This window comes from Columba livia, chromosome 14 (assembly GCF_036013475.1).
Source record: "Columba livia isolate bColLiv1 breed racing homer chromosome 14, bColLiv1.pat.W.v2, whole genome shotgun sequence".
NCBI classification, from domain to species: domain Eukaryota; kingdom Metazoa; phylum Chordata; class Aves; order Columbiformes; family Columbidae; genus Columba; species Columba livia.
In genome coordinates this window covers 5,809,065-5,942,681 of record NC_088615.1, presented here as the reverse complement: position 1 = coordinate 5,942,681, position 133,617 = coordinate 5,809,065, and the positions used below count along the sequence as shown (strand labels likewise).

The window sequence follows — 133,617 nt, the reverse complement described above, 5'->3', positions numbered from 1 at the left end:
ACCGAAGACATTTCTGCTCTTGGCTCTTTGTTTCCCGAGAAAGGCAGTGAACATGAAGGAAAAACAAGCCTTCCCCATTAAAACACACTTAAGCGAAACTCCTGTTTTCTCTTAAACTTTGCTTGGAAGCATTTGCAGCAGCTTCATGCAAACCAGTTCTGCCCTTTTAGAAGCCACTAAAATTAAAAACAAAACAAAACAATGCAAATCAGCCATTTCTGCAGGAAGCATCTTGTTTGGACTGAAGGAAGAAGTTTATTTTATAACGTAAATCCAAAAGCTTACAGGGAATCACAGAGAAACCCACTCACCAATGCTGGTGACAGAGCAGCTCTGGGGACGTTTTACAGGACACAGCCAAAGCTGGTGACACTGACGAGGTGAGGGTCACCTACAGCGTTTCACCACTGGTTGTCCCAGCCAGTGGAGTATTTCCAGCTTCAGCACGGTGTATTTTCCATCAGGATGAGGGTGCACAGGTGGTGAGTTTTGGCAGGGAAAGGTTTTGGACCAGTGTTTGGCCCTACTTCAAACTTGCCCCAGGGCACCCGTGGCCTCTCCAAAGGGCTCATCCCACACAGGAGCCACGGAGACTCACCCCAGGACGAACCAAAACCCTTTCAATGAGGCATCAAGGCCCCTCATAAAGTCCTTTTATTTCACCAGTTCCATGTTACATCTAAAGCACAGGAAAAAATCCCAGTAATTCTTAAGCCAGCAATATACATACCAGCAATCCTAATATATTTGTTTATATGTGTGTGTGTGTGTGTGTGTGTGTGTATATATAAATATATAAATATATATGTATTGTGTGTGTATTTACATATGGTGCTGCTTTTTCTGCTAGTGACATCAGACTGCAACTTTGGCATAAATATTTCTATCCCAGGGTCTTTGGCAATGAATTCATGACACGCGGCTGTCCCCCTTATGCAGAAAGTCCAGCCCAGTGACACCCTGCGGGGGCACTCAGCCCCACATCTGTGCAATTGGACAAAAATTATTACTCGTGGAAATGTGCGAACCTGCCAGTTTATAAGGGGATATGGGATCCTTCTGGACAGGCTGCGGCTCTGCAGGAGGAAGCCATCTCAGCCCCATTCTCTCTGTGTGATGCAGCAATCCCAGGGCAACGGGTCCCCACAGCCCGGTGGCCCCCAGCACCCCATGCTGCCCCCTCACCACCCCAAGGGCTGCTGCACCCCACTTTCTTTGGGAGGGGGTGGAGGGAGAAGAGGGCACACCACTGTGAAACCGCAGCTTTAGAGAGGGCTTGTTGTTTACTTGAGCTGGAACAGCAAGAAACATCATATCTAAAGATGACAGGCTTAATTTGTGGTGTCATTAAGCAGAGCCGAAACCCAAGCTGGGCTGGGTCTCCTGTGTGCAGCGTGCTTGCTGCCCGCGCTGCAGCTGATCTTTCTCTGATCCTGCCAGATAAGGGTCTTTGCTGGTGCATTTCCCTTGCTCAGACTTTGTTTTTCTTCACATGGATGTTATCATTTAGCATACTGGATGAGAAAGCAGTTTCTCCTCCTCTCTCACATCCATAGTGGGTGAAGGTACCCCCTGTACCACACCGGCTCCACATGTGTTTGCAGGGGTTGCAAACAAGCACAAAGCGTGATCCTCAAGAAACAGCCCTTCTTGCCAGGAGAAAAGCTCTGATTTCCAAGCTGGTTGCAGCTTTGAGATCTCATGGAAATAAGCCCCGGGATTTGCCCCATGGGTAGTGTGGTGAGGATGCTGAGAGCTGCAGGTGTGCGTTGAGTCTGAGAAGACTCACAAAAGCCCCATAATGACCCATCTCTTGGTCCCAGCAGCAGTTACAAACCACATTTACAGTGAAAAGCAGCTGCTGAGACCCAATTGCTTTGGATGTGGAGAGCAGCCTTCAGCCAGGCAAGATGGGCTGCAGCGTTTGGCTGCTGGCTCTGCTGGGTTTACAGACACCAGCACTTAAACACAGACAAATTTTTTTAACAAACACAGTGCTCTGGACTCTGAGCCTTGGTGACTGGATTGCTGGAGGCGAAGAAGCTCACATGCAGCTCACTGGGAAGCGAGCAGCAGAGCTGACCGTGCCACCTGCCTGTGCCTGCGAGCCGACGCGGTCAGAGCACGGTAGGGAAAAATACTGCAATAAGCAAAGCATCTCCCGTTTGCCCCTAAGCTCCGGCTCTTCCTGTGCTGATAACGAGTCTAGTAAATCTCCTTACAAGAGTGAGACATTTTTTTCCCCCCTTTCCTGCCCTCACAGTGGTGCCTTGTCAGACAGGGCTGGCTGCTGGGCTGCCCTCCTCACCCCTCTGCGGGGTAATGCCCCGAAGTACTGCAGCCCCCTGAGCATCCCAGCAGTCTCCAGAGGCCGCCCAGCCCTGCCCTGCAGTGCAAGAAAGCAGCTGGGTGCAGGCAGAGCTGTCTCCTCTCTAATTGTCCCCCCAGAGCCATGTGGCCGAGTCACTCACTGATATCTCGAGCCATCGCGGCTGGTGCTGGGCTGACTCAGGTGAGATGCAGACTGATACCCTGCACAGACGGGGATGAAGGGCAGGAGTGGGGGAGGAAAATTTGGAGTATACATGTCCAAAGCCTCCCTCCCCTCAGTGCTTCAGCTGAACTGGGGAGCTTGGGTGGTGAGCAGGCTCCCATCCATAGGTTGATGCTCAGCCCAGGGCTGTAGGAACCCAGGTCAGCTGTGAGATGTGGCTCTTGGCTTCAGGCTGGATGCACGGCACTGAACTGGGAGGGCTTGAGCCTGCTCAGACCCAGGGGGGATGCAACATTGCTGCTCTGGAAAAACAGCTCTGCATGTGCTCAGCAGCAGGATGGGGTTTTCTTGATTCCAGGAGTGGTGGCGGGACCATAGGGCTCATCATTTCCCATGCAGGAGACTCCCACAATGCCACCTCTCTATTGCTCTCTCATGGGTGACAAAGAGCCAGGACCCCATTTTTGTCCCACCACACTGCTGTCCCCTCCCTGCAGACAGTCCCTGACACTGAGTCACCCACAATAAACCCCACAGTGCCATGGCAGGGCTGCTACCCCATCCGGATCTTCCTCCCGCACCAGCAAACGTTTTGGGTTTTCCTCTTCCTCTCCTGAATCTCTCACAAATCTCCTGTTGCCGGCTCCACCAGCGCCATGTTCCCATTGAACCCTGCATCTGTCAGTGTCACTGTCTGGGGCTGGAATGTGTCACCCTGCTCCAGAGGAGTCATTTATTTAGCTGTAGCAGAACATTTCAGGACAAAGTGCTGGGTTAGATCACAGTGGGACAGTTTTCCTGTGGTGGCAAGCACCGATTCATCTCGTGCAGACAGAGGAAAGCACCACTGCTGGATTCTTTCCTATTTATTTTTCCTAAACAGAGGGCTGAGGAGTGCAAGAGTCGTCTACCAGAAGGATCTTGCACTTTGCTAGAGCATCCTAAGGAAGTTCCCTTTAAAAGGTTTTCAAAACCTGAGTCTGGAGCAAACATTTTTTTACCACCCTCGCTGTCCTATATCCCTGTTTCTGTAAGGACTTTCAGGATGCTGGACCAGTGGCAGGGGTGCCCCACAGCTGGGTGTGCTTCAGGGACCCTGCTGTGTGGTGACAAGGGCTGGAACTTGTAGGGTCAGGGATGTTCCTGGTGGTGGAGGAAGCACATACAACCATGTCCCAGCACGGCCCCATGTTCCTGCAGGCAGCACAGGCAGTGAAGTGACAGTGTGGTGACGATGGGGAGCAGCCAGCTGTGACATGCCCATGCCCACAGCATGCACAGCAGGTCCCTAATGCTGAAGAGGGGGCTGTCTTGTAGGGATTAGATGCGATAAACAGGCATTCAGGGTTGAAACATAAAATCAAATTAGGCACTTGCTCTTGTTACCAATTAACTGTGCAGCTGCATGCAGGAACCCTGGGTACTGGGAAATACTCTGGTTTGACCACAGCATCCTCCATCCCTGCCTGGCAGGACATCATCCCTGTAACGTCAGGGATGTGTGTTTGGGGGGTTGAGTGATGGAGATGAGGAGGTGAAGGGACAGCTGGTCATTGTGAGCAGAGACACCCTTCCGCACCAGCTGTGCAGCAGGAGTGAGTCATCCTCAGGGCAGCGATGAAGAACTCAGCTGCCTGTCTTTGGGTTACGGACCCCTGGTGGGTACCATGCCCCTGGTAACAGGTTTCCAGTTGCTTTTTCCCCGCTACCTGTGCTGGTGTCCTCTGGGGGGGCTCAGATGTGCTGGGAAGCGCCTCTCCTCGGCGTGCTGCTTGGTGACCTGCACATGGTCAGGATGGAAGAGACAGTCAGTCTGTATTGCTTTGTTTATAAGAACATATTTGCAGTGATTGATGTCCAAGTTGGGGAAGTATGCTTGCAAGTGAGACTTTAAAACATGAATCAAACATTGTTTGGAATACGTACGCTGCTCTGTCAAACATTTCTCAGCATTTGGAGTCTGCAGGGCCTGCGCGTCCAGAGGTACCAGTGCCTGCGCGGAGGTGTCTGGAGGGAAAGCGTCCGCCCCGCTGTGAAGATGAGTGTGGGCATCCTTCAGCCTCAGCATCACCTGTCCATACCAAGAAGCTGCTGGGGACAGGTCGGGGTTTGTGCCCAGAGTCACTCTGCCGAGGGGTGAATATGGAGGTGTCCCGTTAAGCACTGTCCATCACAGGACATTCCTTCACAGGACGCTCCTTACTGCCAAATTGTCCCCTGGGGCTGCTGAGGAATGAGAGGCGTCCTGGATGACAGAGTCAGCTTTCAGGCTTCCTTCCCCTCCAGATAACCCTATTGCCCGTGGAGAGAAGAAAGGTCTGGAAGGGGCGGGCCATATCCAGATGTTCACTAAGTGCATTAAGACCCTCAGCCAGAGGAGCACATGCTTCAGGTTAAGCCCCTGAGCAGTCCCAGCTGCAGCAGTATTAATGAAGTCTTCAGTTAATTGCTTGCTGAATGCTTTCTCTGATAAGGGCTAGGGTAGTTTGTAGGGGACAAGGAATCTTCTCCAGGGTTTCTCTTTGTGTGTCTGGTGTGCGAAGTCCTGCATGAGCATCCCTCCATACCGGCATAACCACTGCCATGCCACCTCCTTCACCGTGGAGCAATGTGGGTTTCCCAGTGAAGAGAGCCGCCCACGCCCATTATGCGAGGATTGTGGGTCTGGCCCTGCATTTTCTGGAGTTTTCTTCTCCATTCATAGGGATGTTACTGCTTCCCATTGCCCACGAGGTGGGGCTGGACATGGCTCATCTCAGCAGAACCATCTGTTGAAATCACTGACAACTGTTGGGATACCTCTGCCCCAGCTGCCCCAGGTCCCAGGTTACACCTTGTTCTCCTGGCCCCAAGCCAGTCCTGGGCCACCATCTCACCCCACAGAGAGGATCCAGCCCTGCCAGCTGAGCTGGGTGATGCCCCCAGCCTCAGGGACACACACACGTGAACTGATGGCACCAAGCGATCGATGCACCACACTCAGAGGAACATCCTTGCCCCGGCGAGCTGTCCTGGTGAGTAGATACCTGGGGTGACACCAAACCTGCCCTTCCTGGGAAAGCGATCAGTTGGGGACAGCCTCAGGGGCGTGGGTGCCAGATGGATGACATTCACTGGCCAAAATGATGTTTCCAGCCCCTGGACTGAGTGAGGGCTTTTGAGACTGCAAGGGACTCCAGAAAGTGGGCATACCCCCAGGACAGGCAGACCTTCCTCCTGCAGACTCCCTGCCTGCTGCTGCCTGTGGGAACATGTGCATCTGCCCATCTCATTCCTCTACCCAGCTATAATTTATTTATTTCCCAAGGAGCCCAAAGAAAACCATTAGAAAGATATTTTTGATCAATGTAAAACAGAAGGACCTCTGTTCCTCCACCCAAGCACACCACTCTTGTGTGAAGTCTCCAAACCTGTGCATGGAAAGCACATCCCGTGAGCAGATCCCCTTTTCTCCTGGGTCTGCATTTGCTGCCTTTTAGCACGAAGGAGATTTATTCACTCCACGGGTATTTTTAAAAGGTATTTTTTATAGCTGGGCTTCTCCTGCTTAGGCGAGATTAGGAGATCGTATTTCAGGACTTCTCGTGGATCCCCTTTCTGAAGCTCTAATGAACTATGGATGAGTGACCACGGTAATCCAGTCCGTGCAGGAGCTTGTTAAAGTCCACAAGTCCGTTATAATAACTAGCTGTGTCCGATCAGATTACTTCTTTAAATCGCTGATTCCACTGGCATATGAGATCCTGCTCGTATCCCAGCGTGGGCGGTGGGAGCTTTGCTCTGGGCTCGGCGAGTGCCAGGCCCTTGCACACTGCTAACGACGCGTAAGTCAATTAGCTCTCACTGCAGAAAGGCTGTGGGATTTCCCTTCGCTGCTTTGCTTGGCCGACCCCAATCAGAGCAAACAGTGTTACATCCCACCGGAGGCACAGGGCTATGGGACTGGTTCACAGAAATGATCCAGCCGTTTCCCTGTTATAAAGAGAGACTTTGGGAGAGGTCTGGTGAGCAGCTGTCTGGAGCCACATCCAGCCCGGACTTGTGTGAATGGTGGTGGGGCTTCCAGATCCATGCACTGCAAAGAGCAGCCTGTACCATTCCCTGTCACCCTGCCTGGCAGGTGCCCGGAGCCTTGATCCACATTGCCCTGAAGAACCCATGGTCCCCTCCATGGCATCGTGTGCCCTGCCGCAGTGGCAGGGCTCACAGCCCCAGAGATACAGGATGGAGCCCAGCCCAGCACCCTGGTAAAACAGAGCCCAGCACCCCAGTAAAATGAGCTGCAGCCCCACCACCAGCAGGATCTGCCCTCCTGCCCCACACCGAGGTGGTCATCCTGACCCATGTGTCCCTTCCTTATTGAAAGCAGAAGCAGGCAGCCCTGCAAATATCCAGAGGAGCAGGGGGGGCTAAAAAAGTCCAGATCCATCTGCAAAAACACAGGCAAAAATGTTTCTTTGTCTTGGGAAGCATCAGCGAAAGAAATTCCCTTTGAGGATAGGTTTGTGTTTGCAAGACTTCAAACCCAGCATCTGGACAATAACAGCTTCTGTCTCAGGCAATCAGGCCCATCAGGTACTGGCCAAGCCTGGAGTATTAGACATTCGGACAGTAATTAGGGCTCTGGTGCTGATAAGGGTGCAGAGCTCAGCCACCTTCTGCTCTGCTCATGCCAGAGGAGTGAGTGTGCATCACGCCCGGCGGTTTGCAGGCTCTGACAGCGCAGAGGCACCGCAGTATGTAAACAGCCGGGCTCTCCGCCGCTGCTGGGCTCTCCATCATCACCAGGCTCTCCATCGTTGCCGGGCTCTCCATCATCGCCGGGCTTTCCATCTCCATTGCCGCTGAGACAGTCAGTGCTGGCAGCAGGAGAGGCGGTGGCAGCCCCTGTACCCGGAGCCTGGTTCAGCACCGGCACCCCACACTCAGAAAAAGGAGGATGTGCTCAGCAACCATGGCAAACAGCATAACGTCAAACCTGATGTATATATTTCAAACCTGATGTGTATATTTTTTTTTCATCTTGGCTGCCCATGCTGTGCCAAACCCCAGCAGTCCCTGCTCAGCCATGGGTTTGCCGTAGAATACCAGTGTGTGGGTCCCTGATGTTCAGGCACGCCTGAACACGTTCAGGACCAAAAAAAAGCTGGATTCTGGGTTTTACAGCTGCCAGCCCTGTAAAAAATGAGGATTTGCCTTTGTTTCGCCTTCATCCCCTGACAGGGAGCCACAGGGCTGGCAAAGGGGTCATGCCAGCACAGCCCCAGGCTGCAGGAGAGGAGGGTGATGCACAGGTCTGCAGGCAAGGGACGGTCGCCGGGGACTTCTGATCATCTCATTAACTCACAAGAATGGCAGAAAATAATTGCTCACCGTTCAATGCAGTCCATCTGTGTGGGATTTTCTCAATAATAAGTGCATACGGCCTGGTTTTAATGTTTTTCAGTGTTTTTTAAACTGAAACATTTCCTAGTGCCGAAGCCCGGCAGAAATCAGTTCCAGCCCTGGGGGCAGCAAAGGGATTTAGAGGCACAAGTCTCAGGTTGACTTTTTAAGAGGTTTCGTACAAACTATCCTGCCCATAATGCTCAGGTAATTGATGCTTTTGAATACTCCAAGGAGGCCACAGCCCTCTGAGGCTTTGAAAGTATGTTTTACAGTATTTTCTGATGTGATATATAAAAAAACCCCTAATCATGAGTCAGGCAAGCAAAGCTCTTGAGACTGACTTAAACATTATTTACATGCACACACACCCCTTTTTAAGTGATCGCATTTAAAGCTTTTGAACATGTTTGGGGTTTTTTTTAACAAAAGTTGATTTTTCATGCAGTTGCAGGACTCTGGCAGTTCTGGTGTAAAACCTGCCCCGCAGTTGGCTGTTGGGAGGGCAAGAAGGCTGTGCCTTCCTGAGCAAGGGTTCAAAGCAAGAACTGAATTGTCTTATTTCCCTGTAAGATGTGGTTTGAGACTCAACTCTGGCCAAGCAACAAGTGACTGTGGGGAATTTTGGTCATCGGGACAGATGAAGCGATGGGCTTGGTCCTTTCCAGACTCCGATTTTCCCAGCTTGTGAAAGCCAAATGGGAAACTGGAGCAATGTCCCTGGGATAAGGGAACTTCACAGGCATCTTGCAAACACACGCACACACACTTGTTAAAGCCGGCACCATTAAAGTGAAGTTCTGACCCCTGCCAAAAATCTGTCCCAATAATTTCCCCACGTGGTGAAACGCTGGGCAGTTATTGCAGCTTTGCTCCATCACTTTCCCCCCTGAAGCGAGGGCTCAGCCCCACCACCAGCAGCCCCAGCCCCTGTCCTATCTGCTGACTGGGGAGGGGGGCAGAAATAACCCTCCTAATCCCTTATCAGGTTTGTACGCTTAATCCCTCTTCTAAGTAACACCGAGCTAACTGGCTCCCTTTCCGGGGGCATTGCTCGGGCGGGAGCTGGGGCTGTTTTGGGGAGGGGGGTTTTCTGGGTTGCTGTTGGAAAGCCTGAATGGCACCCAAGTCCGAATCTGGCCTGAAGCATTTCAAATATGCCTCGCCATGGGCTGGGGCGCCAAGCCTGCCTTAAGTGGGCAAGGGATTTAGTAATCACAGCTCCCATCGTCCTGCCAAGGGCATGGGAGCCCAGCTGCAAAATAGTTGCTAGAGCCTGAGTATTGCGCAGTTTTCCTCCTACCCTTGAAACCTTCAGTGACTGAGCCCGTGCTGTTACACCTGCCCTGGCTCCCATGGTGGGGGCTCACGGGGTTTTCCGGGTGTTATTGGTTATTTGGATGGTAATGTCCTGGGGCAAACTACTGTAATAAGTGATAGTCCAAGAGATGGAAGAGGGAAATAGAAAAATTGGGTTTTTGGGAAGCTGGTGGTGTCTGCTGCTGGGTGGCCCCGCAGAACCCGCAGAGGGGATTCCAGCACAGCAGGAAAGCCATTGGCATTTCACCAAGCCCCGCATTTTGGAGCTGCCACCAAAGCCAAGAGTCCACCTTCCCCACACTCTTGCTGAATGGTTTTGTTTTCACAGCTCTCCCCAAAAACATATAACAAGGAAACAGAGATTTTGGTGCAGAAAAGCTACCGAGAAGCTTCATTTAAAGGTGGCAATGTGCTTTAGGTGACTCAAATAATTCTGTTGTGGTTCAGTTTTGGAGGAGACACCTTCCAGCTTTTAACTGGTTTTTGTTTAACCCATTCAAATCATGGAAACTGAATTCAGAGCAGAGAGGAAACATCTCCTGGAGACAGAAAACCAAGCTGTATTTTTAAATGGCGCTCGGCCTTTCTCAGCCTGTACCTCAGGCATCTTTCCAGCCTTGCCAGAGCTGTTCAGAATTTGATTGAAATTTATAAGTATTTTTGTTTAACCCCAAATTTACACTTTTTGTAGTGCATATAGACTTCTGTGATTTTTTATTTGTTGCTGATCAGTGTGATCTCAGGGCAACTCTGCTGCCCAGCCAGTTTGGGCCATGCATGGGTGGCAGTGGGGTTTTTCCCTGCACGGCTTTGCCAAGGTAGGGGGAACTCCATGAGCAGCAATGTCCCCCAGAACATCCCAGCCAGCACCCACAGGGGGGACACCTGCCGGGAGCAGGGTGATTCATCCTGGAAAGGGGATGACATACTGTAAATGGGTGACATATGGTAGGAAAGGGATGGTGCATGCCAGGAATAGGGTGACACACACCAGGATGGAGGTGACTTACACTGAGAAGGAGGTGGCACACACCAGGACGGTGGTGGCACACATGCTGGGAAGAGCATGACACATGCCAGGAACAGGTGACAGACATCAAGAAGGAGGTGACAAATATTGAGAAGGGGGTGACCTAGTGGGAAAGGGGTGATGCATGCCAGGAAGGGGGTGACCCCCATGAGAACAGCAGGGCAGGACCACAGGTCCCAGCCCAGCCGCTGCTGATGGCATGGGGCAGCTGGGACAGCATTGGCATGCAGTTCCATGGCCAAATCCTGCAGTTTTGGGCGTCACACGTGTATGCCCGCACATGGGACAGTCCCAGCACAGAGCAATACCTGCCAGCAATACCCAACACTGGTGCTCAAGCTTTGGCTAATGTCCTTTCACCGTGTATTATACAAATAATATAAATAACTCGTCCTCAGACTTCAAACATGCCACTTCAGATGTATGGTGGGAGATTACAGAGTTTGTTAAAGCTCAGGTCTTCAATCATCTGGGCAGCTTCGAAGCTGCTCACTAAAATACAGATCAATGCTTCAATTTTATGGGAGGCCTGTCCCATGTGACCAGACTCAAATCCCTTATTTTATGGCTTGCTTATACATTCCTGGTGAAAAACGGTTTACATTTTGGACCCCGGGAGCTCTCCTAAATCAGCTGCCAGGTTTTTGCAGCTGGTAGTAAAGGGAAGCGCTGTCATCGGGCTGCCCGGAGGTGAACAAACGAGCTGCCAGGCACAGGACTGACGGCTCGCCCCGAGCCGCGCGCCAGCTCCCCGGCTGCTACCGCGGCGAGGACGCCGCTCCGGCGAGGTGACATCGGCACGGCACCCTGGGCTTCCCCAAAGCGGCACCGGACCCACAGCAGCATCTCCCCCAAAGGAGACTGCAAAACGTCGTGGCTTTTGAGACATGTAGATGAAAGGGTTAAACCGGGGTGGATGGCCCGAGAGGGATGCTAATCCCTCTGCTCTGGCCACTGCTAATTATTTGCTGATTCAGCCGCTGAGCTGAGCCCGGCCCCAAAGCGGGGCCTTGGCCCACGCCTGCTATCAGCATCAGGGATGCTCAGGGCTCATCTCTGCCTGTTTTCTCTCAAGAGGCAGAGCTGAGGGTGGTGCCTGAGCCCCAGCTGTCCTTCTGCCTTGAGTGGCAGCACATCACAAGCAGGTTTTGCAGGGAAACTGAGGCACAGGTTATCCCTGGGCAGACCCAAAGGAGTAATGATTTTATCCTCTTCCATCTTCCCACAGGGCTTCACCCCTTCCCTTCATCAGTGAGTGTGAGAAATGTGGCTGGGGCGCTGCAGGAGCTCAGTCCCGGACTGGAGCTGCCACCCAGTGTAATGGCACAGGGACCTGCGGGAACACACCACTTGTGCACACAGCTCAGCAGCGCACTTCTGCCTTTGCCGATTATGTCATCTCCCCTCCTTCAATGAGCACAACGAGCTTCCAGAGTTCCCTGGCAGCACAGTCCCCTGAGGTCACCACTAACAAAGTCCCCTCCAAAGTCCATAAACCCCCTGTTTTCAGCTGCCACATTGCCCGGGGAGTTTTGGTGTTGAGTTATGGCCAGGCTGCCCCTTGCCAGCTCAGCAGAGCACCTGGTCGGTAGCAGGCGATGGCCGTAACTCCTGCCTGTACAAACATCTCCTCACCCTGGCTCCTTCCTGATAGTGCCGTGACAGAAAGCAGCTGCTTTTCTGGAGAAGGGACATTTGGGCTGCAGCTGACAGAGGTGGAAGGAGCCTGAAGGATGAAGGCAGGTGCCCGGCTGTGCTGATGGGTGATGAACCCAAGCAAAGTTGAAGCGATGGTTGGATGTGGTGTCGTGGGGTGGGAGGATGGCTGAGCCCAAGGAGTTCTTTCCTCCCATTGCTTCCCACTGAGGATGCTGGAGTGGGAGTGGAAAGCCCCATGGGGAGACCTGTCCTAGCCCATTCCCTGGCTCTCCTGCACAAGGAGCTTTGTCTCCTCATGGGGTTTTTCCCCAGGGTGGCCATTCCCCTGGGCCAGTGGCTGAAACTGGCCCCATAGAGACCATGTTGCCTCCAGCAATCCCTGAAGCAGAAAGCAGAGCTGCTGCTTCCCAACATGTGTCTTACGGTACCTAAATCTGTGCTGGGGTAGTGGGATGAGTTAGGTCTGAAATTCAGCTGGGCTGAGCTCCTCCAGCTCCTGCCCAAGTAAACTTTGGTACCCGGGCAGCACCCTGAGAAAACCCAACTCCTCTCACTGAGGCACCCAAGGCATCCTGACCCCGTGGTGCCGAAGTGCTGGTTTCCTGGGCAAGGTTCCCTGTCTCCAGCTCTGGCAATGGTCAGGGCAAGACTTCAGTAAAGTGCCAGGTGATCTTATCCCTCCCTGATTAAACAAAGCTGAATTTCCATCTCAAGGAAAGCAGACAGTGTCCTCCTGCTTCTAGCTGTTTAGGGGATGGTTGGGTTTGTTTTTTTTCTTTCCATATTAGAAATGGGTAGCTTCATAAAGAAAAAAAAAAAAAAGGCTGTATTCATCTTGCTTTGAAAATGCTGTAAATAAATCAATTCACTCCCAGGGATAAGCTCTGCCTTCTCTTTGCGGTTGACTCCTGCCAGTGCTAATTGGAGCCAATAGGCACATCATGAGGGGAGCAATCCCCTTTACAGGCAACACTTTAGCCCGGCGAGCATGTTTACAGCCTTATTTCAAAGGCTTAAGGAGGAGGGACCTGTCGTAAAACCTGGCAGCTTTCGCTGAGTGAACAGTGCTGTTAGAATATTTAAAAACCCAGCGTTTGGGTGGAAAAAATATAGAAACCACATGTGTTTCCATGTGAGCTCTCCTGCTGCTCAGAGCTGGATTTGTGGCAGTGAGGAGCGGGTGGGGAGCTCAGCCCTCAGCCCTGATGGGGACGGCTCTTCGTCACCTTGGACCCTAGCAGGTGGTAACCAAGAGCCTGGCAGGGATGGGTGACCAGGGCCCAAGGGCACCAATAGGTCTGAGTGGTCCTGAGGACCTCCTGGGACCCTCACTCAACCCACAGCTGGCGACTCAGGTAAGCTCAGTGCAGGGGTCAAAAGAGATATTTTCTATACTGTCCTTCTCCTTAAATGAGCCCTCGGGCTTTTGGGGTGCTTGAAGACAGTGATTTAGAAGAAAATCACCTTTTCCTGTCAATGAAGGAGTTTGGTGCTGGTTTGTTATTTAAAAAAAAAAAAAAAAAGAAGAAGAAAGAAAAATCTTGGGGAAACTATAGGAGTTAGTAAAGATGTTTTCGGGATTACTTTTATCTGAAGAAAATTAGGAGAGATTTCCTGCATTAAAGATGTCAATAAGGTCTGTAGGAAAATTACCGTGCAGGGGCTGGTGAATGGGTCAAGGAGCCTCGTGCTGGGTATGGGGTGGGGTGACCACGGCCCCTCAGGCTGGAGGAGCATCAGGACTGTCCACAGCTGATGTGATGCTCCCCAATGCTGGACACTGCATCTCTTGCTGCGGTGCCACCTGCTCAGCACAGCTGCCTCATCTCTAACAATTGGGGGTAAGCTAAGTGAAAATAATGAGCAATAAATCAGGTCTTCCTTGCACATGCTCTCCTGATGGTGCCTTTTGCTCCCCGCTCCACACACAGTAGCTAGCAGTGCTATTTCTCACTTGTCGCAGGGCTGGGACCTCTCTGTCCCAGCAGTGTAGGGAGCAGGAGGTTGGCAGGACTCCAGGGGGGACATGGTACTGCCACAAACCTTTCCCCAAAGATGAATGGCCGCCAGTTTTCTTAATCCAGCCACTTTGGAGAAATTGTTTGTTCTCATCCTGTTTGAAACAGCTTCAAAGTGGCTCCAGTCTAGACTGTGCCAAGATAAATTACAAACCCAAAGCGCTGATATAAACCATAGGGGAAGGAGTCATTTGCTCTAATGTAATTAAAACAAGATATCATAATGTATGTAAGTATGTATATTTGCAGACACACTCTTTCCTGGCAGGGCAGTGCCATGCTGCTCCAAGCAAAGACTAAACCACCTTTACTGGGGTGGGGGCTTCTGCCCCCTTTAAGAGGGGCTGAGCAGGGACACCACACCCCCAGAACCCACCAACCAACCAGGCTGTGGCAAGCAGATCTGACATCACCACTTCTGGTATAAAAGGCAGAGGAGATGAGCTTTGCAGTAGCATCCAACACTGAGAGAGCTGAGCTCTGTGGTCTAGGTGTGTGGTGGCTGCTTGTATCTGTGGTCTAGGTGTGTGGTGGCTGCTTGTATCTGTGATCCGGCACTGTGGTGGCTACATGGTGGTTGGTTACATCCATGATTCTGGTGAATGGTAGTTGGTTGTGTCCATGATCCTGATGCACAGTTATTGGTGATGTCCATGATCCTGGAGCATGGTGGTTGGTGGCCATCTGTGGGACTGGTGTGTGGTGTTGTTACTGGAAGCAAAGGGGAGGACTCTGGAAGGGCAGCAGTGTGGAAAGGGAGGCCCAGGCCACAGTCGTGGTAAAAAGGGAAAGGCAAAAGAAGGTCTGCCCCAATGCAACAGATGAAGTACCAACACCAGGATGCCTTTCATCAAAGTGCATCTAATGGGAACCTTGCTCTACAATTCCTGTGGGGGCAGCTGAGGAAAAAGGCTTTTTCTCCACTAAAGGTACATGGGGAAACAAACACTTCTTCCTTCTCCTGGAACAGGTCTGATTTGTGATGAACTAAGTAAAAAATAATAATTATTATTATTATTTCACTTTTAATTCAATTAAATGCAACTCAAGTAAAATAGATGTGGATCCACTTACCCATTAGGTCTCTTCCCCTTTACTAAAAAGTTAGGCGGGAGGAGAGAAAGAACACAGAAAGAGCAGGACCTGAAAATTGGGGGAGTGGAAATTCAGATAACTATTCTAATTTTGAGTCATTTTGTTGACTAACAAATGAGAATCTTTTATGAATAATGCTTATATAAATTAAAGAGGCTTTCAAAAAAGTTAATGATAATTAATTTTTTGGCACAACTTGGCATACAGACAAAGCTCAGTGAAACCGAATCCCATGAAGAGAAAGAGTCACTTACCAGCAAAGGTGTGTGTCATTCTGTGCCAATAGCAATATTGCACTTGAAAATCAAGATATGTGTATATATAGCTGGAAGTTAATTTGTGTATGTAGATGTGTTTGTGAGTGCCTATATGTTGCTATACATCATTTCCCCCATACCACAGTCCTGGTGTCCCCAAAGCCACCGCTGTGCCGCTGCCTGGCCTAAACATCCCTCATATCTCCTCTCTGAGTCTCTTTCCCTGCAGCTTGCAGCAGTAAATCATCCAAACACCATCTCAGGTGTGAGACGCTTTCGCCCCTGTGTTAACCGCAACACAATTCTTTTTCCAGTTAGTCCCACAACGGCTTTTCCCCTGGTGCTGCGCAGATGCTGATGGTATGGTGGCAGTGCTGATGGGGTGGCAACAGCTCTGTCACTGTGACACCTTGATGTGACATCTGAGGGACGTGTGTGGAGAGTCAGCTTGTGCCACAAGCAGTGTCGTGGATTTCCCTGGGACTATCAGAGGAATAAAGTCCTGGTTAATGTGATCAGAGGTAACGCTCTCCAAGGCAGGTGGAGCGTGGTTGTGTCTGGGCTCTCACTTGTCTTGAGAACAGCCCTAAATCTTCTGCCTGACAGCCTGTGAGCTGGTCTCCAGAGCTACTTTATGCTTGGTGAGACAGTTGTATGTGAAAAGCAAAGGGCCTTTGTTGCTCCTGGCAAACGACTCAGAATACATTTTTAGGGGATGCTTTGGGTGGCTATGGGGTACGACCCAGCCTGGGGCTGAGCTGCTGCTTATATCATATTGTGGCCATTGCAGTGCAGGGCAACCTGCTTTGCTCCTTGCCTGCATCTCATTTACATCCCACAGGAGATTTTGTCACACCCACAGCTCTGTGTGGGTAAACCATGGTCCCAACACTGCATCCTGCCCATGTCCCTGTCTGGGGCTGCTCCCACTCTCCCAACACCCACGTGGGCTTTGCGGCAACATAAATTTCAGCTCAGTGCTTTGAAGTCACCAAGGAGGAGAGTTGTTGTTTTTGTTTGCAGCATGGCTTATCACCACCGTGCCTCCTGCCTGTCTCTCGCTGCACAGCCCCGGCCTGCTGTCCGTGTAGCCCCGCTGCCAGGGACCGCTGGGCTGCCAGCGCTGGCTGATAAGGGTGATGGATGGGGAGGAGGCTGGCTCCACCACAGCCGGCCGCTTCCTGGGAGCTGCAGACGCTCCCTGAGCCCAGAGGAATGTGTGTTCGAGGGATGGAGAGTCAGCATGGGATGCAAGTGTCTCCCTGCATGGCTGAGCGCTCCACCACCGCCAGCAGTGGGTGTTGGTGCCACACACAGGTACCCCACATCAGTCAGGGTCCCTTCTGTATGCCCTTGCCCATGGAGCAGGGTGGACAGCACAGACCCAAATCCATAGCCTGGCAGGGGGGGCAGCAGGGAGGAGATGTCCCCTCTGTGGGATGAGGGTAGCAGGTGGCTTTGGCAGGTGTGCAGGGAGACTGACATTGTACCACTGGAGTGGCATCACTCCTATTATCAGCAGCCTGATGGCATGGGCTGACCTGTAAGCAGATGGTCCTTGCTTGTAGTGCCAGGGAGGTGCTTTTGTTTAAATTAGGCTCCCTGGGGCTGGAGTGGGGCTGAGCGGACTCTGGACACCCTGATTCCTTTGGCAGGGTGCGGTGGTTCCAGCATCGAGAAGTCCTTAGCCTGGGTTTAGGGCATCACAGCTCCAAAACGATGCTGCATCGCATCCCTTCATTTTTGGGTCTTCCTTGCCTTTGGGGAAGCTCTTTGCAGTGATTTTCAGAGCTGAGCTGCTGCTAATACACCTGGAGCAACTCCCTCCGCAGGTCAGTTCTTGTTCCTGACTCACAGCAAGCCAAGGGAAATACTTTTGTGCAGCTGCCCTAAGGACCACATTGTAGTTTCTTTGCAATGCCATTCTCTCCCTTACCACGATTTTTCTTTGCTTCCATTTGACCCAAATCTCCCTCCCTTTTACATTTCTTTCTCTTTCTTTTTCCCCTAATCTGCTCCATGAAGGACTAAATGCCTCTGCTCCCGGGTTTGAGCTGCAGAAAGCAGCCAGCCCAAATCCCCTTCCCCTGGCAGGAGTCTGGATTTGGTCCCTTCTAACAGGCAGGATAATGAAGAACCCAGAGCATGGAGATTACCATTAGCTCATGTCCCCAAAGCGTCACCCACCAAGCCGTGCCAAATGCAAACCTGGGATAAAACACACTAATTGCAGCACCTCGGTCAGAAAATGGAAAAATTGGATGCCTTTCCACGCCAGCCTCATTACAACGATTTCTTAAATGGAAGTTGTGCTTGTAATTAAATAGCCGTATCTTGGCTCCCAAAGACAGGAGGAAAAGGCAATTTGAAAATGTATTCAAACAGGAGGTTTGGCAATTCTCCTGTATTTAGAACAATTCATGGATTTAAATAGTTCCATTTCAAATATGTGTGCTTGCTTGCAGTGGAATTAAATAAAGATGTGCAAGATGGGGGAGAAGGCGGCGCTTTCCTGGATGCTTTTCCCTCTCTGGCTATCAAGGGAGGTGGTAACACTGGGCTCTGAGAACTGATTTGGTAGTGGTGTGTTTTCTGACGCTGGGGCTGACTCAGCTGATGAGCACAGGAAAGCAAGAAGGCCTCTTAATGCCAAATTTCCCGAAGTTTTTGATCCTGGCTTCTGGTTTTACACTTACCTCCTGCACTTCCTACGGTGCTCCTGCCACCGGTGGGACCGGCTCTCTAAGCACAAGCTGTGACTGCCTGGGGATGGGCAGGATCCTCTTCTTCAGCTTCCTTTCCTGCAGGGATGCCACATTAAAAATAATAGTCTAAAAGTTGATAACAAAGGACTCCTTGGGCACTGTGCCATTATACACACCCTTTTATTTGGCATGAAACCTCAGTAATACCATCATTGTGCAAGTTTCCACATCTATGGGGAGAAATACATCAGATATTTGAGAACCACATGAAAATCCAACACCTCTTTTACTGCATGAAAAGAAAATGAAACCCTTAATTTCTCTTTAGACAGCAGCTCTCATGCTGAGAAGGTTTATCCTAGGAATAGCAGTCAAAGCTCCTCACTTGACCATGGGTAGCTGCTGGGGAGGAAGGGTCCAGCAGCACCCCAAAAAAGATGTCCCCTCTTTTAAGCAGTTCCAGGAGAGAGCAACCTTTTTACAGAGCACTCGCACACCTTTGACTGCTTGGATATTTATTAACCACTCATTTTAAGCCAGAGTAACAGAAAAATCCTCTCCCTACGCCCTCTGGCTCCCCTGGCATCGTGTGTGTGTCAGGGGGCAGCTGAGAGGTTAACGGGAGATGAGCTATGAGATGACTTACTCGGGTAGCAGGGAGGACGGAGGAATAGTTTGAATCCAGCCCAAATCCTGAGCTCTGTGGGCTTGACATAAGCATTTAAGCCTTTGGTTGGGACCTGGTAATAGAAGAGGGCTGGAAAGCACGTTTCTTCCGTGGTTAAAGATCTTTTTGTTGGTCCATAAATCCAGAGGGAGGTCTGTTTATTCTGTTTACTTGCAGTTACCTAACCTGTGAGCCTTCGTGTAAATCATGGCAAGCCATGATTTAGAGAGAAGCTGCTCTCCCCATGGTATGTGCACCATGTCCCTGCCCAGACCCCCATGCAGGCACCATGCTCCTCCAGAAGCCAGGAGATAAGACCAATAAAAGCCCCAGCACTCTCTGCAGCACCACTACTGCTTCATTTTTTTTGGCACAATCACACATTGCTGCTAACAGATGGAAAGAGGAACCCGAGCCCAAAATCTTTTTTGTCTCTTCTTTCCTTATTTTTTGGGAAACAGCAGGCGTTTCCCAAGGCTCCCTGGCTACAATGTCCCATTTCCACCCCATCACCCCCAGGGATGTCCAGGTGCCACTATCTGATGGAGCTTGGCCAGACAAGGAGGTGGCCAGGCTGATAACCCCCTGCCACGGGTGCCCAGCGTGGGGCAGCTGGTGACCAGCCTTCCTCACCTGAGAGGTGCTGACTCCCTGGAGCCGAAATCGGCAGCCTGATAAGGGAGTAACTCCCAGATAGCGGCGCCAGCTGGTCCCTACGAGCCCCCTGGGGAAAACCGTCTGTGTTATCTGTCAGCAGAGCACGGGGAGCGAGAGGAAGAGGAGGGTTCACGCAACTGAAGGGGAAAGAAACTGCCTTTGGAACGCCAGCGCTGGCACGTCAGGCTTGGACACGCAGGTTTGGTGATGGAGGAGGGATGATGCAAAGCTGGAGGATGGCGACCGGAGAGCCAGCTCATCTTGAGGGGAGTGAGCCCCTAACCTGGGGGGGTGTCTGCTTCCCACAGCCCAGACTTCATCTTCCAGGGTCCCTTCAGCCTTTCCTCCACCTCCTCTTGCCTGCTTCCATTAAGCAGCCGCAGGATCCCCGTGTTTTTCCCCAGTAGGATGGTGCTGCCAGTTTTGATACTAACCATTGCGCTCTCCTGAGCCCCACCCCGTTTCTAGGCTGGAGTGGTGCAGGAGGGGATCGGCCTGGGTCCTTGCTGTTTAGTCTACCGATCAGATTGGTGACAAGGAGTCTAGCAACTGGCAGAAAGCACTTTTATAATTGCTTGGGTGCCGACTTCGAGCTGTTTGCTGGTGGACCTCTCTTTAACTACTAGAGCAGGGGGAAGGGGAGGATGATTGCGGGGGGGGGGGGTGGGGGTGAAAAATGTTATAGCCCTGGCATTGAAGTCTAGGCAGCTGGAGAGGGCTCTCTGCTGATCTCAAATGCAGAGGGATTTGGGGGGCTGGTCATGGGGAAAAATAAAGTCAAGAGGTGGCTGGGCAAAGCAGAGCATCCTCTGGGCAGGCTGGGTTGGCTTGCTCCACTTTCAGGTTGAAGCATCCTTGGCAGAAAAGGTGGACACTCAGGATGTGGGTCTGGTGTGCAGATGTGCCTGTGTATCTGGAGGCCCCTCTTATAGAGAGTGAGGGTCTGAGAACCCCCCAGCTTAGAGCTCATGGGCAGTTTCACCCCAGTCACAATGCAGCGTGATGTCCTACCTCGAATTCAAGGCCTGAAGGGTTGAGAACCCCATGTCTCACATGCAGCAACAGATGAGCTTTGTTTGCTGGAGACCAGAGCTGTGTTTTGGTGCAAAATGGCACAGTGCTTTGCTGCATGCAGCATCATTGAAAGGTGTGTGCTAAAGGGGAAACTCAGATGGCCAAGCTGCACTTGAAGTCTGTGAGTCGTCTACCTGGCTTCAACTCATGTGTGCACTCCAGTGTGTAGGCAAAGCAAGAGACCCAGTGTGGTCTTCAGGGCATTGGGGTTCCTCCTTTGAACACCCATCAAAGTGAGCCTCGTGGGGCTCAGGGTGGGATGCAGACAGCTCGAGGAGTCAGCACAGCAGCTAGGATGATGAAGGGGACAGCCCAACCTGGCCAAAGAGATGGGATTTGTTTTCTCTAGAAAGCTGGAGACAGAGGGGGACATGATAAGAGCCTCCCAAGACCTCCGAGACAACCGTGATCAATCGATCTCAGGGTCTGCTGGAGTTGGGCCAAGATGTAATCAACTTAATTTGCAACGAGAAAGCTCAAAGGTTAGATATTAAGACAAACGATTCAGGCACCATAGGAGGACAGACAAGCTCGGGCCAAGTTACGGAAGGGTATTTTAAAACCAAGCTGGACAAGACTGTGTGGGACTTGGAAGGACTTTAATCCTCTGAGCTGGGCGGGCAGGCAGGGGACAGGCAGCAGTGCCATGAGTTGGGGACATCTCTGTCCCGCATTCCTGGCTGTCCCTGTTCCAGCAGCTCTGTCTCCAAATTGGCTGGACAGGCTGGACGCAGACCATCCGTCCCTTCATCATGGCACAGCCGGGAGCATTCCGTGTCCCTTCAGCAGTGGGACAGGGACTGGCGAGACCCCCTAAAGCCCTTCCTGGCCCCACAGCATGGCTCCAGAGGTGGCATTTCTGAGCCCAAGAGAGGGAAGTTCGGAGGCTTCCAGACACTTACAAGCAATTTACTGGAATTGTCTAAACCTTATTTTTGGCTGGTGCCTTTTGGCATTTTAAAGAGAAAAATTATGGGGAGGCTGAGGCTTATTAAAATCCAAAACTCGACCACTCCTGCAAAAACAACCCTGCTTGTTCTGTGCTGGCTTTTATGGCTGTTGTATGTGTGTGATAAAAACTTACTGGGGCTAGTGGCAGAGTGATGTGGCTATTGCCGTATCCCAAACCGCATGTTCACGGGTGTGTTAGTGATTTGCTGAAGCGCTCTGCCTTTGGAAAGGTTTCGCTCAACCAGAGAGGGTGGGAAGCATTGCTCGTTTGGGGTTTTGATGGCTCTTTTCACATGAAGTTAGATCTCTGGTTAAATAAGGAGAATTAATCAAGATTAGTAAAAAGAAAAGCACTTTCCTCCCTTTTTGGGGGGTTGCTCCAAAGCTGCGAGGAGCATGCCCGCTCCGTAGACACCAACCACTGCAGGAAAACCCCCAAATCCTCTATCTCCCCAAGCCCACACTGCTCCCCACACCCTTTCAGTTGGTGCCTGCTGTCTGCTGGTGACTAAGGACGTTTATCGGCAGGGATTTGCAATCAAAGGGCTGTGATAGGCAGGGTAGGATTAACCTCAGAAGGGGAGGAAAATCCCTTGCCGGCCTCCTGCCCCATACATCAAACGCAGCGGTCCCGTAGCTAATCTGCTGTGCAGCCCAGCAGTTAATCATGGAGCAGCCCGACCCTTTGAGACGGAGGAGACCTGAGATCTGGCTCCTCCAGCCGCTGGCTGGGCTGGCCTGGGATCCTCCATGCAGCCCACGGCTCCCACTGATGCCCATCACCCTCCTCTGGGCTGCTCTCCCACACCAGACCCTCTTGGGGCCGGGTGTCCATTGGCATCGCTGTTCATGCAGAGAGCCTGGTGGGACGTTTTGCCTTGTGGCCACAGGACAGACTGGGGACGGGGTGTCAGACAGGGCTGCCCCCACCCCCGAGCCTCCCCTCCCACCCGGCCGTGGGCAGCTCCCGCCCCTCGGCTGCCCCCGAGCGCCCCTGCAGCCCTTGGCCCCACCGCTTTGGGGATCAGGTGCAGGGTGGCCGGGGACCAGGCGGGTCGTGAGCTCCATCTGTTGACAGGGAACTCCAGCAGCCATCACCAACGAGCACTGTGCTGTGCACTGCTGCGGTGCAGTGCAACGCAACGCGGTGCTGCGCCGTGTAGTGCAAGGCGGGACAGTGTAATGCGGGCGTGCAGTGCAGGGAAGGACAGTGCAGTGCTGGGGTGCAGTGCAACGCAGTGCAGTGCAGGGCAGTGTAAGGGTGCAGTGCAAAGCAGTGCAGTGCTGTGCAGGGGTGCAGTCTCCCCTGGGATGGGAGTGCCTCCCTGGGGGTGCAGCAATCTTTAGGAGCCAACAGAAACAGAAGCCATGGTGGTGAAGCCCAAGGTGGCGTGACCCGGCTTCCTGCAGGAGGTGTCAGTGACAGTGGTGGGACCAGGGCCCTGCAGAGCTCAGAGGGGATGCGCTTTGGGGACAGCGCTGTCACACACCCCTTGACTCCTTGGCTGGAGGTGGCAGCTTGGAGGGAGACTGAAAGGGAGGCTGCAGCATGCCCTTACCCACCAACTGAGGTGGCTTGTGGGGCCACCCTGAGACCTGCCCTTCAACCTCCTCTTGCCTCACTTCATGGCCCTGTACGTGACTACCCCACATATGGTTTCCATCCCATGGGCTAATGCTTATTGCTGATGATCCTTTTGAAGCTTTTCCCAATTACCGTGAGAGGCAGCAGCCTGCAGCACAAACCCCACAGTCCAGCATGTTTATGAACTTGCTACCTGTACAGTTCACCCCCTTCCGTTGGGATCAACCTGCACATTCCACACCCCAGACCAGCCCTTTCCCTCCAGCGTCAAGTGCTGGATTGCACCCGCTTGCAGGCTGATGGCAGTGCGATGAAATGCCACCTGCACAGTGCCACTATCCACAGATGGCACCATGCCAAAATCAAGACAATTAAATTAAACAGTATTCCATGAAAATAAAAAACCAAAAAGTTTCAGAACAAATATGAGGCCTTGTTACTTATTTTTAAAATGTTCTTTAAACTGCAGTGATTGTTTGCCGCTATCCTCATCTACAGTGATTGATCTGAGAAGATTTATCCCCACCAGGACTTCAGAGGAGAGTGATGGTTGCCCTGGGAGCTGGATGGATGTGTCAATGAGAGTGCGCACAGCTAACGCCCTGGTGCCTTGCTGAACATGACAACCAAGAGAGGCTATAACATCTGTCTGATGGGTGAGCAGCCCCTCAATGAGCAGAGAGAGTAGTTTGATATTTGGAGAAAACCTCAAGGGAGGGTTTTTTTTTTTTTTTTAATGGGAAAATATACACAAGAGTTTCCTTAGGTGAGGAGATGGCCATCCCTGCCCTGTCCACAAGTCATCTTGTGGGAGGCAGCCGAGCATGAATGCTGCAGGCTGAGATCCTGTAACTCACAGACATCCTCAGCCAAGAGGGAAACAGACCTGGGACCTGCATGGCAGCCAAGAGGGGAATAACCAGCCCAGCACTGGGGATCTGTGCTGCCAGTCGGCAGCTGCTGGCTGGGCATGTTTTCAAGCAGCTTCTCAGTGACAGACAAACCCCTGGAGAGCCAGTGAGCCCCCGTCTACCTTGGGACATCACCCTGGTGGCTCATCCTCACTGGTAATGGAAATGACCAGCGCTGGAGCGAGAGTGTTATGTCGAGAAGGATGCAAACAGCTCCCAGGGAGCAGGCAGCGCAGGCAGGTTGGCAGCACAGGCAGCACAGGCAGCGCAGGCAGGCTGGCAGCACAGGCAGTGCAGGCAGCACAGGCAGCACAGGCAGTGCAGGCAGGCTGGCAGCACAGGCAGTGCAGGCAGGCTGGCAGGCAGGCAGCAAGCGTGTCCTGCACATATATCCCTGCCTGTCTGGCAGTGGGCAGGCAGGACCCCCAGAGGGCTCTGCTTCCCCTCTGTGGTGCCCACAGAGCAGCACAGGGTAGTGCCAGACACATAGGCGATGGGAGCCGAAGGCCAAGTGGATAAGCCCGACTTATCTGCAGCTCCATGTTGTTCTCTGCCGATCCGCAGCAGGAAAAACTCAAAGAAGCGATGGGAGGTGCATGTGCTGCCTGTGCTGCAGGGACCTCCCGACCATGGCTGACTGTCACCAACGGGCACTTTGACCAGCAGCATCCCTGGGCAGGGGGTGACCCAGGACCGGCCAGAGGGCCCGGCCAGGAAGGCTGGAATGGGCCAAGCCAAGAGCAAAGACACCGGCCACAGTCCACATGTGCCACCCCCTGGACACTCGGCGTAAACGACTGGAAGCCTCCGCATCCCGCGGCAGAAACCTGGCAGCCATCAGGGGGAAGCCAGATGTCTGACAGCCCCGGGACTTACCCTCTGGCACCACGGGATCCAAAGGGGCACTGGAGCTTGGAGACGGACCCCAAGACAAGGGGCACTGTGGGGTGACTTAACCATGCTGCCCCACAACCCCACCAGCCCTCGGCACATCCTCCCAGCCAGGCTCTCACTGCTTGGGGGGGGTTGAATCTCTCGTCCCTGAGGAGTGCAGGGCACCGCAGGGAGAAACAGGGTTTAGGAACCAGGCAGTTAAATTCTCTCCAAATTTGCAAAAAGAAAAAAACCCAACCAAACAAACCTCTGGTCTTTTTCACCATCTGGTTTCTGCCAGCCCACCCCTCCAGGGTGTAGCTTGGGTTGGTGGCAGCTGGGGTGTCTGCAAAGCTGAGATTTGGGGAAATGGGAGGAAAGAATTGGCTCTCACCTGCCCTGAGAGCAGAGGACATAGAAACAAAAAACCTGCCTCTTTTAGGAACCCATTGAAAATGGGATTTTAGACAAATTTATTGCACATACAGCTATTCGCAGTGATATTTACATGAAAGCTATCTCATTGCTGTTTCTCCTGCCACTGGCGCTGTGGGATGCCGGCTCTGGGAGCTGAGATGCTATCTCAGGGACTAGCTGGCAGTCCCAGCCAGAGCCAGGGCGTATCAACCCGTACTGCGTTGAGGACACTTTGAAAACATCCCAGCGTGTTCTTCAGATGTATTTCTGGGCTGAAGCCAGGCAGCACGAGGCTTTCGACAGGCAGGTGCTTGCCAGCAGAGCTTTCCCCACCCCGGGCTAGCAGCTTTTCGAGCAAACCCTTTGTCCTCACAGGTCAAATGCCTCCCTTTTGAAAGAGGGAGAGGACTTGTTTTAATGTTTTCTGGATGAAAGGGACATCCCTCAGCTGAGAAAATCAGTGTTCTGGGTTTCCTCCTGAGCTGGGCGGTGTTTGGTCCCTGGGTTTGCTGGCGGCAGATGGCAGCAAAGCTGGATTTAGGCTGTGCCTCTGCTCCTGGGGCTCTCTTGCTTCCAGGCCTGTCCTGGAAGAACCCAGCAGCAGCATTTCCTTCCAAACTGATTTTCCTTGCAGGGCGATGGACATTTTCCCGGGCTCTGCTGTGCCCTGGCTCCTTTCCCAGCAGGAAGGGGGAAACATATTGGCAAATGAAAGCCAGCTCTGAGCTGCTCCGTGTCCCCAGCCATCCCAAAGCCACCACTGTGACCTCGCCAGGGCTCCATGAGTCATGGCGACAGTCCAAACATCTCTCTCCCTGCCCCATCCTGGGGTCTCATCCCTCCTGGGAAGGATAAACAATTCCCACTGCATCGAGAGGTGCCAGGGAGAGGTGGAAAGCCCCCACTCTCTCCCAAAACACTCTCTGGGAAAACTAAAAAACAAAACAAAACAAAAAACAAAGCACAGGGCTGTGAGAGCTGTAAACAGGTTTTCAGTGAGTTTTCCATGGCACCTGCCCCCACGGCCGGGAGCACAGCCAGAGCACGCTGGGATGCTTGGCTGGCCAAGGCAGCCAAGGCTCTTCCTTGGCACCCGGCGCCAGAGCGATGCTGGGAGGGGGCCAAGGACACCCCCTTCTCGAGACACTTTGGGGTGCCTGTTTATGGGGGCAGATGATTTTGTTGAGTCACAAACCAGGACTGGCAAGTGTCCAGCGCTGCACCGCCAGCCAGAGGGAGGCTCGGGGCTGTGTCATCCTGAAAAAAACAGCGCAGAGGAAAACAGCAAGCCCTGGCAGGGAGCTGGGAGCATCTTCCCTAGCCCATCAGGTGCCCTCTAACAACCCATTGGGTTAAAAAAATTTAAAAATAGAGACAGAGCAATGTCTGCTTTGCAAGTGCAGAGCCCTTGCTGGTGGAGCAGCTCCTGCCAGGAGAGTGGGCATGGGGACGGGGTCAAGCTGACCCTGGAGGCATGGCAGGGCTGCAAAGCTGGGGACAGGCTCTGCTTCGGTGCTATATGATTTTTGGAACCCCAAGCCTGGCCACAGGGGCACATGAAGGCTGCTGCAAGCCAGTAGTGAATCTCCAAGCCTGTGAGGGCCTCTGAGCCAGAGAGGGGGTGGTTGGGACCAGCCCAGGATGCTGGTGGTGCAACCCACAGTGCTGAGCCACCCCCAATATCTCTCCTTTACTCCCTGGCTCTCCTCTCCCTCACGGCAGGGATACAGGGATTTCTCCTAGAGCCCAGCCCAGGGCCAGGAGGGAGCACCGTTGCTGGAATTGCCAGTTCCCAGAGGACTGGCCATGCAGGGAAACTCAAGAGGGCTGCCTGGCTTCTTGGGGCTGCATCAGCATATGCGGCAGTGGGAAATTCTCCCCATCCAAGGCAGCCCCCTCTCTCCCTCGCCAGCTCTGCCTCCTGGGGTTATCTTCAGCACTGGGTTCCTGGGCGCCTGTGTCACCCCACCCAGCCTGGCTGGCTGGAGATGCAGTTAAGAGCCGGGGCTGGCTGCCCTCTCCTGATTACACACACGGGTTCTGGATCACCAGAGGCTGCTTTTATCATGGGCAAAGCCCTGCTGGCTCACTCAGCCCCCTTGGCTGCTCCCGAGAACCCTGTGCTCGGATCCCAGCTGCGCTATCTCCCCTCTTCATGTGAACCACACGACTTGCAGCTTGCCTATCTGAAAAGCAATGCAGGAGAGGGTCCCTGGCCTCTGCCCAAGGGAAAGTGCCATTTGCCACTGCCTGGGGAACCAGTTCTTCTGTGGAAAGATGGATTCTGATTGTTCTCATGCTGGTGCTGCAAACCCCTGAACACCAGCAGCTGGTTCTGGGACAGGTCCAGCCCAGCAGCAGGCTCCAAGCCCCATCCTGTCCTTGGGAGTGGGATGAAGGGGCAGGATTGCCCTCCAACAGCCAGCAGACCATCAAGATGGAATTAAAACAGTTAAGCAGTGTTTGAGAAGACGTTTAAATGTGAGCATCAAACCTCACCACAATTTCCCTGGAGGTTTTCATTGCATTTGGGCTATCACACAGTCAAGTAGGTCACTAGAGGGGTTGTACAGAGAACAGCTTCACTGGGCAAAGCATCTGAAACAGCAGCACTTGGGAAAGCTCCATGGGAACATCTTCCACTGCCCTGTGAAAGGACAGTGCCATCCCAAATAGTCCCCAAAGAGCTTATGGGGCCTCTGTATCCATCACCAGATCCCCTGTTGGAAAGGGGACAATGTGGAAGTGTTTGGTCTCACAAGGAGCGTGGGGAGGGGGAGACAGGCTGGAGAGGCTGGGAGGAGGTATCTATGTTTGTCTGGAGATCAAACAGACGATGCACTAGTGAAAAGGAACTTCTCCAACATGATGTGCCGGGATGCCCCATGGTTAGCGTGAGCAGCAGTGGCTTGGTGCCCCGGCCTCCACCAGCATTATCAGCAGTTGTAATGTGCTGTCACCACATGTGGAAAGGCAGGAGGTACCTTAATGAGGCTCACTAAAGTAAATATTGAAGTTAACAGCTAAGGCAGTACAGCTGCCAAAATGACCAGCGGTAGTGCAGGAATCACAGTGCAGTCTGGAGCAGGACAGCTGGTGCCTGCAGAGGGAATTTGCCAGGCAAAACCCCCTCAGGACCGAGGATCGGGGGAGCTGGTGATCTGGAAGGCACAGGAGGGGAGGGATGTGTGTGTGCAGGGACTGTCACCGCCCTGGGTTTTCCGCTCCCTGGTGGCCCTGTCCCACCAGGCAGGAAACTCAAAAGCAGCTTCTAACATGGCTTTTGTCCTTCTCTTGTGTTGCACCAGGAAGGTCTCAGGCCCCAGCAGCGTTAATTGTCCCCAGTGGCTCTGCAGGCTCCGGCCACCATCATGTGCTCCTCTCCACTCAGATAAACTGCGGAGATGTTTTCGTTTGGCACAGGCTTCTGTTTTGCATCTTTAGGAGAGGAATTACAAAATAACAAGATGAGGCTGTAGACTGGAAACAAGCTAAAAAAAAAAGTATTTCAAGTGTAAAGAGATCTCTCCTGCCCAGCAGTCTTGTGGGGCAATCTTGGCTTGGGACATAAATTGCTGCCAAGGGTTCCTGGACAGCTGGAAAGCCTCGGGGTGGTCCCGTGCTGACCTTGTGCTGGCTCTGCTGAAACAGAGACAAGATTTTGCATGGGAGCAGGAGCTTAGAAGCAACTTGTAAGGGTGGGAGGGGCAATATGTGCTTTTTCCCCATCTTTCTTTTTTTTCTGAGGATGGAGAGGACCTGTCCCCAGCCGCATCACCCAGCCGAAGGGAGGGCTGACACGGACATGGCACGTCTGTCCCTCTGCTACTCATTCCCATCCCTGATGACCTCCCTGGGGATAAAGCATGAACATGAGCCCTTTTAGCTGCCGTATTTGTATACACAGGCCTGCTGCTGACACAGATCTCTTAATCCCCCCGCCTGTGTCCCACAGACCGTGCTTGTACAGCGGTGGCCATGGCTGGGTGCTGGCACTGCACTTTACTGAAGCCCTTTTACCTCTGACTCGCTAATCAGCTGCTGACGGGGTGTTGCTGGGAGGCTCTGTGGCAGTGCCAGCATTCTGGCTGAGGGGACTGTCCCCAGCTTGACTTGGTGGCACCAGGACAGGCTGGTGGGGTGGGGAGGACCCGTTATGTGCTGCTCTGTGCTTTGGTATTGCTTTGCTTTCAGATTATCATCACTCCCACTTCGTGGGCCTTCAGCTGGGAGGTGGAGGCGGCTCAGCTCAGGATTGAGCAGGCTGATGTTTCCTTTGCACTAGCAAAATATTTGGGAAAGCAAACACAAAGCTGGTGAGGCTGGGTGGGAGTTACAGCCAGAGAACCCGGCTTGCTGCAGGGCACAAGCAGAGAGGAGGTGTTGCTCAGAGCTGGCTGGAGCCCTGTCCTCCCCTGACCCCCCGGTTCTGAGTGCACGGGAGAGCAGTGCTGGCTGCTGGGGGAGTTTCTATGCAGGATGAAACTCTCCCCAAAGGACAGTGTGGGGAGGAAAGCCAGGAAAAACAGCTTGGCATGGAAACCACCTTGCAACAGGAGCAGGGATGGGAGCAGATACGTGCACAGTGGAGGAAGATCCTGATGGCACTGGGAGCACGATGGCCATGCACAGTACATCCCTGCAGTTAAAGGGAGATCATGTAGTTGTGCCAGTGGGTCAGTCAGAGCCAGGTATGGAGTTGGCCCCGCTTTGGCCCCCTTGTTCACATACACGATGAAGCTTTTGGTCACAGAGAGATGCACTGTCCCCTCTCAGAGTCCTTCAGCACCTGCAGTGTGATGGCTGGTGCTGGGGCAGGCAGCCAGGCTGGGGGGGAGAGGGAGATGCAGCTTGACCCCAACATTCCAGACTGACTTTTGATGGGGTTCCTGCCCAGTTCCTCCTTCTCTGGTACCCCTGTGATGCCCATCGGCTGCTACATGGTGCTGGGGTCAATGTAGCTGCAAAAGTGAGAAGGAAAGCATCAAGGTAGGATGCCCAGTGACCTCAAAAGTTGGGGACAGAAGTCAAAACTCCTGCACACAAAATAACAAGAATATTTTAATTTTTCTTCTCACCGTTTCTCAGATCCATAGCTATCTGAGGAGGAGAAGAGCATTGATAGGATCCGTATGTATTGGTGCAGTGCACAGATCCTAGTGTGCTCCCTGCCAGCAAAACACCCGGCAGCAATGTAATTGTGCTCTGGGTCAGGCCAGGATTTGAACAGCAAAGCCCAGGGCTTTGCTTTGACTGCAGAGGGGTAAAACAATATTTAAATAACTGCCAGCTATTGAAAGGAGCAGGAGTCCCATGGGAAAAGAGAGAATTTGCGGCCGTGCATGGCTGATGGTTTTATCATGAACATACAACCTGCAAAGGGAACGAACGAAGCTGCCTCTGATTTAGTATTTCATAACTTTGGGGGTTGACTCCAAGCCTTTTGGCTGTTAATTATCCTTAGGTGCTTAGAGAAAAATATCCCAGCAATTCCACCCATAAATCTTATTGATTCTCACCTAGAGTCTTTGGGAGCTTTTAGGGCACCTGCACAAACTGCCACCGCTCAAATTAATGGAGCTCTATGGAGCAGCTGCTGGCTGGTGCCTCCCTGCACATTAGGCACAAGGCAGAAATACATATGTCCCCAGCCAGCTTTGGCACAAGGTGATGATGACAGAGAAACATGGACTCCCAGGACTCACAGCACATTGCCAGCACGGTCCATTTCTTTGTGGGAATGGCTCATCCCCAGCCGGGCTGAGACAGGGGCGTCCGGGGCTGCTGTGAGTGGCTGGGACCTGGGAGGGATGCAGGACATCGTACCTGAAGCACAGAGAGCTTAAGGCATTTTGAAGAAGGATGCTAGCGCATTTATATCTCATTTCTCTTTGTAGAAGTGTCTGAAAGATTTTTTCTCAAATTTCTGATGGCAGTGGAGTGGCATAGAGGGTAAATATCCATCAAAGAAAGCATCAGCCTCGATGGTCAACTTATGCCACGTTTTCACAAGCACCTGGATACTGAAATGTCTCAGGGGACATGTTAAGCAACCTCAGGCTAATATATCTACAGCAAAATATACAAGGTAGGAAATTCTGTTTGAGAGGAGGTATTGCTTTCTACAGCCAATATCATCAATAACCAGGAAATTGGAGCATTTTCAGAATTTCTCTTGAGCAGACAAGGTTATTTATTGGCTTTGGGTGAGTCCTACAAGAACTGTGCCTTTTGGATGAAAAACTTGTGAGGATAAAAGCAGTTATGTATCATTACATATTCTCTTCCTCCAATCCATTTATTAAAAACATGCAAAAACTGCATAGCAAACTTAACATTTTTAATTATGAGATATTCAGAAGATGGGTGGAGATGGCAAGTGGCCAGCGCCTCCACAGAGCTGGTGGGAGCTGGTTTCTACCCCACGCATGGCGTGAGTGCCTCTGGGCCATGAAGTCCTGCTAAGGGAAAGCACTTTTTAATGGGCATGTAATGGAACTCATTAGTGTCCGCTGTTTTGTTACATGGGCTGAAAATTACCTACTAGTGTGAATGCATTGACTCCTCATGCTGATTGTTCATATGCTTTGCTAGGAGGATCCAAGCACATTTATCTCGGAGCCAGGGAGCATCTTCCATCTCTCTGGATCACACGGCTGCAGATAGAAAAAGCCTACGGGACTGTCCATGAGCACTCAGTGTGTTCGTATCCGTTTGCCCCGGCAGCAGCAGAAGTGGAGAGTTGCTGCTCTGGCTGCGTGTCATGTTTTTGTGCGTGGCCCCTCTCCCCAGAGCAGGGGCCCAAGTTCTGGGGTTAAAAACTCTGAGCAAGGGGAGTTAGAAGCTGGGTTAAAGAAGGAGAAGTTGGAGGAGGTGTCTCCAGCAGAAACGGGCAGCAATGTGCACTTTTTTCTGGTTCTGAGCTAAAGCAGGTTGAAATGCCGATATTTGGGGTAGTAGAATAAGACGTTTGGGTGTCTCATTTTAAAAGTACTGAAGACCTTTGTGATGGCCATAATGTGCCACTAATAGTTGTCTGCTAGGGTTGGGAGGCACCTGCCAGGGCAGGGTGGCAGGGACTTGCTGGCAGCCTGCCCTGTCCCCACTCACTGCTGGGGCTGCAAACTGGGACTGGCATTTGGTCTTCCACTGCTTTGTGGGATCCAAACTGAAATGGCTGGGTTAGAATTTCCTGGTGAGGATTCTTAGGACAAGCTGGGTATTTTTCAATGGGAAACTCAGGTTTTTTGAAATTGAAAGTTCCTAGTTCAGTCTTAGGGTTCTAACTGGTGGCTCAGAGAGCTGGAAATTGTTCCACACCAGCATATCACCCTCTTCTTGAAGAGAAGATGTTTCTCTGATAGGAATGAGCTCTGAGTGCCCTTTCAAAAGCTTTTCCCCCATGGATACCAGAGGTACCCTGCAGTTTGGTCAATCATGCTGCACTGGCAAGTCCCTGGAGAGCAGGACCGCTGTGACAGTCCCTGGGGCAGCTGTGTTCCCTGGAGGGCAGCACTGCAGGGCTGATGCAGGAAAATTTGCCCAACCTGGAGTGCATAATTCCCAACAATCTTCCTGCCTGTCAGGATTCACGGAGTAGTAACAAGTACACAAATAAGTCAAAGCGTATGACTCAGGATAGGAAGTTTGGGCTTTTCTTGGCAAAACCCCCTTTCTTTTTTGCAAAGCCTTAAAGGTGACTGAGTCTTAATATTTCACCATCCACGTGTAAAGTGTGGGCTTCACTCACGTCACAAGGGAACAGTGTGACTGGCACTGGCTGGCAGTGAGCAAACTGGTCTGGAGGTGCTAGGGAGAGCAGATTCCCTGACTGTGAGGTCCGCACAGGCCCTGGATACAGGGAAAAAAGATCTGATTAGGAGTGTGCTGCAGCTGTTGGTGGGCATTTGGTCCTTGGGACCAGGTGAGGGCGAAACTAAAACTGCAGGAAATGTATAATGGCAATCTCCTGTCCGCAGTGCCAGACAAATTTGACCGAGAGATGCTCAAAGAGGTTAACGGCCACCATCAAAGCATCTTTGAACCTCCAGGCCAGCATCAAGGCATCTGTGATAAATCTGCAAGCCCTGCTGCAGTCAGGGAGAAGTAAGTAAACTGCTGTACATGGAGTAAGGAAGGTGGGGAGCTCCTGCCCAAATCACTGCTCAGCAGAGGAGTTTCCCTGGAGCCTGTGAGGGATGCAGCACCAGAGCTGCTTGGCATGGCCTGGGCAGGTGTGGGGACACATCTGGAGTGAAGGATGGGGCAGAGAAACAGGCCTGGGGATAATGGTTAGGTGCTTTCATTGAATTTGGGGAAAGCAGAGCTGGTGAAATGTGCTGTAGAAATGTGGCAGCTTCTTGGCTGCTGCTCAGCAAGTCCTTGGAGCTGAGGAGCTGAATATCGCAGTGCTGAAGATGCTGGGCAGACCGGGAGAAGATGGGACTGGCAGAGATGAGGATGCCGAGGGAGGAGCAGGGTGTGTGGAGGTTGCTAGACACAGCCGGTGTGTTTACACCAGCTGGAGTTGGTGTACACTCAGCTTCCTTTCACATGAAGGATGGGGTTTTGAGAAATGGACAGCCAAGGCGATTTGTCCCTGCGGCTGATGTAGAAAAGTTGCACAGACACTTCCCTTCCTCCCCCCATGCCCATGAATTTATTTGCTAACACTTAAAACTCTGCCACCTTCTTCAACCAGCGATGGGTTGTGCTCCCCACCCAAGGACCCGCTCCTAGAGAGGCGAAGGCGTGAGCCTGGCTGGCACAGAATACCGGCTGGGTATTCCGCCAGGCCAGCTGCCGGCTCTGCTGGAGTTATATATAAACTTCCTTTTGGAATTTTACTGGCCGAATTCTGAAATGTAGTTGGGATGTGGCACATGCTGGCGCTCCCTGAGGCTGGGTACCGAGGGATGCCGGGAGCAGAGCTGGTCCCAGCGGATCTTCCCTGACAGCCCGAGGCTCCTTCTGGGGATGCGCCAGACCCTGGACGCTCTTGTCCTTGCAAGTGGGGGCGCTGAGCCCGTGTTTGCCTCTCGCACTCTTCTTGTAACAGCTCTAACGCCAACCGACCCCACTCGTGTTTCTGCAGCAGCGTGTCGCTGCTGGCTCAGGGGAGCCGGCAGAGGAACCCCGGGCCGGAGCAAGGCCTCTCCCAGCCGGGAGAGCCGGGGTGAAACCCGGCGGGGTTCTCCGCCAGCGCGGAGGGGCGGCGAAGGGGCCGGTGCCCCCGCCCGCGCGGCTCCTTTAAGGGACACCCCCCCGCCTCCCCGCTCCCGCCCAGCCGGGCGTTGCATCAGGCACGTGCGCGCCGCCGGCCGGCCCGCGGGGGCGCGCCCCGCCCCTCCCCTTACCCGGCTGCGCGCACAGGCGGGCGGGCCGGCGCGGCGCGCGCCCCCGCGGCAGTCGCGTGGTCCCCGCGCGTCTCCATATTGCGGCGGCGGCAGGGGGGGCGGGCAGCGCGGCGGCCGGGGCTCGGGGGCGCCGCGTGCGAGGGGAGTTCCCCGGCGGGGCGGGGGCGCGCAGATGGCGACGCAGGTGGAGGCGCTGCTGCCCGGCGCCCCGCTGCTGGCCGCCGAGGAGCGCGCCCTGGTGCTGAAGCCGCCGCAGGACGGCGGCCGGGAGAAGGGCGAGTCGTCCATGGGCCCCGACGGCGGTCCCGGGGCGCCGCGGCCGCCCAGCGCCAAGCAGCAGAAGGAGGAGAGCAACAACCAGGAGAAGGAGAGCCTGCTGAGGGCGGGCGGCGAGGCGGAGGACGGCGGCGAGGCGGGCGGCGCGGGGCGCCGGGAGTTCATCGAGGCCCCGCCGCCCAAGGTGAACCCCTGGACGAAGAACGCCCCCGCCGCCGCGCCGGCGGTGAACGGGCAGTCGCCTCCAGGTGGGTGCCCGGGGCTTGGAGCGAGGCCGGGGTTGCAGGGGGGGTCGGTTGCGCCGCCGACCGCGCCCCGGCCGGCCGCGCCATGCGGCACGGCGTGGGGACGGCGCCGCGCCTGCGGCCTGCCGGGGAGCGGGGCCGCAGCCGGGGAAGCGGCACGGGGGGAGGCGGTGGGTGTGTGTGAGGCGGGGGGGTGTCGCTGGAAGTAGGAAGCGGCGGTGCCGTCCGTGGCCATGAGGCGGGGAGCGTGTGTGCGGGGGAGGGGAGCGCGGCCCGGCTCAGGCAGCGGCCATGAGGCGGCGGCGCGGGGGGAGGTGACGGGGGCGCTGCGGGCCCGGCGGCGGGCCTGGGCGCGGGGCGCACCGAGGAGCTCGACCCCGGCGCTCGGCGGCCGAAGGCGCTCGGCGGTCGGGCCCTGGCGGCGGGCACGCGGCGGCCGCCCCGCTGCGAGCTGCCCCCCCCGCCGCTCCCAGCATTCCGCCGCAGCGCAGCGCAGGCAACGTGGTCGCTTCCCCGGCCGCCGCCAGCGTGCGGCTTCTCCCGGGAGCGCGGCCCGGCCCCCACCGCTCCCCGCCACCGGCCCCCGGGGGCCCTTCCCCGGCCCGGGGTCTGGCGCTGCCCACGTGTGCGGCGGCGGTGGCGGCTCCCCCGGCGCGCAGGCCGCGTCGCCTTTCTCTGCCGACTCATGGCGGCGGGGCCGGGGGCTGCGGCGTTGGCCGAGCGCGGCTCTGCCCCTGTGCGCCTGGAGCCGTGAGCAGGGCTTGTCAGCGGCGGAGCGTGCTCGGCTGCGGAGGGGGGACCCCAAAAGGGAGCCCCATGGGGAAGCCAAGGGGCAGCGACCAGCGGTAGGAGCGGGCGCTCTGTCCAAGTCGCGTTTGTAACCCACTGCTGTCGTCAGCAAAGGCTGAAACTGCAGAGCACCATTTCCTCGGGAGCTGGGTTAGGTATTGCTTTCACCAGGAGAGCATTGCTCGCCCGTGCTTCACGTGAATTGGTACTAAGTGGAAAACACAGAAGTTTTCACTAAGCGTCTTCTTTGGAAAGACTCGTATTTTTTCAAGCGTGCCTCTGTTAATGCTGGAATCGTACTGCCAGATATGACATCAGATTCCCTATTACTGTATATGCTACTGTTTTGCAATAATTATTATTGCCTAGTGTGATGATTCATCAGAGGTATTGATCTTTAGAAGATGGACAGCTATGCGAATTCCACCTGGAAAGCTGTCATCTTAATGGGGAGTGTAGAGAAGTTAATTGTGCCAGGTAAAAGTCCGTGTTCAGATTGTTTGGTGGTTTGTCATTGTACTCACCAATATAAGCAAAGCTTAACGAAATCCAGGACAGCATTCCTGTCTGCATTTGTCTCTTGAGGTATGACATAAAACTGGTCACATCTCTCCTTTGTGTGAAAGCTGCACCCCATTGCACTGCTTTCTCAGGTAACAGACCCTAGAAATATACCAAAAGATGCAGAACCACAAGATTGAATGTTCCTGTTTGAGACTCATGTCTGAGATGCATCCAGATTCATTCCCAGGCCCATCACTAAGGTGGGTGACTTGTCAAAGCAAGCAGAGATGAGGCGGTCTGCCCAACGCAGGGAGGCTCTTGCAACTCCTGAGATGATTTTTTGAAGGGGAGTTGTGTCAGTAGCCTGTCCACCCTATAGTAGGGTAAGGGAGTAATGCTGAAACACTCCGTATTTTCTTGGACCTGGCACAGTTGTCCTGGTATTCCCGAAGATGTTTAAATAATGGGTTAGGTTAGTGGTGTGTTTTAGGACATTTGGCAGCAGTGACTGGTTCCTGCAGTGCCCCAGACGCTGCCACTTGGCTCTTCTCTCTTGGGACATTGTTTCTTTTGCTGCCTGGTCGTTAGCAGAAGAGAAAACGTGTAAAATAAACACGGCTGGCGAACTCCCACGAGCTGCGGACTGGCAGCCAACCTTGTCCAGTGTCCCTTTGCCCAGGTACCTTCTTGCAGAGTTTGCGGGCTCCTGTTGTGCCTTGGCTGATTTGGGTGGAGGATTTCTTTTAGCAGATGCTTACAAAAAAAGATCTGGAGCATGAGTTTGTGCCAAAGGTGGTGCTGGTCAGGTGAGTTGTTGTGTTGCAGTGACCTCCAGGAGCTCACCTGAGCAAAGGGACTCCTTTGTACACTTGAAGCCGATTGAAAGCTTCTGAACTCTGGAAAGTCACAGCTGAATGTTTTTGGGTTTTCAGCAGAGCTTAGAAAACTGTGGCTTCTGATTCAGCAGTGTTCCCAAAGCAGTGCTTTGTGTTGGAGATACTAAATGTTTCCAGCCTTGACCCTCAGAGAGGAGACCAAGGATCCTAGTGAGGACAGCTCTGTAAAGATAAAGGGATCCCTCTATGACTTGTTTTACAGGCTTTGAAAGCCCTAATTTTTTATAATGATGGTATTAATTACAGGCCTGTACAGCAGATTTAATGGACAAGACCTGCTCCTTAGGTGTTCACCCCTTCTCTCTAATGGTCTGTGTTGGAATTAGTGCTTATAAAAGTAGAGGCATTGAGCTCTGGCCCAGAGAAAACAGAACCACCTTTAATATCTTTGTGAGTTTCTGCTGTGTTGGAATATGGAAGAGCTTAACAAATCCACCTCTGTTTTGAACTGTTTGACTCACTCGTGCTGGGGAAGTTGAATCTATTGGCAGGTTGATGAAGGGACTGAAGAACGGTCTTTTTTTTATGGATTAGGATTTATCTTTAGAAGTGGGTGTCTTTCCTACCTGCTGCAGTGTTTTTATGCTCAAGTTTGGCAGTGAGGTCTGTAATAGGATGTTTGAGCGAATGTTTCTCCTTTTTCAGGAAGGAGTACTATTGAAGCAAAGCTTTTCCTTGCTTCTCAGCCCCTCCTCCTGAAAGCATAATGCCATGGCAGTAAGTAGAGCAATCGTTAAATCGAGGTAGACAACAGCAATACTGCTGGTGCTGTAAGCAGAGGCTGAGGCTCAGCTGGAGTCGCACACCAGAAGATTTTCCCTGGCCACAAGATGTATGTTACATTGCTATTCATGCCCGTTTCAGAATCGGGGTACAAGAGAGCAGAGGGGGGAACCCCTTGAGGTGGCAAGGATTCTACTTGATACTGCTTACTGCTTGTGAGGGATGCTGGCAGAGCTGTTGACGATGCCTCATTTCTGCTGTCTAATGATCTACTAACAAGGTCTGTGTGATTGTCCCCTCGTTGTTATATGTTCTCTTCTATCAATAAACGCAGCCAGCAGCTGGACTGGTGAAGGTGTGATGGTAGCATGTCTGCAGTAACAAAGGAAACATTTTCTGGCAAAAACAGCTTTGCACTTCTGGCTATAAACCAAATTTAAAGTATTTTCTCAAATTTTTTCTATAGAGAAATGTGGCTTGCAGTTAAGGCAGCTTGACCTTCTGGAACACGTTGTACTCCTGCTGCGCCCTGCACCAGGGCTGGTGCTGATGCAAGCGTCGGGGCACAGAGGTGTTAACAGCACCCCATTTTGAAAACCTGCTGGATTTATTTCAAAAAATGTTGCATCAAGGCACTTGGCACTTCTTAATTTTTAAAGCCACTTACATCTTGAAAGTAAGAACATGCAGGCTTTAATGAGCAGCGCTGCAGTTGCTGAGCTTTGCCTGCGCTGACTTTTATGCCAGTTTTCATTCTCCTTGCAGATGCTCAGCCAGGAGCAGGCGGTGTATTTCCTAGTGGAGATGCAGGAGGTGTTTTAATTTGAGTAGAGTTTCTTGCTTGCCGTTTGGCACATGCACTGGGTGGATAGGCAGTACTTTCCAGAAGGCACACCTTCGTTGCTAGCAGCAAGCACCAGGGGTTAGCTGACTATTGTTCAGAGCGAGCGCGTGTTGTTTTATGCCAGAGCAGAGGCTGGGCTGGCTACTGGTACTGGGGAGAAGGCAGGGAACATTCATTAGCTTCTCACCCCTCGCTGACTAACTCCCCATAGGGCTTTCCTTGTAACCAGCCTCCAGTGCAGGAGATAAGATGTACGGGAAGCTTATTTTACCTTTGGCATTTCTTTGTGTTCAGAGTAGACGTGTGCATCTGCCTGCCTGGGTATCCAGCTTGGTACTGCTGCACACACCTATTTCCAAAGTGTTGGGCAATTCTTGCTCTGTCGTGGCATGTAATTGTGGAGCTCTCCTGGCTGTTTGTTGCAACAGAGCTGCTATCGCAGCAAGAGTCCCCCCCCTGCCCCCAGCGTGAGTTTCCTTTCTGAAATACTGTTTTGTTCCGATCCCACAACTCAAGTTTGAGTAACTCTTCCCATCTTGTCAGGAAGGATGAGGATAACTGGAACTCGCTGCTCCAAAAAAAAAAAAAAAGGTGAAGCTTAGTGTATTTGCTCCCCCACATACCTTTGCCCTTCAGCTTTGTGCTGGACCTTTGCCCTGTTCTGCGCTGTTTGTTTCGGGAAGGCTGGGGAATGGGAGCTGACTCACTGGCCCTTGTTGCTGGGCTTCAGTGCTTGCTTCTGCTGCGACCTCTGGTTCCAGATGGCCAGGTCTGAGGTGTTGCTGGAGTATTCTCACCAACCACCTCTTTATCCTCACAACTCTTCTTTTAAGCTGTTTTTTACCTGTGGTGCCATGGGGGTTTCCACCAGGGTTGCATCTGGGATCACTGGATTGGGCAGCAGAAGGACTTGGGTCAGATGTGAAGGCAGATTGATTGCAAAAAAAGCAGGGCTAGGAATGGGGACACTGGGGCTTTCCCTTCCAAATTATGACACCTGATCCTTTCGCTGTGCTGGAATAGTGTGAAATTATCCTCAAGGGGATGCCAAATGGCAGCTTAGATAGAGATAGGTTGCTCTTTGCATACTCAAAACTACTTTGTAATGAATCTGGGACGCCACCTCAGTGATAGTGCTAAGTAAGGAATGGGCATTTTAGTAGAAAGCTGTGCTGTCTAGATCAGGTTGGGTGTTTTAATCTTTGCCATTATTACAGCTGCAAACAGCAAGGGTTTAAAAAAAATAATCTTAATGAAAACTTTGATACACTTGAATACTGCCAGAGGATTGTAGTGTCCTTTATGGCAGTGCGCCTCTCGGAGGAGCTCTGCTCCTATTTCGGTCACCACGTAAGCAGAGGTCTGGTGGCCTTGCTGCGGATCCAGCCAATAACCGATACGAGAGCTGGGAAAGCTTTTTGCTCTGTTCTTCCCGTAAGTCCAGCTGGGAGTGGTGAGCTTTGTTCATTCCCAACCACAATACACATTTACATTATAGTCTTTAAAATGTTATTTATCCTCTGGTCATTTTGACATTGGAACATTTGCTGACTTCCTACCAAGAGCCTAAGTCTCTACACTGCTGGCTCTGTCAAATCCCTGACTTGCTGTGCACACAAGGAGCCCGGGGAAAGCAGTGGTGCAACCTTGGTGATACCTGCTGCGCCCTCTCATGGTGTTAATGCCGTCTGGTTGGAGCTTTGACAGTCATCTCCAGGAGTTGGGTGAAGCTCTGGGGATGCTCTGTGGATCTGTGGTTTCTGGCATGGCCAGTTCTGCATTTGTCCCTTTCTTTGCTTGAGATGGGTCTTCATTCTGCAGGTCCAGGTCCTTGTCAGTGATCTCCGAGGGGAGTTGGGAGACTTCTCCTTGCATCAAAATAACTGGCTAATATGAACATTTAGTGGTAAATGGTACAGGTGCATGAGTTGAGCAGGTCAGAGAAAAAGTAAAAGAAAGGCTTCAAACAAGTTTATGCAGTGCCGTGGGAACTTAAAGAAACTACTTTCATATTTGGACAACAATAAATTTGTGACCATAACAATTGGGAACTGAATTTGACCTCGAATAAATCAATTACCCGATCTTGCGGGCAGAGTGCTGGGTCAGGGTCGGTCTGGATTGCTCTGCTGAAAGGAGAAGTGGCTGTGCACGTGAGAGTCCTGCGACTGTGGGGTAAAAACTGGCATGAGAAATTTGGTGAAAATGGGTTTGTTGGTGGCAATTCTAATACTGTGCAAGATATGTGGTTTTTTGGGAGGGGTTGTGGCACGGGTGGTCAGGTGCCCAGCTTTGGTGTGACACTTGCTATGGATTTTGCCAGGATCAAGAGCACTTCCTGCAGCATTAGAGCCTTGTGTGTGGGAGGTGTTCTGCTGTGATATGCAAGGAGAGGGAGGGAGGGCTGTGAACCTGCATTATCAGTGGTTTATCTTCAGTGTCCTCCTAGAGCAAAGCTGACTTGGGAGCAGCAGCTTGTCTTGATGCTTCCATGTGTTGCAGCACTGTATGGGAATGCACAGCAGGGTTCGATACTCTGCGGTGGTTGTGATTTTATTTTTGGTTTTATTTTTCGATAAAGGAACAAAATGACTCGAAACATGGTCACAAGTTGGAAGGATTGGTAAAGATCTCTGCTGTGGATAGGTTGGAGTTGACTGGGTGTGGGATGTGACCGTGGTGAACATGACCAAGTTGGATGCTCTGGCACGATGGGTCAATTTGAAGCCTGCGTTTACTTTAGAAATGGCTAGTGGAGGTGGCTGTTGGTGTGACTGAGGTCTGACAGTGCCACTCAGTCTGGTTCTGGTGGAATGGAGGTGACACAGGCACCCTTCATTCACTTGATCTAGAAAACAGCACTCTGGTTCCCTCTGGAGTGTGCATGACATGCACAACATGCTGGTGGGTGCAGCTTGCCCTGACCTGCATTCTTGGGGAAATGTGCACGTTTTCTGCCAGGTGCTCCTTCAAGTGGCTGGAAAGGAGTCTGCGACCTGCTGCTTTGGCAGGCAGAGCTGGCCTCGGCCCAGCCGCGGGCCCACACGTGCCTCTGCACTCCTGACTTGCTCCCCAAAGTGGCCCTGGCCCTGGCCGTATGCAGGAGAAGCAGCCCTGCCCCAGGAGGAAGGCGGTGGTGGAGCAGCATCTCTGGTGCTCCTCAACATTGTTTGGTGTCTGTCCGGCTGTGCAGGGAGCGCTTGGTGGTGGTGAGAGCAATAGCCACAGGGGCATTGGGGAGAAAAAAGGGCTTGGATGGGGCTTGTGAACCTCACGTGTCCTTGACACACAAGTCAGAGTTTAACCATGATGGGAACGCCAGACAGGGGGACGGAAACACGCTGCGTGTCCTTCCCGCTGCGTGCTGGAGAAGCTGGGGGGTTGTGTAAGTGCTCAGGTGGGAGCCCAGTGCTGCTCCGCTCTCTCCTGCCCAGGTGTGGGGGTGCTGGGCGGGAGCAGACTCTGTCCTGAGCGCAGTGCTGAGCACGTTTTTCCAGGCGAGCAGCAGCGTGTGCCGAGCTCCCGCAGAGTGACTCTGCAGGGCATGGCTGCGCGCTGGAAGGGATCCACGGCCGGGGGAGGCCGCAGGGGGCCGCTTATCTCTTCTCCTCCTTTCCTGGCAGTCATTTGACTTTTTTGACTCAGCTGCTGGATGCATGCATGGAGAGAATAGGGGGTTTTCGTGGCTGGGGAAGCTAGGTTTTAAGAAGTCTGAGACCCCGAGAAAAGAGGTGAGTTTTTCCTGACTAAATATGTGGGGAAACAAGTATGAAATTGAAAAAGCCACAAAAATGAGGAAAAGGTAGAGTTTTGTTGATGGGAAAGTAAGAGAAAAGGTGGGGGGGGAAATTGGTGTCTTACCTGCCTGGTAACTCACAGGTGCTGCCAGAAGGTAGGTGCATTGCTAAATACTTAACGCTGTCTCTAAGCCGATTATTTGTAATATATATTCAGCCTTCACACTAAATACACTCTGCCTTTTTTTTCTTTATAACTGTGCTTTTGAAAGCTTCTGGTCAGTGGTACAAATGAGTGATTATTAATTTACCAAGTGTTAGTTACTAAACTGTCTGGTTTGTGCACTTAAAAGATGATGAAGCTAGTGATGGAAAGAAATAGAACTTAAGGTTAATAAGCAACACTCAAATGTTTGATAAGCCAACATTCACTTGCAACTATGTGAAATTCATTTCTTCATATTCTCCAAGGTCACATCTTCCATTTTCCTTATTAAATGTTGCAGAAGGAACACTGAGTTTATTCCTGCAAGGCACTTTAGGATTCTTATACAATAAAATACCTTTACTGTAGCCCTTCCAAATAGTCACCAACTTGGCGTAGCTCAGGAGCAGTGTCTGATGTCAGCTCTCCTGGCCTCACAAAACAGACCTGCTGGAAACAAGGACTTGGCCATAATAACAGATCGCTTTGCTCTTGGCCTCATATTGCACGAAAAGAGATAGTTAAAGAAAAGGAGTGACTGAAGCACACTTTGCCCTACCTGAGTAGTTCTACATGGGCTTATGTTGGCAAGTCAGCTACAAGGCTGTGCAAAGGGGCAAGAAAAGGGAAAAACAGAGCGAAGAATTAAGTGTAGAGTGTGATGCCAGTATGAATGATGCAGAGAATTCCATGACTGTACCAGCAGATACTGAAATGTGGAGAAGTGCATCCTTAGAATGTTATTGGGAGGTTTTACTCTGAAACAGGAGTGATAGGATATTTGTGCACAAGATCATGCCCAACAAGACAGATAAGCAAATCATGGAGGTGTCTCTACCATGTGCTTGGATGACAAAGCATGAGGCTTTGGCTGTAATCATATTAAATTTCACTTCCCAGGTTCCAGCTAAACCTTGAGAGCTCAGGGGAGTGCCTTGTATGATCTGACACATCTTCTGAGTGCTCAGAAATAATTTGCCGCTGCAGAGGTTATTGCACTGAGCTGCACAAGAGGGGGACTGTTTTATTTTGGCTTCCCAATCTCAGGTGAACTCTTCTAGCTCCCCTTTTTTAAATCTGAGAATAACAGATGTGGCATTCGAGTGCTGTGCAGGGAGGAATTTGCTGCAAGTGACCCATGTTTTTAAAATGTAAAATTAAACTTGTAACTACAACTGGGAAGATGGTTTGGAAGAGATGTGGCAGATTACAGGCAGACAACCCTCTTAACTTCGGTTGGAGCTGGAATCTGAGTTGATCTAATTAACAGCAGAGAAGTGGAACCAAGCAAGCATGGAGCTTGGAGGGTGATTGGAAAAGCTGCATGTTTGATTAAAACCAACCAGATAGCCTGGACCAGAGGGGGGAGTGTCTCAGACTGTGAGTCTGATGATTTCTAATTCAGTTAAGAGACTTAATTATGCTGTCTTCACTGTGCTGTCTTGTGTATCCTGCAGACCCCCTGCTTGGCCCTCTGCCCTGAGCTGGAGAGTGCCTTGCAGTTTTCAGTTCCTGGGGTTTTCACAGGCATTTATGACATCCCTGCCTGATGTTACTGGGCATACTCATGATACTGATGCTTTTGAGGGGGTGGAGGGGATCCTTTTTCATGGAGAGGCTGGATTTCTCGCTAGACTAATGGATTCTCCTCTATAGGGAGGAGAATGTGTCTTTCTCACTGCTTATTGAGCTGTCCTGAGGCAAAGCTTTGCTGTGGTATCTGAGGCTGCCCTGCCCTTGATGTCCACACGGAAAAGCGTGTGGCAGAGCAGCATGCAATAACCCTGTCAAAGGGAAACCCCATCCGCAATCTGTTTCCACAGCCTGGGACCCAGTTGGCTTCTTGGCTGCACTGAAATGGTTCCTATAGTTCAACAAGAGTCTCTGAGACATGTTAGTTTTGCTCGATCATGCCTGAAATTTCGCTACCTGTTCCATGTCCAGTAGCTTAAAGAAGAATTTGGGGAGGGTGACTGTGGTCATTGGGCTCAGACTCGTGTAGGGTCAGTCTCCTGGAAGGCTGGAGACTTCAAGCGGTGTCATTTCAGGCTTACTGGTGATTAAGGGATGTGAGGCAGAGAGCTGCGTCACTAGGAATGGTAATCAAGGACCTCTAAGGTGCCTTTTACTTTCTCTCCAGCTTTTTGTCTGGTATGTGAACAGGAGCATTAGGACTCATGCTTGGAGCACCAGCACTTTGCTGATTCTCTGTTTTGGAGATGAGGGGGGAAGGGGTTAATGGGAGAAAACACCCAGTGTTTGTTCTCTCCAGTGCAAGCACTGATAAGTGGATGGGAGAAAAAACAGCTGTGACCTTACAGTTATTCCTTGTGTGCCTGCACATATGTGAGCGTTGGATTTGCAGGACTGTCTGGACTGCTCTTGTTTTTTCTGGTCAGGCTGACCAGATGCATTCCTCAGAACCCCATTGGCATCTCTGGTACTTGGAGAAGACACCTGGACTCTCACCCAAGCAGATTTCTGAAAGGTGCTTTTTCTGGGCACAGTGCTGGTCCCACTGGTCACCCTGGGTTCAGCCAGAGGTGCAGCCCTGCCCTGGCAGCTCTGTTCCCCTTCTGTCTGGAGCATCAGCTTTAAGGTACTAATTTAGTCTAGTACGGTGGTGTGAGGTTGAAGCTAGGGAGCTATCTCAGACACACAATGCTCTGGTTTTGCAGAAGGGGATTTTTTTCCAGGGGAGTTCCTCTTGCAGCTCCGTGAGGCTGGAAGTCTTCATCCCTTTTCAAGTATGTGAAGTCAGCAGGGACACCCCAGCTGAGCTTCCCAAAACTCACAGCCATTTATACACTGAAAACCTCTTTCAAAAATTTGTTTCCATGGGGTTTGTGGGAAATCAATGTCAGAGCTCACACTGGCTGCAGTTCTTCAGCAGGTGGAGGTCGTGGGGGTGTCTGAGAAGAAACCAAGCCTCTCCTCTGGATGGAGAGCAGAAAACCACTTTCTGGAGGTCTAGATACGCTTTCAGAGAAATGGATTTGGGAGCTGATAAATGCTTCTCTAGCTGTTTATCTTTTTCTTGCACAGGCCTTGTTGGTGTCTTAAGACCTAAACAGCATCAGGTTAAGGTTGGTCCATCTGGATTTGATCTTTTACCCATCTCAAGCTTCAGCTTCTCTTTGAGGAGGCGAAGATACTTCTTACAATAGCCAGGTGTTGTTAAGAGGCATGGGAGGTGTTTGCCCAGACCTGGCAGCTGGGGAGGGTTGGGAAGATCTGGATGGCGGAGAGCCGGACCCTCCCTGAGCCTGCTTGGCAGGTAGTGAAGGAAGGGAGCAGGAAGCAACCAAGATCTCAGGAGGGACATGATTGGCCATGCTAATCTTTGGGTTTGGGGTTTCTTGCTTTGCTACTTTTTCCTAGTAGACCTCACCCCCTTCTCCATGGAGTGTTGCTTTGAAGAGGCTTGTAATCGTCTTGGAAACTTGTGCAGGCACTACCTTGGCCTCTGAGGGGGAGCCAGGTGATACAGATTTGAGCTGAAAAGTTGCTCGATGATGCAGAAGAAATTGAGGCAGCATTGGTCTCTTTGCAGCGAACACCAGACTATGTAATTTGGACCTTTTCCCTGCCTGTGTTGTTTGCAATGGGAGGATTGTGGTCATAGCCAGAGGAGCAGAACTGAATTGTCCCTGCTGGGTGGCAGGTCAGGTTAGGAGAGATCCCCAGAAATCCTCCTGTCTACCAGCACTTCCCTTCCCCGCCCCTCTCTGGGGCAGCCAGTGCAGCCCTGCAGCTTTCGAGTCACCGTGACCAAGTTCTGGTCACGTCTTTGCTGCTGAGTCCCCATGTGACCTTGGCAAGGTCTTTTTTTGCTGACATCCAAGTCTTTTGTCTGAAAAATGTGGAGTATGATTTAGTTTCGACTTCATGGTTTGAACACCAGAACAGATGAGCTGGTGTCTTCCTGTGACAGTGTGAATGGGCCCAGTGTCCTGCTGGGAGCAGCCAAGGAACGTGTGATCATATCTGCCGGTACCTGTGCATGCAGAGGAGCAGCCCTCACCCAGCACACCGGTGCAGTGGCACCAGTCGGTGTGCTTTGTTGACAGGCAGGTGACATAAAGCACGCTGAGGTTGTTTTTTCCCAGTCTGGAGAGCAGAAAGGTAACTGTGCGGATGGAGGTTCGCAGAGAGCTGGTTCTCGCTGTCGCTGCCCGCGGCCGTGCTGCCCCTCTTGGCAGTTGGGGCTGCGGGTTGCTGTAATAACGAGTCAGTGTTTCTCTTGCGTCAGGGCTAATGAGCTGCTGTTCAGCCGCTGCCTCTGGCCCTGCTGGGAGGAAGCAGTGTCTGTGGCAGAAGAGGGGTGCTGGTGGCAGAGGGGCTGGGGACGGGTAGCGGGTGGCAGAGGTTCCTCCCGGCTGTAGCTCCTGAGCAGGGAAAAGACAGGCATCCTGTGTGGTGTTTGGATTCGACACTGAAGCCTGAATGGTGGAGGAGCCCAGTTAGCAGCGTGATTCTGCGGTGAGCGGAGGGGCAGCAGAGGGGAGATGTGCACTCAGAAGTGGGGTAGCCTTTCTGGACCTGTCCCAGATACCTGAATAGCAGCAATGGCCAGAGAGCCCCTGGGGGTGGTGTATGTGTGTGGATGCATCAGCTTCTCTCTCTAAATGCCCCATTTTAGCATACAGTCTCCTACTGCATTTAAAAATACCATCAGGCAAAAATTGGGATTCTGTATCCACCGCTCAGCATCACCTCAAGTAACAAGGGCTGCCCTCAATTTGGTTAGTTCTCCTGGGCTTTTTGTGCAGCGACTCCGGTTATTGGTGTTCAGAGCAAGCACCTCTGTAGTGCGTCTGCACCCTTGCGTGACAGTTCTGAAGGGACATTCCGAAAGGGACGTTCCATGCCTGTCCTGATATCCTGCCAGCTGCAGCATGTGCCCTTGACCTCTCCTGCTTGCTCCTTCCTCCGCCTCTCTTTGCTGATAACAGGGAGATGCATGAAACGTGGTTTCCACTGAGATGTTGTAGGCTGTGTGGATAATGTGCAGAGCTGAGGAACATAGTAAAGGGCTTGGGGAAATACCTGGATTGGCAGAGACTGCCGCTATGATGAAGCGATCACTGGTTCCTGGGGTGATTATAATACCTCTGGTTAGGCATCAAGTCTTTCTGGTTTTGGGCCCATGCAAGTGTCCACATGCAAGACAAGGAGGGAAATGTGAGACCACAGGGCCCAAATTTCATGGGTCTTGCTTGTGTCACGATATTGGTATTTCTTAACTTATTCCTGTTTGGCTGCATAGGAGCCATTATATTTAGTCTGTGGGTCCTTCGTGTTTGATTTTTAACCTCTGGAGCGCTGGGAAGGCAGCTGACCTGGCCCTGCAGCCTCCATCCTGCAGTGAGCTAGATGGGCTCCTTGGAGAGCAGCCCTGGGGGTTTATCTTTGACCTGCTGGCCACATGCGTTTCTGTCTCCTTTCCACCACGGCTTTCATGGGAAAAGAAGGCACTGCCTGATTTAGACTTCTCTTGGGCACCTCAGGTGCTGCCCTTAATTGGCAGGCTAATTTCTAATCTGGTCACTGGTGCTTGCAAGGGTAGAAGGCATCTCTAGTGCTGGACGAGGCAGTTGGACATGTAGCAGTGAGATGAGCCTTGAGGGAACACAAGCTTGGAGTTGCAGTGGTGGAATGACTGGTAGGAGACGCCTGCGGTTGCTACCTGGTTTGGTGGCAATTGTGGTTTCTAGAAGTGGGTAACCTGGACTTCTTGTGGACGGCTGGTTGTGCTGACGGCTGGCCAGGCTGTGGTGTGCATTTGATGAAGAGTTGGTTGGACATCCCAGTAGAAACGCAAACTGGAGAGGCTGCATCCGGCAGGGGCATAGCAAGGGGAATGGTTGCCAAGGCCTGTAGTTCTTTACTGGCACAAAGGAATTCCTTTTCTCAGCCATATTATTATTATTGTGTTTTATTTTAGTTTTTTTTTGTAATAGCTGATACAGCTAGCTGATCCAAACTGGTGGGATACTGGTGCTTCCACCTTGTTCTCTGTGGAGAGGCTGTCTAGGAGTTGCCCGTGTAGGGAAATGCAGAAACTGCATCTTGTTTGAGACCCGTTAAATCACATACAGGGTGTTTCTACTCACTGTTGCAGGAGCCTGACCTCGTCAGCAACCACCCACAGAAGTACAGGATCTTTAGATGTGCTTGGGTGATGTGCTGGTGGAGGTTTGCAGTAGAACATGCAGTCTGCAAGGGATCCACACTGGTACTTGGAGGCTTTTCTGAATGTGTTGGATTTTCCCTGAGATGATGCCTTCAAGATGGCCACAGACCATAACCTTGCGTAACAGTGGGAGGAGATTTGATTTATTTTTAATTTGTTCATTTGCTTCTACTGCTTATATGTGGGATGAGGGCATCCCTGCCTGAGGATGCCTTGAATGTGGTGCACTGTCAAACATAGATAAATAGGACCTCTTTGGTAGAGATGTGATTTTGCTATTTCTGTGTTGGTTGAGCTCAGGCCAGAGAGCATTGCCCTGTCCGAGGGATAGTCCATGCTGCAGCTCTTGTGGCTTTTCAGCTGAATGTGTGTTTTGGGGAGCTGATAAGCAGAAGCCAGGGGCTTGCCCCTACCCTGGGAGGAGCTTGCCTTGCCAGCAGCCTCCCTTCCTGTTCTTCCAAGTTTCAAGAAGAAAACATATAGTATTGCTCTTCCAGAAGTACTGTTTTCATAGCTTCTTGGGGAGCCTTTATCAACAGGGTTTCTCCACACATGCTGTTGTGCGTGCTCCTCAAACGAATCTTTCATCTGATCCTTCCCAGCTACTTCAGTGAATGTCCTCCCAGCAACAAACAGGGTCCATCAGGAGAAGAACCTGTAGCTTTGACTGGGGAGGACCTGGGGGGTGGGGAGGCTGAGTGGTCTGTTTTGGGATCTGAAATCCCCCGACTGCAGCAGCTCTGTGTGATGGGCTGTGCTCACTGGCAGAGCCCCCTGAGATGGGAGGGCGAAGGGTTCCCCTGGGCTGAGGGGTGATGTGCCAAGGCACCAGCTGCCTGTTTGGTGGTGAGCGCGTTCTTCTGGCTGCCTGTTCTCTGGAATAGGTGCTGTGTTGGAGCTGGGCACAGCTGTTGAGGTCCCTTGTGGTGGCAAAAACCAAGAACCGTTGGGGAAATGCTCATTTTGCTTTTGCCTTTGGCTGCCACCTGCGTTCCCCAGCTGGTCACGACATTAGATGTTCTCTGTGCCGGTTTCCAGTTGATAATGCTGGCTGGGGGAGTGTTGGGATGCCAGCAACTAAACTTGTGTGGAGCTTTGTGCATCTCACAAGCTTTTTATTCCTCACCACTGTCTGTTAGAAGCCAATGTAGAAGGTTATTTATAAGAGTAATATATTCAGTGACACACAGACTCTTTTGAAGTCTTTCTCACAACAAGTGGTTGAATCAAGGTGGGTTCCAAGCTGGATTGATGTTTAACTAGGAATACTAAGAAAATGCTTCCTCTGTTTAGCTAAAGCAAACAAATTGAGAGGAGAGACCTTTTAAATACGATTTGTGCTCCAGGTACAACCAATACTGATTATTTTTTTTTCTTTTTTTCTTTCACAGATATATTTCCACCTGATGGCCAGTCTGGTATGTATTAATTAAAAACTGAGTTCTTCAAATCTCCCTCTCCCATGCCTTCCCCGCACTTCTGTTTCTGCAGAGTCAGTGCTAATCAGATGTATAAGACTGGTACAGGAATATGCAACAGATATTGATTACAAACAAACAAATGCCTCAAAGAAAACCCAAACAAAAAAAGCCCCTCTAATGTATGACTATCCCTGCATGGTAGTAACATGTTTTATGCTTTCATATAGTGCTGTCTGTGGCTGTTGGAAGGTTACTTTCCTCCCATACACTGTAGCATGGCAGATTTGGGTGGCCAGGGTGAAAGATTTTAGCAACTCGTCACACATAACTGAAAACATCGATGTGTCAAGATGCGAATATAACTCAGAATTGCCGCTGTTAGTCTGTATGTTAGTTGTGTTCAGCTTGATGTGTCTATGAATCTGAGGATGTATATTTGAACTTGCAATACCTTGAAAAGATGCAGACTTGCCCCTTGGCTTGTTCAGTCTGTGTGTTGCTGCTGAGCATCACTGTTAACCACTGCAGTACATGCTGCGTTGCCATCAGCATGAGACCGATGAAGAATTCCTGGCCCCAGTGGTATGTGCAGCCATGCCAGGAGGGACCCTGCAGAAACTACTCTGCATGGAGATCCTTGAATCAGAAATGGGATGGAGTTTTTAAGATAGGTGTTGATTAGCTCAATCCTTGCCTTTCTCAGACAGCTGGGAGCTCTTCATCCAGGTTGATGTTGTCAAACTGCTGAGATTGAAGGAAAGGTTTGTTGTACCTGGTGATACCAAGACCAGTCATTAAGATGCTGTTGTCTCAGAGCTGCTGTGCCTTGTGGAGATGTCCTGTAGCAGAGGCACAGGGAATGGGGATCTGTGCCTGGCTTGGCCTTGTGTGACCTCAGACATGTCACTATGTCCGGACACCTCCTGTCCGTGTCTTTTGCTTTGCCTGGGATCATGTTTCCTCGGTTCACGTGACAGTGTGAGGATAAATCGCTGCTGATCGTGGAGGCATCGCTTGATCAGGATTTGGAAGTACAGAAGTCAGCTCTGTTGTCTTAAAGCTGATTTCAGTAAAAAATAACTCGCTGATTTTGAGTGGTCTGGTGTAACATTGGAGGCAGTGTAACTTGACTTCATGGACTGAACAGGCTTCTGGAAGTCGTGTGTGTTTCCAGAGCTCTAGGCAGCTAACGAGTCTGTGGTACATAACTAGATCTGCCTAAGCGTTGCAGAAGATGCCTCTATAAGTGTTGGAGAAGTAACCCAAGTAGTAACCCAACCCATTTGTAGGTCGTTCATGTTTTTCTTGCTTTCAGAACATGTGTGAGGGTAAAATATTAAGACTGAATTTGAAGAAGCAAAGGTGTCTTTGCATCGGTTGAGTACAACAGGTGTGAAATCAGGTTGGGGCAATGAATGCATAGAAAAGTTTCTGCTATTTAGAGGGTTTTTCTTCTTCCTTCCCCTCATAAGAGGCTTTCTCTCCCCTGCTGAAGATCTGCCTTCATCAGGTGTTGAGTTTTGGCTGCCCATGCTGCAGACTCAGAGATGTCCTCTAGTTGGCACAACTCCATCCTCTGCTCTCCAGCTGGTTGGAGACCTTCACAGCTGTCTCCAGGGTGGGGCATGAGTGTGTGTCTGCAGCAGATGATAGCATTTCACTAAGTGCATGTTACATGTCAATAGTGTTCAGAAAACATTGTCTACAGAACATAGTTTGTTTTGTTTTTACAATTTTACTATTTTGAAGAAGAGAAGTGAAAACTTAAACAGGATTCCTCTTATTGGTAGCTGCATAGGACGCTGCACATTCCTCCTTTCTCATGCCCTCTCAAGAAAAGCCTTAGAGCTGGTGCTGTGCTTTTTCTTCCTGTGCACTGAGCTTCTCTGGCAGCCCTGATCTGAAAGCATGGTGAAGTCTGAAGACAGAGGCAGCGTTGCTGGTGGGGACAGCAGACTTGTGTGGAGCATACGTGCTCCTGGCATCAGCTGTTGTGCACTCCTGGGGCTGTTGGGTTCAACCCCCTCACCGCCCTTGCATTGCTGAGGTTGTTTAACAAGTTAATTTGCTCAAGTCTGTTACTGCAAAATCACTAGGACTCCAGTATCTATGTCAGTGACTATTCTTTAAGGTTGATCTTGGAAGGCCAGGCTGAGTCTATGTGGCTGGTTTCCCCTCTTGATGCGAAGTCCGTTGGTGTTCTGCCCGAGGAAGCAGCTTAGTGATGGAGGATGCTGAGTTGCAGTAAGAGTTGTCTTGCATGGGTGGGGAGCCTGAGCCAAGAATCAGCCATTTTGTAGGCACAGCAGCTGTAGTGTGCCCCAAAGCGTGTTCCTGCTTGTTAGCGTATGGATTCTGGAGGCATTCTGCCCTCAGCTTGGTGTCATGTGCAAGTGCTGTGGAGGTGGAAGGGCACCAGTGTTTGCATCCTGATTGCCTAACAGCTGCTTTCAGAGAGAGGTGACTCACTTTCCTTCTGTCTAGCACCGTGGTTGCTCTCTCTCTCTCTCCTCTCCCAAACCCAGCAGCTGGGTTTGGGCATCTGTAGGTTGCTTTTCACAAGAAGACACTTCAAACCTTGTGAACTGGAGCTCAAAGCTGAGATTTCAACACCCCTGACAAGATGCTGCATGGTAGCAGAGCGGAGGGACGGACGTTCCTCACTTCTGCTGTTCGAGGAGAGCTGTGAGCGCTGTGGATGCATTGGCTGTGAACCCCCAATCCCTCTGGGAGGCTGCGGGTGCTGCCCACCTCCCGGGACTTGCTGCACACAGGGTGGTGGAGTTTGCTGCCTGCCTTGCTACCTTTGCTTGTTTTAAACTGATGTGCTGGCTTTGTGCGCTGTTCCTGTGCCCTCCTGGCATTGTGTGCTGCAGCCAGCCCTCCTCCTCTCAGTGGTGGAGCGGCCCAGGCATTTTAGTCTCACCTCTGGGTGATTTAATTGCTTTTCTCTGCACATCTGTAATGCTGCTGTGCTGCTGTTGACGTGCAGAGACCAGAGCTGATTGTGAGGTGTGGTTGTGGATGTGCTGGTCTTCAACACAGCAGCAAGTGATGCTCTGTCTGGGTCTCACTACTCCTGATGATTTTTTTATTTATTATTTTTTTTAAATCTGCTGCTGCACTGTGAGCTGGTAATTTTGGAGAATTGTCAGCAGTTGCTGAAATAGCTTTCTTAAGTCGTAAATGCCACTTTGAATTAAGCACTATGAAGTTTTCCACAAAGGGATGTGGGTGATGCTCCCGCTGCAAGGAAGTGGTTTTTAATCCTTTATAAAGAAAAGGGGGTGAGATGGCTCTTTAAACTAGGAGGGAATGTGCTGTGTTCCTCTCTTTTGTAGCTGGGTATTCCTGACTCCTTTGGGAAGGATCACTCTGATTAGGGTGTTTTTAATGAGAAGGGAGGCAGCCACCTGTAGCACTGGAATTACCTGGATCGGAGAGAGTGGTTTATGCAGCAGGATCCATGTGATTGTGGACCCAGGAAGGAAGTCGACAGCATTTGTTACATCAAAGTTATTTAGAAAAATCTTGATTTTTTTTCATTACATCTCCCTTAAAGTGGGGGGCATAAGAGAGCTTGGAGAGCATGCCCTGAAATCAGCTTGGCTGAGGTACAGTAATCCTTATGTAGCAGAAAGAAAAAGCCTTTCTGCCTGTTTTCAGAGATTGCCAGGGTGTTCAGCTGCCCTGTTGTTGTCACAGTTTTAATGCTCTGGATTTGCCCACGGGAGGAAGCCCCCATACCTGTGCTTAGTTTAATCCAGGTGGTTACAGGACTGTAGAATTTCTTCGGCTTATTTCTGGAGATACCCTGCGTAGAGGGTGGCCTAGGTCTGCCTTCCCTAAATTTCTGGGAGTGTTTGTTGCACCTGCTCTTATCACCAAATCACCATTGCTTTCCCCCACCCCAGAAGATGGAGCTGGATTTCTGCCTGATGGTGCCTTTGTCTTCCGCGGCCTCGCAAGCTGAGCTGCCGCTCAGTCTCATTTTGTTCCAGACAGTTGGGGAGGCAGGTTTGCAGCTCCCAGGGTGAGGTCTGGTGGCCACTGCCCAGGGGACATGCTGGTCCTGCAGAGAGATCTCTCTAGAAGAAGCCAAAATAGGGTACAGGAATCACAGCATGATGTTATTTAAATTACCTCACAGTCTCCTTTCTAGAAACCTAGTCTCTGGCTTTCTTTTTTGAGGTGATAGGTTTTCTAGGGGCACGTTTAGTGCGGAGTTTACACTTTTGCCATGTACAGCCCTGGCACGGGCAGTAGGAGCTGTGCGGTCCCCTCTGACACAGTGCGAACGTGTGGAGCTGGAGGGTCTGGTGGCAGGTGCTTGGCTCTCAGTTCTGTCTCTCCATTGTTAAATATTTACAGTGAGATGTACCAGATGCTTCACAGGAAGGGGTTTGTAAGCTTCCAAATGCCCAGATGCAACTGCAGAAAAGGCTCATGGCCATTAAAGGGATCACATCGGTGCCACACCCTGGTTTCGGCGGGGATGCGGAGGCCTCTTCTCACTCTTGCTACAGGCACTGCTGGTTCTGCTGTCTCATCAGATGCAGCGGGATGCGAGCAGAGAGCACCCCTCTGCTGATGACAAGAGATTAATGATGTCTGGTCCTCAGGCTTTTTTTTTTCCTCTCGTTTGAAGCTCTTCCACTGCAGTGGGAGGGGGAGATGCTGATGCTCTTGGATTTTGTTGCCGCACACCTTTTTTTTTCCGGGACCTTCTCTCTCTGGTGGTGGCACATGTGTGTGACCACTGCACGACTGCCTTGTCTCGCTCTCTGTCTGTCTCGTTTGCCCAGCCGCCATAGGGAGGGGTGGTCAGATGCAACAAAGTCCCATTGCCAGCCCAGGGCTTGTAGAGGTGGGCAGCCGCAGCATCGCTGCTGAATGCCACCCCTGCACTGGTCACACTGGTCAGGTTCCTAGTGTGCCTCCTGCTTTCAAGATAAGGCCCAGGACCTTGGGCTGGGCCCTGTTTATTGCTCTTGGTGCTTATCAGCTTTCACCACTGACAAGGTGACCTGCTGTGCAGCACCAAGGATGGGGAGGGACAGTTCCCCGGCTTGAGCTGTGTGCTGGTCTGGCACCCCCAGGACAGCCCGTGCATGTGTGTGCACACAGGGCTTGCTCCTGTGCCCAGCGTCCCCATGTTGGGGTTACAGCCCCTGCCTGGATGAGGGACTCCCCGGGTACTGTGGAACTAGGATCTCCAGAGGTGGCAGGTCGGCTCCTCCAAGGGGGGGCCAGAGAGGGGCGGGCTCACTAGGTCATCGTTTTTCCAACTAAATATAGTTGCCCGTGCTTTCATAAGGCCAGGATTTTTGCATCACGTGATTGTCTTATCCCTCCCAGCCGGCAGTCGGTCAGAGTAGGGGATCGTGTGTCTGAATGGGTAATAATTAACTGTTAACTAGCTTTTCATTAGAGCCTGGCAGAACAGGCAGAGCGGTACAGCAGAAGTAAGCAGGAGTGGAGGAAACTGCCCCTGGTCCCTCCTGGAGGGTGGACACCCCCCTTTAATTTGCAAATAAGTTGCCCCCAAAGGTGAGTGGGTTGGGTGGTTTGGGGGGGGGGTGGTGGTGGTTTTCCCCCCGCCTCTGTGTTTTATAAGGAGTCTTGAGTCTTGCTGTGCCTTGTGTGTCTGTCTTTGCTCTTCTGTAGCTCCTGCTCATGTCACCCCTCCTTCTCCCACACACTGTTTTTTTTTTAGGTCATGAACTATGAGCTGGTCTCTGAGCTGGCTTGGAGGAGAACAGCTGCATCAATTCATACCTTTTCTCAGAGGTCTCAGCCAGCCTGTGATGGGCTGATGCAGTGTTTGCCCCAGAGCACCGCTGGCTTTTCCAGCCTCTCTTCCTCAACCATTTAAATTGATGGGGTGTTTGTAGGTGTCCTCAGAGGCTTTTCTGTGTCCCATGATGGCAGAGGAACTGCTGGCTAAATGCTCTGCTGGCTGGAGGCTTGTCTGCAGCAGAGGAGCTGGGTCAGACAGTGGTGCTGGAGGAGCCTCTCCTGTGGGGTGATGGGATGATGGGTGCCCTTCTCCCTGCTCAGGGAGAGCAGGGTGGCTCAGCAACTGGGGGAGCCTGAGCCAGCCCAGCTCCCTCGTTTTGTGACACTCTCTGGAGTCCCATCAGCCAGGTGACCTTGGCCCATTGTGGTGCCTCCCGTGATCTGGGAGCCACCAGCTGTCCCAGCAGAGACCTCTTAGTTTAGGGCTCAGTTTTCCTTAGAAAGCTGTGCAGGGGCTTGGTTCCTGTGCCATCTCGTCCTGCATGAGCCTGGCGTCTTGGGGATCGGTGTGGTGGTGTGAGCGTGGATCGTATGTCAAAAGTTTCCTAGAAATCCTCTTCAGGGAAGAGCATAGCTTGAAAAGGCGTTGGAAAGATGTCACTCGCCCTTGAGAGAGTTCATTTGCTACCTTTAATAGTAACTGTCTGTGCCAGGAAGAATCTACGGTGCTTTCGCTGACGCTGTTAACGTTAGAAATGCCTGTTGGCGTTTCCTAACCTGCTCCTTCTGGAGTGTAGCTTGGCCACAAGATGAAGCATTTCTGTCTTGGACTGGGAGGCTGCAGAGATGATGGTTTTGCATCTTTGGTAAGTCCAGACCCTTCCTGCCCTTGTCTGCCCTAGAAATAGAAGTCAGACCCTGCAAATAACTTGTGTGTCCAGAGCTTGTAACAGTTATGTGCGTTTGAAAAGCAGTGCTGATTGTGTGTACTGTATTACAGGGCTGTGTTACACCTGGTGCCCCTGCGTGCTCTGAAGGTGTCTGTGCAGTTTTGTGCTGTCTGCTGCTGGCAGAGGCATGCTCTGCAAGTGTCTTGAGCTGCTTTACCTGCCCCTGCTTGGGATCTTTTTGGGAGTATCAGCTGAGGGATGGGAGAGCTTGAAGAACTGGAATGTAACTCAAGTGCTCACACTCAGCAGTGATTGTTCTGCCCCAGCACGCTGTGTCGAACCTGCCTGTACCCACCGCCTCTCTCCCTGCACTTTTCCAGAGCAAACTCCAAGCTCTCGGAGCCTGTCTAGGACACCCAGGTGGGAGTGTTCTCATGCTCTTGGTGGAGCTGTCAGATGCCCTTTTTGAAGTTATTTTTAGCGAGTGATCTTTGCAGCAGTTGCAGAGCTTACATTGCAGAGAAGTGTAGGCAGCTCCCTGCTTCCTCTGCTGTTACAGTAGGGCTTGTAAGGTGGAGCTGTCTGCTGGGAGCTGCAGAAAATTGCTTGCAAGACTTTAAGCTGTGGTGCCTGCAGCTTGTCTCTTGCTCCTGCTGAACAGGCTTCCCACGTGCTTTACAAGCCTGAATCCCACTCAGCCGTGCAGCTTAAGGATCCGGTCTTCTGCTTCATCCTGACCTTGCCTGTTCTACTGCAGTTTTTATTGCATGTACAGGAAACTTCTGATATTGCAGAGTTGTTGCAAATATCTCTTAACCTTTGTAAACAAGGCCAGATGCTGTGCTGACAGCTGGGAGCTGCATGACTCTGCTGCAAGCGGTGGGGCCAGCTGTGGTTCTCCCAGTCCCCAGGAGCGGGTGGGAGCCCCTGTGGTGAAGACACAGACTTCTTTTATGCTGGAAGATGTCCTTGTGATAGCATCTCATTTAAAGCTGTTGGAGACCCCCATCCAGTACTCCCTTGATGTCCCCCTCCATGTGTGCACCTCCAGCTGTGCCTGCGATTTGGCAGGAGGTAGTGCCATACAGAAAATATTGCAAACCTAAGCAAGGTGCAGTCTGTGTGCCCAGTTCGCCCTGACCCTTGCTGGTTTTGTGTACTGTATGATGTCTTCAGCAAAATGTGAGCATGCCAAACTGTCAGTGCTATAAATCTCAGGCTTTTTCTCTTGTGGATGAAGCTGCAGAGACAAGCATTTTCGATCTCAGTTTGGCATTATGTGACATACGGCTGAGGCTGGTGCGGGAGCAGCTCCTTGGGAGATGAGCAGAGGTGGAAGCAGCTGCTGGGTCTCTGGGGTATCTGCACCTCACTCTGCCCATGGGTGCTGCCAAATTGCTCCCTGGGGAGTCTGAGGTCCCCTCCCATCTGTCTGTGCTTCCCGGCCCCTGTACAGTAAGTGTGTGTTGCCCACTGCTGCTGTCCTGCTGATGAGGAAAACGTGGTGTTGGTGGGCATGAAGCTCACCAGCTATGTCCTCTGGCTTGGTCATGCTCAGGCTCCAACTCCACGTCATGGAGTTGGAGTGGATGGGCAGTGTTAAGTACTATGGGAGAGCCTCTGAATCAGTGTTTTGTCCCTGCTGCTGTGTGGATCAGGTCACTGTGGGAGAGAGCCTGCTCACAGCCTGGAGGAAGGACAGGCACAGGGTTGGTGTCCTGAGTTTCCCATGTTGGTGACGTGAAGATACACTTTTGTGCAACTGTTTTCTCTTGGCTCCCAAGGTCTCTTTTGGGGCCAGCAGGGGCATTCTTGCAGCCACGGGGGGTGGGGAGGTCCTGGCAGGCTTGGCTGTGGCTGCCTGCCTGCTGGGTCCCTCTTTCACATGTGAACTGCTTTTCAGGTTGGTGCTGTCCCACCACATCTCTCCTGTGTGTAGGGACTCTCCTGCCCTCTTGGAAAGACTCTGAAGGAGCTGGTAATCTCCAGAGGAAGCAGCTAATCCCCAGTCTGATTTTTCTCTGCCTGGCCAACAAGCATGTATATACAAATAGTGTAAGCGAGTAGTAGTCTTCTTTAGTGTAAGCTGTCTAATGGTTTCTGTCTTTACTCTTCTCAGAAGTTGTCATACCCAGGTGTGCATTGTTTTCTCGGGAGGATAATGCAGCACCTTTTCCTTGCGGTGTCATTTTGACTGGGGCACTATGTCCCTTCTCTCTGGCAGCCTGCCCAGACCCCCAGGGCTCGGTCACTCCTGCCCAGGCTGCACTTGGTCTTTCTTGCCTGTTGACCTTGAAGAAGCATCACCAGAGTGGGTGTCCCTTCATATTGGTGATGAGCTGCAGCCCTCACATGCACCAGGGCTGTCCTGTGGAGGACGGGAAAGGAGGAGGATCGCTGAGAGATTCTCGAGTGGTGAAGTGGATCCTGTTGGATCACTGGGCCTGTGGCTGGCTGTCCCCTGCCAGTGCTCCAGGGAGACTGGGGATACCAGCTGGGCTCCTCCAGCCCCAACAGGACCTGTGGCATGGAGCAAGCACCCCTGTCTCAGCCTCTCCATCTCAAAGTCCAGGCTCTTGGCTTCAAAACCCCGTTCATCAGCATTTTCGCCTGGGTGCCACGCTGTGGGCTGGAGCAGCTCAGGGGCAGGCCAGCTCCTTTCTTTTGACTTGGCTGCCAGCAGGGAGGGCTGTGCTGTGTCCGGGCTCTGTGTGCCACAGCTGAGGACTCTACGTTCCTGCTGGGAGCCGGGGCTGCCCTGTGAAGCTGTCCCAGCTGGTGCTGGGGAGCTCCGAGCCCTGGTCTAGGTTGCATGTGAGTGGTACACCAGGAGCTTTCTTGTGAGAGACACAGGTATTTCTGCAGTGTAACACCATGTCTCTGCCCAGCCCTACAGATTGATTCCACCTCTTCGTCCACCTTCTCTAAAAATCCATTACAAGCTGCATTTGGTGTAAGGAAAGGCAGGGAACCAGGTCAATGGGTGTTGGGTTTGATTTTTCCCAGGAAAGGCGGTAAGTATATCTCCTAGGCTGAGCACAGTGGTCCTACGGCACGTGTTGCTCTCGGGTGAGCACATTTAGCTGCAGAGCTGTTGTCACCTTGGCTGTCTGGGCCTTGTGCAACAGCTTTTTTCTCCTTCCAGGTATGAGGTGTTTGCTCACCTGGATGCTCCTGTGAGCTCCCCGCCCCGAGGGCTCCTGTGCCACAGCCAGCCTTGGGCTGGAGGGGAGGCACAGGCTGTCTGCACAGCCTTGCCCTTCTTGGTGCCCGCTGGGTGTGTTGGGGAGCAAGTATCAAAAGCCAGCGAGTGCTTTGGCTGTGGGAGATGTTTGCAGTGCTGGCACGTGAGCCTCAGTGCCCCCACCTGCACCTTGTCCCCTCGGTTATTAAGAAATAACCTCTTCCTGGCTGGGCAACTGCACGCAGCAGATCAAAACTGGAGGCCTGCTTGTTTGCTCCTGGCTGTGCCAGCACTTGTTCTGTGGCCGCAGGCAAAGCCGCTCCTTCCTTCCCTGCCCGCTGTCCCCTTGCCAGTCTCACACCACTAAAGCCCCGGCGGTTGCTCCAGCTGTTCTGTGTGTCCCCTCACGTGGAGAGGCCCTGTTTTTTGGCACAGTGTGGTCAGGTAGTGATACTGCAACTGAAAATCATTTACTGCCACCAAATAAAAGCAAAAGGAGGTTTGTGTGATGCCAGGAGGTCTGTGACATCTGTCAGCAGCTTTTAAGGGCTCAGCTATCCAGCTGGGCGATATCAAGTATCCCTTTGTAGACTGCTTGTCTTGAGCTCCTGTGTGGGGGTGAGCAACACACCCTTGCACCCCATTTCCCACGTTGATGCAGTGACGAAGGGCAGCAAGGTTTTCCTGCGGTGGGGTTTGCCAGGGAATCTTTTCAGCCATGTACCTTTCTTGCAGGAAGGTTTTCTTCTGAAGCCTGAGCACCTGGATTACTCTAAATGTGTTTTGGGTGGGTTTGGTGTATTTTTTTTAAACACTTGGGTTGAAAGCAGTTCAGGGTTTCATGTCCAGGACTTGACTGCAGAATTGTTGATGGGTTGGAACTGGGGCCCTTGGTTAGGCATGCCCAGCCCTCTCTGGAGCTCTGGGATGGTGTGTCTCTATCTGCCAGCACAGTCACACCCCCTTGATCTCCTGCCTTAGTCTGAGCAGCCTCCACCGTGACTTGCAGATCTCGACTCCATCCACGCTGTCGAGAGCTGCGGCTGCGCTCCCTGGAGCAGCCTCCCTGCCAGGCTGCAGCGCTTTGCTTTGTGTTTTGTCTTCTGCAGCGCTCTGCAAATGCTAATTAGTCTTCTCAGCACCTCAACTAGATAAGGGATCCTTGTTCTTATCTTGCAGATAGGGAAAGCAGCAGAACTTGTTTCAAACAATCTACTCCCTCCCCCGCAAAGAGGAGTTTGGAGTTTGTGGCACCCACCCCTGCAGCCTGTGCTCCTGTGTCCTCTTTCGCTAGAGGTTATGAGGGGGCCTCTCTTTAACTGGTCCCTAAAAAAAAAACAGCACAAGAGAGGAAGGAGAAATAAAAAGCTGTGAGGCTCCTGAGCTGAAGCAGCTGGAGGAAAGGGCTGTGTGTCTTTGCTGTGAGCCCTGGGGCTGCAGCACAGCAAGAGTGGGTGCCTGGGTGGGATGCTCGCAGTGAGGGAGGGAGCCCTGCTCTCCCCCCGCCAGAGAGGCTGGTGCCTAATCAAGCTGCAGAGCAAGTTCAGTTATTTTTTTGTGTGGTGCCAGGCATGTCGGTGCTGTAGGAACAGGCAGGGGTGCTCCATACCTGCGGAAAACCGGGCTGGTTGCAGGTTTGTGCGGTAGCACTTGGTGCCTTTTGAAGCTATATTTAGTTGGTGACATCTGTGGGCGTTGAGTGGAGGATTTTAGGGGTGGAATTCTCAATGAGGTGCACGTGGAATAAATGATGGACATGTGGGACTGCTACTGCTCATGGGGGGAGATGATACACATGGGTTTGGGTTGTTCTTGAGAGAAGGGGGAGGATTTGGGGATCCAGCTGAGAGCTTGGGCTCTCCCAGGGATGAAATCCCCACGCAGGATCTTGAGGAAGGGGAACGCACGTGGCTCTGTCGTGCCATGTCTGACTCTGCCTTACTGACACTTCAAAGCCTCCAGCTCTGAGCAAGGCTGGGCCAGAGGATGAATCACAGGTTTTGAGACTAGGAAGGGGACCGGTTTTGATCATCTAGGCAAAGCTGCCCTGCCTCGCACCGGAGATCAAAGCCAGCTTGGAGCAAAGCTGGGTAGGTTATTCAGGGTGTTTCCTGGGGCATTCCCTGATAGCCTCTGTCATTCCTCGGGGCTCTTCACCTCCTTCTCACCCTCGCCTCCAACCCCAGTCTGGGGCACTTTTCTTCTAAACATAGCAGAGTCAGCAGAAATGCTCGTTCCTGCTGGGCACCTGGCATGGCTGCCTGTCAGGGCAGGGGCTGGTGGGCTCTCCTCTCCCTGCAGGGCACCCCTCTCATGGAGGAGACCCTCACACATGGTCCTCACGGGGTTGGTTTGCGTTAGACAGTGACATGCTGCTTTGTTGGGTGCTGCGCATGCCCTGCATGAGCCTGCTTCTCATCCAGAGACCTTGCAGCCAAACCTGAGAGGGGAAAAAACAAGTTGAATTTCTTTTTCTGCTTGTAAGGAGGTTGTGTGTGAGCAGGAGCCAAGACAGGTCATGGTGGGGCTGAAGTCATGACTTGCTGCAGGTCTTGCCTGAGGTCTGGTGATATGAACCCCAGCAGTTGCACTCTGACACCCTAAAACACCCCAGAGGCACTCAAGTGCTTAAATGCTTCTGGCTGTCGTGGGATATAAGCACTTTCCAGATCTGGCAGCATCCCTCTGTGCGTTCCCTCTCATGAAGTTGCTGCCTCGTGCTGGGATGTGTTGGAGATCAAAGCACAAGATGACAGTGCCCATGTGCCGCAGGCTCGCCATTCGTTCCATCAGAGCCGTGCTCTGCTCCCTGGGGACGGTTGGCCACACCAAAATGGTGATGGGCCTTGCCTCTCCAAGGGCACGTTTGTTTTGCTGTGCTTAATAGCAGATCAAGTTCTGCATGGTGCTTTGCAGAGCGAGCTGAACTCCCCACCACCCCTTCTCCCTGGCTGGCAAAGCCATGGGGGGGCTGAGTTAAGTCAGGAAGGGCCTTTCTGCAGCAGGGTGGGGTTAAAGGTCCATCTCCTGGCCACCTGCATTGATTAGGAGCCTCCTGATCTTGATGGAACCCTTCTGAGACCCAGGTCAGAAGCTGGCTCTGTTTTCTGTTCACCTCTTCCTTTTAACCCTCCTTTTCTGAAGGGGGAGCTGGCTTGCTTCCCACCTGATTCCTTCCAGAGCTCGCACTTACACAACCCTCAGCTGTGTTTAACAGTTTTGTTCTCCTCCTCTTGCAGAACACACAACTCCTGCGAAAGTGGTGAGGGCTGCCAACCCAAGACAGCGGAAAGGGAGCAAGGTAAGGCCATGCCTGCCAACCCCCTTGCCGGCCTTCAGCTTCTGGCACAGGCGTCAGCGCTGCCTGAGCATCCCGAGGGTCTGGTGAGCAGACCCCTTCCTTCGCAATCCTGGGTGTAGAGGGGTTCACCTGCTTTCCTGGCTGCCTGAGTGTGTGGAGAAGAACATCTGGATTCTCCCATTTCATGTTCAGTAGTCTTGCATGCTGCCTGGACTGGTTTTCTGCCCAGTTAGGCTAGGGGAGACCTTCTCACCTTCCCTCTTGCAGCACAGTGCTGGATGTGGAAAGCCTTTTCCCCTGCTCCAAGGATGCGTCTGACACTTGATATGACTTTGTTTATCTGTTCCATCTCAAGGAGAGGAGTGCCCTGGGGGTGGAAGCTTGTCCTGTCTGTGAAACAGGCATGGCCCTGCTCTGGAGGTGGTTTTCCCAGGAAACCTGCCTCCTGGGGAGGGGAGCATGGCACCTGAATGTAGAAATATGGTCTCTTGGAGGACTTGGTGGCTCCAGATTAACTTAGAACTACTAACCCTCCAAAGGCACAGATAAGATTCTGTTCCCACATAATCTTGAACTCATTGCCCAGCCACAATTCAGCATGTTACCTGGGCAGCTGTTCGGGTCCTGTTCTCTGAAATCTGGAAGAGGGAGAAATGATGGTAATGGTCAGGTCACTTTTCAGCAGAGAAGTGACTCATGGTCCCCCATATATGGCCATAGGGTGTCTGGAACAAGGGAGCTCACATCTCCATCAGACACCTTGAATTTTCCCACCAGTTCTCCTACATGATCCCTTTGCTTTGTTGTTGTCAGCACTTGGCTGCAGTTGGGCACTTAAATGAAACTAAGCCTGGCTGTAACCTGCCACTAGGTGCAGGCAGCCGCTTTAATGGGATGGAGTTGCTTGAGGTGGATTTAGGGTGCCAGAAGTTGTGTGTTTCCCCTGCCCAAGGGATGGTGCCCATGATAAATGAGTTACTCTGGGCAACTTTGTGCCAAATGCTGCTTCTGGGGTTAAACATCTGGTGGAAGCTGGGTGGCTGTTGGCAGCTTCATTATTATCCCTGATAGACACAAACTTGTCTGCAGTTATTTGGGATTAACTTGGAGACCCTGCTTTGGTTGGAGAGAGGGTGTGGATATGCAGTTTGGGTGTCAGCCCCCAACCTGGGGACAGCCATCTGCAGGACACCCGTGGGTGGTACTGGGACAGTGTGACTGGAAGGGCTTCTGGCCGCTGATACAGGGCATGACACCCACATCTTGTGTGCTAATGAGACCTTTCTCTTTGGATACAAGGTTGGTGATTTCGGTGATGCCACGAATTGGCCAACACCTGGAGAAATAGCCCACAAGAGCGTCCAGGTGAGAACGCAAGATCACTCTGGTGAGCAGAATAAGGCCCCTGCAGACCTCCCCATCCCTCTGGAAGCACTGGCTGAGCCAGGCCATTTGGGGTGCTGAGTGTCAGTGCAGAGGCAGCCAGGAATAGTGTGCAGGGGATTTCCTTTTAGGGCTGCCCTGTGTGTTGGGCTCCCTCCCTCGGTGCTATTCTGGGAGCCTGGAGCCTGGTCTAAACCCCTGATCTGAGTGAATCAGGTAGGGCAGCTCCCAGACCTGCTCCACTCGGGGCTGCTCTGTGCAAGAAGGGACCCGGGCAAGAGCTGGGACTTCCACAGGAGAACCAGAGAACCTGCACGAGAAAGGGCTGATGTGCCTGAGCGGCATGGGTTTCTTCTCCTGCTGTGGGCATGGGTGTTGTTGAAAGCTTTCTACAGAGTGTTTTGAAAAGGTGGACCCATTTCAAATTTATTTCAATTTGAAATTGGGTCCATCTCTTCGAAACGCTCTATTTCTGGATGCTGCTTCGTCAGCTCTTGGCCGTCTCTCGTGGCATGAGGGTCACTCACACTTTGCCATTGGGGTATTCTGGTCCCTGGTGGACATCTCCACCCAGGACCACGAAACAGGCTGGGCAGTCCATCTCAGTAACTGCTCTGTCTGGGGCTTGTGTCTCAGCTTGAGCACTTCCCAGCATCTGTAGCAGCCCTTGCCCTGCTCAGACAGGAGCCCTTCCCTGGGAACAGGGCAGCTCTGGGACACATGGAGCAGGAATGCCCCCAGCCTAGGACAAGGTGGTCCTGCTCTTGCCAGGACAGCTGAGGTCTGTTACCAGCTTTTCATTTCTCCCATCTCTCACATTTTTCCTGCACTGGTGTGTCTCCAGCAGCCGCACAAGGCGTCATCCCTTCGGAAACTGCCCGTCAAGAAAGACATGAAAGAGCAGGAGAAAGGGGATGGGAGCGATGGCAAAGAGAGCCTGAAAACCAAATCAGATGAGTCCGGGGAGGAGAAGAATGGTGACGATGACAACCAGAAGTCAGCACAGAAGAAGAAAGGTAAGACAGGACCTGGCAGGGACGGTACCCCAGGCTCAGCCTGTGTCCCTGTCTGTGACCCATAGCCAGGTGGAAGCGTCCATCTCTTTCCCTGGGGGCCTTGCAGAGGGACATGGTCCCAAGTGCGGGGACAGCTGCAGTGAAAAGGTGTTTGCAGGCTTCAGTGGGATAAGGTGTCATTTTGGTGAGAGTTAGTGGAGCAAGGCTCAAGTAGGGGCATCTGTGTGTCTGTTTAGGGAATGGGGCAATTGTCTGTCCTCTCATGAGTGCTCTGTGGTGGCACAGAAAAGCCCTTGACTGTGGGTTATGTCAGCTGTGGTTGACACATGGGCTCAGTCTGGCCTGAGCCTTGGCAGGCAGAAAGAGGCAGAGGAAGGACAAGGGCCGTGAAGCAATAGCAGAGTTTTGTGTCACGTCCCTCCATGCCTGAGAGTCCTGCTCAGAGCTTTTCTGCATCCAGCGACACTTGGAGGGATGTTTCAGGACAGGGTTGGTCCAGAAGCCCCCTGCTTTCTCTCCTCCATGTGTGGGGACTGTGTGTCAAGAAGGGGCTGTGGTGGAAGAAGCAGATGCTCTCTGAACCTGTGTCACACCCGAACCCTGTCCTTTTGCAGGCAACAAACACAAGTGGGTCCCTTTGCAGATAGACATGAAGTCAGAGGTGCCTAGGGACAAAACGGCCTCTCGGAACAACCGGCAAAATGAGCAGCACAGGCACCCCTCCAACAACCGCGGCGAGCTGAAAGGTGGGGGCTCAGGCCGGGGACCCCTCTCCCGGCCCTGGCTGTGGGGCAGAGCAAGCCCTGGTGCCCAGGCAAGGCGTGGGGCACTGGGCACGCTTCCTGCATTCAAAGGGCTTCGGGTGCAGCAGGCTTGCTCCAGGGAGATGCTTTCATCCTGTAACATTCTTCCTGCCTCTTTTTTTTCCCTGTCTGCAGGCTGGCACCCGGACAACAAGCACGAGCGCAGCTGGCAGGACCACGATGAAACCTCCAGCGTGAAAAGCGAGGGAGGAGCTGTGCGAGGCGCTTTCCGGGGCCGAGGCCGGGGCCGTGGCAGGGGCCGGGGCCGTGGCAGAGGAGGTGAAGGCAGTATGTGTGATCTTGTGTCAGCAGGGAGAACAGGGCATGTGCCCAAGTGTGCGGGGCTCTGTGTGTGTGTGAGACCTGGCGCTCTGAAGTGGGCTGGGGAGGGCAGAGCGCTGTAGGGATGCAGGGAAATATTGTGGCAGGTCATCCCAACTGAGAAGCTGGGCTGCTTTTAATAAGAGCAAATCATTCTTATTAATATTTAAATAAAGGCAAATGTCTTTCCGCTACTCAGGCCCATGTCTTCCACCTGTTTTCTGCCACCTGCAGTGCCCCTGCATGCAGAAATTGAAGCATGCTGATGATCTGCGTAGGCTTTGTCATGTTGAGAGCCAAGCAGAAGTCTTAGCCTGAATGGGGAAGAGCATCTGCTCTGGCATTTGTCAGGGCAGTGTCTGTGCTGACCCTGACTGGCTTCAGGGTAGGGCCTTTGTGTGTCACTTGGGCTGCCCAGTTGCTCCTGGGTTTAGAGGGCTCCTGGCCTCTCTTTGGCTTGGTGTGTTGAGGCTTCACTGAGATTCCTTCTGTGGCAAAGGCTGAGGGCAGGTGGACGAGGGATGTGGGTCAATGATGACCCATTATAACCTGCCACAGGTACCCCAGGAACAGTGTAGAGGGAGCTGTTTGTGGGGGAGTTTGTCCCCATCGGGCAGCACAGCCTGCGTAGCAGATCACAGAGGCTGTACTGACCCTTCCTGGTGTCCCACAGGCCACTTTGACTACCAGTATGGGTACCGGAAATTCGAGGGCTCGGATGCCTCCCGCACTCAGAAGTACGCTAGCAACATCACTTACTACTTTGACAACATCAGCAGCGCCGAGCTCTACAGCGTGGACCAGGAACTGCTCAAAGACTACATCAAGCGGCAGATGTAAGCACCACCTCTTCTCCTTCTCTGGGTGTTGGTCGTTGGTGGGATGTTCACAGATGCCCTCCCTGGACACTGCATGGCTCATCTTGTGGTAGGGTTAGAGTCGAGTTGTGTTGACTCTATGCCACGCAGCTTACAGCACCAGCTTGCCCAAAGCCTGGGCTCCTCAGGCTGTCTCTCTCCAGCCTCCCTGTAGCAGAAGTCTGCGTGTGGGATTACTTCCTCAGGGGTGCCCAGAAGAGGGTGGCTTGGAGCTGCCTCTCACTGACATGTTGTCCATACAGAGAGTATTACTTCAGCGTGGACAACCTGGAGCGAGACTTCTTCCTCCGTCGCAAGATGGACTCGGATGGCTTCCTTCCCATCACCCTGATCGCCAGCTTCCACCGGGTGCAGGCCCTGACCACTGACATCAGCCTCATCATCAAGGTGAGGGCAAGGAAGGATGAGCTTGCCTTGTTCTGCTTCTCACCACCCGTTTCTGAGGCCTTTTTTCTTGATGACCTGTGGGTGAGATGTATGTGGAACCTTCCCTTGTCCTTGATGTGCTTCCTCCTCCTCCTGGTCCCTCCTAGGGAGGAAGGGCTGGGGCTGAGCCGCTCAGCATGCCAAGGCAGGGCTCTAAGTTAACCAGGTATCACTTGATTCCAGGCTCTGAAGGACAGCAAGGTAGTAGAAATTGTGGATGAGAAGATCAGGAGAAAAGAACAGCCAGAAAAATGGGCTCTGCCTGGCCCTCCTATGGCAGACTACACGCAGACAGACTTCTCGCAGTTCATCAACTGCCCTGAGTTTGTGCCCCGGCAAAGCTTCCAGAAAGAGACAGGTGAGCACTGGGGAATATGGAGGGAGGTGCAGGGTGCGGTGTTGGTGCTGCACTGGGACTGAGGCCCCGAGGGTCAGGAGTGTTCCCCAGGGCATGTTCTTGTCACCCCTTCCCATGGGGGCTGGCGTGAGCCCAGGGTTGGGTCTGAGAGGCCGAGTGGAGGATCTTCTTGGTGCTGTCTTAAGAGTTTTGGCAGGAGGAGATCTGTTCCTGCTGGCTCCGGACTGTCTTGGGAAGGTTTCCCTGAGAGAAACGGTCACCACCTGCTTTAGGGCTCTGTGTGTCTGGGAAACTGTCACCTGCAGAGCTCTGTGGCCACCACTGGCATCACAACCTTAACTAGAGAATACTTTTTTTTCCTTCTCCCCATTACAATGTGCTGGTCGGCCTTGGCCACTAGATGCTGGCTAGTAGCACAAGCTGTGCCATGCTGCCAAAATAACTCCCTCTTTGGTCAGGTGCATTGAGTACGCACCCCCCCAGGCTCCCTCCCTCCCTCCCTCTAAAGGACCTCTTGGCTCTTGTTGGCTCCAGAGTCTGCTCCTGGCTCGCCACGTCCCACCAGCCCGGTCCCCACCAAAACAGAGGAGGTCAGTAACCTGAAGACAATGCCCAAGGGCCTGTCTGCAAGTCTGCCAGACCTGGATTCAGAGACATGGATTGAAGTGAAGAAGAGACCTCGGCCCTCCCCAGCCAGGCCCAAGGTGAGTGGTGATGCAGAAGCTGTTGGGTTTGAGATCTCCTAGTTGTCTGGGTGACTTAAATCATGAGTAGGTGGGTTTCAGATCAAATAGGGTCTCTTGGTTATGGGAGTGATGTCCTAGTCTCGTGGCCCCATCTGACCCCTTTTGGAGCTGCTCTGCAGAGGTGTAAATATGGTGTTCTCCCTAGATGTGCAGTTTTTGGCTGTGGTAAGGAAACACAGGGCAATAGCTGAGTCTCCAAGCAGTGAGTTTGTGCCACTACACAGTGGTCTTTATCCTGTGTCACCCTTGCCCCCCTACCTGTAGAAACCAGAGGAGTCAAAGACACCGCAGCAGCAGAAGCAAAAGGACCAAGATGAACCTGAGGAACTAGACTTCCTCTTTGATGAGGAGATGGAGCAAATGGATGGCCGCAAGAACACCTTCACCGACTGGTCAGATGAAGATTCGGATTATGAAATCGATGATCGGGACGTGAACAAGATTCTCATCGTGACACAGACGCCTCCTTACCTGCGCCGGCATCCTGGTGGGGACCGGACTGGCAACCACACATCCAGGGCTAAAATGAGCTCAGAGCTGGCCAAGGTGATCAACGATGGGCTGTACTACTACGAGCAGGACCTGTGGACAGAGCAGTTTGAGCCAGAGTATTCACAGATCAAGGTGAGAGCAGGTGATCCAAGGAAGGGGGAGTATATGTGAGCGGAGGGCTCCTCGTGGGGAGCTTTGTGTGCAGAGGACTGGCTGCCTTGGTGGTGTGGGGTGGAAATGGCAGTACAGTGGCTTACAGCCTGCTCATGGGGTAGAGCTAAGCTAGGATTAGTCCTCTTGTAGAGCTTGGGATTCTTCTCTTCTGGCGTCATGCTCTGCTGTGTCAGGGACAATCACAGCGCTGTAACGTGCTGTAAGACTGCAGTCAGGTAAACAAAGTGCTGGTAACAAGATGACCTGGAACGCAGGGTCCATTACTCTGCTGTCTGCCAGGGTCTTGGCAGGCAGTGCCAGATCTTTGGAGGGAACTGGGTGTCTGTAGTGCCCAGTGCTCTGTAGCACAGTCCCTTGGAGACTGCACTTAATGGGGACAGGTTTGATGGCTGGGCTGCACTTGGCCTGTGCTCTTCTCTACTTTGCTGCTGCCTTGCGTAGACCTGGGCTTTTTATAGAAAGCCCATTTGCTGCTTTGAAACGTTTGAATCTCAACTTAGTGACTCTCGTGGTAGAAGACGTGCCTAGGCTCGCTTGGCAACTGAAGTTATTTTGGCTGTGAGGTGGGGTGTCCCACTGGAGCCACCAGCTGGGCTCAGTGTTCCCAGGTTGCTGAAGCAGCGCTGCTCTTGGGGGTGGCTGAAGCTGAGGGTGTGGGGAGAGCAGGTGAGAGGGACAGCATGTGCTGGGGGTGTCAGCCCCTCAAATACACAGGAGTGTTGTGCCCCCCTGCTGGTGTGGCAGTGGGGAGGCTCCAGGGACACAAGAAGGTGGTGGAGCTGGGGAGTCCTGGCCAAGCTTGCCTTGAACCTTGCTGCACTGACACAGGGGGGGAAAAGCTTGAAAGCAAGTGATAATTAGTGGAGCTGACTTGTCAGATCCCTCAAAGCTTGGGAGCAGCAAGTGGCTCAGATCTGGCCCATGCAGGGCCCTGTTTTCTGTCTGCTGCATTTCCCCTTCCTACCTGCACACAGCACGTTCCCCTTCTGGGTACTGAAGCCTCATGGCTGCACTTGGTGGCCAGCACTGTGGTTGTTGCACAAGCAGGGTGGTGGTGACGACTAGCTGATGGGATGAGGGCAGAATGGCAGTTGGTTGCTTCATTGTCATCTTCTTCCAATGCAGCAAGAAGTAGAGAACTTCAAGAAAGTGAATATGATCAGCAGGGAGCAGTTTGACACCCTGACTCCAGAGCCCCCTGTGGATCCAAACCAGGAAGTCCCTCCTGGTCCCCCCAGGTTCCAGCAAGGTAAGAGACAAGGGACACAGGTGGGTGGGACTGAACTTGTCCCTATTCCTTCTGGTGAGAGGTTGGGTAGCAGCTGGGGAGAAGGAATTTGGATGGACCACTGGTGTATGGTGGGATTATCTTTCCCAGGGCAGTGCTCTTCTCCCAGCTGAACATTTTGGAGCTCCAGAAGAGAGGCCCAAAATCTGAGGTGTCCCAGCAGAGGGAGGAGACTGACAGACTTTGTAGCTCCCTGAATGTGACTTTTCTTTTGAACCCTCTGGGAGTATTTGGAAGGCAAATCCGCACTGGGCCTCACTGGTCTGTGTGTGGAGCCTGGTGCTCTGTCCTTCTCCTGGGGATGGGGGATTTGTCACTGCTGTTAGCTGCTGGGAAGCAGATACCTTGTGGAATCCCTAGAAGTTCAGTCCTTGGATCTGCAGCTAGGCTTTGGGCTGTCTGGCCAGGCTGGATTTGAAGCTGCATGTCTCAGAGGGTGGGGATGTGCCTCTGTGTTCCTGCTTCTGCTGCTCCCTATCTGGCAGATGCTGTCCCTTGGCTGTAGTGATGCTCTTGTGCTCAGAGCTCAGCTTGACCCTGGCTGGGGGGTTTCTCTCTGTAGTACCTACAGATGCTTTGGCTAACAAGTTGTTTGGAGTCCCTGAGCCTTCAACCATTGCCCGGTCTCTGCCTACAACTGTACCAGAATCACCCAACTACCGCAACGCCAGGACCCCCCGGACCCCTCGCACACCTCAGCTAAAGGACCCAACGCAGACGCCCCGTTTCTACCCGGTGGTGAAAGAGGGCAGGACGATAGATGCCAAGGTGAGGCCAGGGCTGGGGTTTCCCCCTGGGGCCTGGGCAGGAAGGGGACATGTCCCTAATGCGCTATGTCTTGCAGACTCCGCGGAAGAGGAAGACACGGCACAGTTCAAACCCCCCGATGGAATGCCACGTGGGCTGGGTGATGGACTCTCGGGAGCACAGGCCCCGAACTGCCTCCATCAGGTACTGGAGACGGGTGTGTGGGGTCATGGAGGAGCCAGAAATGGGAAAGGGAGCAAGTGTGGGAAGGAAGGGGAAAGGCAGTGTCTGCTCTTGCAGGAGAGGTCTCCTGTTAGGTGGCTGCAGAAAAGACTGGGAACCAACTTGTTCCTCCTGGAAGGAGCTGAGGAAAGTCTTAATTGGAACCATTGGTTGCCTTTGTAGTAGGAAGGCTCAGGTCCCAAACTGAGAGCAGACAGTCACAAGGAGTTGGTGGGATAGACAGACAAGTGCTGTGGCATGGAGCACGACCCCCACTTCACTTTCAGCTGGGTGATGCTAAGGAAGGGGGGTTGACGGGAGTCTCTTGTGCTCAGCTCCAGCCCCTCAGAGGGAACCCCGGCCGTCGGAAGCTACGGCTGCACCCCGCAGTCCCTGCCCAAGTTCCAGCATCCTTCGCACGAGCTGCTCAAGGAAAACGGCTTCACGCAACACGTCTACCACAAGTACCGTCGGCGCTGCCTTAACGGTAGGGATGGCTGCACCGCGGGGCGTGGGGCAGGGTGTCGGTGCCCTGCTGTGTCAGGGGCAGGGAACAGCCACTGAGCACAGGCGGTGATAAGCACAGTCCCACGAGACAACCTTGCTGGTAGCTGAGGTTTCCCCACAGTGTGTGGCGAGCACGAGCTCTGGCTGATGCTGTCCAGCACTGGGGGTGCGTGTAGCCACAGGGCCCTCCTGTACGTGAGTCCCTGTGTGGAGCTGGCTCCCTGGGAGACGATCTACCTTGTAATCATCCCCTCTCCCAAAACAGAGAGGAAACGACTGGGCATTGGTCAGTCCCAGGAGATGAACACGCTTTTCCGGTTCTGGTCCTTCTTCCTCCGAGATCACTTCAACAAGAAAATGTATGAGGAGTTCAAGCAACTGGCTGTGGAGGATGGGAAGGAGGGATACAGGTAGGAGAGGCCTTTTCTAGGAGGGGAGTGAGGGAAGAAGGGTTCAGCAGCATCTCTGCCTTGCTCAGAGGTAGGATGGGGGCTTCCCTCAGTCACCTGCTGCTGGTACGCAGCAGGGCTTTTGTCTTGAGAGCCTCTCTGCCTGGTGTCTGAGCACCATGTGCTGCTCTGTTCCCAGGTACGGTCTGGAGTGCCTTTTCAGATATTACAGCTATGGGCTGGAGAAGAAATTCCGGCCAGACATATTTAAGGACTTTCAAGAAGAGACCATCAAGGATTATGAAGCTGGTAGGTGCCTCCTTTCAGCGCCCTTGGGCTTGGTAGTGATGTAGTCCAGCTGCATGGCCATCCCTGGGCTGCTTCTCATGTCTTTGGGGAAGCCATGTAATGCTGTACGTTAATGTGTGCGATGAGGACCAGCTCAGTGTCCTGTTGCTTGCTTCACAGGAGTGGGTTGAATGGATGCTCGCTGGCCTGCAGCCTGCTGGGGAGGTGGAGGGGGGCAATAGGAGGCTGTAGCTCTCACCAGACGTTTCTATAGAAGTATTGATTCCTCTCAGATTTCTTAAAGCTCTACAGTGGCTGAGCCTTGTCACCTCCAAGTCAACCGGGCCTGGAGACATCCTCTGGCAAGAGGGCTGCCCAGTACTGATGTAGGCTGCTGCTCTCCAGGTTTTCCATCTTGCCTTGGTTGCCCACCAGTGAGACAGGAGGGTCTGTGGGGCAAGTGGTGGGGAAGCCTGGAAGAAAGGGTTCTGACATCTGGTTTGATGTTTTGTCCTGCTGACATCTGAATTGGTTTTCTCCCACTCCAGGACAGCTCTATGGGCTGGAAAAGTTCTGGGCCTTCTTAAAATATTCCAAAGCCAAAAATCTGGACATTAACAGCAAACTGCAAGAATACCTCAGCAAGTTCAAGCGCCTTGAGGACTTCCGAGTGGATGTGAGTACACGCGATGCCTGCACCCTTCTAATAGTTCCTGGAAGAACTCTTTGGCCCCCTCAGGAAAGCATTCTGGGGGCTGGTCTGCAAGTGGTGCCAGGCAGGGGAAGTCAGTGACACCTAGTGTCACACCCTGTCATTGCAGCCAGGCCAGGAACAAGCCGCAGGGTTTCAATATTGCAAATCCACTTCAGAGCAGCTCTCTGGGGGACTGGATGAGCCCATGTTCCCTCATGAGCTGAGGAGGGAGGAAGAAAGTGAAGCTTGATGGCTTGAGTGGAGCTTCAGCTCTGGGACTGTGTCCCTGTTTGGGAAGGAGGTGCCTAAGAACAAGCTTTCACCCTTGTGCTTGATTGGAAGTCAGTCTGTCTTTCTGTCAGCAAATCTGGCAGCAGTAGATTTGGAGAGGAGGGCAGCTGTGTGCTTGGGATGGGTATGTGTGTTCCATGTGGGTTGGGAAGAGAGGCTGCACCTGGAGGCTTGCAGGAAGGCTGTCCTCTGATCCAGGGGAAGGGCGTCTGCATTGGGAAGTGGCTGTGCTGATACTGGGCTGCTTTCTCTTCCAGCCACCCATGGGGGAGGAAGGTGGACACAAGAGATACCCTACAACGTCAGGGGGAGATGGCAGGAAGCGCTACCCATCCCAGTCTTCCAGCAAAACGGTCAGCCAGTGCCCATCCAGCCAAGCCCACACCTTGCCCAGCCAGCCTGCACAAGAGGATGCCAAAAACCTGAGCCAGCAATCCCCTGCCCCCTCGGCTGCAGAACCGCAGACAGTGGGGAAGTAGAGAGGCTGCAGTGTCCGCCTCCTGCGGGGGACAGGGTGGGTTGGTGGGGGACTGGTTCAGAGAAGGGGAGACATGAGGGGGGTGGGACAGGAAGGGAGCTGGAAGGTGGGTGCCCAGGAATAGGCTGCTCGGGAGAAACTTCAACGCACACGATTTTTTCTCTTGGGGCTGGAAAGCAAAGACGATCTGCATCTGAAACACCATTTTGCTATTACAACCCTGACCAGAGCCAGACCCACCCTTCGCTTTCCCTTCCCTCCCCTCCTGTGCGCACACTCATGTCTTAGAGTCTCTTCAAAACGAAAAAGTTCTGGCTGGGTTGGGAAGGGGAGATTTTTTTTTTTAATTATTATATATATATATCAAGTTTTAAATTATTGCTAGAAGTTCGTCTGGATTTACCAAAACAAGTCTGCTCTGTGTGGCCCCAACAACCCCCCCCCTGCGTCCCACTCGGATCACGGGGCAGCCTGCTCAGGAAGCTCGGAGGAGCGAGGTTCCCCAGCGGGGGACCGAAGCTGCAGCATGTCACAATGCTGTGGAGCCTCTGATTTCCGTGACCTTGGCTGACATCTCCCATTCCACGTGTGGTGGTGCCTCCCCGGCACTGACTGCTGCGACAGGAGCATCGTCCTGTTCGTTCTTCTGGTCCCTTCTCTCCAGCGTCTTCACCTCCAACCTTCCCGAGGGTCTGGCTCTCCCTCCACCCGCCTCTCCCTTCCATCATGGACAATTTGGAAGTCAACCAAAGGACCTTTGCCAACAATAGGCTTGTTCTGATTCCTTCCTGTGAAGGGTGGCTGGTGGGAGGTCAGCAGGCACCCGGACTCAAGCCTGCATGGACGATGCACCTGCTACCCCAGAACACCCATCGCATGCAAAGACAGGACTTTGCCGAAGAAGGTTTTCTCTTCCTTTTCCCTTGGAAAAACAAAACAAACAAAAAAATTCTAAAACAACAAAAAAAACTCTTTAAAAAAGACACTTCTCCCTTTGCTTTCTTCCTTGGAAATATTATTGAAGAAAAAAAAAAAAAAACCAAACAAAAAAAAACAAACAAAAAAAAGAAAACACGCAAAAAAAAGTTGCCTTATGGTGGAGCTAGACCAGGGGCGCTCGCTGGCTTCCCGTAGGCTGGGGTGTGCTGGGCTCTTGCCCACCCCGGCCCAGAGACTCCTCCTGGCGTTGCTGCCGAGCTGATCTTCCCTGCGGCCTTTCTTGTGACCCTGCAGCTCCCTCGGATGCCTCCCCCATCGCAGAGACCCCCCACCCGCCCTGATTCTCCTGGGGGAAGGTGCCGAGGGCAGTCAAATCCAAGACTTGCGCTCACGCAGTAGCTGAAGCCGCTACGTTGTGTATATACCATTGTAGCATCTTCTCCCTGACAGTGACTGTACGTGCTTGTGGCCTCTCTCGGAGCCCCTGTGCAGTCTCGGGGCAGGGGGTGGATCGATTCTGCGCCTCCAGCATGGTCACGGGCTGAGCAGGGAGATGATCACAGCAGCTGAAGGGACTGGTCCTTGCTGTGAGCACTTGGGAGGGCTGGCGTGTTGCCGGTGTCACTTAACACTGTAGCGTGACAAGGCAGCGATGCAGCCCCAAGGAACCTGTCTCTCCCAGCTGTCACTAGCCCCAGGACTCGTGCTAGGTGCGAGCAGGAGACCTGCCCGGCAAAGGACAGCTCTGGTCTGGGTGTCCTTGTGCGTTGTCTTGGCAGGTGGCTGTGCAGAGTCTCCTGTTCAGGGCAGCGTCCCTGCGCGTCTCCAGGGCTGAGAACACCCTATTGCTAAGTGGGGGTGAGGGGATGGTTGCAGAGCTGCTGTGGTGTTTACTGGGTTCCTCTACCCAGACCGGGTAAGCTTTGGCAGACGAACCCTCCCCCGGCTTGTGAGCTGCGTTCCCTCACAGGGAGCGTGTGTCTGCTGGAGGGTGAGGTGGTGCTGAAAGTCGCGCTCCTGCCGTAAGGGTAGAAGCTTTTTCAGACAGAGCCATTGGCCTTGCTGCTGCTCCATCCCCTGGGTTGGAGTACCTGTTCGTGGCTCCAGTACCCCATCCTCATGAGCTGCAGAGCGTTTTGCATGCAGTGCAGAGCAGGCACCACCACGGGCTACTAAAAAATGCAGCTAAGTGCATTACTCTCTCTGCAAAACCACAAGCTGGGAGCAACCGGTGTTTTCCTGAAGTCTCCAGCTGATCCAGCACTGTGTCCCATGGCTGGCAGGAGTTGCCTCTCCAGGGCTGTCCCTGTTGGGCTGCAGGTCTGGTGGATCAGAGCCGCCGGGAGCAGAGATTGAGAGGGCGACCTTGCGCAAGCTGCTGATCAGCAACGGCTGCGGATGCTCGCAGGGCCCTGCCTGAAGTTACTGCCTTCCTGAACTGAGACCATGTCCAAGATGCTGCTTGAGCAGGCGTGGGGGCAAGGTCCATGTGGAGGGAGCTGCATGACCTGCTGCTGGAATGGAAAGCACAGCTGGGTTTGGGTAAGACTGGGTGGCTGCTGCTTTGCTGTTTGCTGGTGGTGTGATCCTGCCATGGTCTGTCCAGCCCTTCTACGTCACCCTGCGGCTCAGTACCACTCGGAGGCCCTGTTTCGGTGTGACAGCCTGCCGGAGTCCACAGCTTGCTCCGTTACAGCTTTGATCTGGGGCTGCAGGGTGGTACCTGGGCAAGTAACACCTGTGCAGTGCTGTGGCCGTGACTGTTATCTCTGGATTTCTCCTCTCGTGAGCCGGATCTCTGAGGTTACAGATGCGGTTGGGTTTGCCCCAGATTTGGGAAGAAGGAGCCTTGAGATAGGGGTTGATGAAGGATTTCAGAGGTGCGTTGCTGGTTGTTTGCAAGTGGAAGCAGGTCTGGATGTGCCGGCGCGTGGTCCTTGCTGCTGTGTCCCTGTGCTCTCGTTGGTGTGTGTTCTCTTTTGAAGCCAATTGTCTGCGTTTTAGCAACAAATTAGATAGGAAATGAGGAGGAACGAGCTCTTCTGAGGGACAACTGCTGCTGTGGGGTTGTTGCTTGTGGAGCAGACTGTGGAATTGCTTGGGTGGTAGAAAGAGGTAAGACATTTCCCAGAGAATTTCCCCAAACCAGAATTGATTTTAAATTATTTTGTAATTTCTAAAGCTGAGGCTCTGGTCTTGGCATGGAAGAGTTTTCCCCCTCTGCTGAGTCAGTGGTTTGTCACATCAGTGTGGCTGAGGGCATGGCCTGAAACTCCCCCGATTCCCAGCGGCAGGTGGGTCAGAAGAGCAATCCCAGCCACCCCTCCAGATTTGTGGACTGTGTGCCTTGTTTTGCCCCCTGTTGGGCAGCAGCGTAGCCAGACAGTGAAGGGCAGAGGGACGTGACACCCGAGGCAGCTGTTGCCTGCTCCTGCCTGTTGTGGAAGGAACACGGGGCCATTCGCTCCTGCGGGGCCGGCAAGGGCAGGAGCTCAGTGCTCCAGTTTTGGGGCAGCACCCCGCACCCCAGGCAGCAGCGGGGGTCCTGGTGAGGCCAGGGCTGTGGGACATGTGGTCCATGCAGGCTGAGGAGGGGACGGATGTGATGATTTCCCTGTCCTCTTGCTGCATACAGAGGCATTGCATAGGGCTTGCTCCACCACTGAGCAGAGATGCCTGTCCAGAGAGGGGCTTTGTTTTTGAGGAAGCTCTTGTCCTCCTGCTGAGGAGGGAGTTTGGCCTTGCTTTTAGCTTGGATGCTTCACCACGATCATGTTTTGTGTATTTTTTTTTATTATTTTATTTTAGTGGTGTGAATGGTCAGGCACATGTACTCCTGTGAACACCAATCCATCCCAGCGCTGGCACGGCCTCAGGGGCCCCGGCTGCTTTCGGCAAGGTTGGGGGGCACTCCCCATCTCACCCCTGTTTTCGAGACATCCCAGGCTACTACAGCCGGGACATCTTGTCAAGGTCCTGTGTGTCAGCCCATCTTTGGGATGCAGGTGTTTGCAGTGGGTACAGGGCTGTGGCGTGGGATCGGGAGTGGAGGTGGACGGTGTGTTTCAGAGGAGGCTTTGCTGCTTTGCCATGCTCATTTGGGGGAAGAAAATAATTAAAAGTAATAATCCTGCTGCTCTGTTTGCCTGTCTGTCCCTCTTCCTGCTGCCCCCCTCGCACCCCTGATGGTGGCTCATTGCTGTAGCCCTTGGGGTCCCTCGAGTTTTGGCAACTACTCGTCTTGTTTGGGACTGGTCGACTGTACTGTAACAAAATGATGCGTTAACCTCAGAATCCTGCCATGTGTCCGTACACGTTCCACATGGCAGTGCAGAGGGGGCCTTCTAGCTGTTAATGCCTTTCCAGTTATTTTATCAAAAGGAAAAAAAAAGAAAAAGGAAAAAAAAGGAAACTTGTAAATGTAGCAAGCTGTGTTTGCAATGCTTATTTTCTCCTGTCTCCTCTGAGACTGGTTATGTCACTTTGTCACTGTTTTGAAATGGATGGTAGGCTCTTTTAAGAGAGGGTTGCTACACTTGATGTTAAATGTCTCGCTGACTCTTATTTTTTTTTTTTCTTTTAAAAGTTTCAATACGAATAATAGATGAATGACTTTTTATTTTTTAAAGAAAATGTTCATCTCTGTGGCGTGGAGCGGGGGGCTGGAGGGCAGCGTTTCAATGAGTAGTTTACAGTTTCACTTTCTGCAGACACTTGAACATAGGACCGATGTATCTGTGACAAGCACATCCCCTCGGTGGGACGCTCTGGAGGAGCCGGGAGCGCCCTGGGCACCAACACCAGCCCCTGCGGGGACATACTGGGGTCAGCCGTGTGTCCCCACGCTGTCCCCTGGGCTTGCTGTCCCAGTGCCAGCGCCGTGTGGGGGCTGCTTGGCACCACGGGGACCCTCCAGCCTCCCCGGGGCAGCCCCCTTGTCCTCTCCCAGCCCTTCCCCGTCCCGTTGGGGTCAGAAACCTTTGGATCTGCGGCTCGGAACCCCCTGCTGAGCTGCGCCCCGGCGAGGGTGGCCCTCTGGAGCAAAAGGGGTGATGGTTCGATGTGCTGGCCCTTCTCAAACCCTGTGTGTCCCAACCTCAACCTTCTTGTTTCCCAAAACTAGAAAGTGTGTGCAACCTTCTTCAGCTGCATTTATCGTAGAGACAAACTTAAAATGACTCATCACAAGACCATGTATCACTTGGGAGGAAAATCTTGTTAATATGGCCCGCTGTACATGATCCATCTTCTGTTGATAGTACATAATCTTTGACTCATGTGCTAGGATCATCATCACATATAAAAGGAAAAGAGAAAAATGTAAAATACTTGAATGAGAGCTTGTATTATAACATTAATATTATTCAGAGTATCTGCTTTCTAGGCTGATGTGATTCATTATTCTAGTAATGCTTTAGTCCTTTGTAATTTGTGGTAATTATGCTTTTTCCTTTTTAATACAAAAAAAAATGTATAAAAATAAAAACTTCAAAAGACAATGCAGGTTGGGTTTTCTGTTCTGTTGACTCGCCCTTCCCGGGGGGCTGTGGGCAGGTTCATCCTGCTGGGGTTGTAGGTTCCGGAGGCTTCCTGGGCTGACAGCGAGCAGGTGGGTGCAGTGCAGGTCCGCCCTGCCTGTCCGGTCCTCCACGGGGTTGTGTGGGACAGGGGTCCTGCAGTGGTGAGAGGCAGGTGTCACTTTTGTCCCAGGCCCCCAGACAGGATTTAGACTTAGAATCATAGAATCATTTTGGTTGGAAGAGACCTCAAGATTGAGTACAACCACAACGTAACTGGAACTAAACCATGTCCCTAAGAACATCGTCTACGCATCTTTTAAACCCCTCCAGGGATGGTGACTCCAGCACTTCCCTGGGCAGCCTGTTCCAGTGCTTTACAACCCTTTCTGTGAAGAATTTTTCCTAATGTGTGAGCTGAACCTTCCCTGGTGCAACTCAAGGCCATTATGTTTGCAGACTTGATCCTGGAGAAGACTGGCAGCACCCTTGAGATCAGTTGTGCAAGTACTTGTGCATAAAGGTAGGCATGCTTCTTGTTGCATCCATCCGTACAGGGTTTCACGGATCTCAGGACAGCAGGGTGTGATACAGGGACTCTTCTTTCCATGGAAAGTCTCTCTCCATCGCTGATCATTGTACAGAGCTACTGGTTTTGGTTTGTGCCTCTGTTGGGCATGTGGGAGTGAGATGAGGCTCAGCGGAAGGAGGTGATGGACCAGGGCTCCATCGGCTCCCAGCATTCCTTCTCTGTCCCATGGTGGGGAAAACTTGCTTAATGTTTGCAGACATCAGTTTGTGGAGCGGAGATGAGGACGTGACTGCCTTTAATTCAGACCTGGACTGACCTCTCGCAGGAAGGAAAACTGCTCAGGGCAAATCGGGCCACTTGCATGTGCCAGGGAGAGCCTTGCTAAAGCTGTGGCCCCGCTGACCTGTCTTGGGGTTGCATCCCATACTCCACGTGTTGTGAGTCTCAGAAAAATAGTGGTTTTAATCCTCTCATATGTAGTTACCGTCATCTTGCTGGTATTTCTATAGAATGCTGCTGAAAGAGCACCCTTGAGATCTCAAGGGTGCTGAAAGAGGCCAGAACATGGTCAGTGAGAACTGAAGTGTTAAAACCTTAATAATGAGAACTCCCCAAAGCAAAGTGCCCAGAACACATCTGGCTCACACACACGCAGCTAGAGTCAAGGAACTGCACGTAATTAAGAAAAACCGTCTAAACTTTGTTTAAAAATAGCTTTATAGAGTAGTTTTTTGTGCCTTAAGTAGAAAATACCAGCAGCAAAAGTGCAGTCATTTCAAGTAGCATGTTCAGCTTCAGGGGGTTTTTGTGTGTGAACAATTAAAACACTATTTGGCATAAATCATTGTCCTCGCTCTGCAAGAACTGCGGGCTGCTGGGTTCACTCTGCTCTCCCGGGCACCTCGGGGATGCTTTCGGAAAGGGGTGTCAGGCTGAGGAGGACCCTGTGTCTCTGGTAGGCTTTGCTTTGTCTGAACACTCTATCCGTTCCATGCAGATAATCCAGCACTCCCAGCACTCCATAGCATTGGTTGAACCTGGAAACCAAACAGAGATTAAACATCACTGCAAGTTTCTGAGGTTGCCTCACCCTTCCTATTTCCATCTCCTTTCAGAGCCCTGATAAGCCATCCACGTGACTTATTTCTGCTCCTGCACCAGTCTCCCTCGAGCCCTAAGGAAGCTGGCGTGTAATTTCTGCAACTTCTCTGTCACCATTGTTACCAAGAATTGGTGGCACTGAACTGCGCTCTCCTGGGCAGCTTGGAGCTGCAGGAGCAGCCGGACAACCGTGTTGCCGTGTCCGTGCGCACCAAGACACGGAGCTGCCGCGCTCCCAGCACCGGGACACCGGCACAGCCCTTCTGCCCAGAGAGCACCGGGGCCCTGCGGCGACCCGTGAGCGGAGCTCTGGAGGAACTGACTGACAACAGGACCTGGCAGCGTGGTCTGGGTGTTGCCCAGTGTTTGGGTGGTGATGGAACTGCCACATCAGCTGTTGCTGCAGGAGAAGCAAACTGTGCTGGAGGGAATATGTGAATTCAGTGCACGTCTGGGAGATGCGAACCTGTCTTCCAGTACTGTGGTTTGCATCCCTGAACAACCTGCTGAAACTCTGCTCTCTGCAGTGTAGGAGGAGGTTGGGAATCTCTGCCAGGAGGGGTTAATTGCAATTTTTTTGGGCAAGGTGTTATCTGATCAATATTACTAATCCCAGTGTATGGAAGAGGGACAGACACGGAGGCTCCCTGCAAATTTATCTGAGCTGTGTGACTTGCCCTTGCTCTGGCTCTGTTCTAGATCACTGTCTCCGGCCCTGCGCCTGTGCTGGGGAAAGTCCAGGTGATCGCTGCTGCTTCAGACACGCTGCGCTTGCTTTCCTCCCGTGTCATCTGAGGAAACTCGAAATGCGCAGTCTCAGCTGCAGGGATTGAGCTTTGGAGAAGGTTTCCAAGTCAGCTGATGGAGGAGGACAGATGGCAAGGAGGCAGCTGGCACTCGTGTGGGCAGCAGGATCGAGTCCTCCAAAATCCCCGTCTCTGTTTAACTGCTCTAAGACCTGACAGCATTCCTGCCAGGCGGACTGGATTGGGCCTTGTGCCCAAGCTGTGCAAACCCAGTGACCGTCAGGAAGGAGCTTTGCCCGTCGGCAGTGCCAGAGCCACGGGTGGGAGGGGAAGGGGAAGCTGACAGCACCCAGACGTACTTGAGGTGGTGGAAGTCGTGGAATTCGGGCGACGGGAGGAAGGGCAGGTGGTAGCCACAGTGCGAAATGCTCGTCGTTACGAGAGCCAGGGAGAACCACGCTGCGATTGAAACGATGTGAGACCCCATGATCATCGGGCCGGTCATGACAGGCAGCGTGTTGGAGAGCTAGAAACGAGAAGCAAACTCTGCCTCACTGACAGGTCCACAACAAGCCAGCTCTCATCTAGGAGCTGCATTGTTTCACCTGGCTGATACATCATGTTAGTTTTGTGCAAACAGCAAAAAGGGAAGATCCCTCTGCAAACACCTTACTAAAATTACCTAATCATCAAACTAATAATTTACTCTGAGTTGAGTTTTACTCGCTGCTAAACATAGTCACAGCCCAAGCTCCCTAAGCTTGTAGTAGAAGTTAGATGTGAGACCAAACCAGGGGTGTGAGGGCAGCACAAATCCAGAAAATCACCCTGGAATCAGATGTCCGAATTTCAGCTTCACCTTGGAATAATGCTGAAGCTGCTCTTGGGAAGCCGAGCTGTCAAATGGCCCTGGCCTGAGAACACATGCAGAAGTTGTGATGCGATGACCCAGCTGCATCACTTCATCGTGTCCTACAAGCGGCACAAATGGCCATCAGAGCCCCAAATGAGCTCACGGCAGCAGCCAGGCTCAGCTGGACTCTTGAATGTGAAAAGTCATTCTGCTGCCCAAAGACACTCAACTGGGGAGACTCCCAGAGCTAGATCTGCAGCCCAGGACTATTATTGACAGGAGATGGTCTGAGAGCTGGACTATTCTGAAGGTGGGATGTGTTTGCATGAGAAGTCTCTGCTGGAGCAGCACTGGGAGGCACTCCTGCAAACCCCGATCCCAGCCACTGGCATGAAAGCTTCAACAGAATTCTGGCTCCATGCAGTAACCCAGAGTGTGTCAGTGTCACATATTGTGCTGGAAGCCTCCTCAGTCTGTCCCTCCTCTGCTGGAGGCCCTTGGTCTGGGTGCCTAAAGGCAGAGGAGCTCAGCGTAGAATCGTAGCATGTCCTGAGTTGGAAGGGATCCACAAGGATCATTGAGTCCAGCTCCTGTCCCTGCATACGACAACCCCTACATTCACACCATAAAGGGGGGGCACCCCGACCCTTCTATGCTTCTGGCAACGCAGCTCAGCTTCCTCGTCCTGAGAAAGAAGAGTCTGAGGGCACGTTTGCTTTTCTTCTCTTACCGCTCCTCCTCATCCCATGGAAATCACGCTCTGCGCAGGAACTGGAGGGTGAGCGTGGGGGATCCACTTACTATGTGTTCTACTGGGTGAGCGTAGATGGAGACCACGCCAATGGGGGCTGTCCATTCGTGGTGCTTCTTGTGAATGTGCTTGTACAGGAGTGGGAGGTGAACAAGCCTAAGGAGAGAAAAGAGAGAAATGTGGGGACTTGCTCATGGCTCTTCTTTCAAACAAAGATTTAGAGCAGCTGGGAATAAGAGTGTAGGACTCCTGGCTTCCCTCTCTGTTTAACACAGAGCCCCCACTTAATGTATGTGTGCACTGACTGATCTTAAACTTCAGTCCAGATAAATGCCATAAGTCAAAGTCCCCAAAAGACAGATTTGCTCAAACCTGGGAGTACTTTTGAGAGGAAGACTCACTTCATATTTTTCAGTGGTGTGACTTTACCTACTGGCAACTGAGGCAGATTTTTAAGTTCTGTGGGACCTTAAAAAATTGGTTTTAATGTTTTTTGTGTGTGTACTTGTCCAAAAGGGAAGCCTACATAGTTTGGAATTCTGTGCAGCCCTGCAGGCTTTTTTCCTTCCTTGCTTTAACGTTGGTGTCAGGAGCCAGGCTCTGTTCCATAGGTGCTGTACGAGCGAACAGGAGATCAGTCACTGGCCTCCTGGGCTTTTTTCTTTCATGATAGTCAGTCTTATTCTCCTCTTTTTGAAGAACACTGGCTCACAGCTTTTGTATGAAGCGGCCTGTTTTGTTTTTTTCTTAGGCTTTATGCTGCTCCACCTTTGTAATTTAGCCCATTTTTGCTCACTAGAGTTACCAGCAACATTGCAGCACGCAAGCCTTATGTTGTAAGGGTGGATTCCAGAAACTCTAAGTCTTCCCACAAGAACAGGGGGGGACTAGGACCATTGCTGTTGCAGGAGATGGGTATTGTATAAGCTTAAAGGCATAGTGGGAAACCAGAGAGTCCTGTTTCTGTGCTCAGCTCACCTGTGTGTATAATAAAAGAGAATTTCCTCTACTAAGGTGAAGATGCTTAGCTCCACAAGAAACCAGCGGAAGGTCGGTAATTCCTTGCTGAAAGTGTTGCCCCACCATTTCATGAGGTAGAACATAGGCACAAACATGGGCAAGGAGATAAAGAACTGGTTACACAGCGCTGTGTAGACGGCTTGGAGCAATTTCTTTGTGTCCACCTGCGAGAGAGAAGTCAGGATTTGAGGCTAAATCAGAAGCAATGTGGCTTTCAGTTGGGAGCTTTGGGATTTGTAGGCTGTTTCTGTGTTAGTTTTGGGATCAACTTTTTAACGAGCTGTCAATCCAGATCTGATCAGTAGCCTAATGACAACCACTGCCTTCCTCTCTCAGTGGATATGCAAGACTCAGCTTGATTCTCCGTGAATCCCGTCTGCAGGAACTGTTTAGCCAGCAGAAGAAGCAGAGTGAGAAATACTTACAGGATTGTTCTTGCCCAGCTGAATGCGATAGCGAGTAATGAAAGTTGGCTTTCCTGTTACATCAGCCACCATAAGGATTCCATTGAAGCCCCAGAAGGCAAGGGCAGGAACCAGTGCAGTCCCTGTGGCGTGAGGAAAGGGCAGAGATGTGGCAATAAACTCAGAGCTGTGGCTAAACTGGAAACACAATACAGTGGCATGGTGTCCAGAGAACCTTGCTGAGACCCAGATGTGCCAGGTGTGTATCCCCTGCCCCAAGAGGCTTTAAAATGGAATATGGAGAGGTTTTGACACATAGGTAAGACCTAGGGAATGGGGATGGAATATGGATGAAAATGGAATATGGGGAGGTTTCGACACATAGGTAAGACCTAGGGAATGGGGACGTGGTTGAAACTTGCCACAACTGAGGCTAAGAAAGGGCTGTTCTGGGAGGCTGGGTGATCTCTGTCATGGGTGGGTTTTAAATACAAGTTGCGTAAGGTCAAGTTGATCCCTGGGATGTTTGAATGTCCATACTAGGCGTGTTCTCTAGCTGTTAATCATAGGCAGAGTTTTATAGGTTCTACAGCAAGAGTAAAACCCACCGATTTTATGTTAATTTTCAGTAATTATTTCTATGGAGTCATTCAGTCCTCACAGGAGCAAAGAGTATTTTTTCAAAGGGAAGCCATTTCAGCAGCAAGATCAAATTTTCAGTCTGTACAGGGGGTGTAAAGATGCAGCGGTCCAAAGGCAGCACGGTTGCACCACATCAGCTGTGCCTGGTTCTGGAGCCCACATGTGCTTTATCAGTAGGAGGATTAGCGAGTTTTGGAAGGCATGTCCATGTGCCCATTTAGATGTAGTACCTGGATAGTTCTTCCTACAGCACAGGGTTGTTAACCTGAGTAACTCACCAAGGAAGAAGATTGTCCACTCCTCTCCCTCCAACAGGTAGTAGAGCTTCAGCCATGTTGTTTGCCAGAAATGGCCTGAAGCATCCCAGATACTCTGCAGGTACCTGTGGGAATAAGCATTCGTGGTTGCCCATCTTTTCATCATCCATTTCTTCCTCTCAAGGCCTTTTGTTCAAACAATCTTACCAAAAACCAAAGTTCGCTAAGGCGGTGAATACGAGCAGGCCTGTACCGAGGACACGGGCAGTGATCTTCATGGCATCCCAGAGCTTCTCTTCCTGTGAGCAAGCAACAAGAGTAAGCGTGTGCTGCCGTGTCCTACACGAGCACTTTCTGTATTTGAAATGCAGGAGGTCAAGGCAGTTCTATGATAGCCTGTTTTGTTTTACGAACACTCTAAAGAGCATAATAACAAAGCTGTTATGGGATATGGCGTGTAACTGAGGGGGGCAATACAGACACATCCATCAGCCATGTCATCTGAAGTATCGCTGACATTAAATTCCTCCAGAAAAAACAAAGGGAGAGAAAGTACCATTGATTTTCTTTTTTCTCCATTATTATCAGGCACACCTCTCAGTACCTAGAGGACTATAATGTTAAGGGGCTTTTGGCCAAGTCGGAGCAGTCGGCATGGCAGACCTGGGGATAAGGCACGGTGCCCCCCCCATAAGTGCTCCTCTCACCCTACCAGTACATCCTCTCTCCTAGTATCCAGTACATGTTGTCCCCACTGTAGTCAAGGCCTGTTGTGCTCAGATGATCTGATTAACAGCTCCAGTTAATCCAGAACCACCCCTCTCAATTTTCCTCTTTGCTTTGAAGACCGATTCTAAAGTCAGGCTCACGTGCCCAGAAGGCTGCCTTTTTGTCTCCCCAAATATAACAGAGCTTTAACACAGGATATTAGCTGTCCTTGCATAATTCACTTTGCTGGGCCTTTAGGCCATCCCAGGTACAACTCAACTTTAGTACTGAGAGTACAACTTGTCTAGTAGGTACCACATGTCATCTGTATAGAACAACTGCATATTAACAAGGAGATAAAATACTCAACTTTTCAAAGGTATAAAGTTCTCTCAACCCCTTCTCTTAGTCATGGAAATGCAACCTACTAAAGAAATATTTCCGTGTACAGCATACAGGCACCAGAGAGAGCTCTTGATTCCAGTATTCAGTATATTTGAGTATTTAAATATTCAAAACCAATTGTTTAGCAAATATATGACAAATGTATAATTAACTGTCTTTTAGAGCAGCCCAAGCTGGAATTGGTTTTGGAGTTCAGCAATCTTAGTTTGGGTTTTCCTGGGCGAATATGCATTATATTTATCTGCAGGATAAATGTTTTTTAAAAAATCAATGCAATTCTAAAATGATATAGCGTAATAACCAGCTAGTGCCTTGTTTATTACTCTGTCCTTCTAGTTTTTTAACTGTGTTGTTGTGCTGCACAAACAGACTGGAGTATAAATAGCATGATTTATAGCTGCTGTCCTGCTTGTCTCTGTCAGAGAGGACAAACAAGAGAGACAGCTCGCTCATAAATGCTGAATGCAGGTGTGTTTAGGGTAATGCAATATAGAGAAATCCTCTTAGCTTTCAGTGCTAAGAGCTTCTTTAAGATTCTGCAACAGCTACAGAACATTAAACATCGCGCAGGACTTGTCAGCAATATTTATCTGTCCCAGGGTAGAACTTTGCTCATTAGCACTGAAACTCTCCTCATTAAAGCAAACAACCGTTTCCTCCTATCATCTCTTTTTTAATCAGGTTAGCAGCCGGGGAGGAAGCAATTTAAAGGACTCTCGCCCTGCAGCTTGATGTTTGCGAACCCTGTAGGTTTACATAGAAGTGATGCAAGCAGTTGCAGCATTACCACTGGGTGTGCTGAGCCAGAAACGCAAGGCTGGTGAAAACCATCCGTCCCGGCTTTAGATGGTGCACACTGAACTCTGGGCTGGAGGGATCTCAGCAGTTTCACACTTGCAGCTGCGCCCCTGTTATGCCTCATGTATGCTGACGTAAGACTTCCTTAATCTTTAGACCTTGGAGCACCATCTACATATTCTTTAGATAAAAAAGGTTACAAAAGCTATAAAAAGCTTAGAGCTTTTAAACAGAATTGTATCCTATAAATCCTTGTTTCTCCTGGGATGAAGAATGAACATACCAAAGAAAAACTCCGATGTCTTACAGGTGTCAGAATTTTTAGGAAGACCAACTAGTATTTCAGATTCTTTTGAAACTCTTCAGCTAGAAGATGCTAAAACTAAAAACTGCTAATGCTCATCAGACACTCGTATGTCCGGCTTTGCGGTAGGGCAGAGAGGAGCTGAAGCTCAGCACTTAAGCTATTCTAAAAGCCCCTTGGCTACAAACTGTCTTGTTTTGAGGCTGCGTTTTTATCGTATGTGATGAGGTGATTATGCGAATGAATCCACACAGCATAATTACATGAGTTGTAGAAGCAGAGAGGTTTACATAGAAAAAAAAAATCTTGTTCATCAAGTCCAAGTGCTAACACCCTGTTTATCTTCACGCCAGCAGCTCCAGTGCAGCAGTTTCCAAACTCTGATCCATGGATCGCTTGAGATCTTGCCTCTAAAGGCAGATATAGGCTTGGCAGATTCTTTAAGTGCAGAACAGGATTGCTGCCTGCAAAGTAAAGAGACTGGGGCGCATCAGCTGGAGACACGTTGTTCAGCGGGACCGCTCTGAGTCACAGCTTTTGGTGACAGTCGAGTGTTGTGGTCTCCTGCCACACTTCAAAGGTAACAGACCCTCCAGCACTTGGTGGTGGAGCTGCAGTCCACTGGAAGGGAAGAAAAGCTGGGAAAATGTTGCTGTAGTGATAAGAAATGACCTCCTAGTTGCGCTAAAGTGATCAGAGCATGGATGTGTCTGTCGCTTCTCTTAGAAGATAATTCAACACATGCTGCCTTTAAAAGGTGACCTTGAGCCTTTACCTGCTTCTGCTGCTCAGCCATGGTGGAATATCCAGTGTCTCTTTTCATCTGAAATAAGATGTGATCTAAGTAAGTGAACCTTGTACAGCTGGAAAGTGGAATAACACACTGCTGACAACAGCAAAACCCCTCAACTTCGAGCTCACTTGCAAAACTGTAAAATATTTACCCTGTCCTGCTCCCTCCTTCATGTTGGCCTTGGAGCAAAGCTGAGCTCTTGAGAAGAAAAATGCCCCTATTTCCTGATGAGTTAGTCTTGTCTCAGAAGACTAATAGGGATGGAAGGGTAACACAGCAAAAATGGGAGATCAGCCAAAACTAAAGCTCTAGATTGTGGCACTGGGGTGTTGTGGCACAGCTGCCTCCCTCCATCTGGCCTGAGGACACATGGCGTTCAGTGGGAACTCCCACCATTCACAGATCGCCAAGAAAACGATGGAACGGGACGTGGGCTCTTCCGTAATGACGGCGTGCTGTTAAACTAACACAAACTAAAACAAAAATGTGACTACAACAATAGGAGTTTGCGCCACGAAGAATTAATGCAGTAAAAAGTTACAGCTTGAGACTGCGGTAAGTGAGAAAATCATCTTTGCTTTGAGTCCCACTGTGGTCGCTTTGAGGGCTGAAAGTTCTAAATGGGCAGGTGGCCACCTTGTAATAAATCTCCCTGCATTTGGCTCTGGATTGACCATTTGTTGCCCGTTTTGGTAAAAAAAGAATCAAACTTAAGGTTTAAGTAGCTGCTGGGGCTTCACTGCTGTCCATGGCCATGGCAACATCTCTATTTCAGGAGATGCTGTGGCTGTCCTAGGGATTATTGCATAGCTGTTTTTATATTGCTGCAATCTCAATATGAATTATAATTAGCAAAAGTTAACAAAACATTCATTAAGGTTTTCTTGGTTTCACACAGTCTTCAAGAACAAACACATTAATTCTAATAATGTGAAGGTCAGATGACTGAACGCTGCAGAATTTAATCCATTTTGGTTTTAATATGCAGAGGGATATTCAAGCGCAGGCAAACTATGTTACCTAAGGTAACAAAGGAAAGTACAGAGAAGGTATAAAGGCACCTGTCTAAGGTATAAAGAAAAACAGCTGGAAAATTATTAATTAGAAAGATGATATTCTATTACCTTTGTGATACTAGCAAGCCTCTTGGGAGCGCTCCTCTTGCAGTGTTTCAGAAAGGAAGAATATGCTGCCAAAAAGAAGTCCCCGTATTAGCTGAAGGTTATACTCTAGCCATGAAATGACAGCTTTATGGGTACATTCTTACGAACGTTGTTTATTGACAAGCCTTTCCAGCTCTGTTTCCCTACAACACATTAGTATGCAGGTCAAGGGGCATGAGACAGAAAAATTGGACACCACCTTCCTGCTTGGGTTCCTGCTCACTCACGGACAGAAAAGGACAAGGTCAGTTCACCAAACTACATATTCCAGTGGAAGAAACTTGGGTTAAATAGTTCTGAGAAGGAAAAAGAAAAACAATCAGGCAAAAAGTGATTTGAAAGTTGAAACCATGAGCCTGAGCTCCCAACCCCCTATTTCCACACTTGGGTTGTATACAGTCCTATGGGAAATGGTAACTCCTGGTAGTAGCCTTAAAAAAACAAAACAACAAGTTAATTTTGTCTTCCTTGACCGAAAAAAAAGAAGTAGTGTGAGAGGTGCTCTAAGGTGCTGTTGCTTAAGAAGAGAATGTGCTAAGGAAATCACAGTGCCCAAGGACTTCTTGTCTCTCTGCAGAGCTGGAGCTTCTCGCTCTTAGACTTTGTGAGCTACTAGAGCCGGTCTGTGAGATCTTCCATATGCTTTACCTCCCAATACACCAAGTTTGCCAAGCACAACCTTATTGAAAAAATATAGTTGGGCTCTAAGGTATTTGATGAAGAATACTTGTAAGCAGCAATCACAAATAACCTGCTAGCCTGAATAGGTCAGTTTAAGTAAATTGCCACAGGCCAAATTGATCTTATCTTCATTTCCAAAAAACCTTCCGATCATAGTGATGCATTTTACGTTACGTAACGTGTACCATATGCCCATCTTGTCACGCAGGTCCCCTCAGTGCAGGTGTGCCCATTGTCTCCAAGAAAATACTACTGACACCTGAAATACATCAGCCTTGAATATCCGTTCCTTTTTGAGGCTTTGCTCCGTTCCAGCTTTCCTAGCATGTTGTTCAGAGTCTTGAATAATTGAGTTGTGAATATCTGCCTGGAGGGAGATTCCACAGCTTCTCTGGGAAATCTGTTCCACTATTTTGATTACCTTCACTGTAAACTTTTTTCTCCCCTAGTATCTAACCAGAATTTCCTGTGCTATAACTTGTATCCCCTGCCCTTTTGCTGTGTACCTCCCTGTCTCCTCCAGAACCAGCCAGCAGGGACCTGAAAACAGCAATATCTCATTATTCCGCTGGGACGGTGCAGCAAACGGTGTTGGCGATAGTTTTCTGTGGTTCAAGAGATTATTCTACTCTGATGACCTTGTAGTAGAGCACAGCAGATCTCGGCGAGGCGGATGTAACTGGGGTATCTCAGTCAGCTGCTGGCTGGAAGGCTGATGCTCCGGAACCTGCTGAGTCCTCACACGCAGAGAGCAGAGTGTGTGACTCAGTTTTGAGTTTTCAGGAAGAGGAAGAGCCATTGCTTGACCAAGTCTCACATTCTGTGATCTTAGGGAAGGGTTAAAATTATAATCCCATTTCTAGTAGTACTCCTTTGAAGATAATCGAGCTATGCCAGCAGCCTTGCGGGGGCAAATAATTCCAGTTCAGAACTGTCCTGCCACGTCTGCTTTCCCTCCCTCCCCCCAAAACCTCCCTACACTACCTTTATTAAGTCACATTTACAGAATAAAATTTTACATTACTTACATTAAAACAAGATGGATTGATGGATTAGGTTTTCCCCAACATCTCATTACCTGCTCTTTTGTTTTTTTTGGTTAATGGCTCTTCTGATTCAGAAGACACCAAATACATTTAAAAAGCATTCACGTTATCACGGCAAACAAAAAAGCCATTCAGCTGCTTGGCATTGGTCCCATGTTGGCTTGTTATACAGCCCTAAATCAACCAGTGAAGATCTCAGCTGCCTGCAGCTATTTCCAAATATTAGCTACAACTGGTGTTTTTTTTTTTTTTTTTTAAAAAAATAAATAAATCCTTTTTGGTTATTTCAAACTAGTTAACACGGAATTTGATCCAAACCAAATCCTCAGCCATAAAGTATTTGTTCTTTCCAGTCAGTCTCTTGGCATTAAAGGAGAAACATACACTAGTCAATAAAGAGCTCTAATACTTCTTTTTAATGATTTCCATGTACTTCATCATTTGTCCAACAATTGTACATTAAATTACAGACCCATTTTCACTGACTTTTCCACTTCAGGTATCAGAAAACCCTAGTCTGTTTAAGTCATGTTTTAAAATGTTTAATGTAATCTGGCAAGGCAAGAACTGCCATATATTTTACATTTGCTTTAATGTTTACACTATTCTTTATGTCCCATTTCTGCTGCCCAGACAGTCCAAAGCTGCGGCTGCACAAGTACCCGCTTCTCCCTGTTTTGTTCCAGGTACTTTATTGTAGCGTGTCCTCCCCAGGACACCCGCCGGTGCTGCTGGCAGGTGACGGGGACATCTTCAGGGCTGGATGGGCAGCTCCTTGGTGTTCTTTCTGTCCTCTTGCTTGAATCTTCTGTTGTAGACCTTACTTCACTAGAATCGACCTTTACAGGACATTGATAGCGGAAAACAACAGTGCTTGAGAGAGGAAAAAAAAGGCTACTACTGCCCGTGAAAGTATAGAATGTATTGAAAGGATAATGTAAGGACAACTTACCGGGTCACCCAAAAAGCTGCATGTCAGCCACGCCGTGTCGACAGCCACAGGACCAGACGTGGCGTTCGGTGGATGTCCTGCTGTGCCAAGCACCACACAGCCCTCAGGGCAACCACAACTCCTAGGAAAGCTCACAGCCGTGCTCCAAACAGACACAGGACGTTGCCTTTTAAAGATTTTCAGAGAGTTTCTGCCCTATCTTTTTAAGCTGCTCCACCCCTGAATCCCAGCTGCCCGTCCTTTGCTCACCCCGAGAGAGCCGAGGAGAGAGCTCCCTTGTGCCTGCCCAGAGTTCAACTCCTCAGCCTCCCCTGCTGCTCTGGAAGCTTTATGAGGGTTTGGGTGACGGCAGCGGGGGTGTTTCCAAGCAGGAGCTGGCTGTCCCTTCCCAGAGGAGTCATGTGCAGTGCCATGTCATGTTAGTGCTGGCAGCGTTCCCCGTGCATGTGTGCGCTGTCACTCAGGGAGCGGCTGGAATACATCTCTGCAGGTAAGGACTTTTTCGTCAAGAGTTAACGGCTCTATCCAAGAATAAAAAAGCCACCCAACACGTTCCAGAGATGTAGTTTTTATGATGCGCTAGCTCATGTTTTGAGTACCAAATTGCTAGTGCCAGTGCAACTGAATGGGTTAAAGGTGTATTTGTTAAAAGCAGCAACGGTTACTGTGGAATCTGGCAAAAAGCAGCGATCCTGTTTTCCTTGTGTTGCACTAAATCTATGAATTACACTAACGCTGTTGCTATGTAGTATCCTCAACCAGTTACAGGTATTCGTTCCATCTGTAAGGACAAGATGAATGTGCTCACGCTCAGTTGTCTTTAGATATGATGTTTACCGACCATATAGCCTGTAATTATGGTATTGCAGAGAGCAAGATGTAATTTACAGTAGCATTGATCTTTATTATGCAAATGTGGCCCCAATCTATGTTATTTATCCCATATCCGGTGCCCTATTATAAACTATGTTCTGAGAACTGAGGGTGTAACTGGCCATAACTTTCCAGATTTATTTTTCCACACGAGGAAAAACATGGAATATGAGCTCTGCCTCCCGGTCACTCTTGTGTGAAGCAACACCCGCTGTCCTTTGGGAACAGACCTCTCAAGCCAGCAGCAGTCAGAGCTGCATGAACAACGGTGGCACCTCTTTGTGCCTGGGTTCTTGTACCTACCGCTACAGCTGTACTTTTATCAATTAACCTTCTTTTTTTATTCCTGGAAGGAGAAAATTCCCAGAACTCCTTTCCCAACTTCACGCCGTTTGTCCACTTGATGCGCTAAACATCCACTGTTGCTTCGTTTCGGATTCAAGGCTGTGTTACTGTTTTCGTCGGCAATTTCTCTTGACTAATCCTAGCTATTCCCTACTGGAGAGTTTGTCATTCTTAGCCATTGATACTAATTGTTATTTATCACGGAACGCAGACTCAACAGGGAGGAATGCAAACCCTTCAAACTACTCACATGCGTGCAGAGGATGAGGTGGAAATTGACATTTCAAGAGAGTAGTGCCCTATGAATGTTGTCCATCTTTATTTGGACATGGGGTTGCACTCGGAGAACTCTTCACCCAACAGCAAACAGCGGGTGATGAGCCAGTACAATATAATTCATATATAATTTCACGGACCTCACTGTTTTTAACGCCTGTTCAATTCCAACACAGGTTATCTCCTAAATATTGGTACCAAACAGGGACAGCTCAGCGTATCAGTCCTAAGAATGTGAACGTCATTCATCTTTTGCTGCAGGTCTGTGCCCAGCGCAGGTTGGTAGTAACCTAAAAGTTGCTTCTGTTGGCTGGTGTGTGCCCTGCACTGGTGTCCTCACCACAAACCCTCCATGTTTGTGCAAACATTGCTGAGGTGTGCAAAGAGTCCGATTTCCCCTCAGCAAAGAGGCTTTTCGATCAGACCCTTCCTAAAATATATTTATCTTTGTTCATTCTCCACAGTTTCTTAATAGCCACTATTAATTACCTTTCAGGATCGTACAAACCCGCACTGATAGCTCCTCTAACATCAAAGAAGAATCTGAAATTAGTGCACCTCACCTAATTGTTAATTACCTGTCGGGGATTGGCTCAAGGAGCACAGACATGAGTCCACCAAGCAACTGTACGAGCAGAGCCCATTTTAGTTGACATAAGTAGGCCTTAGTTAGCTTGTCTATTAGGCCATGGGAAAGGGGGGAACGGAAAAGTACTAACTAAGGCAGGGTCAGGATATTTTTGAAGAGATAAGAGTCAGAAGAATGTGGGATGCGCATAGCTAGCTAAACCCAAGTAGGTGGAGTAAGTAAATGTGCTTAGCCTATTAGATAGAGACAAGTATGCATAATTATGGTATTTGGTATAAATGCACGCTATCTTGGGCAATAAAGTTGAAGTATGCTTTATCACTCATATTGAGTCGGCTGCATTTCTTCCTCTGTCCGCTCGGGTCTGGAACTCTGATGGGATTTCTCTCCGCAATTGAGTATGCTGTATCACTCATATTGAGTCGGCTGCATTTCTTCCTCCGTCCGCTCGGGTCTGAATCTCTGCTGGGATTTCTCTCCGCAATTACCTGCATTCTGAACCGTATTTCTAACCAACCACCCAGGCACACGTGTGCCGTCACCTCGTACCGCAGCGGAAGGGTCGGGAAAACGTCAAGGGCGGCCTTGCTGTTGTGCTTCAAACACGTTCAGCAACAGTTGCGTCTTTTAACTCTCAATTTGTGTTTTCACATTTCCGTAAGTAAGTTTTCTACCATTTGTGGTGCTGTTACTAAGTTCCAAAGGAAACCCACAACACGGCACGATCGGGACACGCGGCTCAAGCTGCCTGATGTAAAGATGTTGAGCTTAAGCCCCTTTCTTTCACCTCATGATCTAACAGGTCTGCATAGCCAGACTGTTCTGTGGTCTTAACAGAACCACATAGAGAGCAAGAAGACTTTTCAGGAAGTGCTGGACCTGGAAGCAAGTTTGGTAACTTCCAAATACAAGACCTATGGTACTTTTTTAAAGAGTAGGGTGTCTTTTCCAGCTATTCTTCATCCTTATGTGCCACGATCAAAATTAGCCCTGATTGAAAAAACAAATTCTGATCTCCTTCAGCAAAATGTTTCCAGCTCTTACCAGTGGTGCTTGCAAACACCATTGAATAGCTTATTTTTTAAACTATATGGAAACTGTTAAACACTACAAGCATAATTTAACACAAGTGATTATTTCCTGCAATACGTTTTTATTAGAATAGCAAGGCACACAAATTTTGGGTGTCCTGAGAAGATTAATCTTCCCTTTTCCCCTGGACTCACAATACCTTCAAGTGCTGGGTGTATAAAGAAGATAAATTATACATGTATTTTACTCTGAACTGTTCACCGGGAAAAAACCCCTGACCTTATATTACAGAGTGCTGTAATCTAACCTGCTATATTTACCTACTAACAACGTGTGTTTTCTTGCACAAAATCCCGAACTCGGGTGACCACGGGTAGAAAGGTGATTACTTTCTGCCAGTCTAGCATATTGCATAGTACATAATTTACACAACGTGCAAGACTGCAGAGCTGAGAAGGCAAAATGGTAACTATCATCTATGGAGATAAACTTTGAATCAAAATAACATTCAATAAAGGGATGTCGTAAGATGCTGCCGGTATCAAGTTCACTTGATAGAGAGCAGCACGCAGATCAATCTCTTTCCAGGAAGTTGTGTTTCTGCTGAGGTACGAGCGTTAAACCTGAGGCACTAGACTATGTCTGAAGTGTAACAGATCACGAGATATGTTTGTCCAGATTCTTTTATTAAAACGGTAGGCAAATAGGTGAGATTCAGTGAAAAGAAAGTTGCCCAAATGGTGGGCGGGTAACAGCCCTGCAGCAGTACCTGGACCGCAGGGTTTTGTAACAGGTGCAGCCCTGTCCAGAAGGCTGGCAGCCTAAAAGGAAAGGAAATACTATCTAAGCTTAATTATTAGTAAACAAGCCTCCAAATTAGTTCAGTATCCGCTGCCAGCAGAGCAATGTTGGCAGCTGCTGGCAGAGGAAGTTACACTACGCTGCTTTACCAGATACACATTTCTATTGCTAATGTAATTTAAAGAGCATTTCTAGAACAGAAGCCAGCCCGAAAGTTTGCAGGCGTAGCAGACACTTGAACCCAACTCCTGCAGGAAGCGGCAGAGCTCGGTGGGCGCCTACGGCGGCGATGCCCCTAACTCCCCCCCCCCCCCCCCCCGCGGATTTTGGACTCGCCCGCCGCTTCCAGAGCAGGGAGACCGGGCGAGTCCATTAGCCGCGGAGGGGGAAAAGGGGGGGGATAACGAGAGGCGACTCATCACACGGCGAAGGGCTCTGCGCAGGCGCACTGTGGGCAGGACCCCGCGTGACGTTCCGCCCACCCCGCCCCCTCCCTTTCCCCGCCCCTACGCGGGAGCGCGCGCGGCCGCGAGGCATTCGCGCGCCGCAACGTGCCCCCCCCGGTGCCGCCCCCCCCCCCCAACTCCCCGCGCGCTCCTGCGGCCTTGGCCCACACTGTCTCGCGAGAGCCAAGCAGCCGAACCCGGAAGTCCCGCCCTTCCAGGAGGCCGCATCGCGCCTGCGCGGAGCGGAGCGGCCCGGCCCCGGCTTCCGGGCAGGTAGCGCGGGGGCGGGGAAGGCTGATGGGGAGCGCCGGAGCAGACGAGTGGCGGGGGGGAGCGAGGGCTAGAGCGGCCGGGCGGGCCCGGCGCGAGCGACGGGGCCTGGCGGTGCGCGAGCAGGTGCGGGCGGGGCGGCCCCGGAGCCCCCCGGTGAGGGGCGGCGGGGGGCCGTGTGTCTGTGTGTCTGTGTGTCCGTGTCCCCTCCCGCTCCCCCGCCGGGCTGAGCCACCTCCGGGCGGCCCCGGCCCAGCGCGAGGGGTCTGGAGCCCGCGGGGCCGTTGCCGTTGGGCTGAGGGCGGGACGGGTGACGGCGGTTCGGTCCCAGCGGGCCCGGCCGTGCCTTGGAGAGCCCGAGCCCCGCGTGTGGGAATCGGGGTGGTTTTGCCCGCGTCGTTGCGGGAAATGGTCGATGAGCGGCGGTTTATCCGGTGGTACCGGCTGAGGCGCCTTCCTGAGTTAGAGCAGGGCAGCTCCTGTGTGTAAACACCGTCTGTAAAACGTGCCGGTGTTGTGTGTAAAAACTGGCGCAGTAGCTGAACAGAATTAGATGTGAGGAGTCCCCGCTTGTACATCCTGCGCCCAGAGTTTCAGAGTTTATGGTAAGAGAAAGACAGGGAGAATGGCTCTTTTTGTAAAGAATTGTGCTCTTGTAACCTGAATAGATTTCCTTCTCGTTCAGTGTGTTTCCAGGAAGTGATAAAAACAAGAAAAAACTTAGTGTAAACTTCAGATGGGCTGTTTGAAGCTGAAAATGGAAGTGTGACTGACTCCGCCAGAGCACTCATTCTTACATTTAGATCTTTCTTCACATAAAGCATTATTTATTTACCTGTTTGATGCAGCACACTGGTAAGATCGCACAGCTTGCAGTTCTACGCTGTCATCTGAATTCGACACCAGCCGCCTTTACCCCAATCCGGGCAAGATGCCAGCAGCGCTTGCGGAGAACAGCCAGGTGATCTGTGAAGTGTGGGCCAACAATCTGGAAGAAGAGATGAGGAAGATTCGAGAGATTGTTCTAAGTTACAGCTACATCGCGATGGTAGATATTTTCTACTTGACTTAGTTGCCTTAGTCAAGGGATTTCTTTGGGGTAGGGGAATAAGTGGATTTTTGAGTAAGAAATTATTCCTCTCTGTACCCAGTCAAACTGAGCTAGAAGTTAAATGGTGAAAAATTAGAAAACTATTCAGTAGACGCCTTCCAGAATTTAATACAAGTATAATGTTGAATGTGGATTGAATGAAAGCTAGAGAAGACAGACCACCTTAAAAACCCGAATTAATTTCATATTTACCTATTCATAACGTATTAGTTTGTGCAACAGAAAAATGAAAGAGGTCAGAGGTACAACTGGGCTTAAATCTTTAGTTTTCCACCAGTGTATTTGTCCTTTGAATGTCTTTCTCCGTTTGGTTGTGGAAGATGCCACGTTGGTGTAGGACAAAAGACCTGCAAGTGACAACTGCTCTGGGCTGCCTCCTTTTTAACGGGATCAGATGGTGATTCTTCTGGAAGAAAATTATTCTGGCTGTAGGTACAACAGTATGTCCAGAACGCTCTGTTTAAATAAACCAGAATCTCCCCCAGATGGGAGGAATCTCTTCCTGTTCTTAAAAGTTTGTATCTGCTTGGCAGGAGCCAGTTAGTTACATAAATAACTGGGTTTAGTTATGATACTGCAAGTTACGCCAATTTAGCTTTGGAACTTCAAGATATGAAAAGTCTGCAGTAAAAGCATGGCATAAAAACACACGCCCCTGCAGAGCGTGTAGTATTTCAGCCTAGAACACAGTTGTGTAAGTAAATTTGATGTTTTTGTTACCGTATGTCAACAGGAAATGAGCTTTCTTGCTTCTGTTTGATCTCATTGCGAGTGTGCTTCTGACCCGCTTTAGTGATTGTGCTGTAAGGGTCGACATAAAACCTCTTGGGCAAGGGAGCAATTTTGTAAGATACACAGCACTGGATTTTTCATGTGTTTTTGCATATGCTCTAGTCAGTAGGAAGTTTTGTGACCTCATTTGAGAGTAGAAATAGTCTAGAAGTTCAGGCTCTAGCGGAGAGAGCACACAATCACTGGCCAGGCAAAATGTTTTTTGTCTAATAGGTGTTTGTTCTGCTGTTAAGATCTGTTTTGATTGGCGTGAGTTTTTGTTAATTTAGGTATTGGCTTGTTCCTCAAAATCAGTGAAGGTTAGTGCTGTCTGGACTATCGAATGAAGATGGACAGAGTGCTAAATTTAACTTGTATTTAGAAGGGCCGTTTTAGTAGATTTAGGGAAAATGAGAGTGCTTTGCGAGAGAAAGATGATCTAGTAGTGCATATTGGATGGCTTTGTATTTTTTTTTTAGAATAAAAATGCAAGAAAGGATAATGGTAGGAAATGAATGAATTAAAGACTTAAGAAATTGTGTAGGGTTTTTTTAGCATCTGGCTTGTGGCAGTTTAAAATCTGTATGAACATGGAAAAGGAGAAAAAATAAGTGATTTTTACAGAAGAATTCACAGAATGCAGTGCTGAGACCTTCAAGTAAAGAACTGAATAGACTCCTAGCAGAGTAATAATAATGACTCCTAATAGAGTAAGTGCTGAAATGAGGTTTTCCATTCTCTCCTAGGACACGGAGTTTCCTGGAGTTGTTGTAAGACCGATTGGTGAATTCCGCAGCTCCATAGACTATCAGTATCAGCTCCTTCGGTGTAATGTTGACCTTCTGAAAATTATCCAGCTGGGCTTGACTTTCACAAATGAAAAAGGAGAATATCCCTCTGGCATCAACACCTGGCAGTTCAACTTTAAATTCAACCTTACGTGAGTCTCTTGAGCTGGGGAATAATCGGCTGCTCAATTCCACTGCAGTGATGCTTTCCTTGGGCTCATGGAGGTGTCTGGATGTTCATCATCAGGGGTGGTTCTAAGCAATAAAAATTCAGAGTATTAATTAATACAGGTTATTTGGGAACTGATTTTGGCATGACATAGGTTTGCAATATTTCTGGACATCCAAATCCTGCTAAAATCTTGTCCTTAATACAATTTCCTGTGATAAATAGTCTATCCCCAATAATTGTATGTGCATTAGACTTTTTGCTAGAATAATGCTATAGTCTAAATTTATACCTTTTAATATATATCTAAAAATATTATTTATTTTTACGTATATATAAAATTCATTTCTTTCTGCTAAAAATAGATGGCTGTGCTGTTTTTAGCAAAAAGGAAAACATCTCTTTACAGATCCATGCTAAAATATAAACTGAGATCTAAAGAAAAAAACCCACCGGTGTAATCGTTACAGCTGCTCGGGAGAATGAATCTTGTTAAATGGAGTGTGGCAGTTGTTCTTGTCTCCTCTGTACTGCAACGTCCTGGGTTATAGTCAAAACAAATGTAATTATCCCTTCCCCTGTAATTGTGAAGACCGACTCAGCATAATTACCACTAGAGCTCCCTGGAAATAGAAAGAGGGTTTATCTGGCAAAACCATACATCTGTAGGAAATCAATCAGTATTTTCATGGAACGATCACATTACAAAAATTCATAGCCAGTGTATGCAGATCATACAGATCATACTTGAAGCCAAAAGTTGAAGTATTTCCACAAATCTGTGAGCCTCTTAAAAGTATTGAAGTCACAGTAAAGTGGTTTTCACAGTGTGATCACTACATCGGATTCGGTTACTGTATTTGTTGTGAATTTTGCTCTGTGGTTTGTCATGTCCTCCCCCGCAATGAAACAACCTGGTACAGAAGTCGTATTCCTGCTCAGTGCTGCACCGAGTGCATCATCACTCATCCCTCTTCTCTTTCCTTAGTCAAGTATTGTGCAATTTTGTTTACTCCCAGAGATGAAACAGGAGACAGTGATAAGGTGGTATGTGCTGTGAAGTGAAAAAGAAAAATGGAGACAGGAATCTGTCTAGAGACAGAAAATGTACTTCAGAGTTTCACACCTTCATATTTGGGAGAAACTCCCCTTTTCTCCGTGCTCTCATCTGGGTTGCTTCCGTTCGCCTTGTGGAAACAACATTTTGAAAAACATCATTTGGTTCTGTGGCGGTGGCATCTTTGGAATCTGCACTACCAACAGATTATTAATTAGTTATGACCACAGAATAGCTTGTTACTGCTGTAGGAAGCCGCAGTAGTGGTATTAAAACTGATTTAACGTGAATTTTCTAGAGACACAAATGTGGCACCCAGAGATAGCCTACTGGTCACTCCAGTTTTTGAAATACAGTATGGGAGGAATTTTCCTAATATGAGCCTGACTTGTTAGTACATTTATTGCAAATCTGCTTTTCTCCTTCAGGGAGGACATGTACTCTCAGGACTCCATAGACCTCCTCGCCAGCTCTGGGCTGCAGTTCCAGAAGCATGAAGAAGAAGGGATCGATACTCTGCATTTTGCTGAGTTGCTCATGACATCTGGGGTCGTCCTTAGTGACAGCGTGAAGTGGCTGTCCTTCCACAGGTAGGTCCGAGATGGTCACCGATGCTGTCAAGGGAGAAATCTCTTTTTGATTGAAATACTGCTGCTCTTGTCTGGCACATCCTTTTGCTATTACTGTTTTCCTCTGTGGAAGAAGTTAGGAAGTTGAAATGTGATTTCTTCACTTAGTAACTTGTGTGCATTGTAAAGTAAGGATTTTGTTTCTCTTCCTTGCAATGTTGGTGCTGTTCTCAACTTCTGTCTTGTGTTTATGCAGAGGAAGAAATCTGTGCAGTTAAGCTGTCTATCTTACAGCTTTTCAAGCAACTTGATTACAAAGCCTCTGGTCCTTGATATCATCATGAGTGAAAGGACTTGAGGGAGGAGGAGGTGGTGGAAACAGACATTTACACGTTTTCCTGCTTTACCGTATTGCCCATAGCTACAGAAACTTGCAATGTTGAGAAGAAAAGTGTGTTCTTCCCAGTGGCTTAGGTGTTCTGCAGGGGTTAGTGGTGGCACCCCGGGAGCATTCAAAAGTCCTACATTGACATGGATGTTCAGGATGAATTCTGGCTCTGGTCCAGGGGAGTTTTATAAATGTCAGAAAATGTTAAGGTTGGAAAGGTACAGCATGTAAAACTCCTGTGAAAAACAAGATATTGGTACTGACCTAGTCTAAGTGTTGCCTGCTTATCTACTTTCTGTATGTTTTTGTTTTCAGTGGTTACGACTTTGGCTACATGGTGAAATTGTTGACAGATTCCAGGTTACCGGAAGAGGAACATGAATTTTTCCATATCTTGAACCTTTTCTTCCCATCTATCTATGATGTAAAGTACTTAATGAAGAGCTGCAAAAACCTCAAGGTACTTCTATCTCCTCAGCAAGTGATGGATGGGATCAAAACTGTAAATGTACAGTAAGCCAAGTGACAGAACTGCTACATCTATCAAGTCTTAAAACTGGAACGTGTATAAAAGCCAGTGGTCACACAGAGGCACCTGTGACTAAGTTTGTATCTAACAGATCATGCCTCCCCAGTTTTAGACTTATCAATACGTATATTATATAGGGGACATACCCATAACCTTCTGATTTGGGTATCAGTAATTTCAAAGGCTGATTATAATTCAGCATGCTATCTTCCCTGTGCAAGGTGGCATATTTCTTCTTACATGAACTATTACATGACTTGATTAACTGGTGGACACTCAGAGAGTTGGAAGTAATTTATCTGCTGAATCACAGCCTGTGCACTCACAGTTGTCTCGAGTATGTGCAGCAGGAACGCGAAGTACTGAAATGTGACAAGAGTGTTTCTGTGGTCTTGAAGAGTATCTACAGCTGTTTTGTGTGTGTACTGCTAGAATCTGTATTGATTTATTGTAGCCAGCATTTGCCCTCACGTTTTGGAGAAGCATGGCAATTTTGGTGAGAGATGGATCTTCCCAAGTAAAACGGGCTCTGTTCTGATTGCAGGGCGGCCTTCAAGAAGTGGCTGATCAGCTGGATTTGCAGCGAATTGGACGACAACACCAGGCAGGATCGGACTCTCTTCTCACCGGAATGGCATTCTTCAGAATGAAGGAGGTACTGCAGTATTCTTCCTTATGGTTCTTCTTTTTCCAGGTCCTTTCCATAAATGTTAACATGCACAATGTATTTTGTGGTGAGGAGTTTTGGTGTTTATTGAGCCTTGTGGCCATCACACTTCAAACTATCGATAATAGGCATTGTTGATACTGGCACAGACTACTTCTGTTTACTCCTCTTTCATGTGCTTATTTTAATTCCCATACTGCCTTTTAGAGGTGGCTGACTTCAGATGAGCTGTTTAATTAATATAGGTGGCGGCTGATTTAGAGGCACAATTAAACAATCCTTGTTTCTTCCTTTTTTTTTAAATCTGCAGTTGTTTTTTGAGGATACAATTGATGATGCAAAGTATTGCGGGCGGCTGTATGGCCTCGGCACCGGAGTGGCTCAGAAACAAAATGAAGATGTGGACTCGGCCCAAGAGAAAATGAGCATTTTGGCTATTATCAACAACATGCAGCCGTGATCCGTGGTGCCCCTCAGCAGAACACGGTTACCAACTGTTTTGGCAGCTGCTGTCCTCAACCATTTTCCCTAAGTGTCTCAAACAAAAGGCATCTACAATACACAGCCTGCAGAAGGCCTGCAGTTTTGCTGAAGAGCTGCATCTTCATTTGAAACCCTGAAGAAGAGAGTTGACTGAATTCCTAATGCCAGCATTTGTGGTTTGCCATCTTTTTAATACCAAGGGTAAAAGACAGAACCTACTGTGTATACCTCTGTTTTTTTTTCCTCTTTATACTGTACAGAATCTGCAAGGAAGACTTAACGGTAGAATATTCGGTAGAGCTAAGGGTCTGGAAATCCAGTGAAAACGGACACAGACGTGCACACAAATTTGGAATTTGTGCTTTATAAAGCTCATTTAAAAACTTCTGCATGTTGTGAGGGTGACTGCTTCACCTCATGTTTTGCTTATTTTATCTTTATGTAGTCTGTGGAAATTGCTCCCTTTGATCACTGCAGAGGTTTGGGAATGGATGACATTAAAAATGATCCTTGCAGCTAATAATATTCAGAGATTTACTTTAACAACAATGGGAAGGGATATTACTGGAACTGATTTGATCAGCTTCCTATAGTTTCTAATTCTGTATGGTGCAGGTTTGACCCGTACTGAGCCTCAGCTTAGTTCTTATGGGTATTAATAAACTGTTCTGGAAACAGATTAAGAGAGCCTATAAGTTCACCTTTGCTTGAGGACCTTTTACAGGGATTGGACCAATACTCTGACTTCAGTCTTCTTCAGCTTAACACGCCAATTTTTTTCTTCTCTTTGCAACACAAGTAGTTCAGCAGATGGGTAAATATTTGTCCCTCTTCTCCTTCCCTTTCTCCAGCCCCTAGTTTTACTATATGCTTAACAGACCAAACAGCTCCCATTTTTCTTCATTATAAACATCTGAAAGATAGTTAGAGGATGGAAAAACATGGGATTCTGACTTTTTAAAAAATGAGCTCATCTATAGTACCTTTTATTTTTCCCCAACATCCCTATAATGATAGTTCTTAAAAAATAACTCAAAAAAACCCCTTTTGGACATGGCAAACTTAAAATTTTAAGACTTTGTCTTGCATTTTAAACAAGTTTTAAACAAGCCATTATTAGAAGTTGAGCGTTAGAGCTGGTATTTAAAATGCTTGTAAATAGTACTTGTTTTTAATTTTTGTAACAATAAATTTTTTTAAACCAGGCCTTGTTTTGGATTCTCCATCAAGCACTAAAATTCCCGAAGTTCAGGCTTTGGAATCTGAATTTAACGATATATACTCAAAGGGAAGAGGCTCAGGTTTTTCTTCTACCTTTTATGCTGTGCTACTGTGGTAGTTCTTAGTAAAATCTGCTTTTGAGCTTATTGTACAGTAGTTGATGAAAGTTGAGTTTAAGATCTCCTTGGGTAACTTGTATTCTCTTTCTGCACAGCCAGCAGTATTGCAGATTATTCTGGCTGTGCAGCATAGCCACTTAATATGACAAATTAATTCTGCTTATTTGTCCTGTGTGAAGTTTTCCTGCTTCATCTAAACTCTAGTGGTTCTCACTTAGAAGTATACAAAGGCTGTTTGGTTATGGACTAGCTCCCTCTCCTGGTTTTCAAAGTACTTGGTACAGAATTTAGCAAGTTCAGTATAGTAGCAACAGTTTACAGGGTTAACACATCTTTTGATTTTCATCTCTTCAAGCTGTTCTGAGGCTTTACTGTTTGGAACAGGAAATCTATCATCAGGGTCAAGTCTGTGTTTTGGCTGGAAGAATCTGGAAGAGCTCTTGATCTAAAAAACCCCACCCTCCTACTTTTTTTCTTAAACAATTATCTTTATTGTACTTAACTTTCTCAATTCATGACCCCTCCATCCTACCATGAACTTTTCTGCTTCATTTAAGAACATGCTGCAAGAAATTACTAAGATAGATGCTATTATATGTTCACTAAGGCTTATGCAGCCTTGTTCTTAAGTTATTATTGTTATCAAAGACAGGCAAAGCCTTTAGGTAAGCTGTAGGACTGGTCAAAATAGTGCATGTTCAAGACTCCAGAATCTAGGGTTGTTTTGGAAACTTCGAGAATATCAGCTGTTCTAGAGAACTCGATAGTACCTCAAACTTACCATCACTGTAACAAAAAGCAGTTTGTTCAGGGTGGATGTTGCCAAAAGCAGGGACTGTCACTTTTCTTGATCTGGAAAAATCCCTTATCTCTTGCTAGTAATGCTGGAATCCAATATAAAATGTTCTGCCCTCCCTTTTATGTTGTGCAGGTGGCCTTACCACAGAAAGCAAAGTCATAGCATGCACTTGTTTTATCTACCAAGTTTGATTTATGTCGTACCTTTAACAAAAAACAGGGTTTATTTTTAATGCATTTACCCTTGATCGATACTAATTTCTAGCCATCAAATTAAATGCCAATTCCTGGTGGTAGAAGAGTTTATTTAAAGGAGGGAAAATAAACTCACGATGCTCTTAAGAACAATACTGGTGTAAGGGTCAGTTTGCTTAAAGAACCATTGCTTTTCCTGAGGGCAGCTACTCTTCCTCCTCTGCCGAAAGACTGACAGGGCTGCTCAAAACTGTCTCTTGTAAATTCCAAGGGCTTTCACTAGCCTAACTTCCAACAAATTAAAAAGAAATAATACAAGAATCCTGTATACAGTTCAAGGCCCAAACCTACTGCTTTTCAATTTTCTAACACAATCTCCTTCAGTAATAGTAGTCTGTGCCCACAAGGGAGTCTGTATAGAAACCTGATTTTTTGGGTAGTTTTATCCAAAACAGTCTTGAATAACCACAGCCATGGAAATAAGCCTTCACTTGAAGAATAAACAGCCTCGGTGTTAAGCAGCTCTAGGCAGCTCAAGGGCGACAGTTTGGTCTCAAAACGTCAAGAACCGCCTGCCAGCCTTTTCATAAATCCCGGCATTCCCGTGTTTCCTAAGGAGATCCGATGCCTGTTGGCGTAGCTGACGAGGGCAGTGGGATCCAGTGTGGAGGAGGACAAGGCAGCACTCCAGCACATCGGGGAACGGGAAGACCTGCAAAAAAAGGTACGTGATGTGATATCTACTCTTTCAATTGGAATTGTTCAGCTAGAACGATACTCAGGCTGCCAGGTCTAAAGACAAGTATCTTTGGAACAGATACTCATCAATCAGATGTATTTTTTCCTCTTCTACCAGTGTAATACCTCATGTTTAACTAAGTTTGTCCCCTCTTGCACAACCACCATGATTACCTTCAGTTATAGGCCAGGGAGCACAGGGGATGAGACAGCTTAGGAAACAGTGTTTTCGAGCTCATGATCTGTCATTTCTACAGTTCCTGATCTACAAAGGCCATTTTACACCTTAAATTCCTTATTTTGCTGTTTATCAAAACTGTTTTTGCATAAATAATTGGTAAATAACAAGAGGTTACGTTTAGAGTGCATGGGAGAGATTAATACACACTATCCCATTGAGTCCTCCATGCAGGTTTACTTACACTTTCCACTGCACAGAGAAAGTTATGCTTGAAACAAAAATAGTAGCTTGATGTTATGTGTCAATTCTCTCTCAAAATTGTCACAGGATCACAAAAGTCCCTGTTCCTTACTTTCTACATGAAAGGGGTCCTACAATGATGCTGCCCTTACAAAAAGGCTGTCTTGTTTCAGAACCACACTGCCTCTTCTGAAAACTTACCTTTAAATTGTCTGGAAATTCTGCTAGTTTCTGCTTTGCTTGTAGAAGCTGCTTCGTTAGCTCAGGGAGTGTAACTGGTTCCTTTACTTCATCTTTGCTGTCAAGAAAAGAGCAGGTGTCATGAGTAATTGTTTCGCTTAAATAACCAGCCAGCCTCCCCCCTGTACAGGGAGCACAGGAGAGGGCTGGGCAAGCGTTTGCCAAAGTCCCAAATAATTGTTCAACAAAGAGACACAACGCCTAGATCTGCCTGTCCTTTTCATTACGCTGCCCTATTTAATCACTGTATCAACACACCCTGTGTATCAGAAAGTTATCGAGCTGTTGTACGCCTGTGCAGGTACTGGTTCAGCTCCAGGGAAAAGCAAGACTTTTAAGCTGTGTGTTGAAGTGTTTCTGGGTGACAAGCTTGTCATTAGAGGCAATCTGAGCTAAACAAGAAATTTGCCGCAAAAATACTTAAAGAAGCAACGCTTGAAATCATTCCTTCATGTTCTGAAGCTTACCAAGTCAGCTGGCTGCTGTCAGGGCACAGTTTGTCTGATTCGGTCTCTGAACTCTGCTGCATGTTGCTTTCCTGGGTGCTTCCATTTGTGCTTTCCTGGAGGTTATTCCTCTGCTGCTGATGCTGGTGGATCATATCTGCTAAAATCTGCTGGACCTCAGCTATATCTCTCTGGGTGTTCTGTAAAGCAGCAATCTCTTCTGAAAGAAGCACTTTGCAGCCATTCAGTTTGGACTGACTGTCTTCCAAATACAGTGAGCTAGTTGTCGAGTCGCTTTCTGTCTCACACCTACAGATTTCACTTGTAGCGCAGCGGTTTTCATCCATCTCGGCTGCAGTTTGATCAGGAGTTTCTTCAGGGGAGCAGTGACTGGAAATGTAACTTTTCTCAAGAGCTGTCTGCTCACTGGGACACGGCCCAGGATCCAGAACAGGCTTTTGCAGGACAGAGGAGTCTTTGGGTGGGTTCCACCACAGGTCATAGAGCAGTCCATAAGCCACAAAGCCCTCTAAACTTCTGCAAGCGTCCATGCTCTGAGAATTTGTGCTGTCCAGTTTGTGTCTCAGGTTATCACAGCCTACAAATAAATAAAGGATTACAAATCATATATGCAAATTTCCAAAGAACAAGACCAGATTCAGGCTGTCCTGGAAACCCAACCAGGGATTTACTCAGAGGCTGGCAGAATGGCACAGGAAGCAGAAAAGCAAAGGCAGACACCAGACATCTTTGGCATCTGTTCTAGCTAGCGTGAGACTGCATGTTCTCATCATCTACAGCAAACTTCCTTGGTCCCAAGCTGCGCATCAGGATATTCACATGATCAAGAGCTGCAAACTAAATGCGCTGCCTACTCTGCAGAGAATGAAGGGAAGGGCATTTGGAGTGATTTGTCACTATGAGATGAGCACAGCTTTCTGATGTTCTCATCTCTTACAGAACAGAATTTACTCAGTTTCCCAAATCACGACACCAGTTGACACTGCAGAGCTTCCTTCCACAGTCAGGAATTCTTATTGCCCAAGGGCCACTGCACGAGCCAAATTCCACAGGTTTCCATATACGTAGGTATGTCTTGCTCCTTCCAAACATTATTATGCCTTGTAGTAAGTACAGCTGTGTGTTGATTAATACAAGGAAGATCCTCCTATCTGTCAGTGCCAGAAGCTACACAAGAAAAGACTCACCTTCGGGAAGGATAATGCTGCAAATCTCTTGCATCAGAGTGAAATTACCAGCATCATAACTGCGGGTCACAGCTCCAAGAATACTTTTCACTGCCTCATCCCAGGTAGCAGTGTGAGAACTCAGGGCTGCAAGGGTCAGGTCATGAGAAATATGGAAAAGCACCTGCAGGAAGCACCACAGAGCATGAGTAATTATTAATTTTACTGCAAAGTATGAATTACTCACAGCTTATGACCATTGTGGAAAAGACCAGAAGCATATGACTTAACCAAAAGTAATTTTAAGGACAAATGCACCTTGCATAGTCTCCTTCATGCAGGAGATAGAGCAGTTTTACATTACTTGTAACGGTGAAATCAGCAGCTGTGCGTGCATGTGTCCTGCTGAACAGATGAGAAGTGGGAGCACATCGTGGTCAGTGACCCCCTGCAGAAGCACCAGCCTGTGAGCAGACCTTCTGAACTCCAGGATATTTAAACAAGCAGCAGCGCTGCCCCTCTCCTGACAGTTTGACATAAAACCCTGAATCACTGCGGGCACTACTCAGCTATGCCCATCGCTCCCACCCGCTCAGCACATCTCAGTGCCCATCACTGACACTGTGTCTGTTCCTACCCTGCGCAGAAACAAATTTTGTGGCTATGCAAGCTGTCCCAGCTGCTTATCATCTACTTCTCCCAGCCTATAACCTGCAGCCGGGTGCAGATGTCACTTCCATGGGAATAGCTGGCGCAACACCCCAAAGGAGCTGTATTTTACTGCATATGCCATAGTAAGCCTTAGTGTGTGTACAGATCTAAGTCCATTTACCTGCTTTGGGTGGGCGTTGCTGGTCGAAGGAGGATGCTCAATACTGCGTAGCTGTTCCCGTGCACCTGTGGCTTGTTGGGTGGTGTCCATGCCCAGTGCATTCTGCCACACTTCTATCACCATGTCAAAAAACGAGACGTCTCTGTTCAGCTCCCAGCTGTGGTAACAGGGAGGCACGGGGCTCTTTTGGTCACAGGGATTTCTTTCACTAAGGCGCTTGCAAAGCAGTTCGTTAAGACAGAAGACAAGTCTTTGTCCCTTTAAAAAGAAGGGAAAAAAAAAGACCACTGAAGTGATGCTAAAACAATCCCTTACTGACCACAGCCAGTGGACAAATTTAAGAACATCATGGCTGGTAGCAGCTTGCTGGTGACAGACTATTCACAACTGCAGCTACCAAAGAGCAGTGCTGACGGATTTAGAGATTCTAAGGTCAGAATGAAACCTCAGAGCAAGCTAAGGCAGCCTTCTGCTGCTCGCTCCACGTGAAAATGAATTTCTGAATTAAGCCTCCAGGAGATGGACGTACAGTTAGCTCAACTGTTCCTTTAATGTAAACAGCAAATTCTTTCCCTCACTTCATTCTTATGATCAGTATTACATACTTTAAAAAAATCCCACTTTTCTCAACTACCTCCCAGATAACTAAGAGCGAGCCCATGTGCCTCCCCACCATGGGCCTTTTGCCTCTGGAAAGGCACATGCTTTCCCACAGGTCACTGCGATAAACTTCTAGGAAGGTATTTTGAGGCAAAAGCAGCTCAAAGGACTACCTGTGGACTATTAACATATGGGAAGTGGTGCCAAGTTAATCTGGAGAGAGACAATGCTAAAGAAAGCATAAAGAAAACAACTAGACTCACAAATAAAGTTTTATGTTGCTGAAGGACTTCCTGAGCTCCCACCCAGTTCCTGGATAACAGCAGGTTTTGGGCACATCTGAAAGACAAATTTGCCGACAACTCCTCCTCTCCGGATATCAGCGCAAGCTCAGCAGCAGTTCTAAGGGATGTGACATCCCCCTTTTTTGCCAACACCTTAACTGCATCATAGGGTGAGGAAGCCCCCAAATAACTAAAAAGAGATAAGAGCAAATCACCTTGATTAGTATTAAGATACTGTTTTAAAATTGTATGACAACACAATAGCACAAACATACAGATGAAGATAAACCTGCATCTTCCATGGATTGTCAGAGCTCTCATCACTTACAGACAGATGGCGCCTGATCTGATGCAAAGCTACAAAGGGGAAGTCACAGAGCCTAATAATCTGGACTGAAGTCTCTGGTGGTGTGCACACCATGCATGGCTTCAATAAGAAATGCATAGATTCAAGAGACTGAGGTTATATGCAGTAGTTTATCCATAATGTGTTTCTCTGGGCTTCATCTAAATCCTTTCACAAGTGTGAATACGCCCCAAAATGCCAGAACTAAAATCAGCATCACGGAAAGTTCACTACTCCAGCCAAAATACTTCAAGCGTTATTAGTAATGTTGGTAGTCAAAATTTGAAACACTCTAGTTGGAGGAGGATACCCCAGTGATGATGGTATTAGCTAAGGCCTCAGGAAAACCCAGATGAACTGTTGCCCTGCACATTGCCACTGGAAAGGTTGGAAACATCACAGAGTCTTTTTTGTATAAATCCTAATCTTAGTCTTGCTAGGCTAGTTTTCAAAGAAGACCTCCAGTAATGTCTATGGAAAGGGACGGCTCTTCTGCAGTACAGGGATTGGACCTTCTGCTCTGAACCACCCTCTGGAGCTTCTTTTCCCACCTACATTAGAGGGAGTGTAGTGAGATCAGGCTCAGAAAGCACCTCAGACAAATAATGACCAGACCAGTTAAGAGATTTGAGCTGCTAAAAAACACAAGAACCCTCTTCGTTTCAGGCCTGGAATCAGTTCTGTCTTCTTTCCAGTGACACTCACCATTTGGCAGCCATGGAGTAATGACCATCTTTCTCTAACAGAGCTGCCCAAGTGGTGTAGAGATCCTTCAGAATTGGATCTTCTGGACGCAACCTGGCCTTGGCAATTACAATTGCTTCCCTAATGCACATAAGAGAAACCAGGTAGAAAAGTTAATTGACTGTGTACAAAAATGGAACCAAAATGTCAAATCTACCCCCCTAGAAAATGAGCAAATCCTAAACAAAAATATACAGTAACCTGTAAAAATTATTCACTTTCAAGAGCTCCACAGCCTCATACACCTTGTGGATGGACAGGAGGTGGGTGGCAGCCTTCACATATTGCTCCTGAAAACACAGCTGCTTCGCAAAGGCTTCCACTGTCAAAACCCACGCCTGATAGCCAACTGCAAAAGAGAAGACAATACAATTGGAGGCAAGGTTTTAAAACTGGAAGAATTCCTGTGGGATGATCATCACTGGTTCTTTCAACATGTACCTCTTCTCTACCCCAGATTAGTTTCTTGGTTTTTAACCATCCTGATACAAGTCACTGAGGAAATGAAACAGGGCAGTGCTGGGGCTTGAATGCGACTGTAGGACTTCACTACCAGTAAAATAACCTAAAGGCATATTTGAACTAACAGCGACCTGGCAGGACTGCTACAAACAACCAACTTTGCTTGGAAGGATGGACCTGCTCCTTCAAGAAAAATCCCAAAGGAAACCACTGTGTTTCCTGCTATCCCAACCTAAGGGTGCATGTGGAAACGTTCAGGTCTCTGTAATAAATAGGATATATTTTGTGTTTAATTTTTGTTACTGGGCAGTTAAAGAAGCAGTTTCCTTCCAGTGTGGAACAATCACAACTTTCCAACCCAGAACAACCAATTACCCTTGGCAGCTAATTCCATCTGCTCATGTGTTCCAAGAACAAACGTACCCATGGGTGAGATTGCCACCAGCTGGTCTGTCAGCTCTCCCCTCTCAGCAGCCGCCTGGAGAACACCCTTCATATCTCCCTTCCACAGCATGAGCTGCTGAAAGAGCTCTGGATGCCCGTTCTCCAAGTGATGTTTTCCTGTTGGAAGCAAACACACTTCCTATCAGCACAAGTGCAAGAGCATTATTTGCCATAGTAAAACAACTTGGCTAAAGTCAGATTATTCATGCTTAAGATATTGCAGGTTTACTTCTGAGAGATCTAAAACTATTTGGGAAAAATATGTCTTTTCACAGACCCGCAGTATACTTTAATCCATGGTAAAGAAAACTGAAGTGTTTTTCCCCATTTGTTTTCTCCTTGAATGTAACAGTTACAATGGACATGTTGTCACAGTGGATTCATTACTCCATTTACCTTCCACATCAATCATCTTGTGCAGAGAAGCCCTGTCTGTGAACAGCCCCAAGTGGATGTGATCCTCCAGGTCAGGGGACACATCTTCATTATTATCTAAACCAGATAAAGAGAATGAATATTTAAGATTTGGTACAACACTGGGAACTGGGACCTGTCAAGTCACTGTATCACTTCATTACACTCAACTGTTGGCAAATACTTGTGTCTTCTAATTTCTTTCCTGTGTAGCAAATTTAACAAGTTCTCACATTTGCAGATCAACAGTTATAGAGTTTACAACTAAGTTTGAATAGAAGGACTGTGCTTGTGCAGAACATTTATTCTAAATCAAACACAGCATGTTTCTTTGCGTACTCTAAGGAACAATCCTGTGAGAATACGAACATCTCCCTCATGGCTTATTTTCTCCTGTCCACATTATACTCAAAACCTGCCTGGAGTGGCTACAGTGTGCTGAAACACTGCAAGAGAAATTAGATGAGAGACCACAACTAGTCACACACTTTGATAAAGGAAAGGATTTAAAAAAATAACACCTAGTGGTCAAAGTCAAGTCCTTGGACACATGCTTTGAATACTACCCTCTAAGTATTTTAGTTTTAGGCTAACCTTTGGTTTTTAGACATGCAGCCAGCCTCAAACAGTCCTCATGCAATTCATCTTTTGATCTGTGATCCATGAATGTGCTGAAGGGTAGAATGGAACGAGGCTTTCTCTTCTTCAGAGTTGCATAAGAAGCTGAAAAATCAGGGACATTTTAGCCACTGCTGCACAGTTGCAAGAGTCTCCTACAGCAGAGCTCTCCAACATATTCCAACCCCCTCTCTTCCTCAGGAAAACCAAAACCAGATGCTCCAGTGCCACATTTATATCTGTTATGACAAGTCTGATGTTTGAATACTGATCACTTTGCCTATTTTTCTGCCCATCTTGCCTGGAATGAAACTAGCAACTAAGAGGTAATATCAAAGCCCACATTAAACAGCTACTCAATTGACCTGACAAGCACGGCAAAGAAAAAGAGAAGCAACTTAAAACATTTCAGAGATTTCAAAAGCACACTCTTCTTTCTACAGCACTTATTTGGTATCAGGTTAGGAAGGGAAGCTGCAAACACAAGTCTAGGATGATGAACTCTGCCTTGACGCAGGACTCTTACAAGTCCCTGAAATGTACTAACTTGGTTTTTCTTTAGGTAGATCCTTTTTCACAGGAGTGGCTTTCTGGGTCACAAAAGGCTTTGGCAAGCTGAATGAAGGGTGATCATATGCAGATGAAGATGTATCCTTGGATACTGTGGAGTTAAGTGATAAAAAAAGGAAAAGCAATACATGGAAAAGCCCATAGCAGAATATTTGACATGTTCACATTCTATTAGATTAATTTCAAAATACAAAGAAACCAAACTTTGCTTTGCAATAGAATTTAGTAGCTTTTTAGGGAAAGGAGATATTAAGAAAACACTACAGAACTGTCAGAAAGCTAAATTAAGATGTCAACAAACACTAACAAAGGTCCATGAGTATTTTAAGATTTATCAGCAGAAGGCAACACTGATCAAAAATGACATTATTTCACGCCAATGACAGTACCTTTGTTCATCAGGCCAGAATCTTCTTATTTAAAGACAATTAGTCCCAAACTAATCTAGAAAATTATGAAAGGCATTCCAGAACAGTATTTCCTTCAAGTGGACTATTTCAATAAAACCACATTATGAGAAAATCTGCATGAAAACATTAAACTTGGTGATGCTCTGAAGACTAAACAGTTTGGGAACCATTGAACTAAGAGGATTTGATTATTACCAGTTGTGGAGACTTTATCAGGCATCTCTGCCTCCTGAGCTTCTTTTTCCCCTTCATGGTCCGACACTCCGTTTTCCTCTAGTAACATTTCCTTCATGCTCTCATCTCCATTCGTGGCATCACTTAGATCCTGCTTGGCTGGACTCTTTCCTATAGGCTTTTTCTTCTTCTTGGTTTTGACTTTTGGTTGCATACTTCTTTTTTTCTCTAATTCTATGCTTTTTTTGCCTGTAAAAGGTTGGAAAGGTTACCCTGATACTATCTGTAGAGATTTTTAGTGTATTGGTTGGCTGTCTCTCAAGATCAACATTTAGTTTCCAAATACAATTCAATTTACACCTAGACGGAGTTTATTCCTGAAGAGGTAGCAGGCAGATCTGAATTCAACATAAAACCAGAAAAATATACCACGGCAATGTGGCCACCCTCTATTTCCCAGCTCCAACAAGGCTCTTCTGTTAGAACACACTTACCCTGAGGAGGCCGTGTATGCTCCTGCTTTGAGATGCACCATTTGTGAACAGAAAAATCATCTGCCCCTGTATAAACAGAATCTGGGTCCACTGGTGACCACTGGACACTCAGTAGCCGGCCCTGGTGCCCTCGGTAGTTGCAGAGCGGCTCTTCCTTCATAACATCCCATACCTTATCAACAAGAAAGAAATCCAATTACTCAGAAAGTCTCATCTTCCCCTAATACTCTGCATCTTCTCTTCAGTCATTTGCACCTGCAGGAGCGTCTCTTTTAGGGCATTTGCACAGGTACTTCAAATACCAACAGGCAAATGGAGAAAATTCAAGGCTCCCTCTGTTTGCATGGATACGTTTGCATAACATCTTTCTTTTTGAAGGATCCAAAAGTGCTAATATGCAAATGATAACAACTGGACTTACAAATCAGTTTGCAAGTTGTAAAAAAACATACGAATACCTCTGCATATCAGGTATCCAGAACGAGGAGATGGTAACCAAGGGTAAATCTACAGTAGTTCGGTAGTTTATCTCACAAAAGAAGCTTTGCTGTTTTATCAGCTTGGTTCTAAAACACTGCAGAATGGATGACTTGGAACTAAAATAAATACACTTCTGAGCGGCTGTGGAACAATACCTGTGCAGTTCCATCATAGCAAGCGGATACGAGTCTGCCCTCGTGGTGGGGGCTCCAAGAAAGACTTGTGATTTTAGCTGTGTGCCCAGCCAGGGTTCGAAAAGGCTCCGTTATTGTCAAAGGACTTTCTGAAGTGCTCTCTGAAAGAGAAAATGATCATGTATGGCAAGCACGACAAGGCAGGAGTAAACCAGAACAAGATGTCAAGACTTGGAATATAATCTGCAAACTGTTACCTACGACGCTCTTCAGATTATGGACATAAATGGTGGCATTGATGGAGCCTGAAGCTATCAAGTAACCCAGCTCTGGCTGGCTGCCATGTTCATGATGCCAACGAATAGCATTAATCAGCTTATGATGCTGCTGGATAGTGCAGAGCAACTTCAAGTTTGGCGCCTGAAATATTTCAATCGAGCTGAAATGTAAGAACAATGGTTTAAGAATTCCAGTAGTCAGTGAAAACGGGAATTGTGCTGTTATCCTGCATAAGCAGAATGACAGAACATGAAACAGAGTAACTGAGGTTTTTTTTCTGGATTCAACTCAAAGCCTCTTTTAGTATATCCGTAAAAGCGCATTTCAACCATGAATGGATCCTTGAAAAATAATTTAACATGGTGATGTGGATCCGCCATGCCCAGAGCAGCTAAATCAAGCAACAGCAAGGAATGCTGTATTCTCACAGTTCAAATACATCAGCAGTGAAAGAACAGAGACAAACCAGGGCAACAAAAAGTACTTTAGATTCAGTACAGTGACTCTGGTCAGGATCAGCACATGCACAGCCTTAACCTGTGACTGAAACATACCCGTCTTCATTGCCAAGAGCCAAGAGTTTGCCATCTGGTTTCCAGCTGATCTCTGTACGTGCCGGCAGTTTGTGCTGTAGAAAGAAGGCACAAGTATTGCAAACAACTCTTAAATCTCTCTTGCATACATTCAACAGAGCAAGAATGGCAAGTGGACAGAGTTAGTCTGCAAAATGAAAGTCACAAAAGGGTCCATTGTGTTTTGTAGCAGTGCCGTAAGGTTGAGCAGTTAAGAAAGACTGAATTGATCCAAGAACCAGTGATTATTTTTATCGGTTCGGTGAAGTCTCAAAGGAAGTTTGTCTGGATTCCAACAGGACCTTGATGTTTGATCTGCTTATGTTCCTTGGAAAGACCAAGACATTGTAAGCAAATTCTATCATCTTTCAAAAGAAATCAAACTTTACTCGTAATTGTTTCTGTTATTTCTAATTCAGATGCAAGCTACTTACAATTTAGATGCATAAAATTGATTGTTTCATTGCCTGTGACATTAGTCTCTTAACCTCCCATGAGTTTTCTACTCAAGGAAGAAGCCAAAACCCAGCTGATATAAAGCAATATAGTTTGACTGACTTCAGTTTACTTAACCCGTTGACTGGTTAAGTAAATTACACAGTAGAAGAGTAACTGATGCCAGGAACAGATGTGCCATGTTGACACTGGGGGAAGAAAAGACCCTTTTCAGAGGCAAACACATAAACTGTTTAAATAGTTTGAGTCAATAAGTGTCTCTGAAGTTCATCTGTGGAGACTGCAGGTGTCAAATTCTGTATTTCATGCACATTCATCAAGAAGGCAAAATCAGAAACCTGCAACTACAAGGCCATAGAAACTGTGACATGGTTACCACAAATCCATAAAAAAAACCCCAAACAAATCGTACTCACTTTTATTGAGTTAGTGTCTTGGATGACTTTATTGATGTCATTTGCCTCTCCATTAAGCTTCCAGGGGTTGTGTTGAAAAACAATACCTTCCCCAGCACAACTATATAACGTTACAGAGGGCTGTTCACCTTCTCCTCCTATCCAACAAAGATAAAAAGCTAAATATACTCTGTTCTTCGTCAGTCTTACCAGAAGTGATCCCTCCCACTATATATCAAAACATTATTTTCAAAGGCTTGGATTGCCTGTGATCTGGCAGCAAGACATTCTCACAATGCAATCCCCTGAAAGGATCTCTCCATTGTACAATCCCTGCAAGCCTTAGCATTCCCTTTAAAGTTTGGTACTTATAAAACAAAAATCAAGTTGTGTAAGAAGAGTTAATGGAGCTGTTCTGTTTACTTCAATCTCTCACGGAGAACGCATTCTTAGCTGCTAGAAAGGATTGCTACCAAGCAAATAGGGCTCCTTTTCGTAAGAAAGGAGGGCACACCAGCTTCTTGGCATCTGTGTGCTCTGCATGGATGATCTACTTTGCCACAAGGTGTTAGAAGACTCACCAGCAGTCAGAGGAGGAGTTGGAGGTCCCCAGGCTAATGTGTACACGGTCTTCTTGTGGTAAGTACTGGATATCTGAGGTGGCTTATTCTTAGCGCTGGGCAGGAAGATAAAGAAGCAGGGGCAGTCAGATTTCACCAAAGGCCAAGCTGCAGGACCTGACACGAATGAATTTGAAAGCTTTCTTACCTGCTGGAGATGGTGTCAAATATGCCAACTTTTCCATCATCTGTTCCAAAAGCCAAGCAGCCTTCCTTAGTTGGATGCCAGGATAACTGCAAGCAAAATAAAGAGACCCATAATGACACAAACCACGGACACTTTATTTCTAAATAATAAACAAAAAGAAAACATTGAAACTGATGAGCAAACACCATCCCTTATACCCACCCTTCCAACTACAGCCACTTGATTTGATCCCTTTATGAGTATCAGAGGCTCTCCTCCTACCGGCTATCCTGGGATGAGATAAAATGGACTAAAATCATTCAACTACTACTTTACATCTACATTACAAAACAGAAGTGGAGAACATTGTAGGATGGTGAGAAGACTTCAGGTGTGAACAAGAATAACGACCACGTTTTAATGCTGGCAGTGATTTTAGCAGACAGTAGTCTCTGGCAACCTGGGCAAACCCAACCTGAAGACATCCACGTTGTTTTTTGTGCCTGTCAAATTTCCGAGCAGAGCAAGGGAAACCATGGATGAAGCAAGGAAGGATCGCAAAGGAGAATAAAAGCAGGAAAATAATGTAACAGCCAGCTGGACTTTGGCTGATTTTCACTACATGTAATACAAGCACCTAGGACTGTAAAAAAGTCTAAAAATTTATTGCTGGACTCTAAAATGCATTGTATATGGAAACAATCAAGTACAAAAGGAACGATTTGGCTTTATAGATTTTTAGTTGGGAAAAGCCTTCAGAGTGAAAGATAAATGTTTTTCAAAGAAAAAAATGGAGTGAAAAGAAGAAAAGAGACAAGAGCAAAAAAGGAAACAAAAGCACACTTACGGCTGTAACCTTGGACTTGATGCTTTGCCAGAAGGTTTTAACATCATAGATATTGTTCATCGACAAAGTATTCCACACCCGGATCATGCTGTCCCCAACCCCGATGGCAAGACAGCCTGTGTCCACAGGGGAGAAGGCAAGACTATAGACGAACCCCCCAAGCGAGGGCATGGTCCAGCTGCAATCGAGAGCCGACAGGTCCCAGCACTTCACCTGAAGAATATTTAAGGAACAAGGAACAGTTAAACGTATTGACTGGTATGACAAGGAAAAAACAAAGCATCAGTGAGATGAAAAATCAAAGCATCAAATTGACATAGTATGTGACCTGCACCCAGAGGATCACAGGTCACAGACAGGGCTGCAAGAGTTGGAAGAACGGCCAAAGTTAATATATTTTAATACTATGGTCCTCTTCTGACTTTGAAGTAGGAGGCACTCTGCTGCCTGTAAGAGGCAGTGGTTTTTTTTAAAGGATGCTTTAGTTTGTACAAGTGAATCACTTTAAGAAGGAAAAATAGGCCTTTTTAAAATAAAACATACCGGAAAATGAGAGGGTAAACTCCCTTTATTAATTAGCATTCAAGTCCAGAATATTGTTACCATTCTCTCCATGGCAAGAGCTTGACCTTATAAACTAGCAAAAATATACACAACCTCTGCTCAGAAAAAATTTTACACAATTATGTTATAAAATGCTACAATAGACCCACTTTAAGAGCAAATTGTAGCCCTGAAAGGGGTACCCTCACTCAGTCAAGCTGTATAGGCACTGCTATTTCCATGTTAATTTTATAAATGGTTCTTACATCTCTGTCCATTGAAATGGAAAAGAGGAGCTCTTTGTCTTGGCACTTCACAGAACTCAGATTAAACACAATGCGGGAGTGATTTTGTCCTTCTGAAGATCCCAGAAGCGTCCACTTGCGTTTTCCAGGTTGGGTCAAATCCCAGAGAAGCAGTTCTCCTCTGCAAAATTTATAGCGTGTCTTTCATTTTTCACTTAAAAACAATAATGTAGGCTATATATGGGCTGTATTACGTGTAGACATACTGCTAGACACACATGCACAACCACCACCCTCCTGACAATACCCATGGTTAACCACACTGAAAACTGACATGTCATTTTTTCTTCCATTAGATGAGCAAACCTACAATTAGTACCAATGTTCAATACTCAGATTATCAGAGAAATGACACGACAAATAGTAGTTTTCTACTACCAAACTCCCACATTAACTCTTGGCCTGTTTTCTCTCCAGTCATCCCAGGCAGGAAGGGGGTGTCAAGGTTTCCTACCCAGTTCTTCCTGAAGTATCACTGCAGTTACAGGCGGTACCCGGCTGCTGTGTGCCCTGCTTACCCAAAAGAGCTGGATACAATTTCTGTGGAACGACCAGAAGGCCAGTGAACAGTCAGCCAGATGCGCTCTTTAACAGCGGGATCGATGGCTCCACCTCTTCTTTTTGTGGGTGGCAACTTCAAAGTCATTACACCTACGGAAACCAGAGGGATCATCCAGACCGAGTATGTCAAAATTCTCTGAGAGTGAATGAAATCCTGCAAATCTGAAGCTTTACGTACGCTTTTCATGCTTTAAACTATCAAGTTAGCAAATGAGGGCTGTGGTTAGAGAACTCTTCCGCCATACTGTTATTGTTTATCTCACATTATTCATCTTACTTACTTCTGCCTCTAGTACAGCTCCATATTCGTATGGTCTGATCTTTGCTTCCCGAAGCCAGATAACAACCTTTCTTCGTGGCTGTGTCCTGTGTCAGCTCCCCGTTTGAAACTTTGACTTCCTCTGAAGGAACTACTGAACACCATTGAAGTCACGTTATTATACTTTAAAATTCAAAGCCTTACGAAAATTAACTGAAAATATATCGATTTGCTTCAGAACATATTTTATTGAGCTTATCAATTGCCTTTGCATACCTACTGACTGACATTCTGTAAGGAATGCAGTTCTCTAGAAGGACATTTACATGAACTAAAAATGACTTCACAAATGTTTAATCACTTCTACACACCTTGGAGCTCATCATGCCAGGCACATAACCTTTCTTCGCCAGGCACAGGGCACCAGGCCAGGCAATGTATTTCATCATCATGGCCTCTTAGCCGATGAAGTACTTCTCTTTTCCTGCTGATATCAATTATAACCACCATCCCATCCTTGTAGCTAAAAACAGAGACTTCAGTTAATGAAGAGATTCTTCAATAATAATATCTGACTCGATTTCTGAGCTTTTTACCAGGATCACTATCTCCGTATTACAGACAGAGAAGCCAAATCATAAGCAGCAAGAGGAGCAGCAGACTAATGGTTCATTAGACCTCCAGTATAACACTGGTGTACCTGCAGCGGCCTTTTCAAGACATGCAATAGGTACATTTGGCTTCAAGAATGACACTAATTCATTAGTAATACAGCTTTCAAAGACCTGAAAAACTACAGTGGCTTTTATACTGGGAAAATCTTTCCCTTTACCACAAATCACTTTCATTCCTTCCCTTCTCCTTCAAGAGACCCATTAAGTGTAAAGGGCTTTCACGTTCCTGCTCTGCTCAATACAGTCTTGGGTATGTGAAGGACTGGAATTGCAGTGGATGACAAAGGATGAGTCAAACTGATAAATTCTCTTCAGATGAAGTCACTCATAATGCAACAAACACCAGTCAAGTCTCGTTAAAAAAATAACAGTTTTAGGAAACTTCAAAGATTCACACCAAACCTGGACCCTTACATTGTTATGGATTTCTGTGTCTTGCAGGTCTACCAAATCTAAATGTTTCTGAATTGTTGTATATCAGAAGAAAAAAAATAACCCTATAATTGTGTAGCAAAAATTCACAACAAGGTTCTTGCAGAAGAAGACTGGAAACCAAAACTTAATGAATATTTACCCAATTGCCACCAGGTTTTCATGGTGAGGTGAACAAGTGAGACAAAAAATCGTCCGAGGCTCTGGGAAGAACTGCTGGCTGTCACTTCTGTTGTGCCAGTAACAAACAACGACACCTTTTTCATCACCAGACACAATCAGATCTTTCACAAGGGGTGACCAGTGCAATGCCGAGATTGCATTCTGAAGAAAGAGAATGGAATACATTTAAAGCTGTATTACCATCATCTAGCACAATAACAGGCAGAAAATAATCTATGAGTACCCCTCAGCATCACATGAGTTAGTTCTAAAGTGTTTCAGTTCTTTTGGGCTTTGGCACAATGGACATATTTGCTGATATGCTGCCCCGAGTGACAGTAACTGTTCAAACGTCTGTTCTTGGTCTGTCCCGTTTGGAATAAGAACTTGCTGAAAAGATTTTAAGTGAGCTTGGTTAAGTGGCCATGAATATACACTATGAGCATCCTTGCTTACTGAGGCTTTGATGGTAACCAACAGCTCACTCAGATGATCATAGAATCAGAACAGTTTGGGTTGGAAGGGACCTTCTAAGCTCACCCAGTCCCGCCCCTGCCATGAGCAGGGACATCAGGTTGCTCAGAGCCCCATCCAGCCTGGCCTGGGGTGTCTCCAGGGATGGGGCATCCATCACCTGGGCAACCTGGGCCAGTGTCTCACCACCTTCCTTCTAAAAAATGTCTTCCTCATGTCTGGCCTGAATCTCCCCTCTCTTAACTTAAAACTATCACCCCCTCGTCCTATTTCAACAGGCCCTGCTAAAAAAGTGTGTCCCTACCTTTCTTATGGGCTCCTTTTAAGTACTGAAAGGTGCAATAAGGTCTCCCCGGAGCCTTCTCTGCTCCAGGCTGAACACCCCAACTCTCTCAGCCTGTCCTCACAGCAAAGCTGGTCCAGCCTCTGGTCATCTTGGCGACCTCCTCTGGCCCCTCTCGAGCAGGTCCACGTCTGTCCTGCAGTGAGGACCCCAGAGCTGGACCAGCAGCTGCAGGGGGGTCTCACCAGAGTGGAGCAGAGGGGCAGAGTCACCTCCCTGACCTGCTGCCCACGCTCCTTGTGAAGGAGCCCAGGACACAAGTGACCTTCTGGGCTGCAGCACACGTTGTCACCTCCTGTCCCATCACCTAACAACGCTGCAGCAAACAGCCAGAGGTGTTCAACGGCTTCAATTTCACCGGGTTTGAAATTCACCTTTGGACAAAGTACCATCACCCTGCTCTATGCCCAAGGCCTAAACCCCTTCCCGCCCGCTGGCCCCATACCTGGTGCAGCACGTACTCGGCCACCGGTGCCAGCCCCTCCGCGTCCCAGATCCTGACGCTCCCGTCGTCCGAGCTGCTGGCACAGAGGCTGCTCTGCCCGGGGCAGCGGCAGAACGCGAACCCCGAGATCCGCTCCGTGTGCCCGATGAGCTCCCCTGCACCCACAGCGAGACACGGACCCTCCGTTAGCGGCACCTCCCCGAACCCTTCCCGCCCAGGGCTCCCGCTGCCCCCCACGCAGAGGGGCGGCCCCGCGGGGCTCCTACAAAACGCGGGGGGACACGGAGGGGCCGCCGGTGGCGGGTTGTGGCGGTACCGTAAAACGTGGGCGCGGCGGCGCTGACATCCAGCAGGCAGACGCGGTGCCTCGCCGCGAAGCCGAAGAGGCGGCCATCGCTGCTGGCGTCGCTGCAGCGGCTGCTGTACCAGTTGGGCGAGGCGGGCAGCACCCGCACCCCCGCCATGGCCCCGGGCCGCGCTTCCCGCCCCACCGAGCCGCTCCGGGCGCTCCTGCCGAGCGCCGCTCACGCCGTCGCAAACTGCCGCAAACAACGCGCCTCGCTGCGCCTGCCGTGAAGCGAGGCGGGAAAGATGGCGGCGCGGTGGGCGGTCGGCGGCGGTGAGTGTGAGGGGACGGAGCGGAGCGCTGGTCTGGGGGGTTTCGCCTGTCTTTTTCCTTGCTCACTGTGATGCCGCCTTGCAGGTAGCGCCTGGGTGTCCGGTCTTCTTGGCTGGGCGCGGCCGGAGAGGTGAGTCTGGCTCTGCCGCGGTCCCGGACAAAGGCCCTTCCACGGGTGTCCCGGGCAGGGGACTCGGGTCTGGAGGCTCTGTGTGCCGCCTGGCTCCGCCGTCTTGTTGGCTTAAGCATAGGAGGTTTTATCTGAATATGAGAAGAAACTTTGCTTTGAGGGTGCCAGAGCCCTGAAACAGGCTGTCCAGAGAGGTTGTGGAGTCTCCTCTCTGGAGACATTCAAACCCGCCTGGACATGATCCTGTGCGATCTGCTCTGGTGAACCTGCTTTAGCAGATGGGTTGGACTGGGTGATCTCCAGAGGTCCCTTCCAAGCCCAGCCAGTCTGTGATTCTTTTTCTATCCCGGAGCTGTGGGGAATAGGTCGCTCTGTGCCTCTGTCTATTTACTTCAAGACCGGGGTACAATGGGGGTGTCTCTGTCCCCTGAGCCCTTTCTGTCAGGCATCGAGATTTCCTCAGGCTTTATGCTGCAGGTCACAGTAACACAGTAGCTGTTTCTGTGCTCTGTGTTTTCTCTATTCACCGCTCTTCTGTAGTTGCTGATTTTCCCCAGTCTGGAGGGATGACAGAGTTGTGCCGGGGGAGCGTTGGGCACTGCTGAGCCTGCCCCAGACTTCAGAAGAAAGGCTGATGTGGGTTCTCAAAGTGCAGAACTTTGGTCTCTGCCTGAGCCTGTGGAGCTGAACTACAGAGACCTGTGCCACTGAAGGGAGGAGAAACGGGCTTGTGTTGCCTGTGCTGTGCTTGCTGCCATGCAGCTGAACAGTCGCACACTACTTGTTTTGTTTTACTCAGTTCTTCTAGTCTGTGTGTCTCCCACTTAGTGCTTATGCATGATTCTTTCTAGAAAGATGCTCAGTTTTTTTCTTTCCTATCCCCCTTACCCATATACAGAGTACTTTTGTTTGTTCCTTATCACTGTTTTCTTTGGCTTACAGTGTAATTGCGTTCTCTTTCTTTTCCTAAAGTTATGAGATGTAGAGTTGATTGTGCATGAGGTTGGATTACTTTAAGATAGAGGGAATGTAAGTTTCCCTAGTTTCTTTAACGTATTGATGTGTTCTGCTAATATCAAGTAGACAATCCTTAAATTGCTGTTGCTTAAGTTGTTAAATTGCAAAATTATGTTTATGTGCTTGTCAGATATTTTCCTGTATTCATAAGTAATATAGTAATATGTCTGGTGATGACGAATTGTTGTCTTGAGGAATGCATTTTTTAAATATTAAGTAAATAAACAGGTTTCAATAAATACCCGAAAAAATATTCTACAACATTTAAATTTGTATGTTATGCTACTGCCTACTGATAGGGTGGGAAAACTTTAAAGTGTACAATGCCCTTTAGAAACTAATCAATGTGTTCTGTTTGCCAAATGTTTTGCACAGTTTGGCTACTCACACGAAACTGTTCAGGCCTTAGTAAAACTCAGGGTATCTGGTTTTGGTAGCTCCAAGTGGCTCTCCAGTACTGCCTTATCTAGTCAGCAGGGGGCAAAATGTAACTTGGTTTTTCTGAGTCTGAGGTGAGTGAACTGACTGAAAACTAGAGGTTTTTTGCTATCAGCTGTCTTATATTGACCCGATTGCATTTTTGAAAGTAGTTTAGAATATCTTCCCTTTCAAATATCAGAAGGGATGACTCGTCAACTTCTAATGCTGTTTTGGTACTCAATTCCTTGAAAGAGTAGAAATTTTGACTGCTAAAATTTTTGTTGATAGAGGTTAAATAAGGATTGGCTAATCTTGGGGAAGATAATGTAATGAACACTACATAAGAACAAGGAGGTGATTGTGTCTCTCGGTGTCCCCAGCTGGTCACAAAGTGTGGAACCTCATGCTACACAAATGTGACGTATGATTCATGGTTTGCCTCAGGAAGCCTGGGGCTTCTTGTTAAATTAAAAAGCCCTTTTAATGTAAACTGTAGAGGACTTGAACAGTTTTATTTTGTGAATAGTCAGATGTGTCAGTTCTGTTTATCAAGACAGGTAAGTTCACAATTTTGCAGGTAAGCTGGGCAGCAGCAAAGAACTTGTGTTCAGCAGCAAAACTGGTTTTGTTTTGCAGGTGGCGAGCAGCTGGTAGCGTTTTCCCTCTGTCATGTATCCACACCAGCACATCTCTGCAGAAATTTGGGAAGTGGGAGAAAAAGAACAGGATTGTTTACCCTCCGCAGCTGCCCGGAGAGCCTCGCAGACCAGCTGTAAGGATACACCTGTGAATTCCCTCACCTGTTTATGTTTAGCCATTTCTGAGCAGGTTGTCACTGTCTGTGGGTGACTCTGCAGGGTGCTAGTTTGATAGTTTTTTCATTTGTTATTTAAGATTTTAGTCAGTTTGGCATATTGTAAAAGTTAATATCACTTTGAATGTTTTCAATTCCAAATTATACTGGAGTTCCAGGTTACTTGTAGCTGATCACCTACCTAAGGTGTGATGTGAACTGCAAAGGAACCACCCTCTGTTTGTAGAAGTCTCTGGACTATGAAGAGGTAGAAGTGACCAAGAATGTATCATTATACACTCATTCTGTTTGTATGGACAGTAAATAGCTAGAGAAGATTGTGTTTGTATGGTTTCTGTGCACAAAGATGCAAATGTAACTTTCCTTGAGTATTAGGACTAGTGGTGCCTGTTTGTAGGTACAATAGCGTGCATGACCTTTTCACGTCTTAATTTCTTTGTGTTTTACATTCTCTGACTTCTAGTAACATGTTGCCTCTCGCTGTGGCCTGCCCTTAATCGAGCTATTCAGACGTTGTTTTCTGTCATAGTGCTTGCTTGAAATGGACTGAGAGGTTCTAAAGTTAGGTCAGGAGGGACATGTGAGTTGAATATGAGTGGCATATGATTGCAGGAGGGCTTTTTCTACAGTACGGTGGAATTGTTTCTTCAGTCTGTTGCACAATAACTTGTGTTTTACTAATCTGTAAACTGAAGTAAGAGTCTAAAACCTTTTTGTTACCTGTATGCTCAGTGTAGGGCCTTCTGCTGGCTGTTCAAGGCAACTTTTAGAAAAGTCACCCTAAGTAACATGCTCAGTTTTTTAAATGCAGTCAGAACAGATTAGTTTTTGATAACAGCAGGTTTATGCCTGTTTCTCCCTGTCTGTTATTGACCGTTCTATAACCGAGTAGTACAGTTAATGTGAACAGAGTGAGGCTCTTCAATTGAGTTGCTCATGAAAAATAAGTGTTGTATCTTTGATCACTGAAGGGATTATTCAGTGCTCCTTTCTCTACACCACAGCCTGGGAGAATTTTAGATGAATTCTTCAGTATTTCATCACTCTTAGGTGCTGATATTTTGGAATTCCATTTTTGCAATTGTTCTTCAGTGGGAATGCCTTGTGGCCTGTCAGGCATATTCCTCAGCAAAGTATTTGCATCTCAAAACAACAGGGGGTTTTGGATGCACACTTTTGTGGACCATGAGCATTTATTGCTTCTGTGAGTATTGTGGCCTAGAATGTAGAAACGCATGCTGTGTACTGTGCTAACTAATGCAGTGTATGTGAAAATGCAGTTACCAACCAACTCGCTTATCAAATCAGTTTTTCACCTGTTCATAAAGAATTCTGTCTCTTTCAAATTTGTATTTATGTTAAATTTTACTAGCTAGTTTTGGTCCCTGCTGGTACATTAATAAAATTAAATGGGTCTTTGGAGACAGCTCTTTATGCCAATCAAACTTGAAACCCTCTTCACTTCTGAAGAGCTAATGAAGTTCATTCTGGTAACATTGCTTAGTTGCTATCCCGGGAACTTGACAGCAGAATGATGTTTATCAGACCAAATGGGCACGTCAGTCTTAGACTGCTTCAAAAGATGGGGAGGGGGAAAGGAAAAGATCATGAAAAATCTTCTGATCATTCTTTTCAGGGACTTCTGTTTATAAACTAATTCTCATAAGATGGTATTAAAATGTTATGTGTGCTAGCTACTCTTTTTATTATGCTTTCAGTTCAAATGTCGAGGGCATGAATGATTTGGTATGTTCATGGTATAGCAGGGGGAGTCATATTTACTTAGTTCCTGGTAAGAATATAGATTGTGGAGCAGACATGTATGCTCCATTCTTGTTTTCACAGCAAAATTACTGGTCCTCTGTTTTTTGCATCTAGGAAATATATCACTGTCGGAGGGAAATAAAATACAGCAAAGATAAGATGTGGTATCTGGCAAAACTGGTGAGTAAAAAGTACTTTGTATTGTATTTGTTATAATGCAAAATTTAATCGCTCTATTTGCCCTACCAGCCTAGTTCAGTTACAATCTAATCAGCATCTCTGTAATAGAGTCCTGGGGAAGAGCCTCATCTGTGCAAGCGAAGAGTCATTTGTAGTTTGGTTTAGCTGCTTTATCCTAGTTTGCTCTCATATGTGTACTCAGGATCATGTGCAGATGATGCACTGTGGAAGAATTGTTGGTTTCTGTGTAGCAGTAGATGGCAAGGAGAACTTGAAAGGACGGTAATGGGCTAGTTTTCTCTTTAAGAAATAAAGGTTTTATCAAGGTTTATTCAATATTTAGCTCAGAAGTTCTGTATGTAAGCTATTACATCGAAGAAAGGGTATTTAAGGAAATCGAAGTCTTTTGATTTGCTCTTTATAATGGCAAAATAATTTAAATACTGTCTTCAGAACAAGAGGAGGGTAATACAGGATTTAACTTTAACACTTTGATTGCAGATAAAAGGAATGTCCATTGATCAGGCTCTTGCTCAGTTGGAATTTAATGATAAAAAGGGAGCAAAGGTGATCAAAGAGGTATGTAGTAGTATTCTTTAACACTCCTAGTTTCAAGAGAACTTTAAAATCAATACCTATCACCAGAAGTTTGCCGATGTTTCTGTTAAGCCTATTAGGAGCGCATTCAAGCGAGATACTGTTTGTTGTAGGAGCCATGTAATGTGAATATGCAGAGGTCACTTGTGCTGGCTGTTTTAACTTTTAATGACTATAAATTACATGTGGGTACCCTCTCTAACAAAGCTTGGTGTTAATGTCATGGTAAATAATGCAGAACCCTTGTCACTAACGGCTGCTACATCTGTATGTGCTTTGGTTCTTAAATCATAAGAGGTGAAGGATGTCATCATGGAAGGGACTGAGTTCTGTGAAGGCATGAAAGCTTTTTGTACACTTCAGTTGTTTAGAGTCTCAAATGACTCATTTTCTTGGCCAAAGCATTGATTTCTGGCATCATAATGACAAAGTATCCTGTATCAGGTGAAAATATTCAATGGCCAAAATTTGCTTTGCCTACTTTGGAATTTGTTTCTAGTCTGATGTCTAATTAGACAAAGGTCAATGGATGGAAGGCTGAACCATCTTTTCCTCTCCCTTTCCTTTCTCAAAAATGTAAAAAAGTTGTCCTGAAGCATTTCCAGTCTGTATGCAAAGAATATGCTTATGGAAAAGATGTCTGTCTTCTAATGATTTTGATCTCTATATAATATTTTTTTCTAAAACTGACTTACACTTGCAATTTCTTCCATGCTATATAAAGATAAGAAGTAGCATTGCTTAAATTCCTACTCAGTATTTCCATTTCTTTTCCTTTTGTTACAGGTTCTCTTAGAAGCTCAGGAAATGGCAGTAAGAAATCACAACGTGGAATTCAAATCAAATTTACATATAGGTACATTTTTTTTCTTACTTCAGTGCAGAAAAATGTCATCCTACCTTACGAAAAAGTTTCATCCATAAGGTTTTGTTGCTTCAAATCAGCAGAAATTATGAATAAAGTATAGTTTCTAGTAATCTAGGCATGTGTTTTGGACTCGCAGCACAACTGAAGTTGTGTGGTTGTTGAGCCATTGTTTTGTTGCGGTTGGTGTCTTACTGGTATTGTCCTGGCATCTGCTGCACATGTTGTGCTTCAGACACATTCACCTGAGGGTGGAGTTTCTGTTCCCAATGTGAAAAGAGAAGGTCCTGAAGGGAAAGATGCCTAACATGATTATGAAAGACTAGCCAACAAAAAGCAAAATGTTCTTACTTTTTAATGTTGCTAGTGAACATGGATGCTGGAAGCTTTGTCTGTAGCTGGTACTACTGGCTTTGCAGGGCTGGAATCTAAACTTGTCTTAAAACAGTATAAAAGTAAATTAATATTGATGGTAGACTTATTAAAATTCTTTATTACATGTGATTACAGGATACTCTTGTAATAAATACAGCACTTCCTTGCCTAGAGAAATGTTTATTTGTGTTTCTAAGCTCAAAGAAAAAAATGCTTATTTTGCCAAATATGGTATAAATGTTATTAAGCTGACCTCCTAAGCTTAAAGTAACCTGGGTTGTAGAGCAGATTTGATTAGAATTCTTTGGAGCCTTCCAGGCCTCTGCCATAAGAAGGTTTATCTACTAGTGCAGGACTGGATGTGTAGATAATGAAAATACCTATGATGAATGTAATAAAGGAGGAAAAATGAAGTCTGTAAGACTTTTCCAGGAATTCATGAGACAAACTACTGAAAATCAGTGGAATTAATATCACCTTCAGAAGAGCTATGTAATCTTCTAAGTTCTCAGTGTAGCCTCTTTTGGATTTGTCCTTTACTACATATCTATTTTTGTATACTTTCTAAATTCACTTTTCTGGTGCTCCTGAAGAGTGTTAATTCAACTCATGGGTTCCTCTGTAGCAGTAATCTGCTAAATGTAATAGAAGAAAGATGCAGGAGACAATCCCGAATAGAATTAACTTTTCATATGCAGTCATGAAAAATACCCTGACAAGACAGTGTTTCGGTTGCAGACAGGTAGTAGTTTATTCTTGACTGAAGAGTCCTCTCTCTCCCCTGCCTTTCTCCTTCAGCTGAGTCACTGACGGGCAGAGGCCGCTACGTGAAGCGGATTCGTTACCACGGCAAAGGCATGTTTGGCATCATGAACATCTCCAGGTGCCATTACTTTGTGAAGCTGGTGGAAGGTCCTCCTCCTCCTCCAGAGCCACCGAAGACTGGTTTTGACCAAGCAAAAGAATACGTGCAGCAGCTGCGAAGTAGAACCCTTGTTAATACACTGTGACAAACTTTTGTGACTGTATAGGTATTTCATGTTTGACAATGTAATTATATAAAAGAATAATTAAAATCATGCTTTAGTTATGTCTTTGCTGGAGCTGGATGATGCAAGAATGATCATAAGCTTTTTTTTCTTGTCAAGCCAAAGCTATGGAAGAATTATTGGAAAAGCAGGAACAAATGTTACTTTTTCTAAGTTACTCTGACCAGAGCATTCAATCTAGAACATACGGTGCTGTTATAAAGCATGTAAGGGACTGTGGTGTCCTTAAATTCATGCAGCTGTCTCTGTTATGTGTGGTTGGGTCTTTCATTATAAAAAATACGTGCGTGACAGTCACATTGCAAGATCAAGACTTGGACTAAAATTACTGAAATTTGACATCTCAGAGTAGCTGTGGCAGTGGAACAAAATGAGCAACGATAATAGTTGAGATTATCGTGCGTCGGCGTATGGTTTCTTTATCTGGGCCGTAATGCTCTTTCCTTGCAGCCTCAGTGTAGCTGAGGTGGTGTGAGGTGTTGTGTCTCAGAGGGGGGAATAGAGAAAGCAATAATCAAATTTTGACAGAGTCGGTAGGTGGCAGCGTTTAGTTTGTCAGAGAGGGAAGTGGCAGTGAACACTTACACCACACTGAAACTCTGCTCTTGATTCTGACCATGGCATTAATAGTCTGTGGAAACTCAGAATGGGCGACAGACACAATGTGAAAGAAAAGCTGCTCTTGGTGAAGAGTGAACTACATTATTCTGCATTGTCCAGAAACAAATTGCTTTTATAATGTTGAGGTGAGTAAAATGCTCAGTGTATTTAATATGGAATGGCTTGTTCCATATACAAATCAGGCTTTCAGTTCTCTGAAAACAATGCTATTTTTATCATTATTTTGAAGAGAAGACTGAAGTCAGTATGGGAAATTGCATTTCACCCAGTCAAGCTTTCAGCTCAGATGGCCAGAGATCATGAACGTCGACATAAAAAAAGAATGAGTGGTTACTTGTTTATGCCAATGTCTAATATTTATACCTTTGTTTTCCATGTTTGGAACAGTAGAATGGGAGATTTCTTACTTCATTTGGGTCTTTACCACACATACTAGTGGTAGCCTTTCTGATATGTGTTTACTTTGATCAGTACTTGAATGATGGCCAAGGGACAGTTCATATAAGGAAACAAATTGTCTTAATGAAGGTGGCATACAGCTGTTTCTTTTAGCCGCTCTTAAAGAGTGTTAGGAGATGCTGAAGTTGCACAAGGACATCGTGCATGACTCTGTACCATTA

At 49.0% G+C, this 133,617-nt stretch overlaps 5 protein-coding genes and 1 long non-coding RNA gene across 16 annotated transcripts; 4 read left to right on the top strand and 2 right to left on the bottom strand.

Moving 5' to 3' along the window:
• Window positions 1-34,493: 34,493 nt before the first annotated feature.
• On the top strand, window positions 34,494-80,343 carry LARP1 (La ribonucleoprotein 1, translational regulator). Of its 3 annotated transcripts, none has more exons than XM_065029716.1 (20): window positions 34,494-34,978; window positions 50,261-50,287; window positions 63,343-63,404; window positions 64,704-64,769; window positions 65,635-65,803; window positions 66,418-66,549; window positions 66,742-66,894; window positions 67,601-67,763; window positions 68,048-68,192; window positions 68,415-68,589; window positions 69,124-69,293; window positions 69,600-69,959; window positions 71,127-71,250; window positions 71,852-72,057; window positions 72,134-72,240; window positions 72,594-72,745; window positions 73,031-73,175; window positions 73,354-73,463; window positions 73,991-74,118; window positions 74,685-80,343. In XM_065029716.1, exons 1-20 carry the CDS (start codon window positions 34,627-34,629, stop codon window positions 74,904-74,906), a joined length of 3,168 nt encoding a protein of 1,055 aa, XP_064885788.1. In that variant the 5' UTR covers window positions 34,494-34,626; the 3' UTR covers window positions 74,907-80,343. The 3 variants fall into 3 exon arrangements, with proteins under 3 accessions (XP_064885788.1, XP_064885787.1, XP_064885789.1); XM_065029715.1 differs by having other exon boundaries at window positions 65,632-65,803; XM_065029717.1 differs by having other exon boundaries at window positions 34,495-34,978; window positions 65,632-65,803; window positions 66,742-66,885.
• On the bottom strand, window positions 79,406-94,091 carry FAXDC2 (fatty acid hydroxylase domain containing 2). Of its 3 annotated transcripts, XM_065029718.1 has the most exons (11): window positions 93,767-94,091; window positions 93,518-93,659; window positions 90,800-90,864; window positions 89,658-89,705; window positions 86,875-86,966; window positions 86,689-86,792; window positions 85,790-85,911; window positions 85,323-85,528; window positions 84,395-84,500; window positions 83,100-83,266; window positions 79,406-81,930 (listed from the first exon to the last, which is right to left on the bottom strand). In XM_065029718.1, exons 4-11 carry the CDS (start codon window positions 89,703-89,705, stop codon window positions 81,774-81,776), a joined length of 1,002 nt encoding a protein of 333 aa, XP_064885790.1. In that variant the 5' UTR covers window positions 90,800-90,864; window positions 93,518-93,659; window positions 93,767-94,091; the 3' UTR covers window positions 79,406-81,773. The 3 variants fall into 3 exon arrangements, with proteins under 3 accessions (XP_064885790.1, XP_005503423.1, XP_064885792.1); XM_005503366.3 differs by having other exon boundaries at window positions 93,518-94,091; XM_065029720.1 differs by lacking the exon at window positions 89,658-89,705 and having other exon boundaries at window positions 93,518-94,091.
• On the top strand, window positions 85,906-95,859 carry LOC135575405 (uncharacterized). Its single transcript, XR_010466112.1, has 4 exons — window positions 85,906-86,027; window positions 86,852-86,985; window positions 89,239-90,230; window positions 95,188-95,859. It is a non-coding gene; the product is annotated as an uncharacterized LOC135575405 (long non-coding RNA).
• A 2,157-nt stretch (window positions 95,860-98,016) lies between these two features.
• CNOT8 (CCR4-NOT transcription complex subunit 8) lies at window positions 98,017-105,886 on the top strand. 5 transcript variants are annotated; one of them, XM_065029710.1, is made up of 7 exons: window positions 98,017-98,152; window positions 98,998-99,197; window positions 100,778-100,971; window positions 102,474-102,635; window positions 103,318-103,462; window positions 104,076-104,186; window positions 104,509-105,886. In XM_065029710.1, the coding sequence occupies exons 2-7, from the start codon at window positions 99,081-99,083 to the stop codon at window positions 104,656-104,658; spliced, it is 879 nt and encodes a 292-aa protein (XP_064885782.1). In that variant the 5' UTR covers window positions 98,017-98,152; window positions 98,998-99,080; the 3' UTR covers window positions 104,659-105,886. The 5 variants fall into 5 exon arrangements, with proteins under 5 accessions (XP_064885782.1, XP_064885781.1, XP_064885783.1 ...); XM_065029709.1 differs by having other exon boundaries at window positions 98,137-98,275; XM_065029711.1 differs by lacking the exon at window positions 98,017-98,152 and adding an exon at window positions 98,258-98,305.
• A 1,217-nt stretch (window positions 105,887-107,103) lies between these two features.
• Window positions 107,104-125,060, bottom strand: GEMIN5 (gem nuclear organelle associated protein 5). 2 transcript variants are annotated; one of them, XM_065029707.1, is made up of 28 exons: window positions 124,863-125,060; window positions 124,547-124,701; window positions 123,265-123,446; window positions 122,388-122,539; window positions 122,039-122,170; window positions 121,715-121,847; window positions 121,158-121,317; window positions 120,349-120,561; window positions 119,523-119,608; window positions 119,336-119,430; window positions 118,776-118,912; window positions 117,886-117,959; window positions 117,310-117,491; window positions 117,074-117,213; window positions 116,439-116,610; window positions 115,966-116,193; window positions 115,338-115,451; window positions 114,767-114,895; window positions 114,155-114,250; window positions 113,738-113,875; window positions 113,054-113,201; window positions 112,814-112,933; window positions 111,742-111,952; window positions 110,879-111,136; window positions 110,068-110,230; window positions 108,881-109,457; window positions 108,375-108,471; window positions 107,104-107,726 (listed from the first exon to the last, which is right to left on the bottom strand). In XM_065029707.1, exons 1-28 carry the CDS (start codon window positions 125,008-125,010, stop codon window positions 107,568-107,570), a joined length of 4,599 nt encoding a protein of 1,532 aa, XP_064885779.1. In that variant the 5' UTR covers window positions 125,011-125,060; the 3' UTR covers window positions 107,104-107,567. The 2 variants fall into 2 exon arrangements, with proteins under 2 accessions (XP_064885779.1, XP_064885780.1); XM_065029708.1 differs by having other exon boundaries at window positions 122,039-122,167.
• Window positions 125,037-132,406, top strand: MRPL22 (mitochondrial ribosomal protein L22). Of its 2 annotated transcripts, XM_005503364.3 has the most exons (7): window positions 125,057-125,165; window positions 125,250-125,295; window positions 127,369-127,504; window positions 129,425-129,490; window positions 129,992-130,069; window positions 130,874-130,943; window positions 132,126-132,406. In XM_005503364.3, exons 1-7 carry the CDS (start codon window positions 125,138-125,140, stop codon window positions 132,335-132,337), a joined length of 636 nt encoding a protein of 211 aa, XP_005503421.1. In that variant the 5' UTR covers window positions 125,057-125,137; the 3' UTR covers window positions 132,338-132,406. The 2 variants fall into 2 exon arrangements, with proteins under 2 accessions (XP_064885786.1, XP_005503421.1); XM_065029714.1 differs by lacking the exon at window positions 125,250-125,295 and having other exon boundaries at window positions 125,037-125,165.
• The last annotated feature ends 1,211 nt before the right edge of the window (window positions 132,407-133,617 follow it).

Coding starts and splice junctions, on each gene's coding strand:
- LARP1 (XM_065029715.1), top strand. CDS start 34,627: ATGGCGACGCAGGTGGAGGCGCTGCTGCCCGGCGCCCCGCTGCTGGCC. Junction 34,979..50,260: donor GAACGGGCAGTCGCCTCCAG/GTGGGTGCCCGG, acceptor TTTCTTTCACAG/ATATATTTCCACCTGATGGC. Junction 66,550..66,741: donor CAACCGCGGCGAGCTGAAAG/GTGGGGGCTCAG, acceptor CCCTGTCTGCAG/GCTGGCACCCGGACAACAAG.
- CNOT8 (XM_065029710.1), top strand. CDS start 99,081: ATGCCAGCAGCGCTTGCGGAGAACAGCCAGGTGATCTGTGAAGTGTGG. Junction 103,463..104,075: donor AGAGCTGCAAAAACCTCAAG/GTACTTCTATCT, acceptor TTCTGATTGCAG/GGCGGCCTTCAAGAAGTGGC. Junction 104,187..104,508: donor CATTCTTCAGAATGAAGGAG/GTACTGCAGTAT, acceptor TTAAATCTGCAG/TTGTTTTTTGAGGATACAAT.
- MRPL22 (XM_005503364.3), top strand. CDS start 125,138: ATGGCGGCGCGGTGGGCGGTCGGCGGCG. Junction 125,166..125,249: donor GCGGTGGGCGGTCGGCGGCG/GTGAGTGTGAGG, acceptor GCCGCCTTGCAG/GTAGCGCCTGGGTGTCCGGT. Junction 129,491..129,991: donor TGTGGTATCTGGCAAAACTG/GTGAGTAAAAAG, acceptor CTTTGATTGCAG/ATAAAAGGAATGTCCATTGA.
- GEMIN5 (XM_065029707.1), bottom strand. CDS start 125,010: ATGGCGGGGGTGCGGGTGCTGCCCGCCTCGCCCAACTGGTACAGCAGC. Junction 120,562..121,157: donor CCATTTCAATGGACAGAGAT/GTAAGAACCATT, acceptor AATATTCTTCAG/GTGAAGTGCTGGGACCTGTC. Junction 119,431..119,522: donor TTTGACACCATCTCCAGCAG/GTAAGAAAGCTT, acceptor CTTCCTGCCCAG/CGCTAAGAATAAGCCACCTC.
- FAXDC2 (XM_005503366.3), bottom strand. CDS start 89,705: ATGAAAAGAGACACTGGATATTCCACCATGGCTGAGCAGCAGAAGCAG. Junction 86,793..86,874: donor TTAGCGAACTTTGGTTTTTG/GTAAGATTGTTT, acceptor TTATTCCCACAG/GTACCTGCAGAGTATCTGGG. Junction 85,529..85,789: donor AGCTGGGCAAGAACAATCCT/GTAAGTATTTCT, acceptor TCTCTCTCGCAG/GTGGACACAAAGAAATTGCT.